We start from the raw sequence: 144,179 nt of genomic DNA, 5'->3' as shown, positions 1-144,179 counted from the left end.
AAATGAACCTTTACACTATACTATTAAAAGTTTTTTTTAAATGAAAGTAATATTTGTAGGTACTTGAGAAAGTCAAAATAGTACAAGTCTTACATCAAGAAATATTTGCTGCTCCGCCCGTCCTGCCCCTCTTGATTACACCCCAGAATCGTAACACTTTCTCAATAACATGCTTATACTGCTGTTTGCTGATTTTTCAGGTTTAGATATTATGCACTGACTTCCTGCTGTGTAAGAAGAGGGTTTAGTTTCTTAGGTCTGTGCCCCCAATTTTTCTCACTTTCCCTTTCTTCAGATATGGTTATAACAGTGTTTTGTGATATGGATTAAATAAATATTCCGTTTTTACATTTCTATGAATATGTAAATATCATTGAAGCTGAGCTGTGTAGAATACTAGGATTGTCCTTCCTTTCTGATTTAACTCTTTAACTCTGGAGTTCACACTTGATTTATTTTTTTTTTACTTTGCTTAGTTGCTTGGCTTTCTATACAGAGCTGCCTGACAGAATTGTAAATCACATCTTGATCTATGTGCAAACATTATTATTATATTTTTCTCAAGAGAGAGGGCCCTCCTAGAGGCTCCGGTCCTCCTTCCCCTATCAGGACCGATGGCCGTCCAGGGCTGCTGTTTTCTTCATCATCTGGAATTTCCCCACACCTCCCTCCCGAGTGGGATCCCCTAAGTGCTGGCTCCCATGTCTTCTTAAGTCGTGGTTTGCTCTCTCAATTTTGTTGTCTGTACCCTCTACTAGTGACCCGAGACTGCCAAGGTGCTTATTACCCTGCTACATATAAAGCACACCCTTTTTAATGGGAGAGGAAATAAATATTGGTTTTGTTTTTGGATCAACATAAACTAAGAAAAGGAATTCATTCCATGTGGGGCCCAGTAGACTATTCCCATTTTGCTTTGTAGACCCAGATTTATGGTCAAATTTGTTTTCTTTCTAACTTCAGGAAGCTTTTTACACTTAAAAACTTTATCTGATTTGCATTGACCTTAATGACAGGACAATAGAAAAAAAAAAAGAACTATCTTAAAATCCAAGCTATGACCATTCAAGGAAACAGCAGCATAAAGTCTGCTCCATTTAAAGAAAAGAAGAACTTGAACTGGAGTCTTCAGCCCACTCACAGGTGCGCCCTGGAGACTCCTGGCAGGTTATGTGCAAACTGTCACATGTGCGGCCCACTGACACTCTTTCAGACCTTTGCCCTGCATGTGGCCTATGGGCTGTCAGATGTGGCTTAATACTTCATTGCTATAGTTTCTCTCAGCACAAAGTACAGCCTTGGACAGGTGCTGGAAACTTTATGGTGGCTTCTGAAATTGTTTCCCAGAAGGCAGTGATTCATCACAGGAAACCCCTTTGTTTTCCCTCTGACCTTCCTGCTCCACCCACCTGTGCGTGAGTTTTCACATCTCTCACCAGCAGACAGCGGCTCACCTCTAACCTCAGTCAACAGTGGTGACTGGAGATGGTTCTAGGAGGAAGATGGGAGCACAGCCTCCAACAGTGATGCCCGTGAGGGCAGCAGGCCTTTTCTCACCGCCTTGGCATCTTCCTGCTGAGGTGTGGGTCAATTTTTATCCGTGATCCCTAGAGAATCCTTTTTCTGATGTTCTTAACCAGAATGGGTTGTCCCATTATTAAAGAGGTAGATTTGCTCTCTTAGCCCTTGCTCTAATCAGGGACTGATTTGTACAACTCCGTTTCTAGAATATATGCATCACTATCCGTTTAATATCTAATGCTCAAGCGTTTTTGATTCACATGAGCTACATTGAAGAGAATGGTTGTGGTTGTGGACCCACAATGCTTCAGACATTGAAAATTTTCAGATTCCTGTTTAGAGTTAGAAGGGAACTTATTTATAGGACATCATTTTGCTCTTCATTTTATAAGCAAGGATCCTGAGGCCCAAATTACTTTCTCATGGTTGCCCAGCCAGGTCCTGGCCTCGTTGGTTCTGGACCTTTGAAGGCTGTCATACACTCATGCCTGCCTGCACTACTCTCCAGGTGGACTCCAGCCCCCACTTCCATCTGCAACTCTCCTTCACTCTCTGCACCTCAAGGTGGAGCCCCCAGGCTGGCGAAAACCCCTCTGCAAGGTCTCACCCTTCCTCTGTCACTGGTTTTCCCAAAGTCCCTTCATGGTTCAGGCTTCTCTCTAAACTGCAGGCAAATTCAGAGTATTGGCTTTGGTTTCCTTTGGCTGAGAGAGAATCCATGAGTTCCAATGAAGGATGTGTTTCAAATGAATTCTTCAATAATGTAATAGCAAAATACTCACTAAAGGAAATTTGAAGAAGACACAAACAAGTGGTTTTTTAACTCTTTAAGTATGATTTCTTTGGACATTTCCTCACTAGAGCCCTCTCTTTTAAGTTATAGATTGTTTGATTTATTATAATCATCACCTTGTTCGTTCAATTTTACATCCTGCTATTTTCACTTGTGTCCTTTTAGTGTCACTTTATGACAGAAGGACTGGGAACAAACACTGGTCTGCCTTTTTAAAGAAATCTTCTGTTAGGCCACTGTCACTTATTTAGAAAAATAGGTTCCTCTGCATTTTGGTAGGACAAACGACTAGGCATGTTCAAGGCTAGTTTGGAGGGACAGGAGACATGCTTCATACATTCCCTGCATCTTCCTGTCTTCCTGTTGCCCCGCATGGAGGAGTTGGGCTGCTTTCTCTGTCACTGTCAGTGGGACACTGTGCTTCCTGATAGCCTCTGAACCATAACACTTCCTCTGCCACCACATCCCCATTCAATCCTGTCTTCTAGTGTCTATGATGGTAACAGCTCGGCCCCAACTGCCGTCTCTCATCTCTTGCTTATTGTGAAGGTGTCTGTGGTAAAACTAACCAGACAGGAAGCCTGCACACCCTGTAACTTTGTGAAAGGATGAACCAACTCTTCATATAAGTCTTTCCTGTATCTGCAATACAAGGCCCAGCATACAGAGGACACCTAATACGTGTATGGTGAGTGAATGAGTGAATGAATGAATGAATAAAAGAATAACTGTGATTGCAGAGTAGTCTTCCATTTTAGTGATTTCAAAGCAGAATCTCGCCCTGCCGGGTGTGGCTCAGCGGTTGAGCGTCGACCTAGGATCCATTCGATTGGGGTCCGATTCCCGGTCAGGGCACATGCCCGGGTTGTGGGCTCGATCAATGGTCTCTCTCATCATTGATGTTTCTCTCTCTCTCTCTCCCTCTTCTTTCCTCTCTCTGAAATCAATAAAGATATATTAAAAAAAAAAAAAAAGCAGAATCTCAACTGTGATAGGAACGTTCTCTTCAGGCCATTTCCCACCGCAAGGGAAGAAACAAACTGAACAGGAAATTGAGAGTCAGGACGGCCTGGAATTATCTTGGGCAAGAATGAGGGTCCAGGGTGTCTTGCTCTGCATTCCTCACAGCCACAATCCCTGGATATTGCAACATCCTTTTTATCACTTAAGAATCTTAAATGGCTGAATTTTCTTTGTTACTCTTCATTTGAGGCAAAAAAAAAGAAAAAAGGTTTATTTCCTAAGACAGGAGCAGTGAGCTCCACTGTAAGGGAAAGCCCAAATCTTCATAGACTTCCCTTAACACCTCGAAATCTTAGTCCCAGGGTAAAAGTCAGACCAAACAAGAGTATATAACAGCAGGATTCCTTTTATGTAAGTTTGCTAGGCAATGCAGATCAATCTATAGTGAAGGAAAGGAGATTGATTACTGGTTGCCTGTTAGCAGTGCTGGGAGGAGGTGGAGGCCGGGAGAACCTAAGGGCACTGATGATGTCTTCATTACTGTGATTGTGGCGATAGTTTCACAGGTGTGCACGTATGTCAAGCTTGTCAAGTTCTAGGTAGTAAATATGTGAAGAGCACTAGAAGTCAATTCTATGACAATAAAGCTGTTTTAGAAACTGCTTCTGGGGATGGAGTCCTCCCCCATTTCTGCCTCATTTTCCAGCTTCCCTACTGTAGCACAACCACACCCAATTTTGTTCCTAAAGTGCAGCTGCTCCTTTGTTATGCAGACACTCAGATTTCTTTGTTTTCTGTGGAAGTAAAGAAAGTATTTTAATGGGGCCATCATTTCGGTTAATTCCCAGACCCACCTGAGTGATGTAGATAAACTCAACCTCTTTTCCTGTTGGTAGCTGGTTAGGTGATGCCCCCTTCATGGTTCCAATGGCAGGGTTTTTTTAATAGCAACCAATGGGGTAGCCAGCACTTGCATGGGCCAGCCTGAGCCATAACTCAGCAGTCCCAGTGATAACAATTCTTAGACTTTTGATATGTTTTCAGGATGCTTTTCAAAATATGCATTGGTCCCATGTAGGAAGGTTCAAGGCAGTGACCCACCAGTGTTTGCTTGGTCCTCTCTCATACATTTTTTTCTTTGCTCTCTAAGGAACTTTCTGTAGTTAAGTAGCTCTAAATCAGCAGTAAGAAGTGCAGACAAATCCCCTCCTCAGGAAGTAGCATTGTGGTAATGTTGGAAATATTTCTAAAATCTAAGGAAGAGCCCAGTTGGCATGGCTTAGCGGTTGGGCATTGACCTGTGATCCCGGAGATCATGGTTCATTTCTCAGTCAGGGCACATGCTGGGGTTGAGGGCTTGATCCCCAGCAGGGGGCGTGCAGGGGGCAGCCAATCAATGACTCTTATCATTGATGTTTCTATCTCTCCCTCTTCCTCTCCCTCTCCCTTCCATCCTCTGAAGTCAATAAAGATATATTTAAAATAGATAAATAAATAAAACCTAAGGAAGAGTCAGAAATGAGTCCCTGGAATATACAGATGTGGGACATTGTTAACTCACTGAGACATGGCCTGTTACCCATCTTGCAGAGGCAACAGGTCCAGTCTCTAAAGTGGTGAAGTAAATGGCAAAGGCCTCAAGTTAGAGCAGGGCCATTCAAACCAGGACTGGTCTGGGAACAAGGGAAGAAACTGAGAGCAAGTGTTTAGAAACTTTCATGGCAGTATGCTAGAATAATTTTTATGACTAATAAAAAAGATGGGCTTGTATTTTATGTGCCTTTTATTTTAAATCATTTTTTAGTAACTCATTTTTATTTTACAAAAGTTCCATTTCACAATAGGTTGGAAAATATAAAAAATAAATTGGCTCTTCACCACATATTGTTTGGAAAGCACTGAACTAGCTCCATGGTCTCTGAGGGTAGTTCTGGTCACCCTCTTTCCACTGGAGATGGTGACCTATGGAGAGATGGTGACAGTGCCAGGGAGGAGGGGGGTGAGGCCCCCCCCATCTCCAGTTTCTTTTCGTTCTTGACCAAAGAGCACACACATCCCTGGAGAAGCACTACACCAAGAGTAACCAGAGTCATGACAAAATTGAAAGAAACTGCAATCAGAGGAGGGGCTGGGCACTGCAGGAGTGGCAAGAGAAATTTGTGGTTATCACCTAGGACTCCCGACTTAGGCAAGTATCCTTTTCAGTGGACCTTAGGAGCAGTGGAGGAAGCAGCTGAGAAATAAGGTTTGAAGAAAACCACAGCTCACATCTCACTAATCTAGAATGAAGTTGAATTGTGAGTTCCACTTAAGAGAGTTACCTACGTTTAAGATGCTCATATAACCAAGAGGAGGAGGAGAGAGTCTGGCAGTTATTGCCCAGTGCATGAGAATACACTGACATAATCTTTTGGAGTCATTGACCAGAGGATTTGTCCCTTCAGAAAGTCTAGAGGGAGCAGCACACTGGAAAGATAAGTTTTAGTGAAAAGAGGTGGGATCAGAAAAGGCCTGAGCAAAAGATGGCCTCATTATTTATCTTAAAGTTGGGAGATCAACTGAGAGGCATCAGGAAGGGCCTATAAGTGAAGTCTTCACCATCTTACCTTAGAGGTGGCCTCTGCTTAGTTTTTGTAGTAAGTCATGATGTGAGGTGATATTCAGGTTCTCAGGGAACATGAAACTGCCTACTGCCCTGCTCACCTTTGAAGCAGTCAGCTGGCAACCTTGTCACTATCCCATATTCTGGAGAGGTGATAGGACAGAGACGACACCCTCACCTTGTTGCCTTTCATACATGACTCAATGTGCCCTGGTCACTGTTGTTGACATTAACGTTGACTGAGAGGAGAGAATCAGGTTGGGTGGGTTCAGGTTCTTTAATATAAGAAAAGCTTTTGTTTCTTAGCTTTGGGAAGGAATGGAAACACCCAGCCCTCTTGCTTCTTTGTTAAATTAGAGGGTGCTTTCTGCCTTGTAAATTCTCCTGGACTATATCTGGCTCTGACTTGGTGATGATGCAGGCACGTCTGCTCTGTGGCATTAATTCTAATCTGAAGTGTTTGAGGTTCAGGAAGTGTTAACATTAGATCTTGGGTCTCATGTTGGTTGGCACCACACGAGGAGGAGGGGCCTGCAGGGCGGTGGGCTATAGTAAGGCAGAAGCAGGATTGAATACTCAGCTATCTTTTCTCTTGTGCCAAATCCAAGTTAGTGACAATATTGTCAAAGTTACTTACTTCAGGGAATGCTTTGTAATATCTGGACCCAATTGCAAGGAGTTTTAAAGAGATTGACAAAGGAGGGCAAGTGACATGAAAGCCATTCCCAGAGTATGCTTTAGAAACTTGCAAAGTCAAGCTGGCACCTGGGGATGAAGTGAGTTACCTACCCTGACTAGGGAGACCAGGCTGTGGTTCTAGGTCTTTACCTCTATCAGTTTTCCCATTCTGAAATACCCAGGGCTCGAAATAAAATTCCACCCACAGTTTACAATCTGGTTGGTTAACAAGATTGGTCCTGTATGAAACAATGTTAGTAAACACTAGATTGTGGCAAAGATGACAAGTAATATAGGTGTTCAAATGAGGGACTAATGTAGGTCCCAGCAATGGCTCCTGGAAAAGTCAGGCTTGGACTGGCACTGATTCCTTTGCATCAAATGGGGTTTGAGTCTGGATTTACCAGGACTTACACTGGGCAAGTATAAGATATCTGGGCCTCAGTATTCTCATCTATAACTTGGGAAAAATAACAACTTCTGAAGCTGTCTGTGAGCATTAAATCCTATCTGAGTAGGTGCTTAGTAATGTTCGAGCCCTTCCTTCATTTCCATGGCTGCAAGAAGTTCCTTTGGAGATGAATCCCAGGGAATGGCTCACAAATTTGGACACAGCTTGGATCTGCAAGTCCACTATTTCTCCCTTTTTGGAGACAGTGCTATAAACAAACTGTGAGTCAGTCGCTGCTTTTTCTTGCTATGCACCTAGTTCCCTGAACTGGGCTAAGTTATGTCTCTTAAATCAGAAACTCCAAGGCATAGATTGTACCAAGAGATATACTTTGTCCACCTACTCACTGGGCTAGAAACAGCAGAGTTCTCAGTATTAATGAGATATCAAGTTCTGGAGCAGTTCAGCTTCCCTCCATAGACTCTCCTAATTTGTAAAAATTTCCCAATTTTACTGTACACAAAATTGGAAGTTATAAAATTGTAGTTCTGCACTGGAGTGTGGTTCATTCTGGGAAAACAGGCTTAGGATTATGATACTTTTTAAAAAATTGTAATTGGTAAGAACTTGGTCATGGATAGAGAGGAAATACAGCCTAATGGATAAGAGCATGGCCTCTGAATCCAAACTACCTGGACTTGCTTCCTGGCACTGCCACTTAATAGCTATGTGACTTTGGGGAAATTATTTAACCTCTCATGCCTCAGTTTACTCATGTTAGTGGAAAAATAATTGTACACATAGGGTTGCTGTGATGAATATTTGAGTTAAAATATACTCTAAGCATTTAGAGCAGTAAGTGGCTGGTGTAAAGAGTGAATGGTGTTGACCGTGATTAATATTATCATGTCCTAGTGAAATGGGGAGGTTTCAGGCCTTGTGGATACTATACTCTAAAGAAGGGGCACCACGAAAGCCAGCACTTGTGGGGCCTGGAGACAATAGGAAGCAAAGAAAAGAATATTCTTAGGGAGGTATGAGCCCAAGTGCCAAATTCTAATGAGAAGGCCCAGGTTCAACCACTGACATTGCCATTGCCATCAGAGAGCTCCTTTAAAATTTGATAGTCTCTGTTATAGATTCTGGGATTCCTGGACACAACCTCTCTGCCAGCCTGTTCCAAGACTCATTTTGGTGAGGATGACACGCTAACACAGGCTGAGTCAATAACAGGCTCTTTGTTCCGTCTCCTGGACCTCTGGGTGCCAGTGCACGGACATGTCCAGCTTGGCAGGCAGCTGGCATCTTAAGGATCCAGGTTGTTATCAGATGGACACTCACTAAATAGAGTCCCTCCCTGCCTGGTGGTGTGTGCTGCAGTGCACGTAGGCTCAAATACCTCATATCTCTGCCTGGGCAATTACAGCCCAACTACCCTGCTCCATTCCAAGACAGCCTGAGCCAGCTGGGACACAGTGCATGGGGAGGGAGCCAAGTATTTCTCCTCCTTCCACCCTTTTTGATTCCACAGGCATTTTTTTCTAAGCTTGGCCTCTAACTGCAATGTCCAGCATGGGAAACAAACCCAAAAGGCCGAACCAAGCTGCATCTCCTCATGGAGCTGTCTTTTGCTTTCTAAAACGAAGCCAAAGGACCCAGCTTCTGCTCTCCAGGATAGAAAGCCTAGAAACAGCCAGTCCTTTCCCCAGCCACTGCCTGTCTGGTGAGCCTGTTGCATACATAGTACCTACACATTTGTGACGCAGTCTGGTCTAATGTTCAAATTGATAGTTAAGTACTGGTGTGGGATTCAGAGTCTGAGTGTGTAAAGTGTATGTCTAGGCATGGTCTCTTGGCCAGGTCCCAGGGTTTTCAGCCCACCCAGCTGGTCCCCGAAGTCGGCCTCTTGCATTAGAACTGATCCCACGCAGTTCTGATGACAGATGGTTTATGACAACTCACTCTGGTTTGGGAAATCTCCAAGCTAATGTTCTCTTATCTCGGCAGAGAGAACCATGTTTGAATACTAACAGTTGGTATCATTTCTTGAACACATGCTATGTCCCAAGGCAGTCCGCTAAGGGTGCTTTACATAGTGATTTCCTGCAGTTTTCCCCACCAGCATTCCAATGGGGCTCTGTGATCAGCTCTGCCTTAAACCTGAGGACAATGAGATGTGATGATGTTAGATAACTTGCTCAAGGCCACCCAGGTACGAGATGGTGATGCTAGTATTTGAACCAGGCAATCTAATCCAGGGGACTCTCCTACCCACCATAGTGTCCAGTGCTGTGTAGTCTCTCTGCTTAAGCCTCTTCAAGGACTGGACCAATACCTGAGAATGATCATCCTGTTTGTTATCATCAGTCATATCAGCCAGCAGAAGACAGAAGCTTCTATTGGTTGATGCTTTTGGCTAATTTGCTACATCCTTAATGTTAGAGATAATAATGCGACGATTGGTTATTTCCTCATTGATTGCTACTACTCTGATTCAAGAAATATTTAGTGAGCCTGTCCGGGCGTGGCTCAGCGGTTGAGCATTGACCTAGGATCCAGGAGATGCTGTTCGATTCCCAGTTAGTGCACATGCCCAGGTTGAGGGCTTGATCCGCAGCGGGGGTGTGCAGGAGGCAGCCGATCAATGACTCTCTCATCATTGATGTTTCTCTCTCTCTCTTCCTCTCCCTTCCTCTCTGAAATCAATAAAGATATATTTTTCTAAAAAATGACATTGGGGATTGCATTAAATCTGTATATTGCTTTTGGTAATATAGCCATTTTGACTATGCTGATTCTTCCTGTAGACACGTCTCCCAAGAACACATACAAACAGCCAATAGGTATATGAAAAGATGTTCTACCTCACTAGCAATTGGGGAAATACAAATCAAAGCTACAATGAGATACCACCTGGGTATATACACAGGCAACTCGAAAGCATGTATTCACAAAGATATAGGCACTCCTATGTTCACTGCAGCATTATTCATGGTGGCCAAGACATGGAAACAACCAAAGTGTCCTGCGATAGAGGACTGGACAAAGAAGATGTGGTGCATGTACACGATGGAATATTACTCAGCCATAAGAAAGGATGAAACACTGCCATTTGCAACAACATGGATAGACCTGGAGATATTATGCTAAGTGAAATAAGTCAGAAAAAGCGAAGAAGCATGACTTCACTCGTGTGGGATAAAAAGCTGAAACTCATGGACACAAACAGCAGTGTGGTGGTTGCCAGAGGGAAGAGGACTGAGGGGTGAAGGGGGTCCTAATATATGGTGATGGAAGATTTGACTTTGAGTGGTGGGCACACAGTGCAATATACAACATAGAAACCCACACCTGAAACCTGTATGATCATATTAACCAACGTCACCCCCAATAAATTTAATTTTAAAAAGTTAAAAACGAAAAAACCCCTATCAGCTAGTTAAGAAACAGTAAACTCAGATGCATGCTCTGGAATCTGTTTTTTCATTTCTAAATTGAAGAAACTCAACTTGCCTTGTGCAACAATTAGATTCAGTGGCTTCTGTGAATAGAGTAGGTGCTCAACAAACAAGATTTGAATGTGAGTTTAAAATAATGATTTGTCGTCTTCCAGCTTTTCTAGTCATGTCAACAGGGCTGATAATTTTTTAAGTTTTTGAAGAAACTTTTTGCTTAGGATGTGTACTGTTCTTGTAGCTACTCTCGTTCATAGCCCCGAGGCTTTTTCTTGAAGACTCTCTGAAGTAATAGACTCACAGTTTAAATATGTGACCAGCACCAAGGGAAAACTTAGCATTGAGTTACCACGTGTAAGGAAATCTCTGAGGAAAGGCTCTGTGGTGTGTGCTTGGCCCAGCGAGCTCACTGTGGGGTTGGTTTCTTAACTCTTAATCCCACGGCAGTGTTCGCTTTGTTACAGCCCAGGCATCAGGACATTGCTTAGCCAGGGTTCTTTCTATAGTTGCAGGTTGTGAATCCCTGAGGGACCTGGAGGTTTGGGGTGAGGTGGACCTACTCCCTTTTCCTCACCGCCAAAGGAAGGGGGTGGTCTCCCTGGACCCCCTTCTTATTATATGTTTCTCTTTCAGTATATTTTCCCCTTCAGTGCTGCCCCTGAAGTTAACCTTATCCTGGTTCCACCTTTGAGTTTTCCAGGTGAGGAGGCAGGATTTGATCCGGGACTCGACTCAGAGTCAATCATCAGGGACCAAGATTCCATACTGAGGGAGCAGAGGAGCAACAGCCAGTTGTGTTTACCATGCTCTCGGGAGACAAGTAGTTTGTAATGGCTGGAAGATAGGGACTGCATTAAATCTGTACAGAATTAAAACATTTTAAAGAATATTTAAGCCTTGGTGGTTTTGCTCCGTGGTTAGAGTGGAGTGGTGAGTAAACCATGGCAATCCTTGAGAAATGTCCTCAGGAGCATCATAGGTCAAGGAGAGCCATTGCTGTCTTATAAGCAGGGGACAAACTTAGAGCCACTTAGGAAACAGTGCCTAGGTAAAGGCCCCAAATGACGCAGAGTGACCAGTGGCCAGTGTAGTGCAGTAACTTAGTGGGGAGAGAGAACTGTTTCTGTAAAAATGAATGTAAGGGGCAGGTCTGAGAGATGGAATGGATGTGGGAGTGCAGAAGAAGAAGGCTCTGAAGGTCACCCAAGGTTTCAAGCCCTTACATACTGGGTACAGAGGGTGGGGGAGGATGCCACTAAGAGGGGGACCCAGTAGGAGGGTCTGCCAGGCTGAGGAGGGGATTCATCACATAGGTCCCATTGCATTTGAGGGGCTGGCAGGATGTACATCTAGACATGACCCTGGAAATTCAGGTCTGGAGCTCAAGAATGTAGTCAGGGCTGAAGATGGAGATTTGGGTGTTGTGAGCGGAGGGGTGACAGTGAAATGACAAATTGTTTAGCTTCCTTAATCTCTTAAAGAGGGGCTTGGGTTTTCGGTTGCATGGGTGAGGGCAGGTGGATGGGTGTTTTCTGGTATCTGAATGGCTAGGCCCAGTCATTCTTGGATCCTTGAGATTCCAGGAGAGAAGTACATTAACCCTACCCTCCTCTACTGAGCACAGCTTCGCCTCTGCTCCCTCAGTTGTCCAGCTTCTAATTCTGCAAACAACAGTTGGAGAGGGTGAGTGTGGGCCAATTCAACAGCTGTGTATTGGGAATCAAGGAGGCGTCCAGGATAAAGATACTGTCTGGCTACAGCTGCTGCCAAGATGAGGGTGTGTGTGTGTTTGCGAGAGGGAGAGGGAGAGACTGACTCAGCAGGGAGTCAGTAAAAATTTCTGGCCAATCTTTTTTAATAATGGTAAATTAAATATATTCTTTAAAAAATTTTTTTTTAAATAATTTACTTTTACTCCTCACCTGAGGAGATAAATTATATATATATATATGTATGTATATGTATTTTTTTCCCATTGCTTTTCAGAGAGTGGAAGGGAGAGAGAGAAACATTGATGTGAGAGAGACACATGGATCAGTTGCATCCCTCAGGTGCCCCGACCAGGGCCTACAACCCAGGTAGTTGCCTTTGACCGGAAATCGAACCCGGGCTCTTTCAGCCTGTGGGCCAATGCTCTAACCACGGAGCAAACCGCCAGGGCTTAAATATTCTTTAAAATGTTTTAATTCTGTACCAAAGATCATTTTACTTCATATTTTATTCCAATTCCTGGTAATTAGAAAATTATAAATCTACTTTCAGTATTCTCCAGTTGCAGGTGACTACCCTGTGCACACACACGTCCTTGCCACGCAGCAGTGGAATGTGCTCAGAGACTCTGTGCTTAGCTGGAAACTGCCCCAGGCTGGTGCCTCATGTAGAAGCACAGGGATCTAGAAATACCTGAAAAGATGAAAATTTCAGAAAAAGGCTGTAGTTTCCAATCAGCACTAAAGAGAGGCCTCTTCCTGGAAAGTAATCAAGGATTTGTGTGTGTAGTTTTGATCCTGGCCAAACAGACATAAGCCTTGAACTAAGTAATTTGTTTCTAATCATACTCTGGATTACCCCTCGCACTAACCCAATGTTTGTCTGAGGAGGCCAATGTTCAGGCCGAGAGAGGCATGCCAGACATCCATGGAGGAGCTGGGAAGTCCCAGCTAGTTGACGCTTTCCAATTGCTGCCTCTTCCCTCTGGGAAAGGGCTGGAAGTAAATGTTCCACAGTGCTTGGGTTCTTCAGCCTCGGGGTATCCCCTTTTGTCATTCTTGGTTCTTAAGTAAGCTATGCTCACCCCAACCCCCAACAAGTGACATTTGGCAATGTTAGGACATTTTTTATTGTCACTATGGAGGGGAGGGAGGAGTGCTATTGATATCTAGTAAGCTGAGGTCTCTGAGATGCTGCTAAACATTCCACCATGCACATGACAGCCCCCACAATAAATGATCTCACCCCAAATGTCAATTGTACCCTGCAGTCCTGCCAACTCTAACTAAAACCCTCAACAATGATGTTTATTCCCAACAGAGAGTTGACAAACTCTCCAGTAGGTAGATGTTGTTAAACCAGCATCTTCAGGGGGAAAGGAGGGCTTTGCCCATTTCCTTGGTATAAATACTCTTACTGTGTTTGATAACAAGCTACCAAGGTGATGCCATTAATGCGGAGTTGGGAAAAGTTCCATAGAATAGGCTCTCAGTAGCCAGCTCCAGACATTCACTCAGGGCCCATTGATTCTCAAATCTCAGGAAGAAACCAGCACACTTTCCCCAAGTGAACATGGCTTTTGGTGGCACACCAGGCTGTACTGGAGTCTAAGGCAAAAGGAAAAACTTGGAAAGTTTGCTCATCATAGATTTTTTGCATTAATTTTGATTTTTGAAAATAGTGCATTTTATTTTATCTTGATTTCCCTCCTCTTCCTCCTATTTAGTCTCCTTCCATTTTTCCTCACCAATCCCCTGCTTCTCCCCCCCCCCCATATTTATGAAGGAGTGGTTGCGTGATCAGAGGCAAACTGTACAGGTTCAAATTAACAAATTACTCTATCACTTAACCATATGACTCTGAGCAAATGCCTGACATATAAGGGCCTTTCTATTTTGTATATGTATACCTTTTTGCTAAAAAATATATATTTGCTAACAAATACTGAGTTTTCGCTTTGTGTTGGGCTTTGCTAATCATTTTATAGCTGTCATCTCATTTAATCTACATACGTGCACACACACAGAACATGAGGTTTATGGATGAGGAAACTGAGGCCCAATGAGGTTAAATAACATGCCCAAAGCCACACAGTTAGCCAGTGGTGGGCCTGGGATATATAATCAACTCTATCTGATTCTAGAACCTGCCCTCTTAAACCTCAAGTTGTACCTATTTTGCGAGCCAAGCCCATGCACAGCTTCCTCACTGACAGTGTGACAGGGCACATGTCACCGTGAAAGTCTTTAGAAACCACTGGTGAACTCCTGTGAGCCACGCCCAGGCACAGCACCCAGACCTGGGGTTTCCATTCAGGCCAGTGCCCCCAGCAGAAGGCAGAGCTGCAAAGTCTGCAATTAACTGGAGGAATTTTATGCTTCTTAAAGAGAGATATTGAGGAGAGATGAAATCTCTATCTGCCAATGTCCTTTTAAAGAAGGAACAAGAGACAAGTGGTGACTAGTGCTCTGGAAGATCCACAATTGCTTGAATATTCTTCCACCAAATTGGAACTCTTACTTAGAAAATTCCAGAACTTGTCACCTGGTGTATAACCCCAGAGGCTCCATTCATAGATTACAATGTAAATGGTACCCTGGAGTTGCGTGACAGGTGATCCTGCTTCTGGAAGTGTCTTCAAGCTCTTTACAGTTCAAAGCAAAAGAGGATGCCAATCGGATTCCTCTCTGAGGCAAATCCTGAGTGACAGCTGCTTTTCTCTTAAGGAATCCTCGCCAGGTCAGGAAGGCCACCGTGTGGCGAGGCAGACTCTGACTGTGGCCAGAGTCTACTGTTCAGGACAGATGGTCTGACAAATGCTTTTGCACAAATGTCCTCATTAGATCTGCCTGTGAGCTCATTCATGGCACCCTGTACTTACCAGAAGGCACGTGTCACAACTCTGGAATAATGCTATTTGCTCTTTGCCTGATTGTTTACCATTTATCTGCTTGTATCTTTAAGAGGGCAGGACCCATATTTGTTTTGTTCATTACTGTGTCTCCAGCACAAAGCCTGGAACACATTAAGCTGGTAGTGCATTAGTCGGATGGATGAATGAAAGAAAAACAATGAGAGAGAATGTGTATCCAATGGATGGAGGGATACCTAGAGACCAAAAGTCAAGTCTGGGCAAGGTCTCAAAGTCCCACTTCCCTTCCTTGAAAAGTTGAAGGCAATAATTCTAGCCTAGAGCAGGTTAGGAAAAACATTACACCATGACTTTCCTGAAAGGTAACTGTGAAATACAGACGAGACTTTGAATCTTACCAATTACAATTATTTCAACTCAACACTCCAGGTAGGAGATAAACCAAAGAGAGGTAGCAGCACAAGCTGAGAAAAAGTTAGCTTAAAACGTAGCCTCTTACATTGTCCATATTTATTGACAATTACCATGAGTTTGCAGTTCACTGCAAGGGCCCAACAAGTTTCATTGATGTTGAAAGTAGCCAATTTTTAAGAACCAATTCACCCCATTCTGAAATGCACGGTTCTTCATGGAGGAACCACTGCCCTCCAGGACCACAAAATGGGCCAGGAGAGGAGAAAAGGGTGGTTTAGCTAAGAAGTGATTTTACTAAGTCAGGGTATGGGTGGCTCAGAAAGCTGAATTAATGAAAGGAGGCAGGCAACTTCACAAATGGAAACGGATTCTCATTTGATTAATGATGTGCGGGAAAACTTTACATCATTATTAATGTTATATGTACAAATGATCTGGGCCCCGTGCCTGCTGTGAGCACAGGACAGGATGTGAAGAATCATGGCCTTGTCACCACTTAAAAAAATTCCTCCCCCTCCCACCCCTGTGCGCGTGCGCGTGTGTGTCTTTGGCTTAAGGGTTTTAAGGAAATGTTGATAGTAGTTTAGAGGATAAGACATATAATTGCTGTGTTTTGTCTTTCAGCTCTTAGTAGGAAGTACATAAGATGATTACTGTTTGAAAAGTGCTTTGCGATCCTCTGATGAAAGATAATGAGAAGTTTGAGATGTGACTCCTGGATGTGTGATTATAATGTGTGATTATATGTTAGACTGCTGCTGGACTATTTCACATACCTTCCTCTCCTACATCTCCAAACAGGACAATGTGTGCTGAGAGGGGAGGGAGGAGGGCCAGAAGGAAGAGGAGACGTTGGAACAAAGACTGTAGTATTTGATGTTAAGGGGGCCTGGGGAACTGGGGCGTCTGGGCCGAAGTTGCACATCTAGAGTGGAACTGGGGGAGTTAGCCCCCCTCTGCCCCTTGCACTCTGAACTCGGTTGACTTCTCTGGTGGTCTGTTTGTTCGAGTTTTACCCAGGAGTTAATGACTGCTGTATCATTACAGTGGAAACCACCTTCAGGTTTTCAAGAATCTTTTCTGTTGTATTCAGATTTGGGTAACATTGGGTGTGAAAATCTTTATTATTCTCTGCATTTATAGTGCTGCTTTTCTTAAATAGCCCCACGAAAGTTCTTCAACAGAGTCTCATTTTGAAAGAAGGGTGTTCTCTCTAATATCCAGTATGGCTAGAGCGAGGCCGCCCCACAGACCAGCAGCAGTCTCCACGCGATGGCAGGTACTGAGGCAGAGGGTGTGCTGGGTAAACCTCGGCTCTAGAGCCGGCCCGAATTCTGGACCAGCTGCTCCTACTCGCAGGACTTTAAGCAAGTTATTCAGCCCCTTGCAGTCAGTTTCCTCATTTGTGAAACAGAATAAGAATAGCATCTACCTCTTTGGGTTATTGTGAGCATTAAAAAATAATTATATATAACACCTATAATAGGGCCTAGTCTGTAGGAAGCACCAAATAAGTGTCTGTTGCTGCTGCTTCTATTACTTCCACTACTACTGGTGTTATTATTATTTCCTAAGACACTATAGGCTGATTTAGAGCAAATTATTATGATTACTGTTGCCATCATTATTCAAGTCTCCTAAAGAAATTAAGGTTGATTTAAAGCAAAATGCTCAAGTAGATAAAATTATTTTGGGTCCCCTTCCACTTTTATTCTTAGTTTCTCCCTTTGACTTTTATATCTTCCGAGTTTTTGACACATTGCCATGGCTTAAGGTTTCAGTGATGTGTTAAACACATCTCCTTTGAGTGTAAGCTACTTAAAGTACAGATTCCCACAAGGACAAATGCACACTTTCAGAGGAGACTGGAAGCTTGACACTTTTCTGAAAAACGAAGTAATAAATCCTACAGACTTCTAGAAATTTGAATCTGGACTTGGGTTAAGGTAGACAGTCAAGGACTATGAACATGTAAAACAGGGTATGACTCCTTTTACAGCTGCTTCTACTGGAATGCACTGTGGCAATTTCAGTGTCCAGAAAAGGATGTCATCAGACTGCCTATAAAGCTCTATTTTATGCACTGGAGATTGTGTTGCTGAGGATGGCACCCTGATTTTCTTTATGAAGACTCTTGAGGGGCCATATCTTTCAGTTCTCAGTACCAGGAATAGCTGGTGCTTCTGGAAAAGCTATTTGTTTGATGAGAACCACAAACTTTTTATGTGATTATTGATTATCTTATCACTGCTTTTTGCATTGGCTACTAGGAAGTTCAAGGACAAATTTATATTCTATCTCTGTGAATAAAAGTCAATAGCTACAACAAATTACAGATTTACAACAAATTACAAATTTCTGCTGATTACAGCAGAAAACGTTGTAGCTGGTTTTCCTAAACTATGCTCTACTAAACACTAGCATTCTACGACACAAGGCTATTTCTGGCGGGGGGAGGTGGGGTGGGGTGGAGTGTGGGATGCTTTACATTGCATACTTTACTTACTTCTTGGATATTCATATTGGTGTACATATTGGCATCTTAAAGGTTCTGAGAAGTCTGACATTTAAAAATCAAAACAAAAAGATCTTTTAAAACTTTGTTTACCTCTGTTCTTGTAAGACTTATTTGATCACATAATCTTTTAAAAATGCTATCTCAGAAGTCTCTAGTTTTACAGAAAATATGTTTTAGCAAATACTGCCTTTCAGTAATCTGTAATCAAATCCTGTTTACTGGATTCATTCAGTACAAAAGTTGGTTCTTGACAGGGCAAAACTTGGTTCTTCTAACCTATGCACAGCAGGGAGGGGGCCCAGGTAAGTACATCGGAGCAGAGGACTGACAAGGATCCTTCAAACTCTAAAATTTGGTGATTCATGATTAAGAAAAGGAAGAAAAGTTTTTCAAGGGTATCTGCTCATAGAATTAAGAATTTAAGTTTGCTAACGTGAAGACTAATGTCAGAAATTAAAACATTGTATATAATTTCTGGTGCTGTTTATTCATGTCTAATTTAAAAGATTGCTTTAAAAATCATGTTTAGACCAACATCTGCCAGAGGGGAGGGAGGTTGTGGGGCTGGGCGAAAAAGGTAAAGGGGTTAAGCAAAAAACAAAACAAAAAAACCCAACAAGAACTCATAGACACTGGCAACAGTATGGTGATTCCCGGAGGGAAAGGGGGTGCGGGGAGGTAGAAGAGGGCAGGGATAGATAATGATGCAAGGAGACTTGACTTGGGGTGGTGAGCACGCGATACAATATACAGATGATGCATTATAGAAGTGTACACCTGAAACCTATATAATTTATTAACAAATGTCACCCCAATAAATTCAATTAAAAAAACCACATTTATGAAAACAACTCCCAGGAGTGTTTACAAAGATACAGATGTCCTTTGAAAAGCATCAAAGTCAAAAGATGGAAGATTTTCATCTGAAAACTAGATTCTCTCCTTAAGCACACGGCCCGTTCAGAGACTGCATTGTTCATTCACGGGCATTTTGCCTTTAAGATCTCTCTCCCGCAACTCTCCATTAAAACTCAACAAACAGAAAACAACAGCAAGGGCCTCAAACCCCAGACACATATGTGTTACTTGGGTGGGAGCCTGGGATTTGGCTCAGACAACACAGCCAGCTTCTGGAGATGTTCTGTCCCTTTGACCAGTGAGCCAGACCCAAGGAGGAAATAGTAAGGTGACATTATATTCAAGGAGAGATGACAGGCGCTCATGCCTGAGTCCTTGGTTGATGTCCAGCTTCTGCAGCAGCCAACTGGAGATGTCACTATAACTTCTGTGGCTTTCCTTGCCTTTCTCTTTGTATATGACCTACTAAGAGGTGTGATTTCATTATTTCTCTGGGCCACTGTCTCTGGTTGTATTTCTGTGTTTTTCTCCCTGTTTGACTATGCCTATTATGTGTCAGGCATTATGTCACAAAAGTGCATATGTCCCTGTTCTTGCCCTTGATGGGCTTACAGTGCGGAAGAGCAGATGAGCACCAGAGTCAATGTGACAAAGACTCCAAAAGAGGCCTGTGTACAGACCAGGGAGGCAGTGATGGAGGTGACATTTGAACCGGGTCTCAGAGAATGTGCTGGCCACTGACTTTTCCATTAATGGAATTACTTTTTCTGCCTAACGGCAACCAGCCTGCTCAAAGGGCAAGTATAAACAAATAACTTGTTTTGGATGAACTCCTGAGACTAACTGACAGAACCTATTAGCTAAAGGCCAGGCTCTTATTTCAAGTAATTCAGTGAAGGCCTTAATTAGAGGACAAGACCATCTGGAAAGTGGACCCTCTAGAACTTACTCTCAAGTTCCCCTGATGTAAAGATGTTCTAAAGATGGTCTTTGACTTTGAAAATTCCTAGAATTAGCTTTGCTTTATTTTCAATATGCCTCTTTCCCAGTCTCATGGTAGACAGAAAATAAATGGCATATTTACCTTACTATATAGATGAAAATTAAGATCATTACTGAAGAACTGGTTTTAATGTAAATTTCAGAAGAAAATTTATGAAGTGCAGTACTTGTGGGTAATCCGGTTCCTTGAGTTTGCTGTTCCTTAAAGAGCTGACACTGGAAGGTGGTTGGCTGTCCTAGTGCTGGGCAGAGTTTTGTGGTTTATTTTCAAGTTACTTTTATGAGATAAAACCATGGGTGTCAACCATGTGACATAGTATCCATTCCTTCCCAGACTGTACAAGCAGTTCTTTAATTTGATGTTAATAGAAAATCTTTTTCTTCAGCAAATACTTTTTCTTTAGACAACATTTCAGGTCTTCCTCCCTCCCAAATAATACACATTTAATAATGTTTTGGCTGGCTATCTATGTTTATTATATCTGGGCCTCTTAATACCTCTCTTTTCTGCCATGGGGTTGAGATAGTATCCATCCAGTTTGTCTTCCAGACCCCAAGCTTAAACACAACCCCTCAGTATCGTGAGACCGGCATAGCATTTGCAAGTAGCACTTTTGTTTCAGTTTCCAACTTGAAATTTAGGATCTGCTGTTTCCAGGCCTGAGAATTTTGCACCCCACTGTCTTTATTGTATACTCCCTCGCGGTATTTCAATAGGTTTGAGTGACACCTAGCAGGCCTCAAGCTTCTTAAGGACTCCTCATTTGTCTTTGTATTCCATAGTTCATTGCATAAAAGAGGCTCTTAAGAAATTTTTATTATATACACATAGTATTTATCCTAAACGTTTGTAAATTGGACTAGCAAATGCGGGTTTCCCTGTGCAAAAGGTGAAAAAGAGAAAATATCATGTATACAAGTCTGAAAACTTGCCTTCTCATAATAAATAAAAAAGGTAGATCAAGCAATCTTCTCATAAATGAATTAAATGTGAATTCTTCCCCTGTGTGATTCAAGGATCCTGATTTACTTTATGCTCAAATGGGGCTTTACACTTTATGATCTTGTGTTTGTGGGTCTTACACTGTTTTATGAACTGTAAAGTGAAAGACCTTGATTCTCTGTCGAAGGCCCAGGCAAAGCTGCTGCAATATCTCTTGTCTAAAATCCCAGTAACACACTAGTTACTACTTACTGAGCGTCTACTGTGTGCTGGGCATTCAGGATTATGATCTCACTTAATCCTTACAATGATTTCAAGGCTTAGAGGGGTTAAATGGCTTCCCCAAAGCCACGTAAGTAAGCATGCCTAAAACTAAACCTATGAGCAGAGCCCTCCCAAACTTGGCATTCTCCCAGCACTCCCTGTCCCAGTTCCTCCAGTGAGAAATCCTCCTTCTATATCCAATTTCTGAGTCCTGCTGATGGAACATCCACATATCTGTAACTCCCTGTACAACTTCCATTCCAGCCCCAGCCACCACCTGCTCTCCATGGACACCCTGAGCTTCAATAGTCTACCTTGCCCCACTCAAATCTATTCCCCACACTGAAAGCTTGAGTGGTCTTCTCAAAAGTCACATATGATCATATCATTTTCTTGATTAAAAATCCTCCATTGATTTTTCTATTCACTCTTAAAGACCAAGTCCTTAACCAGTCCACCATGTCCTGCCTGGTCTGGCCTTGGATGACTGACTGTTCCAGTCTCTTCTCCTTTTCTGGGCTTTCACTATACCAGCTTTCATTCAGCCTGGAATATTCTTCCCTTCCCTTTTATAGTCTAGGCTGATGTCCACTTAGCTGACAGAGCTCAACTCAATAGTGTTTTCCTCAAAAGACTTCATGTACTTTTATGGCATTACATGCCTCTCTTTCATGGTTTTAATTTTATATTGGTTTGCTTAATTATTTAATTACTGCCTGGCTCTCCCATGAGCCCATAAGCTGCATGAGGGCAGGGACCATGTCTGTTTTCATTCAGCAGACCCTACCTCAGAACCTGAAAAACAGTAAACAGTTGATAGGTATTTGTTGCATAAATTAATGCACTAACTGCTAACAAGTGGCAGAACAGAGATTTGAACTAGAAAGTTCAGTGCCCCCTGTCTTTGGTGTTTGTCCAGGCCCCCAAATGGTCACTATTATCAAACCACCTCAGGCGTGGAGACAGGGAAAGGTAGAGGCTGGAGTTCAGCTGTCTACTGAGCTTGTGCCCGTTAAACACTCCGCCCCAGCACCCTTCCCAGCACTTTGCGTAGATTCTCACAATCCTGACGGTAGTTAGCAAACCTTCAGGAAGTTAAGTCACCCAGAAATTAAGCATGAGTCTGGGTTTAAGCCCAAGGCATTTGGCGATTTGCTATCTATCCTTGGCTTACTTTGGTCGATGATTTTTTTAAATGAGTTCCTCTCTGATCTTGATTTCTGTTCTTTTAAACCTGCACTAATTTCTTCTTCTTTAATTTATCATCTCTCTTCTCATCCCCCACCTCTTTTGTCCCTCCATCTTCCCTTCCTCTCTCCCTCATAATTCCATTAGTAATGAGAACCATGACATTATTTACCTGAAATATATATTTTAGAAAGCTTTCTATCATCAGCCAGGAGCTTCCTTCACACTTTGTAGAACAAAATGCAGATGAGAATTATAAATCTCCATGCTTGCGTATCTTACTTTTGTGATTGGTTAAGATTCAGTTTTAAAATCACCTCTGAGGCTGAGCTTTGAATTTGGACTAGTAAAGGTGTCACGGCAATACAAAGAAAGGGAAATAAACTTCAGAACTGCCTTTTCCCCCTACCGAAGTCCACTATAAATTATGGAGATGCTTCTCAAATTCAATTGGATGCCACTGCTCCTGCTGCTTTTCTCCACTTCTCATCTCTTTTCTCAGGTCGCTGAAGCCTCTCTTGGGATACCAGGTAATCTGAAGAAAGAATGGAGTGTTCAGGCACTAGGGGCTCTACAGAGAGCTAAGGCGCATTGATTTGCATTTCTGGGTCACCAGGATTTCACTCTCATTTAGCCCTGGTACTGACCCTTGTTTGTTCGCACTCTGGCTCTTTCTGCCATCTGAGAGCATGCGATGCACTTGACAGGCAGAGAGTAAGTGTCCCCCAGCAACCCACAGCATGCAAACTGCCTGGAACCTCCCGCTTCAAGGTTCCCAGCATCACTAAGGTCCTTTCAGTGAGGAATTGGCCAACATTTTAGGTGTCTCTGAGTGCAGATTTTATTCAGACTTAATAAGGTAGTTTTGTGTGTTAATGGAAAGTGAAACAAACATTAGAAATCACAGATTTAAGACTTCTGGTAAGATGGCAGAGTAGGTAAATACTCTGCTCGCTTCCTCCCATATCCACATCAGAATTACAACTAAATTACAGACCCACCACCCTTGAGAAACATGTGAACAGAGCTCCTACAACTAAGAATATAAAGAAGTCATGTGGAGACTGGTAGGAGGGGCAGAGATGTGAAGTGGGCTGGCCCCACATCCATGGGTGGTGGTTAAATACCTATGGCATTTTTTCGCAGAATTAGAACAAATAATCCTAAAATTTATAAAGAACCCCAAAACCACGAGTAGCCAAAGAAATCCTGAAAGAACAAAATTGAGGACATCGCGCTACTGGATATCAAAGTATACTACAAGGTATATTATTACAGTGTGGTTCTGGCATAAAAACAGACACACAGATCAATTGAACAGAATAGAGAGCCCAGAAATAAACCCACCCCTATATGGTTAATTAATCTATGCCAAAGGAGGCAAGAACATACAGTGGGATAAAGACAGTCTCTTCAATAAATGGTGTTGTGAAAACTGACAGACATATGCAAAAAAATTGAAACGACTACTTTCTAATACCATCTACAAGAATAAACTCAAAATACATTGAAGACTTAAATGCAATACTCAAAACCATCAAACTAGAAAAAAACATAGGGAGTAAATTCTTTTTTTGTTTTTTTGTTAATCGCCATCCAAGGACATTTTTCCCCCATTGATATTTAGGGAGAATGGAAGGGAAGGATAGAGGGGGAGAAAGAGAGAGAAACATCAATGTGAGAGAGTCACATCGATTGGTTTCCTCCTGCACGAGCCCCAACTGGGGCCAACAATCGAACCTGCAACCCAGGTACATGCCCTTGACCCAGGATTGAACCCGTGACCCTTCGGTGCATGGGCAGATGCTCTAACCACTGAGCAACACTGGCCAGGGCAGTACATTCTTTTACATTGCTCTTAGTAATATATATACATATATATATGTGTGTGTGTGTATATATATATACTTGGATATAGGGCAAGGGAAACAAAAGAAAAACAAATGGGACTACATCAAACTAAAAAGTTTTGGCAAGCAAAGGAAACCATCAATAAGCAAAAAGACAACCTACTGAATGGAAGAAGATATTCACTAATGAAACATCATAAAGGGTTAATATCCAAAATATACAAAGAACCCATACAACTTAACACCAAAAAGAGACCAATCCAATTGAAAAATGAGCAGAGGACCTGAAGATGCACTTCTCCAATGAGGACATGCAGTTGGCCAACATATCGAAAGATGGTCAACATCACTAATCATCAGAGAGATGCAAGTTAAAACCGCAATGAGTTATCACTTCCCACCTGTCAGAATGACTAATGTCAGTAAATCAATAAACAAGTATTGGTGAGGATGTGGGGAAAAAGGAACCCTTTTTGACTCCTTAGATTCTTAATGAAGTTAAACATTCGTTCAAATGATTACTGGCTATTTATAAATTATTTGTTATATTTGTGATCATTTTTCTTATGTGTTCTTTATCTTCTAACTAATTTGTAAGAATTTTTAAAAACCTAATAAGGCCATTAATTTTTTGTCACCCTTTTGGTTTGAGTTTAAAAAACAAAAAATGGTACCAAAATGAAAGTGATATAGATGTTTCCTGAGAAAGAAGCAGTCCGGCTGAAATCAGTTACTGAGGCAAAGCCTGTTCCTGGCTGCACATGCTTGGCGTGTGTTTGGGTTTGCTGATTTAGTGCACACCTTAGTTGTTTTCTAGCAAGTATTCCAAAATCAATTACCAGAAAGTATCCTCTTGACAAATAATTGTGGTTTCATTGTGAGATAAATAAGTTATTACTTGAAGTTAAATCAAAGAAAATTATAAACAATTTTGAGCATTATTTAACTGTATGTTTACAGCATCCATTCCCAACAAATTTTAATTCAAAATATTTTTAAAGGTCAGTTTATGTTTTCTTTTAATTTAGCTGCTTCATGGGTGGGGTAGTTTCCTCTTTATTTTATCAGTAATCAAAATCAGGACATACATAGGTCAGAAGTCCAAGACAGACAAAAGGAACTCCTGAGATCAATGATCTGCTGGACTTGATACTTAAATAAAATTTGATGTTTGATGCTGCCATGTTCCTTCCTTCCTCTCTCTCTCTTTCTCTCTCTCTCTACTTGGCTGCAAGACCCTAAGTAACTCTCCCCTTTGCTTCTCTACCCAGAAGGACTAATCATGTTTCTACCTGCCGTAGGCAACAGGTTTGGGGAGATAGTTGAGCTGCCAATGAGATTTCTTTCTTTTTTTAAATTTTTTTTTATTGTTCAAAATATTACAAATGTCCCTTTTTTCCCCCATTGATCCCCTTCACCCAGCACCCACTCCCCGCCCCAGGCCTACCCCGCACTATTGTCTGTGTCCGTGGGTTATGCATATATGCATATAAATTCTTTGGTTAATCTCTCCCCACTCCCACCTCCCACCTTCCCTCTGAGATTCGTCAGTCTGATCCATGCTTCTATGCCACTGAATCTATTTAGTTCATCAGATGATTGTGTTTAGATTCCACATATAAGTGAGATCATGTGATGTTTGTCTTTCTCTGCCTGGCCTATTTTGCTTAGCTTAATTTTCTCCAGGTCCACCTGCACTGTCCCAAAGGGTATGAGATCCTTCTTCTTTACCTCTGCATGGTATTCCATGGTGTAAATGTCCACCCAATGAGGTTTCGTAAGCAAAGAAATCTGTTGAATCATTTCAAAGTAAAATTTTTTCCTACTACTTAAAAGTGTAAATGTGCTCAGGTATGCACACTCATGCACATGTGTATTAGTTTGCACACACATTTTGTTGCTTAATCATTCATCATTAAAATATTTTTTCATTTGGCCTTTCAAAATTTTAAAATATATATAGTTTAAAATTTTTCTAATAAGGTTGTGAATTTTTAAATGACTGGCAGTAATTCCTCATTAAGTCATGGAGATAGTGATGGCTACATCTGAACCCAAAGATGTGTGTAAGGGTAATTGAATGGGTCTGTTAAGTTGCCCCTCATCTAGAAAAGGACTGCTATCTTTAAATAGAGCAACATCATTGCTTGTTTCCAGATTGTGGGGTGGGAGTGAGGATAATACTTTAAGTGATGAAGTTGGCATTTCCCATCTGTTGTACCACAAACACAGGCCGCCTTCTCTCTACCAATCACAAATACAAGAACTCTGCTGATGGTCTGACCATCTGGATTTCCCATCATACCCTGTTTTCACACCTGGAGATTCAGAGCAGGTCTTTGATTGATGTTTTTCCAAATTGCCTCATAAAATCAAAGGAGAGATGAACAATATCTTTCTGAAATTGTAAGTGGTAGAACCAACATACATAACTGTTGTTACTGCTTTTAGAATTGTTAATCTTAGCCTTGGGTTTTTAAAAAAATGCTTTTTTTAAGCAAACATTCTCACTAGCTGCTTATGTTTAACAGTGTCAGAGCTAAGATTAAAGCAGTGGGCGATAGTAGTTCCAAGTTCAATATTAAGCACAGTGAGTTCCATATTAAACTTTAATTAAAATATTTATATGCTCATGGTATGCCTTCTCATAGGGAGCCAAATACCAGCAATGTTTTGTCAGCTGGCAGGATCTGCTAATTGAACAGCCATTTAAAATACCACTTTGAATCTGTCTAAGGTTATAGCACTATTCTGAATTATTGCTAAATTAGTAATTCTACAGACCTATCTGCCTTGGTACCAAGCCCAGTTTAGGATCTAGGGGCTGCCTTAGAACAATGCGGTAGGCCCCCAATTTCCTTTCCTCCTTAGTCATTCCTCAAGTAGCAATTTGCCTACTTTTGCTGTTTCCTAATTTTTAAGAGGGATGACAGACGAGGTATTAAGCTTTGGTTTCTCTCTAGATCCTATCAGTTTCTTGAAACACAGTAATCTCCTGCTAGCCCCTGCTGTGCTCTGGGGATTACTGGGCCCCACTGGCCAGCTGCTGCTTCTCCCCTGCAGAGCTATTTGCTTTTAGGGAGCAGGGAATTAATTCAGCTAAGTGTTACACACTTGGAAACCCTTTAGCATGAACAACAATGTGGAAACAGGAGCTCTCATCTCTTTTCTGGCATCAGACAAAAGGATGTGGCCACTTAAATATCACATTTTTTACTTGTTTAGTTCAGATGAAGGGGCAGGTGCAATCTGGAGGCAGAGTGAAGCTGACCCTGGCGAGGATAATTTTGTCTGCTAACTCTGCCCCTGTGAGATTAAAAATAATTATTAATACATTTGAAGGTCCTGGGCATGGTGCAACCATTAAATACAAGCTTGGACCATCCACTCTGAATCGTGTAGCTTTACAAACACGTGATAAAAGAAAATTTCATCTGTTTGAGAATGTGGTGTTTGAAACACTTTGCTGCCTCTTTGGTAGGTTTACTTCCTTCTTTCTCTGTAAAGCTGCAGAGGACATAGCCCGTGTGAAACTGGAACTCAGTGTGGGGAAAGAGGACGGGTGGAGGAACTGTCATGTTACTAAGTTGTTGCAAATGTAGTGACTGGTGATTTCACACGTACGCATTCCACATCACAGGAAGCTCACACATCTAAGAAAGCATGTCCTGTTGGCCCCTCACTACCAAATTTTCCATTGCCACCCTCTAAAATCTCATCTTCCCAGTCGCTTGCTTATTTTATGATGTCAATTGTTTTTCTATGGTGAATATGGTCCCTTGAATGTCAAGAATCAGAAAGCGATCTACATAAATCAATCAAATCTAAAGAACAAAAGAGCTTTTTTCCCAGTCACTTTCAGAATATAGTATGTTCCTCCTTCACTCCACAATACTTCCTTTGAGATGTTTTTTTTTTTTCTTTAAAAACTGAAAACAAAATAACCTTGCCAGCAGGGTCATGGAAAATTTTACCAACTCCATTTATTCACAGTTGCCCATCCCTTCTCATTTCTTTTCCTTCTTTATATATAAAACTTTTAAAAAACTTATTTGATATGTTTTTCTGTTATAAAAAGTAATTTCTAAGTAAAAGCTTATAAAAATTTGAACAATAGAAAGGCATATAAATCTAAAAACACACTCTCTCTCCCAATCCCATTTCTTCCAGCCACATTTACTTTTTACCTGTTCATAGAGCTAGAGTCAATTAGGGTTTCTAGAAATCCTTGACAAGGGGAGGGGTAAACATGGAGTAAGAAGGAACTGACTATCAACAAGCCCATTTCCAAGAGAAGCGCAAAGTAAAGGGGAGGGGAGGAAAGAGTCAAACTGGACCAAAGAAAGATGAGAAGGAAGACACAGCTCCTTTCTCTTCTTTTAGGGGTCAGCCCTTTGAGGGTAGGGTTTCCATCTTAACCAAGTAGTGGTGCTGAATGAATGAATAGGAATGAAGATCAGGAACTAACTGACTGGGGTTTAGCAGAGTTCATCGAAGTAATTCAGGCCTTTATAGTTTAACAAAGGCTTCCTTGCTTCTATTTTTTTTTATCTCTACCTTGGGTTTCTCACCTGTAAATGCAGCCAGCGTGTGCTACTTTGAGACTTAGCACCATAAGTAGTTGCTGCTAAACGGAACTAATATTAAAGGTGAAAACATGTTTGGAACAAATCCATACTTGAAAGAGGAAGTTTTGAACCATTTTTATCATTAACTCTTCGCGGGATTTGTATTCAAAAGGTCATTAGGTCTCAAAGGAGCTTTCAGGCCCCCTGCTTCCTTTTGGGGAGACGGGACCACAGAGAATCCTCTGGGCTTAGTGCCGACCTCTCCCACCACCTTGGCCACAGCGGGCTGAGCCAGGAACCAACACCTGACCAAAGGACAGCCGGCTTCAGGCTCGCCAGCTCCTTGTGAGGTGGCCTGGAGTGGCACGGGGCTGTCGCTGCCTGAACCAATCAAAGCCTCTCTCAGGAAGGTTGAACTTGAGACAGAGAGTGAGAGGACCACGAAAGAAAAGACAAGCAAGCTAGCCTAGTGTCAATGCAGAAAACTGGAGACGTGGAGAGAGAAGGTAGAGAACAGGAACTCTGAGGCAATAGATGATTTCACTAAAAAAGAAGCTATGGAACAAGGGCTAAAAGCCTTCAGTTAGCAGGTTAATAAGCAGCAAGTAGAGAAAGGCATCAAATGCAGGAGGTGCTTCGGGCTGCTGGAGAAACTGCTCTTCCGTCCTGAGCAATGCTCTCGTTCTCCGGGAGTCTAGGCATGGAGCTCTGGAAATGGTTTACTTTGCTTCGTCAACCCTCCCAAGTATCCCCACACTGGAAACGCTGACCCCGAGGTAAACGGGTGGGCCTTCATATTTTGCAGCTTGAAAAATCCCTATTTGTGCAAAGAGCCGGCTGTTTAGAGAAAATCACGACCATCCTTCTGCTGCAGTTTGAGAGAGACATTAGAGAGAAATACGTAGCCCCTGAAGAGAACGCCACACGGTGGCCAATGCTTTGCTGGCTCACCGCGGCTCAAGGTCTTGCTTTCTATATTGTTAGACCTCAAAATTTGAGTTCATCTGCGCAGCCACTGTTGACTGACACCAGCTGGGGCTTTGGTAATCCAATGGATGGATTTACAGCGTGATATAGGACTTGCCAGAGACAGGGATCACTGTTAGTGGTTTTGGGCACTGGCAAATGTCTTCTCCTTATTCAGCCTCTTTAGGATCTTCACTCTCTTCTCTGAGCATTACTTCTCTTTTTTCTCTTTTGGTTCCATAAATGCATCTGTTGCTTGTGGTTTGCCTTTCATGTGTCTTTATTTTTTCTCCTTGCCTTCCTGGAAATGCCCTCCATTGCCATGGCTCTCTTCTATCATCACTCTAACACTTTCACATATTTCCCAGTCTGTGTGGGACACTAGCACCCGAAAATCTCATTAGCATCTCAAATTTAATGAGTTAAATGGAAATCCTTTTCTTTCCCCACCAAAGTTCTTCCTCCTATGTTCTGTTCCCTGTCTCTAAAACGGAACTTTAGTGAGCCAGGCACAGAGCCCAGAATCCCTTTTACTTCTTTTTTCTCCCCTGTACCCAATAGCTATCATTGCAAAGTCCCAGCAATTCTACCTACATAATACTAATGTCACCTGTTCCCCTCTATATTCATTCTCTAATGCTGCACAACAAATTATGCCAAAGTTCAGCAGCTTAAAACAACATATTTATTATTTCACACAGTTTCTGAGGATTAGGAATCTGGGGTGGCTTAATTTAGCTGGTCTCTCATGGAGCTGCAGGCAAGCTGTTACTGTGACTGCAGTCATCTCAGCGCTTGATTAGAGCTGGAGAATCTGCATCGAAGATCACTCTTGTGATTGTTAGCAGGTCTCTGTTCTCTCCTGGCTGTTGGCTGGAGGCTTCAGTACCTCACCAAGTAGATCACTCCAATAGGGATGTGTACAGCATGACAGCTTGCTTCTCCCCAGAGGTAGAGTGATAGGGAAGGGGGGAAGGGAGGGAAGTTGGGGAGAGGAGACTTACTGGAAGCTGTGGCCTGTTTATAACCCAGTCTGGGAGGTCACACACCAGCAGTTTTGCAACATTCTATTTGTTAGAAGCAAATCAGCCCACACTTAACAGGAAAGGAATTAAGAGAAAAGTGTCAAAGAATGTGTGGTCATATTTTTAAAGCCACTACCCTTTTTTCTCTATTTCTGCTTCCATGGTCCTAGGTCAGGCTCCCATTACTCCTCACCAGATTTGTTCTTAAGATAAAGGTCAAAGTATGTAATATGGTACCTGGCTCACGTCCCAGTTTCTGAGCTGCCACTTGACTGCATTCTATTTATGTCAGTCTGCTTTTCTCTCTTTCCTGGATCTCTCCATCTCTGTCCCACATTCAAACTGCCCAAGAGAAACTCTGGTTGGTTCAGGTAGTTGATATCTGGTGTCACCCCAGGTTACCTCATAGGGGGCTGGAGAGCCTGAAGGAGTGTCTTTTGGCCATGTGTTGGCTCCTGGCTCAACCAGTTGTGCCCATGGTGGCGGGTTACTTAACCCTGCCTAATGCTCCCTTATGTCAAGCCACAGTCCCCCAGCCCCCACTGCTCTGCCTCCACTGGCCTTTTTCAGAGGGTCTTGCGGGCTATTTTTCCTCCCGCCACAGAGTCCGTACTTGTCCTGTGCCTCCACCTGGCAGGCTCCTCTCTTCAGTACCTATCTGGCTCCCTCCTGTGCATCTTTATGTCTCAGTGGGTGCCACCTCTCCTGGTCAGACTTCTCACCCTCCATTAACATTAGGTTCCTATGAGCTCTCAGAACACCCTGTACTTTGTTTTCATACTCGTGTGGCTGTTTGTATAACATCTCATTCTTCACTAGACTGTAGCTTGCACAAGGACAGGGACCTTTTTGCTCACAATGTTTGACACTTGCTATGAACACGGTGATTGTTTACTATAATAAGTCTCTATCCTCTGGGCTCTTCCGTCATATACATAGTGACATAATTAATCCTTCCCCAGCATTCGTACTTCTCCCTTGCTCAAACACTTTCAGTGGCCCACGAGTGCCTGCAGGGCAGAGCCACCACCCTTTAGCCTGGCATTCAAAGCCCTTGGTAAGGGAGACTCATCTCTCCTTTCTGGTTTTGTTTCTTAGCAACCCTTTTAACAGACCCAAAAGTTCTAACCACAGTGAACTACTACTTGCTATTCCACTTTATGCTTCATTCTCTGCACCTTTGATCCTATCATTCTCTATATCCTGGAGTGTATTCTTCTCACTGGGATGATTTAAAATCTCTTTTCATATCTGTAAAAGTATACATATATTACATATATGTACTTAATAGGTGTTAGGCACTAGTCAAATCACTTTTTGCTAACTCATTTAATGATTATTACAACCCTATAAAATAACTCCATTTCCTATTTCCACTAGGCACTGAAAGCTTAAGAAATTGTTGCAACGACATGCCTAATAAGTGTCAGAGCCGGAGTTTGGGCTCAGTGGTCTGGCTCCAGAATGCAATGCTGGACATCAGTTCTCTGCTACTAAGCTGTTAGTCCTTGAGGCTGTGGAGATGTCCTGTTATTCATCTTGGTTGATCTTCCCTGGGCCTCGCTCCCAGCAGGTCCTGATTAATGCTTAAGAAGCCAGTGGCTCAAGCAGGAAGTGACAGAGGAAAGCTCTACCTTAAAAGACTTCACGGATAACAATCACATGTTTTCACTTATTTCATCCCAAATCCTCAGTTATTTCTCCCTGGCCTAAAGGGTCTCATCTGAATTCCTTAGCCCAGTGTCCCAGCTCATGGGTCAGACATTTCAGAAATTCCTGCGATTTGGCTTTTCCCCCAAATTCACTCATTTCTGTGTACATTCGTTCATTCCTGTGTTGGTTTGCTAGATTTAGAAAACAAAAGAAAAAAGAGAGAAAGAAATAAAGACGGAAAACTACAAAATGCTCTGTTAAATTTGAATTCAGTAAACGATTTATTTTTAATATGTCTTAAATATTGCATGGGGCATACTTACACTAAAAATTAAAAACTATTCTTTGTGCCTGGCCGGGCGTGGGGTTGAGCATGGACCTAGGATCCAGGAGATGACAGTTCGATTCCCGGTCAGGGCACATGCCTGGATTGTAGGCTTGATTTCCAGTCGGGGGCATGCAGGAGACAGCCGATCAATGACTCTCTCATCATTGATGTTTCTGTCTCCCTCTCCCTCTCCCTTCCTCTCTCTGAAATCAATAAAGACATATTAAAAAAATTATTCTTTGCTTAGCTGAAATTCAAGTTGAATCGGGCATCCTGTATTTTATCTGGCATCTTGTATTTAACTTCATTCCTGTGACTGGTAGGCCCTGGGGCTCTCAGGCTCCCCTGAATGCAGTTGGGGGTGGTGACCTCATCTTTGGCACTTCAATGCTAGGTTACTGTTCCACCCCATCCAAGCCTTATCCACTGTGAGCACATTGTTTGTCAGTCTTGGAATAAAGAAGTAGCTGACATCAAGAGCACCAAAGAGTACAAATCAAATGTCCTTTCCTGAGATGTAGTTCCCTAAGGAGCGAAAATGCCCCAATAAAACTGATACAATTACTATTACAAAGCACCAATACATATACTAGTTTTCAAGGGTTGGAATCAAATAAACTTTGAATGCTCTGCCTGGGACAGAAGATCTCTAGGTCAAGCACATTGTTCACATTAAGGCGGTCATTGCAGGTGCATAGTAGGTACTCAATTAGGTGGTTGAATAAATAAGCACTTATTCTTATTCACTTTTAAGAGCTTTATTAGTATGAACTGAATTTTCACACACCAATAAAGAAGAAATATAAAAAAGAAATTTTAAAGGAAAATGCATGTTTTTAATTCACGCCCTTTGCCTTTGGCCAGACAGATGGTTCCAGGCTTACTTTTCCCCAGACAGATCCACCAAGCCAGCTTGATGACTAATAGTATTTTTTTTCCTTTTTATGTTTTTAATCTTTTGTTATGAACATTTTCAAGCAAAATAAAAGTGAAGAGAACAATTTCATTAAATCCCAAATACACATCACCTAGCAGAACAATTACTAACATTTTGCCATTAATACCTCCTGAACATTTTGCTGAATTAATTTAAATCATAGACATTATGACATTTCACTCCTAAACACTCAAAAAATGAGGACATTTTCTCCCTCAACCACAATGCCATTTTTGTACTTACCAATTAACAATTTGTATATATCATCTAAAGTGTTGTATTTCCTCAATGTCCCCCAAATATCTTTTTATAGTTGATTCAGTCAAATCGGGATTCAAACCAGGTCCACACACTGCCTTTGGTGTTTATGTTTATGATCTTGACTGACCATTACTTGTAGCTTTGGCCTAGTGTCATTTAGCCTAGCCTCAGGAATGCAGGTCTGATGGGTTTAGGCACACCCAGCCTGAGAACCCTAAGAAGGCCATGGGGTCAGAATTTTGACTGCTCTGGGCGCAACTAGGATGACCCAAATATTTCATACTTTTCCTAAAGCCTTTTCAGAGTCAAATCTGTCCTGATCTCTGCTCCCCTCCCCCTGCTGGCCATGCTCCAGCCACATTGACCTGCGTGCCCTAGTCTCTGTTCCCAGGAACTTCACTTGCTTATCTGGCTGCCCAGATTCTCTAACCCCCACCCTCGCGCCCTTCCTCACACCAGCCCTCCCACACATACCATTTGTCTGATGAATTCCTACTCATCCTTGACGAATCAGCACGGATGTTACTTCCTTAGAGAAGCTTTCCTTGACCTCCCCCACCTTTATGCCCAGACTAGGCCAGAAACCTTTGCTAAATTATCTCACGGCAACATGCTCTTCCTCTAGAGCACTTACCTAGTTGCAATTATTTGTGGAATTACCTTTTTAATGTGCCTTTTCCCAGCTGAGATGTTAAACTCTATGAGGAAATGAGCCATATTCATCTTGCTTATAATTGTATATCCCATAATCTAGCAAAGGGTCTCATAAACATGAGAGATCAATAAAATATTAATGAGTAGATGGATAGGTGGAAGTAGATATGAAACCACTCAAGTTTCTGGGGAGATCTGAGCAGTGGATTGACTGGGCCAGTTGAATACTTTAGGGCCTCTTATGAGCCTGGGTGGACAGTTCTGGAGAATGGTCAGTGATAGAAACACTGGTTTTGGATGAGAGAAGGTCTAAGGAAGGACCTAGAGGAATTTGAGAAATTTGTTCAATGCCATCAACTTGGCCAAGAGCGTCTCTACTTTATTTGCATTCACTCCTGAGATATTGAGAGATTTCTCAAATACATTCATCCTTCATGAGAAATCACAAAGGAATTTGAAAGTCCCTGAGATTTCTGGCTTCCAGAATTTTTTTTAGATGAGCAGCTCAGAGACTGATAGAAAAGAAAGACAAAGCCTTGGATTCCATACATTTCCCTGAACAATTCTAGACTCAACACAAGTCTGTTAAAGAGCAATGTTAATCTTATGTAGAATTTAACTAAATAATTTCCTACAGAGACCTCAGTGATTCCTTCCAAAATGTTCTGAGCAAATGTGTTGGAGCCACTTAAGCACAGTACTTTCATCATGATGGCAGAGCCCACAGACATTATTTACATGCACCAGTGCCATTTAGATCTTAACTATAAATTACTGCATAAAGGTTAATAGAACTGAGCCAAGCTTTAGGAAAGGCCTTATTCACAAAATTGCCTCATATATTGGTAGATAATAATAGAAGTAAACATTGGAAAGAGCAAGAGGTATGGCAGGGATAAAAGAGCAAAGTTCTTTGAATATCACTGGAAATCCCTATCAATGGAACAGCAGGGCAGAGATGTTAATTTCTAGGGAATTCTTTTATTCCAATAGCAGAAAATTCATTTTATGGTCATTTGTTTCCTATTGCCCCTTTGGTCTTCAATTGGTAAAATAGTACATTTAAATGACTCCTAAATTAGCTCCAAGATTGTCCTTTGGTGCTGATAAAGTCTACCTCCTGACAGAGTGACAGCCCATAATGTTGGTTAGAGAAGCCCTTCACTCCTCCAAATTTATAAATGTTCAGTGAATCTTTAAATGAAAAAAGGCACACCTGCTTTAGATGATAGCCCTGTGATGGTCAAATGGCTCTATTTCAACACCATGTGCAGTGGTTATATTTCTTACCTGCTTTTTGAACAACTCCTGGGAACCTAAAACATTTCTAAGTTCATCATCCTCTAAAATGAAGTATGACAAGTACATGCCTAGGTTTGAAATGAGTTACAACTGATTCTGTGGTCACTCTGACAACATACATAGAAGCAAATGGATTAGGTTAGTAACTTAAGTTCTATTTTTTTGAGTCTTGTCAGACTCTGAATCAGGTGTGCACCATATCCAGTTCTCAAGCCTTACTGGTTTAAAGACCTCAGTGAACTCGCTTTTAGCGGATGATGACATGTCAGCCCAGGAGACTGAAAGGATGAGTAATGCTCAGCATTTGGTCTTTGGGTCTCATCCCGTAACTCTGAGAGTGTTTGCAATGGCCCCCCCACCAAGCCTTCCTTCCTCAATGCCCCAGGGTCAGCCTCAGGGGCTGGCAGGTCAGTTTCCTTCTGCAACAGGTTCAAACTGATTCCATGTATGCCGTCCATGCAAATGTGGGTCTTGGTTCTGGAGGATGCGTGAACCAGCAAGAATTGGCAGATTTTATAGTTGTCACTTCACCCACCACTGTCTTATAGCTCCCCAAGGAGTGGAGTACTGTTTAATAGCTTAGAGGGAAGTACTCCAGTAGGAAGTATAGAATATAGTCTGAGAGAAGAGGAGCCCTGTAGGAGAGTCATTACGTATCTGTGCGGCAGAGAACAACTGTATGACTAATGCCCCACAGTTAGGAAAGATGCTATGAGCTGCTCAAGACTTCAAGTTTCAATTCCGTCCTTAAAAGAGCACATGAGGACCTTTCTTGTTTGCTGTTTTTAGGCCAGAAAAACAGACCCATTATAGTATGAAGGGAGAGGAACACTTAAGCCAACTTTGTTATTTTCCTAGGAATCCCCAAACCAAGGTTAAGAATGGAAATCACCATACTGTGTCAGCTCTAAGTTGCTGGTCTGTCTCCCCCAGTAACTCAGTCTGGGAGAAATCAAGCTATCTATATGAGAAAGGCTCCACTTTCACCCCAGACATCTTGTTTTCCCTGACCTCATTTTGGCTCTGGCATTCCTGAATTCATCTGAAAATTTTAAACTTTTTATATTTTCAGTTTCTGCTCCCTCTAAGGATACTAAGGTCTTGTGTAGAGCAGCAGTTTCCTCCCTCCCTCCTTCCCTCCCTCCCTCCCTCCCTCCCTCCCTCCCTCCCTCCCTCCCTCCCTTCCTTCCTTCCTTCCTTCCTTCCTTCCTTCCTTCCTTCCTTCCTTCCTTCCTTCCTTCCTTCCTTCCTCTTCTTTCCTTCCCTCTCTCTTTGACTTTATCTTTTTCTTCCTCCCTTTCTTTTTCTTTTTCTCTCTCCATTTTCCTTCCTCCCTCTGTTCCTCCCTTCCTACTTCACTCCTTCTTTTCACCCATCTATCTGTCAGTCTGTCATCTGTCCATCTGTTGGTCCATCCATCCATCCATCCATCCATCCATCCATCCATCCATCCATCCATCCATCCTTTAGCTACCCCTTTCAAGTTTCAGGGAGGTGCTTTCTGGTTGTGGTAATCTAGGATTTAGTAAACAAATCCATGCTTCCTTTATGATTTTATAGATCTGACAAATATCCATTCTCAGTTTTTATCTTTCTACATTCATCCCATAAATTATAAAAAGAGCAAACTAAACTCCCGCTCACTCAAAGTCATTTTCCCTAATAACTTTAGTCAGCATTGCTCTCTCTCCTGTTCCTAATTTATTTTCCGATAATACTAATTTAGATTTTATTACCTTGTATTAGTTTTCTATGGCTGATATAATAAATTACCACGAACTTAGTGGCTTGAAACAACATAAATTTATTATCTTGCAGTGCTGTAGGTTAGAAGTCCAATAGGGTCTCATCGGGCTAAAAGCAAGATATCGGTGGAGCTTTGTTCCTTCTGGAAGCTCTAAGGGAGAATTTGTTTCTGTACTTTTTCTAGCTTCTAAAGGCTGTCTGCATTCCTTGGCTCATGTCTCCTTTTCTTCATTTTCAAAGACAGCGACATAGCAACTCTCTGAGCCTACTTCTGCCATCACATCTTTTCTCTAACACTACGCTGCCTCCCTCTTCCACTTTTAAGTACACTTTGATACACTGGACCCAACCAGAAAAATCTAGAACAATCTCCCTATTTTAAGGTCAGCAGATTAGCAATTTTCATTATACCTGCAACTTAAATTTTCTTTTGCCATGTAACCAAACATATTCACAGGCCCTGGAATTAGGATGCGGGCATCTTTATCCTGCCCACCATAAATTTTACTCCTTTATAAAGTTTTCCCCATTTTGATACATGGAAATTTTGACCTAAGTAGACTGTAGACTTCTTGAAGGCAAATTTTGCTTTCCTGTATTTTTGGTCTTCTCTGTAGTATTTTTTAAACTGCTAGAACTTAGTAGGATCTTGGTAAATACTTCCCAGCAGCTCCGAATTGCTTTGATTACTTTAGTCATCCTTCTTGACTTATGTCTCTCCTGGAAGTCTGCACAGATAGAATACACAGATGCTGAAGCGCTGTGTTTATACATGTGTTGACTAGTGATTACTGGAAGGAGTCACTGGGAATGCCATCCAGAATGCAGTAGATAGCTTCTTCACGACTCTATTTTGATTTTGCAGTGGGTAGAAATGTTAAATTAGAAATGGTGGATGTATTTAGAGGGAAGAGAATAGCAGAAGTACATGACAAGTACAGAGCTATCGTTGGTTCCTCCACCAGCTCCTGGACATGGGGGAAATAGTTTCTCTCATGTGACTGTGGAAGCCAAATTGTAGACTATGCTGGATGCTGACAGCCCTTCCTTCTTGGAAAGTCCCAGAACCTCCTACACTAGAAAACACCACAATATTTCTAGCAAATTCCAAAGGGAATGTTGCCCCTGGCTTGGAATTGACCAAGAACGTCACATTTTATCTATAAGACTAAATAATTTTTTCCAACAAAGAGTTCAGAGATGAAAAGGGGCATTTATTCTTGCTGATCAGATCTGTCTTTATGTTTTGGCTTGATTTCAAACAAGCTTAACCATGGGCACCACAATTTATTAATTCATTTAACTAAAACTGTCAGGCACTGTATTGGCTAAATAATAAAAAGAGTTATTTTAAAAAAATTTTAGTTTTCAATTACAGTTTATATTCAACATTATTTTGTGTTAGTTTCATGTGTATGGCATAGAGGTTAAACAATCACGCACTTTACGAAGTGTCCCCTCCATTCCCCTTACCGATATTTCAAGTACCCACCTGGCACCATACATACAATGTGTCCCCAAAACACGTATATACACTTTAACAGCTGATAGCTTAAATGATATTTCTTTTTTTTAGCCAGACTAAGCTTTGAACAAAGGAAATTCATCCTAAAATGCTACTGGAAGTTTGAAAATGCAGTTGAAGTACAAATACTGATTTTATAATTATTCAAAGTGTTATACAGTTTTTTGGGAAACAGGGTGTCCCCCCACAAATGTATACACATTTTAACAGCCCATAACTCACTTAATTTTCACTCCTTTTCAGGTTTAACCGATTTGAAATAATGGGTGAAGCAGACTAAGGTTTGAAAAAAGAAAATTTATCCACTAAACTTTTTTATGGGAATGAATAAAAGATAAAGTTTACGGTACAAAACCTACAACAGTTGGCGAATTGAGGGTGCACAAGTACTGAACGATATGATTCTTGATGTTTATGATTCCATTGTTTTGGGTTATCAGCAGGGCCTGGATGAGAACAGTAATCAGTTTGAAAACAAGCATTGACAAAAAAATTATTCATTTCTGTAGATTGTTTTAAATTTTGAAAATGAACTGTATGTTAATAAACAGACTTTATAATCACTCAAAATGTGCATACATTTTTTTGGGGACACCCCATATTTGTTACAATATTGTTGACTATATTCCCTGTGCTTTACATCCCTGTAACTATTTTGTAACTACCAATTTGTACTTCTTAATCCCTTTATCTTTTTCACCCTGCCCCCCAAACCCCCTTTTCTCTGGCATCCATCAGTTTGTTCTCTGTATATATGTCTGTTTCTATTTTGTTTGTTTGCTTTGTACTTTAGATTCCACACATAAGTGGAATCATATGGTATTTGTCTTTCTTTGTCTGGCTTATTTCATTTAGCATAATAACCTTTAGGTCCATCTATGCTGTCAAATGGTAGAATTTCATTCTTTTTTATGGCCGAGTAATGTACCACAGCTTTTTTTATAAACTTGTCTATTGATGGACACTTGGGTTGCTTCCATATCTTGGCTATTTTAAATAATGATGAAATGAACATGGGGGTGCATATATTATTTCAAATTAGTGTTTTGGGGTTTCTTCAAATATATACTCAGAAGTGGAATCACTGGGTCATAGGCAGTTCCATTTTTCATTTTTCGATGAGCCTCCACACTGTTTTCCACAGCGGCTGCACCAGTCTGCGTTCCCACCAGCAGTGCAGGAAGGTTCCCTTTCTCCACATCCTCGCCGACACTTATTGTTTGTTGATGTATTGATGATAGACTTTCTGACATCTGGGAGGTGGTATCTCATTGTGGTTTTAATTTACATTTCTCTGGTGATTAGTGACATTGAGCATTTTTTCATAGATCTATAGGCCATCTGTATGTTCACTTTGGAGAAGTGTCTATTCAGGTCTTCCACCCACTTTCTAATTGGATTAAATTGGTTTTTTTGTTGTTGCTAGTTGTATGAGTTCTTTATAAATTTTGGATATTAATCCCTTATCAGATGTATCATTGATGAATATGTTCTCCCATCCAGTGGATTATCTTTTCATTTTGTTGATGGTTTCTTTTGCTGTACAAAAACTTTTTAGTTTGATGTAGTCACATTTTTAAATTTTTTTATTGTGTTTCCCTTGCCTGAGGAGGTATGTCAGAAAAAATATTGCTAAGAGAAGTGTCAGAGCTATTACTTAGCCTATGTTTTCTTCTAGGAGTTTTAGAAGTTAGAGTCTAACATTTAACTTTTATTCCATTTTAAGTTTATTCCTGTATATGGTGGTCTAGTTTCATTTTTTTGCATGTGTCTGCCCAATTTTCCCAACATTATTTACTGAAGAGACTGTCTTTACCGCATCGTATGTTCTTGCCTCCTTTGTCGTATATTAATTGACCATAAAGGTGTGGGTTTATTTCTATCAGAAATAATTTATTTGGTATACATTTTTATAGGGCTTACTATGTACCAAGTGTTTTTCAAGTGATTTAACCAAACTACTTATTTAATCCTCATAACAGCCCTCAAAGAAAGGTACTATGATTATGCCTATTTTGTGCTTGATAGGGAAACAGATTCAGAGCAATGAAATAATTTGGTCAAGTGGTGGAACCAGGATTCTATCTTCGTTCTCTGGCTCTGGTGTTACGGCTCTTGACCACTACATAATGTTGTCTCCCCCTAGCCAGTCTCTGTTTACAAAGAAGTTACATGATGGAGAAGGTTAAATAATAGGTTATGGTAGGGAAGACAAAGAATATTCAAGAAAGAACAAATACAAGTTAAATTACTATTTGTTTTATATACTGTTGTATCTCCAGCACCTAAAACAGTGCCTGGTACATAAATAGGGACTGAATAAATATTTATGGAATGTTGTTGAAAGATTTTTTGATACATACTGTGAATTAAACAATTGGATGAGGTGACAGACTCTCATGGGAACCTACTTAATTAATATGAGGTAGTGAGGGAGGGCCTTTCTGAGGAGGAAGCATTTAAGCTGAGACCTGAAGGATGAAAAATGTAACCATGAAAAGAGCATGAAAGAGCATTCAGGCAGAAAGACCAGCATAGGAACCAGCTGTGGGAAGCAGGTGTGCACCGTAGCTGGGGAATGAGATGAAGCTAAGTGGGCAGGAGCTGGGTAACGTAGGGCCTTGGAATTCCCTCTGGCAGGATACTGTGTAAGTGCCATGGAGGGACTCAAAAGGTGTGCACATGGGCCTGGCCCTCGGGAGTTTTCGATCCTGTTAGGAAGACAAGGCAAACAGGAAAGAAAAACAAAATGTATTTCAACCACTACATTTATTTGTCTGTGAATATCTCCATTTGTGGTTTTTTGTTTGTTTGTTTGTTCCTGTTTTTGGTGACTTAAAAACTACTATTGTATACTCTTCTGATCTTTAGAAGACTTTGACTCAAATCAGAGGCTGGCTTTTCACTCGTGCACACCTGAGACGCTGGAGCATCTGCTCTGCTGTCTGGTTAGGTTTTGATCCATGCAACAAAGCTCTGATCTACAATAATTTTAGTTGGATCCCAATAGCTCATGAAGCCCTTAAGCGACTATTTCACTTTTGCAGTATTTTTTGGAAGGCCTGAATTTGGTTTGCTAGTTTGTTCTACCTTTTGGCCTTTGTTTTAAAGCTCTGACTCACAGTTGAACATTGTACTGGAAGACCTCATACTATTTTTGTAGCAGTGTCTTGGTTATTAAACTATATTTGGGAACTATTACAACAGGCGTGATATTAGTCAGAGAAATTTAGGAAGTTTAAATAGACTTGTGAAAATACAATCTTCTTTTTTTAAAAACAGCATTATTGAATTATAATTGACACCTGTTTAAAGTGTACTATGTCCAATGCAATTTATTTTAGTATATTTAGAGTTGTGTAACCATCACCACAATTAATTTTAGAACATTTCATAATCCCCAAAAGAAACCCTGTGCCCACAAGCAATCACTCTTATGTCACCACCGACAGCCTCCAAACCCTAGGCAACCATTAATCTACTTTTTGTTTCTATAGATTTTCCTATTCTGAGCATGTCATATAAACAGATCATGCAATACGTGGCCTTTTGTGACTAGTTTCCTTTACTTAGCAAGTTTTTAAGGTTTCTCTACATTATAACACATGCCAATATTTCATTCTTTTTGTTGATGAATGATATTCCATTGTATGAACACTACATTTTTGTGAATCAATTGATGGGTATTTGAATCATTTCTACTTTCTGGCTATGTGAATAATGCTGCTATGAATGTTCATGTACAAGTTCTTGTGTGGACATGCGTTTTTATTTCTCTTGCGTATATGCCTAGGAGTGAAATTGTTGGGTCATATCATAACTCCATGTTTAACATTTGAAGACCACCAAACTATTTTTCAGAGTGGTTGTATAATTTTACATTCCCACCAGTGTGTATGAGGGATCCAATTTCTCCATTTCCTCACCAACATTGCTTATTGTATCTTTGATTATAGTCATCCTGGTGGGTATGAAGTGGCATCTCATTGTGGCATTAATTTGCTTTTATAATTCTTCATTTCCTTTGAAAAAAAAGCTCAAATACGAAAATTTTGTTTTCTGAATCATTGTAGTATCAACAATGCCAGTGTGAAGGAAGTAATATTGTGACATAATTGCTCTGTGAACATTTGGCAATAATAGATGAGTAATGAACCCCAAGTAGAACCGGAGGTTTTTAAAGTATTTGTAATCCTGGTTGATGTTTAAGACATTCATTAGGATTCTAATATTATAGATGATGCTGTAAACCTGAGTATTGCATTAGATAATTTACAACAAATGACTTTATTTATCTACTAACTATGATCTAAATATTTCAGAAACATTCTCTAAATCTCATCTGTCAGGTTCACATTGGTCTAAGTCAATGTTATGTCTCCTATTTTAGAAAGGACTATCAGAAGGGAATTGAGTTGCCCAATAGTGTGTGATGGATGAATGATTTTTTTTTTTTTTTAATATCTTTATTTATTTCAGAGAGAGGAAGGGAGAGGGAGAGAGAGAGTTAAATGATGATCAATGATGAGAGTTATCATTGATCAGCTGGGAATTGAGCCTGCAACCCGGGCACGTGCCCTGACCAGGAATCGAACTGTGATCTCCTGGATCCTAGGTCGATACTCAACAGCTGAGCCACGCCCGGCTGGACTGGATGAATGATTCTTAATGTTAATTTAGAAAGAATAGATTCTCAGAATCAGTAAGGGTCTTGGGAGTCATGTAGCTATTATTCAGTGTAAGAATCCCCACATTAACATACATGACTGAATACTTCCAGTGAATGGAGGTTCTTCACCATATCAAGTAGCCTATTCTGTTGTTGGCAGTTCTGCCATTTCTTTTTCATACCGAAGCACTCTCTGCCCCCAAGTCCCTCCTCCCCACTGCTTACTTGTTCTGTCTTCTACAACCATAAAGAATAAAATACATAGCAGGTACTCAATGAATATTTGTTGAATAATTGAAATTATTATCTGAATTATTTACCATAAGTGTTCATGTACAGCAGATCCTCTAATGTCATTTGTTTAACGTCACTTCATTATAAATGGAAAAAAAAAAAAGGATTCTGGCTAGGGCCACTGACTGAGTGGAGTTGGCACGTTCTCCCCATGTCTGCGTGGGTGTCCTCCAGGCACTCTGGTTTCCTCCCACGTCCCAAAGACTTGTGCGTGAGCTGAATGGCGTGTCTACATTGTCCCTGTCTGAAGGAGTGTGGGTGGCCCTGAGATGGAAGGGCGTCTGTCCAGGGAGGGCCCCACCTTGTGCCCTGAGCTGCCAGGAAAGGCTCCAGCCATTATGACCCTGAACTGGAATAACTGGTTGGAAAATAATCTTACTTATTTTTATTAATCTTTTTTTAAGTGTATGTCTAGCTCACATTTATTTCAATGTTTGCTATTAGAAGTGTTTTGTGTCTTTATTTAGAAGTTTGGTGATATTTTTGGGACCAGAAACATGCCATTGGAAATTAATTCTTGTTTATATCAGTTAGCTTATGGTAAAATTAGTTTCCTTATACATTATTTCCCTAAAGTCGTAGGTTCCAAGAACCTATTGACAACATTAAGTGAGGACTCACTGTATTGCTTTTATAATTTAAAAAAAATGAAGAGAGAAAAAATAAAAACTGAGCGAGTGCTCTCTCTCTCTCCCCACACACAGACACTCACACACACACTCACACACCTCTACCCCCAACTGACTTTTGTTTCCTCTTTCTCTTTTGTCTATATATTTATTGGTTTTAATATGATTACAGAAGCACTGTGTTTATTGTAGATAAACCCTGAACATTAAAGAAGAAATATTTTATAATTAAGCAAATTTGTTTCATACTCTTACCTTGTCCCTTCATTTGTTCTTTGAATGTGAGGTCTAAACAGCTGTATTCCATAATACAACACACCATAATTATATTTAAATATTTTCCTTTTGATAGACATTTAGGTGCTTTCAAATTTATGAAGAGAGTAACGACCTCTCTCTCAGTCTTCTTCTCTCCAAATGAGCCACACCTGCTACCTTAGAACCTCCTCAGGCGCCCTCTGGCCTCTGGCTTGTTTCCTGTTGGATGCAGCCTAATCTGCCAGTCTCCCTCTTCAAATGACATTCCCGGGACTAAGCATCTGGTCCAGGCAGAGGATGAAGAATGTGAAGTTTAGGCAAACCACTGCATTTTTGTTGAACCTTGCACTTTTACCCATGCAGCCAAAATGGCAATAATTTCCTTGTTGCCTTTTTGTTGGGCTTTTAGGAACACAGATCTGCCCGACTTCATGCAGATTAACTTCTGCTTTTTATTTCCAGCATCTCTGGCTATTCCTTTGTGGCCTCTCCATTTGAATTCTCAGGTATCTCCTTTTCTGTCCCATTGTGGATGACTTGTCTGCAGCAATGACCTGACACTTCCCTTGGTCTGGCAGATTTTCATTAACACCAACAATTTGCATCACCTTAAAAATACTCTAGATATAAGTCTACATGATTAAAGGCAAACAGCCTTCTTTACTTGAAAAGATTTTACTTCCCAATGGATAAAAGTAAGGAGGCTAAGTGATATATGAGGTTCCATAACTCATTTGTCTTCCTCCCATTTTGCAACTCGGGAGCTAATATTGGAGATTAAATAATGGACTTCGTTGACTTCCGTGCACCTGCTGCTGAATGTGTAAACTCATCCTTTCTCATACAGTCAGACATGACTCGCTATCAGCTTGCACAGTGGAAGTGGTGACATGAATAATTCTGCCTGGCAATAAGGTCAGCCTCGCTCTCCTGAGATCTGCACTGTGAGCAAAGACCAAGGAGCTACATAAACCTCGTTCCTTGAAGAACTCTGGGGATCTGTCCCCCTCCCTTCTGACACCTAAGAAATGAAAACACCCAAGAAATGAAATATAGGGTTAGAGGTTTGAAAAAAAACCTGGGGTTTGTGGAAAGAGGGAGCATAAGAAGTAAAAGATGGTTTCCATGTAAAACTATTCTTGCAAAAACTAGGAATTACATAAATGCATAAAATCAGGATGCATACAAACAAAAATGTTGACAGTGGTTTTTTTTTTTTTGGTTTTTTTTTTTTACTAATGATTGGATAAGTGTTGGTTTTTTCTCCTTTTTCATCTAGATTTAAATTTTTTTTTAAAGGTGAACATATATTGTAATATAATGTATTTCTTATCCTTTTATTAACTGGAAAGGCAAAGATTTTTTTCCTACCTGTGATAAATTATTTGGATGAAAAGAAAATTTGAGCGGGAAACGACACAATTACTTCCTTTGATGTAAGAACATTCAAGCCTATAGGTAATTTTAGAAGTTTACTGGAGCCAAACTGAAGACATGCCTGGAAGCAGATCTCAAAAATGCTCTAGAGAATGACAGTTTTACAGTTCTTTTTACACATTTGGAATCCAAGGAGGGAACATCAAAAAGATTGCATGATATTAATTGGTGGTAGATTAAGGAGGCAGGAGAAAGCAAAAATGGAGAGATACGCACTTCTTTTACACTGATAGGTACAGGATACTTAACATTTGCTGTAAATAGGGATGGTATATGGACAAGAAGATCATGTATGTGCTCCCTTGAGGGTGGTTGTACCTCCAAGAGGTCAGGCATGCCGAAGTGGTGTTAACTCAGATGCACAAAAACAATGGCCAGGCCTTGCTTAAGGCAAAGATAGACCTTTTACTAAGGAAGTTATATGCCTGAGACGTGACTACCCACCATGACCTGCCCAGTTAGGAATTTATAATCAGATCACCCTGTGAGGTTACTTTCCATCCCTGAGCTTGTCATTCACACTTCAAAGTTTGTTCTAGCCCTTAAGGTTTTATGAAGTTACCATCAGACTTAGTCAGCAAAATAGATGGCAAACAATGATACGGCACAAGTCATATTTTTTAGGACTTAGGATTGTAACAAAAACCATTCAAACTAGCTGAAGAGAAAAAGTATCACTTCTCATAAGGATACAGAAGGCTGATAGTCAGCTGGTTGTACTTATGTAGTGATGCTGGTTATTTACATTTTAAAAATACTTCTGTTCCTGTTGCTCTGAGACCCCCAAATGCCTCCTCACTGCCTCAGCCAGCCCAGCTTACCCCCCGGGGATTTCTCGGGCATCTATGCTGAGAAAAGCAGTAATGCCTGGAATGGCAGCAGACGTCTAGGACTGTGGACCAGCTGTCTGGCCCTGTCCTGATTTTTATTTTCCCTGTCCCATTGTTAAATATTTTGAAAGTCACCGCTACCTAGGATACATGAGTGCCTCATGCAGCCCAAGGACAAAGAGTTAGCTGGGCCTCAGGAAGGCGGGGGACCCAGGCCCTTGGAAACTGTCAGGCCTCTCCCACCATTTCTCGTCTCTGTGCATCTGCTCCATTCTCTCTTCCTGCCTTTAAGGGCGTGTGATGGAAATATGAGCTTCGACAACTCTCAGAATTTTCATTTGATACATCTGGACACTTGGAGAGAGACTGAGTTTTCTTCATGTCCCTTCATTTCCTTCCAATTTCAGATGCCCAGGGAAGGAACTGAATGGCCAGTCTTCAGTTGTGTGCTCACGCCTGTGCGAAACATTTATGGCCCTATGAGGTGAGGGGATCATATCGCCCAACCGTAGCATTTCCAATGATAACCACATGGATGGAGGGGTGGGCCCTGCCAGATAAAATGGGGGAATTTTCCAGAAATTAAGGAGTGGGGCATAAAACACAAGGTCCTGGCACAGAACTATTTCTCATCCTTCCCTTAATTGGGGATACTTTATCCAACAATCTCATGTCTCCACAAAAGGGCCTCTAAATAGCGATATACCAAAGCATATAATTTTACATATATAAAAGTACCTAACTCAAAAGTTTTTAACTCTTATTTTATGCACATTTTTAATGAACTTGCTTGCTAGTTCCTATGTCCAAGGCAAATTAGAAGTAGAAATTAAGAAGGAGCAATAAGAAAGTAGGCAGACTCGCCAGGATGAAATATGAATGTGTGTGTGTCTGTGTATGCATGTGTGCACCCATTCGCAAGCACATATGTATGTATACACATATATTCAGCTCTGAGGGCATTTTCCCATTAAAATTATTATAAATGTAAATATTCTAAGAAGTCCTTACTGCAAGAAAGTTAATATATAATTATTGATATTCATTTTAATTACTAAAGCCCTCAATTAAAAAAAAACTGACTTATGTTCAACATATCCTGCTTAAGAAGGCAGAGAAAATTTAAATGCATTGATGAAAGAGAATGATCCTAACTGTAGGAGTGGGGGGGTCCTTGATATCTAAAGACATAGGCTTCAGTTACCTAGAAAACTTTATTATTTCTCAATACTAGATGAGTACAGACGCTGGGCATTTGCTATTATTAGTTAAACAGCCAAAAGTCTAACTGTAGTTTTCATTAGAATTTTTGGGAGTGGGGTATCTTGAACAGGTCTTGACCAATTCCTCCTTCATAAAATGGGACTGATAATTACTATCTAATTATTAGGGTCAAGGAGCTTACTATATGTGAAAATTCTTTGAGATCTTTGAAGAAATCAAGATGTTATTAAGTAGAAGTTACATAAAAATTCATTTTGGTTTTTGCAAGAACCATAGTATTGGTAACAGATTTACTTCTATGGAAAGAAAGATGAAGGTAAATGGATTCTGCTTTGGGTCTTTATGAGTTCATTTTAAAGCATCATTAACTTAGATCAGGCCTTTATTGGTCACTTTATAGTTCCTATTAATTATTTCATATTTTAGTAGTTTGCAACTCTAGGCTGCATATCTTTCGTGAAGTTGGATCAATGGCTTTATTTCATAAACTACAGTTGTTCAAGTTATGTTTTCTCCTACTTCTATTAAGATAATAAAGTGATAATGTCTCACAAATTTCAAATTAGAGAGAAAATTGCCACGCATCCTATTCTCTAACAACTGAGATAGTTTTCCTTATAAATGTATACTTTTGTGAAGCTTCACTGGTGGTTATGTTCAGACCCCTTTTTCCATGTTGCTGCCTGTTATTCACAATTGTCACCTATAAAATGTGAATGAGGCACTCTCCCTCCAGGGAGCACACCCATGCCATTCCTTTCCCTCTCCCTTTCTTCCACTGGCACGGATCCCCCAACCTCCAAGGGACCCCATGGGACTTGCAACCAGGGCAACAATGGGCGTTGGAAGCTCAACCCGAGTTTACCCCCTGAACCTGTCTCCAAGGCCCTCTTTTCTCTGACTTCCCAGTGAGCCAAAGCAGCCCAGCCCAAGCTCTCCTGTTGCTTCTCCTAGGGCCTTCCTTGTTTCACTGCCCTAAGCATGTTTTTGCTGCGGTCAATAAATTATTGCTTGCTTTTCTAAAAAAAATAAAAAAATAAAATAAAATGTGAATGAAATTACATTGAGTGAAAGTACTAAAATAATGAATGACCATTTCACTATATTTAGATATTTAGATTATTCTTTCTCTCTTTTTTCTGTCATAAAAAGTACACCCCTTACCTACTTCCCAAATTATGTAGTTCTGGATAGTGTATGAAATTCCAAGTGCCATGGCTATAGCCTGCCTCTAAGAAAGTAGTCCCAGGCAAGTCTTTCTTGCCTGTGTGACTTTCACATCCTTATATATAGATAGATACTAATGGGCCAGAGGGTCTGTGCCTGGGCCAAAAGACAGACATATTTAGGCTAGATATCAGAAAGGCCCATGAAGTGGCTCTGCAAGAGACTCTGCCCAATAAGCTGGGTGCCATGTTGGATGGGATCAAACTGATCCAATTATCTCCTTTCTCGGTAAATAAAAATGTGAGATTATACAGAGAAGTCAGGATGCTCTGTATGCTCTTCTCAAGATGGAATAAAGATGACCAGAACATAAAAGTCATTGATTTACCGAAACTACTAATATATTCTTAATAATGATAAACTGTGTTTCTCGTTTGGCATGAGTCATAGTGTACTTGCCAATGTCAGAGGGCTGGACTCAGGGTCGTAGTCCAGCTTCTGAGACTGTCATCCATGCCCACCTTACTTTCTCATGGAAGGAAGCTCCTATTATCTAACATAATTATTTTTTCTTTTTTTGGATGACTTTCTTGGCATGAGTTACCCAAAATGGAATTAAGGATTATAAATATTTTTATGGCTCTAGATATATATTATTAAATCACTCAGTACTATTATTTCTGAGATGTTTCCCCTGGATCTTTTGCTCTTTTTATTCTACATTCTCTCTCTGAATCATCTTACCTATCTACATGACTATGAAGGCACCATTCAATTGTAAGATTCACCATTATTTTATGAATGGCAGAAATAAAACATGGTGTTAATTAGGCTCTCACAATGCTTTCTTATCACTTATTATTTTTATTTCATAACATTTGAAAAAGCTCTTTGAGATTTTTGGGCATGTATAGAAAGGAAATACAAGCACAATATATTGATTAATGTATTACTTAGAGCTACTTTTTGGCTCAAATTCACTTATATATGTTTTTCCATCACTGTGCTGTCTTTTGTTCCGTCAAGAGTGTGGATAGATCAGCATTACTTACAAGAATTCTTTACTAACTTCTCTAAGGTTTTCTTTGAAGTCACTGACATGCGTTATGAAAGTTCTTCTTTTGTCCCTTTCTTGATCTTACCAAATGTGTTAACAAAAAATCTTCAGACAACAAATAGGATTCACATGCCTTTCTCAGATAGTCCGTGTGTTTTGTTGGTTGAAATGTCCAGGGGCCACGTTTGTGTAGTGCTGCCACCTGACCTGGACATGCACGGGCAATATATCTGTTGCCTGACAATAACAATTATAAGGCATTATTGACTGTAAGAGACATCCTGATTTTAGAGATATTAAAATACAATATATATTAGCATGTGCTAATGACTCCCACATCTATACTTCCATCTCAGACCTCTATATAGGTCTGTCCTAGGTCTCTACTCGGATGACTCCTATGTACCTAAAACTCTAATGTATCCATATTAGTTTTCCATTGCTGCACTAAAAAATTTCCACAAACTTAGTGGCTTAAAACAACAGAATGTATTATTTTATATTTCTGGAGGTCAGGAGTCCAACACAGGTTTCAATGGGCTAACATCAAGGGGTCAGCAGGCCCATGTTTTTTCTAGAAGCTCTTAGGGAGAATCCATTTCTTGCCTTTTCCATCTTGTAGAGGCCGCCCACATTCCTTCGCTTGTAGTCTCCTTCCATCTTGAAAGCCAGCATTGGCCCATCTTTCTCACATCACATCATCACATCACATCACATCACATCACATCACATCACATCACATCACATCACATCACATCACATCACATCACATCACATCACATCACATCACATCACATCACATCAATCACATCAATCACATCACATCACATCACATCACATCACATCACATCACATCACATCACCACATCACATCACCACATCACGTCACATCACGTCACAGTCACCACGTCACAGTCACCACGTCACACGTCACCACGTCACACGTCACCACGTCACACGTCACCACGTCACACGTCACCACGTCACCACGTCACCACGTCACCACGTCACCACGTCACGTCACGTCACGTCACATCACATCACATCACATCACTCTGACTCTCACTCTCACTCTCCTGCCTCCCTCTTTCATTTATAAGGACATTTGTCACTACATTGGGCCCACCCAGACAGTCCAGGATAATTTCATCTCAAATCCTTAATTTAATCTCATCTACAAAGCCCCCATTTCATGGAAGGTAACATATTCTCAGGTTATGGGAATTAAGCTATGAGCATCTCTGGGGTGGGGAGGGGGTGTCATTATTCTGCCTACCACAGTGACACACAAAGTTCATGATATTCCTCCCTGAGCAAATTTGTTCCTCTTCCCATCTTTTCCACCTGAGTGATATCAACCACAATCTACCCGTTTCCCACACCAGGAACTTGGACGTCATCCTAATCCTCCCTCTTGCTCATTTCCCACATCCAAGCCATCAATAAGGCCTGTCATTTCTTTGTCCTAAAAGGCATGTAGGTCTGTTTAATTCTACTTGTGCTGTCACTACCCTGGGCCAGAGCCTCATCATTGTGTCTTCCCTGTTTCCCTCCCAAGGCCTCCCAGCCCACCTCCCTGCCACCGGAAGTGAGGGAAGTTTATGACAAGTTTCACGTGGTCTTCAGCATCATATGCAGCTGGAAAGGAGATGCACACATAGTAAAATGCCAAAGGCACAGCACTTGACGGAACACTTTCACGTTCTTACCACAGTCCATCAGCTCCATAGCCATACGAGTCAGGTACTATTCTCCTTGTGAGTGGAGTTAAATGACTTGGACTCAGGTTTGGAAGTAAGGCTGCACTGCTTCCTCAAATCAGCCTCCTACAGTGCTACCTTCTTACACTGCTCACTGCCATTTCAAATGCCACATGTTCAAAGACAGTTCCTCTTCCAACTTCCCTGGTTCCGTCACTGATTCTGCCCCCTTCCTCCCCGCATTCACACACCTTCAAATTTACCATTGACTTACTCCAGCCTTATCCCACAGCTAGCCAGACACCAAGACTGGTTGCCTTTTCCTTTGAAATATCCCTTGCCTCCGTCCCCACAGCCCCACCATAGTCCGAATGCCCTATTTTGCCTTACGGCTAAGCCAGTTCAGCTGCCTCATTTCTAGTCTTACTTCATCCTATATATCACTGCTAGAAACAGAACGAAAATACCATTTTATAAAATGTCACTCCCTAGGTCAAAATCCTTCAGTGGCTTCTTATTTTCTAATATATTAACTACAAGCCTTTCGATGTAGCTTTAAAGGCCCACCATAATTGAACTCCTTCCTATCATTTACATAATTCCCTTGGTTTTTCAACCCCCTGTTGTAGACAGGCTGGCTGCCACCTCATTGACCACACCTGTTAGCCTCTCTGGTCCTGTTGACACCTCACTGGGAAAGCCTGCCCTTCTCTCTCTTCTTTTCTGAACCTGTTCTCCTTTAACACCAGACTCTAGTCACCTTGCCTCTGAAGCCCTGTCATTAACCAGCCCCAAGGATTCTGCCCCCCAGCTCCAATTTACAGAGCACCATTAGGACTTGTGTTTTGAGTGTTGTCTCCTACGAGTTAGTTGTTTTCTCCAACCAAACTGCAACCAACTTGAGAGCAATGCTTAAGTTTGTTTTTCTTCTTACCACAAGTAAATAATAATTCTTTTTTACTGCTTTCTATTTATCCCCAAACTGGAGGCTGATCTCTGGTTTGGGAACAATTTATTAGTTTACTTACTTTTAATTATTTCAAACCATCAAGATATTGAAAACTGCTTGATTCAAGGGTTTGTATAGGTTGATGGATAACTGATGATAGCTGAAAACCCAAGTTGAACCATCCCCTGGTTTGAAGGGGGACAGAATATCAATAACTAATGTAAACTAAACATGACCATTGTGACAGTCAATCCCCAGACTATTCAGTGAGGACTTCTATGCGTGTCCTGTGCTGCATGAGACCATGAAGCTGGAGGAGAAGAAAGAGATTGGAAGAGGGCCTGACCCACTCTTTCAATCTCAGGGAACTGAGTAAGTTTCGGAAAGGTGGTGTGCAGAACATAGTCTAACGATCAAATCAAGGTGACCAGCATAAAATGAAGGAATATGAGAAGAATGTGAAAGCAGAATCTTTTGATCATGAAATATTTTGATCAAGCTAAGTTGTTGCTCAAAAGATCGTCATCACAACACTGTTTTATGAACAGTACAGCACCACTAAAACCATCATGAAAGTAGGCAAATCTGTAACCAGAGCTCCTAAGTGCAAGGGCAGCCACTCTGAGAAGCCTTTCCTTGTAAAAGTTCTTCTCTACAGACATACATTCAAACACATTATCAATTTACTAGTTTTCAAGCTCAGTTTTACAATCCAGTCACATAAGGGTTTTTGCTAGGTCTTTACAAGGAGAGGACATCTTTCTTTTCCATACAGTGATTCTCAAGGCACTGCTCTCCCCCTCCCCTCCAAAGCACGTGTGTGGGCACACACGCACTGCAAAGTGTCAAAGTCATTAGCTGTGTGTACCCTAAATGTGGAACAAGGAATTCCTCAGAGATTTTTAAATTCTGGGGCAATTACTACATAAACTTTCAAGAGCCAGAAGGAGGAATCAATCTGCCAAGCAACCATTAGGGATGGAATTGCTTCTGCTTCAAAGTATATGCTGGATTAACTTCTAAAGTAGTTAATTACTTTTCAGATCATGCTGGGGTGTTACACAGCCTAAAGAGAAAACTGCAGCCATCCAGACCTAAGTTGGTGGAAGAAAAGGAAGGTCACGATTTCTGTTATCTTTTAGACTGTGTCTAATGGGAATGGCTTAAAAGCAAAAGAATCTAAAAGCATTTCTGTTTTAGCCAAAACAATATTAAAAAACCAGGTTTTTCCTCCATTTAAAAAGTTTAGTTGTTTAAGTGAATCAACTGATGGTTGTTTGATTATTACAAAGATGTAACCTAAATTGAAGCTGCTTGTCAAAGACTCAATAGCTAAATGTTTTCATTGAATGACCTTCAGAGCCATTACCACTTTGACAATGAACTAAATTTTCCTGGTGGAAAGTGGTAGGATTAGGGCCCCCAAATTTATTTAACTTCAGAAGTACCCAACAGGAGGCTCTGGCTGGTTAGAGTGTGGTTAGAGTATGGTCATCCCAATATGCCAAGGTTGCGGGTTTGATTTCAAGTCAGGGCACTTACAAGAAGCAACCAGTGAATGCATAAATAAGTGGAACAGCAAATCAATCTCTCTCTCATCAATCAATAAAAAATTGGAAAAAATAAAAAAGAAGATGGGAGATGAAGAAAACATTGGTCTAAATGAAAAGATTGTGGCCAGGGATGAGACACGGGATATAGCAGTGCAATTTCACCCCTTTCACACCCAAGACAATCATCACTTATGAATCACAGCACTCGTAAGTCCCACCAAGCTTGCACCTGGCTTGAGAAATCGTCTCAACAAAGTGCTTTGGGAGGCTGCTACTAGTCAAATTAGCCTGGGCCTGAAGATGAAATTTATTTACAACATCTGATTTAGAAGGAATATCAACTTAGAAAAAGTAACCTAGAAATATACACTCATTTTCAGAGTATGTCAGTGTCTGACAAACCTAGTGGAAAGAACACATTCTTTGAACCTATTTGGTTCATTGATACCGCCGATGGTTTCAGTCTCGAGATACCTTATCAAATATTAAAGTTGAAGGGGCCAAAGTCACCCTGTCATCCTATGCCCTTATTTTTATGAATCAGGAAATTGCATCAGACTTGCACAGTGTCAAGCTTCGCACCCAGGCTTCCTGCTCCTGTGTTCATCTTCCACCTCATGCTGCCCCTCTTTTGACCAAACGGCTGGGCTCAACCGACCTGTACCACCTTGTTAGATCGCCTACGTGTTCACATAGACACTTGCATGGATGAAATAATACTGCGTGAACTTGATTCGTTAGTAAACCAGCAAATTTATCAACCTGTAAAATCTGAATTACCGCTTCCTTCAGAGGTTAACATAATGGTCAAAAACTACACGACCTGGATGTCTGTTGATTTTTGAATAGCAGTAAATTTAGCATCTGCTTCTAAGAATAGATGCAAATCTAATACAGATAGAAAGAATCGAACCAGATTTCACAAAGTATCATACCAGTTTATATAGATTCAAACCATGGAGATGATTAAATGATCTGTAACCATCTCCTAGGATTATAGCATGTCCTATGCTTACTAACATTCCTAATTAAAAAGGAAGAATTTCTAGTGTTTTTAATGAGTTCAAAAAAAGTAATATTTAAGGTTCTTTTCAGGACCCACAGAGGCGGCAGAGCAAAGAGCTCTTCTCGTCCTTCCCTTCCACTAAGGAAATGGTCCCGACCTTACCACCGACTTCTTCCCATATATATGTGTGTGTATACGTATCTTTATTGATTTCAGAGAGAGGAAGGGAGAGGGAGAGAGAGAGAGAAACATCAATGATGAGAGTCATTCATTGATCGGCTGCCTCCTGCACGCCCCTGCTGGGGATGGAGCCCACAACCCAGGCATGTGCCCTGACAGGGAATCGGAACGTGACCTCCTGGTACATAGGTCGACACTCAACCACTGAGCCACTCTGGCTGGGCAACTTCTTCCCTTTTAACCAAGCCATGTAGGTTGACTTCCTCTTTATGCCAAAACCAAAAATAATAATAATACCGTTATTATTATTAATTAATACTATTATTATTATTAATCTCTCTCAATAAGAGATCTATTACTTTAAAGCAGTGTTTTTTTAACCTTGGCTGTACATTAAAATTATCTACTTTTAACACTCCCAGCCCAGATCAATTGAGTCAGAATCTCTGGGGCTAGAATCCAGACATTGCTAATTCTTAAAACTTCCCAGTGTTTCCAATGTGCAGTCAAGTTTAACAACCACTGACTTGACCAAAAGGATGAAATGTTACTACAGGAGCATCAGATCGGGTGAAGACAAGGCCCCAGCTACAGGTCAAAGATCATCGGAACCACCCCCAACATTGTCTCTACAGTTTCTGCTGCTTATCACTATAAATTTAGCATTTTCCTCCACAGTGCAGTCAAGAAAGGGAATCAGAAGCAGTCCCAGGTTGAGGTAACCAATGGATAGATCTCAGTGTTCTAGAAACATCTAGTATTAGCTTGCAAGGTCAATTGGGAACATTTCTTCCTGGCCTTATGTTCAGTGGCATCATGTTGCTAGTTTAAAATCAGCCATGATGGGAGTATTTATACCATGGAAATTGGGGCTGTGTTTCCCTAGAGCAGGGGTGGGGAACCCCTCGCCTGCGTATCATTTGGTATGGCCCTGCCAAGGCAACTGCAGGCAGGACTTGGAATTCAATAAAGCTAGGAGCTTTTTTCATAGCTATTTTTTAAGGTGATAATTTTGTATGGCCCACAAATGAGGTATTTACAACATCATTTGGGCCTTGACAGAAAAAAGGTTTCCCACCCCTGCTTAGAGAGTCAGTGGTTAAGCATTTATCAGCCCCAAACTGAATAGATCTCTAGATCCTGACCCTGATCAAACTTGAGAGAGGGAAACAAACTCATCCTTGGCTCATTAGCAAGTCTGAGCTTATGATACTATTGTTCCTTTAATTGTTGACAAATAAGAAGGGGGAGTAAAGCTGAGTAGCAAAAAAATTAGGAGCTTGCTGCTGCCACCATGATCCTGGTAGCTTCATTGGTAAGTAAATAAGAATTTAGTATGGCCCAATAATTAAATTCACTTTTCCTTAACACAGTAGCCTAGGCACCTGTATGTTATTTCTTTAAGTAGAGAACCAAGATATGTAATTACAGTAGTTAAGTATAAACTGCTGTAATATAGAGACTCTAAAACTCAGTGGCTTATGCAAGGAAGTTTATAACAATCATGGAACTTTCTAGAGGTAGGTGGTCCAAGGCTGTTCTGGGAGCTTTCATCTCTGGCTGCTCCCAGCTCCTGTCATCACATGTGCATCCCAGCCAGTCAGAAGGGGAGAAGGGATAAGGGCAGCACATACCTTTCCCATTAAGGACACAACTAGCAATGACTTCCACTCACACCCCTTTGTCCAGATCAGTCTTAATGGTTGCACCTAAGTGTAAGGAAGGCTGGGAAATGTAGTCTTAACTGGGCAATGTGCCCAGCTAACCTTCAGAAAGCGTGCTACTAGAAGAAGGTGAGGGTGAATACTGATGGATAACTAGACGGCTTTGCCACACCATCCTCTTGTTTACACGCAAGTGTGTGTTGTCATGACTGGCGTTGGAAGCTTAGCAGGGCAACTTTAAAACATCTGATAAACAAAAGTATCTTCTCAGGGTGTGCAAATCCTGATTCTCCCAGGAGCTTTCTATGTTAGTAAAAAATGTCATTTCTGAAATTCACTGGAAATAACTCTTAGAATTTATTTCAACATACATGTGAAAATACTGTGTGTTATAATATTGGTTATAGCCCTGGCCGGTGTGTTAAGTGGTTAGAGCATCAGCCCGTGCACCAAAGGGTCGATTCCTGGTCAAGGGCACATACCTGGGTTGCAGGTTTGATCCCTGGTCCAGTCAGTGTGCGCGGGGGAGGCAACCAATCGATGTGTTTCTCTCACATCAGTGTTTCTCTTCTCTTTCCCCATCCCTCCCTCCTTTTCACTCTCTCTAAAAATCAATGGAAAAAATATCCTTGGGTGAGGATTAACAACAACAAATAATAATAATAATATTTGGTTATAGACTTCCAATGTAGTATTTTACTTTATATATATATATATTTATATATATTTGGCCCAAATAATTCCTTAAAAGGTGCTTTTATTAGGACTTATGAAAACACATGGGATGTCTTTATAATAAAAAATATAAAACTCTAGATTGTAAATATGCTACTTGTAAATAAATAGGAATTAATATAATCTCCAGTCTTTCTCTCTCTAACCCATTTATAATCACCACACTAATCTTTCTTTAAATTCACTTCTGTCATAGCACTCTTCTGCTCAGTAACGTTGGCACCTGTTTTTTGATGTGAAATGCTTTTGCTTGACATTATGGGGCCCCATGTGCCTGTGCTGGTGACCTAACCAAGCATCATGTGCAACAGAAAACAGAGGACTGATCAGGAACTTAGGAGACTTGGATTCTAGTTCTACTTCTCCTGCTAAATAGTTGGGTGAAATTGGACTCAACCACACTGTGACTCTGGGTAGCGCTGACCCTAAAGCTAAGATTCAAGATGAACTGGACTAACTGTGAAAGGAGACTTCTTTAAAGTAGTTGTGGAGCCCTGGCAGGTGTGGCTCTGTGGTTAGAGCGTCATCTTGAACACCTAAGGGTCTCGGGTTTGACTCCCAGTCAAGGGCACGAACCTGGGTTGCAGGTTCAATTCCTCAGCCCCAAGGCCGTGTGCAGGAGGCAACCAATCCATATGTCTCTTTCACATCGATGTTTCTCATTCTCTTTCTCTCTCTCTCCCTCCCTCTCTATCTGAGATCAATGGAAAAAATATCCTTGGGTGAGGATTAACCAAAATAAATAAATAAATATCATTATTCTCCACAGTTAAAATAAATAAGTAAATAAAGTAGCTGTGGAGAGCAACTTCTCAATTGATTCTCAATGACCCTTGCCTCCTGGAATGCACCCCCTTATCTAGTCCTCTCACCTGGAGTGCAGGCTACACCTAATGGCTTGCTTTTAATAAATAAAATACAGCAAAAGTGGTGGGATGTTAACTTCTGAGATTAGATTACAAAAGACTGGGTTCTTGGTTCACACTGTCTCACTCTGGTTTTTCTTGCTTTTCCTCTGATAAAGCAAGATGCCATCATGAGAGCTGTTCCATGTAGAGGCCCACTGTGGCAAGGAATTGAGGGCAGCCACCAGCCAGCTGGCATATTGTGAGTAGCACTATAAAGAGGCTCCCACAGTAAGGAATTGATGCCTCGATCAATAGTTGGACAGGACATGAGGCTGATCAACAGCCACAGGAAGGAGCTGGGAAGCAGGTCTGCCCCAACCAAGTCTACAGATGACTGCAGTCTTGGCTGACACCTGAATAGCATCTTCATGAGAGACTGAGCCAGGGAACCCAGCTAAGTGGTGCCCTGAATCCTGACCCCAGAAACTCTGTGATAATGAAAATGTAGAGGTTTTAAGCCACTAAGTTTTGGGATAACTTGTTACACAGCGATAGATAATGAATACAGTAGTACTATAAGACTGAATAGAGTTTCAAAACAGAGAGAAATTAGGGAAAAATTACTTAGAAGTTAAAGCTATTAAAGCTGATAATGTGACAACTAAACCGAATTTAAAATTACATGTACAGGCCTGGCTGGGTGTGGCTCAGCGGCTGAGCGTTGACCTGGGATCCAGGCGATCAGGGCTCGATTCCTGGTCAGGGCACATGCCCGGGTTGCGGGCTGCAGCTGATCAATGACTCTCATCATTGATGCTTCTATCTCTCTCTCTCCCCCTCCTTTCCTCTCTCTGAAATCAATAAAGATATATTTAAAAAATAAAATAAAATTACATGTACAGTAAAAGTAAATAAAAGATTAACTAAATAAACAATATTAATAGGTCTTGGTTCAGAGACAAAGATTTTAATTCTCAACTGTTGACCTTCAAAGGAATATGTCTGTTCTTCCAGAGAATGACCACTATTTTAGCACAATATAAAAAACACACGCAAAAAAACAAAACTGTCTCAAGAATTAGGTAAAAGATATGAGGACAATAGAAGGCCAAGAAGGCAGCTTAGGTGAATGCTGTCCTTGCCACCTCCCACAACTACATCAAAATTACAACTAAACTACAGAACAACTATCATTCAGAACTGCCTGAAATCTGGCTGAACGGAAGTTCTACAACTAAAGAATTAAAGAAGAAGCCACATTGAGACTGGTAGGAACGTCTGAGACTTGGGGCAAAATCGAGGAACCAGTTGGTCCCACACCCACACCCATGTGTGGTGGTTTAAAATCGAGAGGGATACCTTGGCGTGCAGGTCCTCCCTGCCAGGACAAGAAGTCCCCATAACTTCCAGCTGTGAAAACCAGCGGAGGATTATGGCTGAGTGACACAGAGGCTGCTGGAGTCCCAGGCATTCCTCTTAAAGGGCCAGCACATAGATTTATTTGGACTCACTCCCTCTGAGCTTCAGCACTGGGGCAGCAGCTTGAAAAGACCCAGGGACATACGGGGAGGAACTGAATTGTCTGGCATTAGGGCAAGAACTAGGAAGCAGCTTTTTCTCAGGCAAAAGTTCTGGCAGAGGTCATTGTTCCTTTGCGGAAACTTCCCCACCACGGTGCTGACAGGCAGTCGCCATATCTGTTTCCACAAACCTGGCCCACACTGTTCAGTCTGCCCTGGTGATTCCCTGAGACCCACCCCACCCAATTTGCAGCCCCACTCAAGCTGTTTGCAGTGACTTTTCCATATGAATGGTCTGTTCTGGCTCAGGCTTTAGACTTTTCTAAAATCTCTCAAACTGCCAACAACTGGCATCAGTGTGGCCAATACTTCTTGCTAAGTGGCCCCAGGCCTGGCATATGCAGCAGCCTGCCTTGGTTCTCAGCTTGGCCTCTCCTGGGCACTTCCAAGCCCAATAAAAGTAGCAGCCATCTACGGATTGCTGTGTAACTCATGCTGGGTGGCTCCAGGCAGGGCACAGGCAGTAGCTGACTTGGCACCTCTTGGGAGGCCCCAGAGCCAGGGCACCTAGTGGTCAGCTTCAGACCATGCCAGATTACAACCCTGCCACATCCACAAGTTACACATTCAAGGGGCAGATCAGTGAGCACCAAAACCTCACTGAAGCAAGTACTGCTCCATAAGGGCATCTCTTGCACAGCAGCTCTTCTGCTGTAATCACAGCTGGTCTGCACACATGATTGGCCTGGATGTCAGTCTCTCGCAGTGATGCCAACAGCAATCAAGGCTCAACTACAACAGGACAGTGCACACAGCATACACGGGTGCACCTAGAGTGCCCAGCTCAGGTGAGTGGGGAAGCTGAGCCACTGGGCCCTACAGGACACCTACTACACAAGGCCACTTTACCAATTCCAGGAGACATTGCAGCTCTACCTAATACATAGAAATAAATACAGGGAAGCAGCCAAAATGCAGAGACAAAAAAACATGTCACAAGTGAAAGAACAGGAGAAATCTTCAGAGAAAGAACTAAATGAAATGGAGCCAAGCAAACTACTAGATACAGAGTTCAAAACAATGGTTATAAGGATGCTCAGGGAATTTACTGAGACCTTCAAGGAACTCAGTGAAACCTCCAAGGAACTTAGTGAGGACATCAATGACATAAAAAAGGACCAGTCAGTAATGAAGAATACACTAACTGAATTGAAGAATAATTTACAGGGAATCAATAGTAGAGTAGAGGATGCCAAAAATCAAATCAGCGATTCGGAATATGAGGAAGCAAAAGATACCCCAACAGAAGAGCAAACAGAAAAAGAATCCAAAAATATGAAGATAGTGTAAGAAGCCTCTGTGACAACTTCAAGGGTACCAACATTTGCATTGTGGGGGTTGATGGAAGAAAAAGAGAGAGAACAAGAAATTGAAAACCTATTTGGAAAAAAAAATGATGAGAGAAAACTTCCTTTATCTGGGGAAAGAAATAGGCTTACGGGTCCAGGAAGCACAGAGAATCCCAAACAAGAGGAACCCAAAGAGGCCCACAGCAAGACACATCATAATTAACATGCCAAAGGTTAAAGACAAAGAGAATCTTAAAAGCAGCAAAAGAAAAGCAATTAGTTAGTTACAAGGGAGCACCTATACGACTCTCAGCTGATTTCTCAATAGAAACTTTGCAGACCAGAAGGGAGTGGCAAGAAATATTCAAAGTGACGAAAAACATGGACCTACAACCAAGGTTACTCTACCCAGCAAAGCTATCATTTAGAACCGAAGGTCAGATAAAGAGCTTCCCAGACAAGAAAAAGTTAAAGGTGTTCATCACCACCAGACCAGCACTACAGAAAATGTTGAAGGGTCTTCTAGAAGAAAAGAAGAAGAAGAAGAAGAAGAAGAAGAAGAGGAGGAGGAGGAGGAGGAGGAGGAGGAGGAGGAGGGGGAGGAAAAAGAAAAAGATAAAAAATATGAACAATAAAGTGACATTTATTTATCAACAATTGAATCTAAAAATCAAAAATAAATGAACAAGGAATCTAATGAACAAAGTAAACTGATGAATGAAATAGAACCAGAGGCATGAAAACATGGAACAGACTGATGAATCTCAGGGAAGGGTGGTGGGGGGATGGTAAGAGACTAACCAAAGAACTTGTACGCATACATGTATTACACATGGACACAGACAACAGGGTGGTGAAGGCCTGGGGTGGGGCAGGATCTGAGTGGAGAGGACAATGGGGGGATATAAGGGGGGAACATCTGAAATACTCTCAAAAATAAAGATTTAAAAAAATAAATCTGCCCCCCACAAAAAAAAAGGTATGAGGAAAACATTGGTGTGTAGGCCAAAACTAATGAGTTTCAAACAAATTCCTGATAATTGTGACAAGAAAGAAGAGGAATCTTCCTTATTTTTATGAACATTATAGAGTGTATGTAATACATATATGGGTGTGTGTGTGTGTCCAGTACAGTATCTATTAACCACATGTGATTATTTATATATAAGTTAAAATTAATAAAAATTAAATTAAATTAAAAATCAATTCCTCAGTCATACTTGCCACACTTCTAGTGCTCAATAACCTCAATCACCAGTTGCCACAATATCGCACAGTGCCAATATAGAACATTTTTCTAAAATTTCATAAGGTGCCATTGGGCAGCTGTCCTATAAAGTGTTTTCATGATCCTAATACCAATATTCTGAAATTTGTTTCACTGATATTCTATTCATGTACAGTTAACCAGTGTAAAATGTCAGCTGTTCTTGGAAACTCTGCCAGCCTAAAGGTAGAAGAGCATCCACACTGAGCAGGGATAATTTATATTCTGAAGAGGATTAGAAGGCTGGTACCATAAAGTCTAGCAAAGATCCAGTCTCAAGGTGAGCCAGTGGGACTATCACTTCCAATGCTAGCTCACAAACATCCGCCCCTCACTCTATTGCCCTGGGCTTCTGTTTCCATAGTTGTCAAATGAGAGCAGAGGGCCAATCTTTTGGGTCCCTTCAAGCTCTAAAACTCAATGACTATATATCATTTGATGAGAAAGCTGTGGCATGTCTAAATTATTTTATGACTCACAGATGCAAGGTAGGAGTCCTAAGGCTTATTTAAAACTACTCCCTTCAGGGTTTCTTCCAGTGTCCAGGGCACTGGATGACATGAGGGCACAAGCAGGAGATGGGGAGGGGAGTAGGACTGTGCCAGGGTGTTCAGTCATCTTCCCATAAAGATCAGGCCATTCCTAATTCCCAGTCACCTTGTATATCCCTCACTAGGTCACATGGGATTTGGGAATTTCTTTCACACCACGTGACTAATGTAGGCAGTCAGGCCTAGTGTCTCTCAGTGCTTTTTCTGCCACCATTTCCATGTCCGTGGTTACTCTGTGTTGTTCTGGGACTAAGATGCTTGAAAATTTTCTGAGCTACTATTTCCTGGAGGGCAAGAGACAAGACCTTGTGTGCTGGATTCTCCCAAATTTTCTATTCATTCTTAGTACTCACTACTCACAGGCTCTCAGATCTTTAAGTTTGCCCAGATGTGGGGAGGAGACTCCCACCTTCACTTCTGACCACTGGTTCTTCACCTCTGCTCCCCTTCTTCCTTCACCCTCATGGCCAATCAAAAGTCTGTCCATCCTATCCTGCCTCTCTACACTGATTTTTAGCCAACCTTTTCCTTTCCTATTCTCTAAGAGAATTCTGAAAAACTTGAGCACTTTTGTTGTCTTCTAGATTTTAAAAAAATTCATCTTTATTATTGAAAATATTACAGATGTCCCCCTTCCCCCCCTTGATCTCCTCCACACCGCATCCACCCCCCACCCCCGACATCTAGTTTTTTTTATCATAAGTTTAATAGTTGCAAAAGATGTGATCTCTGGTGTATTTTGTATTGAATATATACTTTAAGTATATTTTTGTTAAAACCTCAGAGCATTAGATTTTGCTCAGTCCAAGTATGCAAAACAATCGCACAGGACCTAACTGGCAAAGTCAGTTAGGATTGTCTAACCGATCAGCCAAATCAGCCATACTTTCTGTCAGGATAAGTCTTGTTTTTATTTCTCAATTTAAGTCAATGTTTCAATATAAATCCTCATGGCAACCATATCACTTCTGAATTCTAATGCAGAGAAACAAAGATAAATAGATGAGGCACATGACTCTGCAGTCTGGATGAAATAAGGCCCGTGGCCTTCAGTGTTTTCCTGTGAGCTCACCTGGTGCTGCTTTCAAAGAACCACCTGTCCACTGTCATTTGCTGACCCAGAGGTCTTTGTACCCTGGGGCAATGCACCAGTTTAGGATCCTGGATGGGAAGAGGAATGATTTTCTCTTGTAAAGGAGGAGGAGCAATTTGAAAAGTCAGTTTAATCTGCAAGTTCTGAAGGCAGATTGATTTTAGGAAAGAATACACATTGAAGTTGACAGTCTCGAAATTTGTTCCTTTAAAATTCCCCGTGACCAGGCACAGCGTAGATAGTCTTCATGTACTCCCAGGGGTACACGCCTCCCAAGGTGAAGGCCATAGCGTTCTTGTGAAGTTCTGTGCTCAGACCCCATAGCTTTGCTCTTTAAATGTTGAAAAAGAAAACTTAGAATTTAGGCAAAACCTTTTTTTCTCTTAACAAAGCCTGGAATTACCTTGCTGTGAAATGAAGAGATTTACTTTGACAATCTAAGCTGAGTGATGACTTTGTTCTAGTTAGGAATTCAGCCTTCCCCTGAAGTAGTGAACCCCATTGAGTCAATGAGTGAGGGTCATAGGACAACACCACTTAAGGGGAATGAAAATTACTTCGGTTTAATATTTCAAAGGTATCATCTTTCCTTTATCTTGCATCTGGAAAAGGGATTAAACTGACTCTGTGTTGTTAGAGTAGGACCAAAGGAATGGAAATACGCAGAAGCAGATTTTGAGTTGCCATGAGGGAGAGCTGTGAATCAATGGGAAGATCTACCTGTGTGACCCAGATGTCACCTGGGGCATCAGCCTGTGGAAATCCAAGTAAAATGGACTTACCCTTATCCCTCAGGTGAAGGTTCTGAGCTGTCCCCAGGAGTTTGGCAAGTCCTTTCTTGCAGTTAATGCTGGCCCTCGGTGCCTGCTTTCAGTTGAGCTGTGACTGTTTTGCAGCATGTCAGGCAGATAGTACACTTACCCCAACTTCCACTTTCACACACACAAAAACTAGAGTGGGAGAAAGCAAAGCAAAAGGAGTTGTCAACACCACGGAAAACAAAAACAAAAACAGAAAAGGGTCCCATAGTGCACGAGACAGAAAGACCTCCTGCCAACCCCTCTCAGAGACGCCTGCAGTGGCCCCAGCCTCTCTCCCTCTTGCTAAACACACTCTCCTCATCTTCCCCTGCAGGCCTCTCCTCCACGCCTTTCAGGAAGAACCCACATTTTTCTCCTGCCTCACACATAACACCTGAGCGTGGCACATGCCGCATGCTTGGGGGCTCACCGTATCCCAGAGCCCCCGAAGTAGTTTATATTTCTCCAAACTCTATTCCTGTCTTCAGTGGAGTTCTGCTTCATCAGAATTATCTTGTTATACTTGGAAAGTAATTAGTTCCTCATGAATGAAGTCTGAGTGATTGTCAGAAACTTCCAGAAGGGTTTCTGGCACTGGTGGTAGGAGGTTGGTAGTGAAGGGGGTTGGATTAGGGAAGCCTCTACTATCCCTTTGACATCGAAACTCTAACTCTACCCTTCAGAAGAGATTTTTCAAAATAAAAATAATATTACTATTAGTTCTAACTATGAAGGTAATATGTATGCACTGAAAACAAACAAACACAGATAATAAAAAATATAGAAATTAGCCTAGTTCACCCACATTTCCTCCACCTAAAGGAAAGCACTGTTGTGCACTTTGCCATACATTGTTTGACATTTCAGATCATACAGTGTGTGCATATGTATGTATGTGTGTATTTATTTACAAAAATGGGATTTAAACCTTATGCTTTATTACCTGTTTCCCCCTCACTGAATATATTTTCATATCAACAATTGTAATCCTACATCATCGTTTTAAATAGCTACATAGAATCCTATCATTTACTTAACCAACATCTGGCTCCTGGACATTTAGGTTGTTTCCAATTTTTAGATAATGCTACAATAAGTATTCTAGCATATATATCTTTTAAAGAGAGTTTTAAAAGTTTCCCTTTCCTGAACACTTTTGAAATTAACTCCTCTATCACACATTGTATACTTATGGGAATCTATTTTTCTTTACATTTTAATGCTCTTTAATGAGCAATTGTATAATGATTTTAGAAAATGATGGTTATCAACACAATGCTATATTGTTGCATCATTAGATAAAGGCAGCTCTTTAAAATTTAAATAAGGGCTTATTTGTATATATTTCAACATGATGTGCCATGTTAGAAAATATTTCCTATAATTATTATTGGTAAACCTCATAAAGATAATTTTTATCAATTTGTAGCTCATTCTATCACTCCAGGAAAAGTTGAAATAACCTCAGTCTCCTGGAGGGAAATCCAATTTACATGAAATTATGTATCCATAAAGAAACAGCTGGACTGTGATCCAAATGACTGTAATGGAGCCGGTATGATATTTAACAAAATTTTCTGTAGTCAAAGTGAAGTGAGCTCCAAAAATTCTACCTAGGAAAAAAATCTCAGATGCCCTCAAATAGGTTCTAATAGCAGAGTTTCCTCTGTTTGGAAAAGAAAAGAAAATCCTCTTTGGTAATGTTTTTGGATTGGTTAATTGGAGTTTACAATATGACCTAGTGGCTATATCCAACAGAAGTAATTTTCTGGTTATACGTAATCAATTCACGCTAACTTAAGCTAAAATGTGAAATTTGCTAAGCAAATACAGAGGTGCCTTGCCAATGGGTTCTTGAAAAGGGTCTGACACAAAGATCTGGAAAGCTAAGTGACTGTCCTAGTTGTGGGTCATCCCCGCTTCTTCACATCGGCTCGTTCTGCTCTTTCCCTGGCCCCCCTTGATTGATCCTCTGCTGGGGCAGAGGCTCGCCCCACAGCCCAACCTTACTCTTACATCTCCAGCTCTCTGAAGAAGGAAAGTCTATGGACCTTTTCCCTCTCTCTCCCAATTCCAAATTTATAGAAACAGAGACTCTGATTGACACAGCCTGGATTAGATGACTGCCCTTGACCCAACTGACTGTGGCTGGGAGGCATGAGCACATGACACGAGATGGTTGTGGGGGGGGGGGGGGGCAGCTCGAGTGGTCCCTGGGGGCTGGGAAAAAGCTCAGAAGGTTTCCTATGAGTATGAAGTTTTAGAGAGAGGTGAGCCCTCGAGACAGAGAGAGTTGAACACCATTAGATTATAGGCGTCGATTATAACCATGGGAGTAGATGAGATCATGTAGTTAATTTTTAATTGTGTGGAGCAGGAAGGGAAGGAGACAGAATCCTGAGAAATATGACTTAAAGGCAGAGCAAAAGAAGAGTCATTTCTGCCAAAATGAACCTGACTTGTCAGTGAAGAGAACTCCAGGAATGTGTAAAGAACTGCCAACAAGGCATTTGCTTATCATTTCTGCAATTTATCAAGCTCACTGCCGGTTTCCCTCGAGGGACTCTCGGGATCCGTGGTCCACTCCCCTTCCCGCCCGGCTGGGCTCTCTGCGTCTTCTCCCTGACTGATGACTCGGCTGCATTTCCTGATCCCGCATTGCCCCGCGCAGCGACGCATTCAGGTTCGGATGGGACCCCGACGTTCACGTAACAGTGGGGACCATTTTAAGAAAAAAGAATACTAAATACTAATTAAGGTACAAAAATAAATATTTATCGAGAATGAGAAAAGAAATGACAATAATTACAAATTTTTAAAAGTTGGAAAATATCACTAGCATCACAAAATCTAGAAAGTCACATAATTTTTAAAAAACGAACTCTTTTAAATACCTCTAACACACTTTCCCCCTAAAATTTTGACTTCCTCATTTTTAATCACCTCTTCATATGACAGTGACTTTGTAATGAATTATCACTTTCCACAGAATAAATAAAAAGGTAATTCAATCTTTCCTCTAGCATAATTCTTTGCACTTGTAAAAATTGATAGTTTAGAAAGGGTTCTTTTAGCATCGGGATAATTATTGATGATGCCACGTAAGTATGTAAGATTGTTGTCATATCTGGAAAAGATATCAGGTTTCTTTCCTATCTGAGCTGTAAAATTCAGAAGAGTTTTTCCTTCGACTGGCTTCTGATTCCATGCATTTTAGACTGTGTCTCCTCCACTCAACCCAGGCCGCCCAGCGCTGGCTGCTGTAGGCTCCCTCATACCACAACGGCCTCTGGCTCTGCACTTCGGGTGTCAGCGCTTCCCACACAGCGGATGGCCGGGGAAGGGGTAGTCAAGAGCTCAGCATGGAGGCTTGTCTTGAACAGGCTGGTCACTGGAGTGGGAGAGAGACAAATAACAGGCAACTGGGTATCCTAAGTAGGTAAATTTGAAGAGGAGCTGTCAAGAAGTTGAGGGAGTTCATGTTAAAGAGTCCCTCAGGAGACAAAGTTGGCTCTGAGAGGAAGCGAGGTTAGAAGTAGGGTTGCCAGGTTTAGCAAATACAAACATAGAACATGTTAAATATTGCATGGGACAGACAGACTTACACTAAAAATTATTAACTGCTTAACTGAAATTCAAGTTTTACTGGGCATTCTGTATTTTGTCGCACAATTCTAGGTGAGTCCTTCAAAAGAAAAGTGAAGCTCAGGCATAGTCTTTGAGAGAATGATAGAGCTAATCAAAGATTAGCACAGTGAGAGCCCAAATAAGATTAGAAATCAGAAAACTCATAGTGGTGGTGCGGTGTTTCTCTAGTGGAGCTCAGGCGCTCAGGTGCATTGCCGTTCACACAGCCTATGATTACAGAAACAAGGCTTAAAATATGTGATCAAAGATGGGATTCAAGTAGGTTTTCTCTTCTTTTTATGCTTACTATTTGTGCTTTCAATAAAACCGAGGCAGCAGAATTTTTAAAAAGAAAGATGTACTGATTATGGATTGGAATCCAAATCACAGAATATGTTAACATAAGAATATTTTATTCTGCACTTCCCAAACATGCCATAATATATTCACTCAAAGCAATAAATCCCAAGCTGCACAAGCAAATTATAAACAAATGATAGAAGCTGAAGTTTCCTCTCAAAAGAGGCTAAAGAACAGATAATTTAGAAAGAACAGATTTTATTGGAACGTCAATAGTTTTCATGACACAGATACTTAAACTACTCGTTTTCAACATTCCCATATAAAGAAAATTATAAAAGGTTTTTTGTTTTTTTTTAAGAAGATAATTTGACAGATGGAGTCTTTTTATGGGATCAGTAGAAGTGATAAAATTGCATAAATTACCAAGATTTTATCTCCATTTCTGTAATTCTCTCTAAAGATTTAGAGATGGCAGATTGAATCAACTGGGAAATAAATTTGCATGTTTATAACAAGTCTAAAACAGGAATTAAAGACAACAACTTCTAACTTGTTTCCAAGAGTGGTTTGTCTTGAGGAAACCTGCTCTTATGAGATTATACATTTTTTTAACCAAGTGTCAAGGTTCATGAAACGTAGGTGCATGGCAGTGAACAGTTTACTGTCTGCTATTATCAATAGTGTCAAAGGACAGATAAAAATAATTGTGAACTAAAAAAATTGGGGCAACTCAAGAAAAAGACCTAAATTCTAGGTGATTTTATGCATGGGATAATTTGCTTTAAACTAGACTGGACTCGATTTTGAATAAACCAAGCCATGGTATTTTGGTTCACGTGATAATTGACTTTGATGATACCTGAGTCATGGTATCCTATTACAAAGCCAAAGGTCCTGCCTGTCCCCTAGGGAGAAGGTGCAGAAGGGCCCCTGCCTTTGGGAAGGGGGGGGCGGCGAGGTGGTGTTAATGCACAGAGTGATGTGTATTACTTCAGGAAAAGCACAGAATACCAGATGCACTTTCGTTTCCTACAGAGTCCTAGCATTACTCACAAATCCACCAGCTCTGGCTTAGACCATAAAATGAATGGGGAGAGGCAGTGGGATGCCCAGTTTGCATTGAGCCATGGGAGGCGGTATCTCGAGAATCTGTTGAATCTGTGCCCCTCACTTGATAGGTGAGAATCCTGAGACCCAGAGAGGGGAAGCGACTTACTCCAAGTCTCACATACTCACCCGGTGAGTGGCACAGCTGGGGCTACCATGGCTACTAGAGAGTGAGGCAAAATTCGAAGCCTTAAAAGTGGAAACTTCTTTGAGGGCCTTGTCGTAAGTCAGTAGGCACTCGCATCTTGTATTGGTGCTTGGCATTGTCTAATTCACGACTTGCATAAAGGATAGTCTCTGTGTTCTATAAATTTTTGTTTGTTTGAACTTGTTCCGTAATAACAGCTTTATAGATATGCTTTGTGTACCCGTTGATAAGAAAAATACATGGGAGGCAAGGACTCATGTGGAATGGGTTTGTCAATTTCTTAAAAAGCAGAAAACTAACTCATTCTTTCTGGTATATTTTGAGCTGCTTACTCAACTTTCCCATTTGCAAATGTTTGCCTTTTTCTTGTATTCAATACATTTTGTAATGTAAATAGTGAGCAAATTATAAAATTTAGGATTCTTTGTGCTGTGTAGCTAAGTGTACAGCAATGTGTTTGAAGTAGGACCACTCCCATCTCCAACTATATCCATGGTGGGCTAAAGAAAAATCCATTTATTTTTTAATTATTATTTTTAAAATAATTTTTATTTCCCAGTAACAGTTGATGTACAGTATTGTATCAGTTTCAGGTAAAAACACAGGCATTTTAAGATTTATTTTCCTATTGGGTGCTTTGCCTCTCTGTGTAGGATTCCAATTCCAAATTAGTGTGGTTGCTACATGTAGTAGGAAGATGTGTCGAAAGAATGCGGCCCCAGGAAAATGAGAAACTGGAAATAAATCGGTGCATCCATACTAAGTACATTGATATCTTCCTTTGAGAAAACAAAACACTAAGATATTATTTGGTTAAAAGATGACCCTAGAACAACCATGATGTTGACTTGGCTGGGGAGAGAAGCCAAGCAAACTTGTCACTGTGGTTCTCTTCTCCTTGCTTCTGCCAAAAGCAGAGCATATCCGCTGGCCCAGGTCACCCGGCTGAAAGCACATCCTGCAGTCACCTGGAGACGTCCCCGTCTCTCCCTGGGCTGCCCAGCCGGCGGCTGTGCCATAACAGGGGAACTTCTTTCTGGATGGAGTGAAAGAGGGAGGCCTTAGCATCCTACCGTTAATCCCAGTGCCATCACTTACCAGCCGTGTGACTTTGGGGAGGTCACTCGACTTTACTTAGCCTCTGTTTCCACAGCAGTAAAACTAGGATAATAATTTGTAACTTTCAGAGCTGCTGTGAAATCAAATGAGGCAAAAGATGTAAAGCACTTAGCAGTTCCTGGCTGGGCAGAGGCTCTCACTGCTGTAAGCTCACCCCTATCCCTCCTCTCCAGCGCCCCGCCTGGGTTGCTTCCGTTCGGGCCAGGTTCTGAGAGCAGCCTGCTCGGTCCTCTTTGTCTATTTTCCTTCCCATCTGAGTTTCAGATTTTGCCCTCTCCAAATCTAGTGCCATGTAACAGTGTCAGCCTAAAGTTTGAAGGTGTTCCTCTGCTAGAAATCTCGTGGATGTTTGTTGTCTTTTCATGCCCCTGAGCACCTTCTCCAGTGTGTCCTGACTCGGTGGCCCCATCCATGGTTGTGGCTTACGTCAAATCAATTTCCTGTCCTGATTCCTTGAACAGTCATTGTCTTCACTGTTCTTAGATCTCACCTGTTAACAGGAAACCATATTCTCTGCAATTGGCCATTTCGCAGAAACATGTGAATGCATATTGACATCACCCCTTTATTGAGCACCTGGTGGATCTGTGTCTGCACCAGAAGACAACACAGGAAGGAAAAGGTGGAGTTTCTGCCCTCAAGGACTCCTGCATCAAAGAGGGTTCTAGTGCCAGGTACATGCATGGCAGAGCTATGAACAGGTATCACTGACAAAAGAAAGTTATTTCCATGTAAACACTATATCACCTTGGCTTTTAAAGCTATCAGTGGAGCCACGAATGAACCATTGGTGGCACTATCACATGGGAAAGGATAAGAGAGAGAGGTGGGGGGAAAGGAAGGGAAGGAAGGGAGGCAGGGAGGGAGGGAGAAATAAAAATTTAAGAACAGATAAGGAGAGAAACCATGAGGAAAAAGAAGAGCAAGGGTATATACAATAAATGTCACCTAGTCAACTCCCATCTAATGCTCGCATTTCCCCCAGTGTTTCAGCCCAGATGTATCACACTTCTGCCTGAAAATTTCCAGAGACAGAAACACTGATGAATATTCCTGGAGTGCATTCCACACTGGATAGTGATAATTATTAGAATTGTCTCCTATCTCCCTCCCCGCCCCCCCATCAATTTTTGGTCCCCTCTGGGCCCTAAAACTAACCGACACTTGTTTCCCTGGCCTTCAGAAGCTTCCTGATTTGGACCATGTCTGGCTCTTGCACTTCTTGTGCATTGTTTGCTGGGGGTCCTCTCAGTTCCTCTACCCTCCCCAGCACATTCCTGCCAGAGAGCCTACTGACTCTTGTCTGCTGCTCTTTACAGGAGACACATGGACAAACAGACGCATGTGAGAGATTTCAGGTTTCAGCTCAAGTGCTGCCTTTCTAGAGGAGTCTTTCCTGACCACTGGAGCTAAAATAATCCTCTCTTGGAAGGCAAATTTGATGACATTAAGAAAAACCTGGTGGCAAAGCCCATATAACCCAAGTCAAAGATCAGTTAAAAAACTGGCGGAAAGATTTGCATGTTTCCCTGGCCGGGTGGCTCAGTTGGTTGGAGCGTGGTCCAGTACACCAAAAGCTTGTGGGTTCCGCTCCCAGTCAGGGCACATACCTAGGTTTCAGGTTTGTCCCCAGTCCTGGGTGCTATGGGAGGCAACTGATCCATGTTTCTCACATTGATGCTTCTCTCTCTCTTTCTCAGGTCAATAAACATATCCTTGTGTTAGGATAAAAAGTATTTTTAAGAGAGATTTGTATATTAATAGTACAGGGTTAATTTCCCTAAAATATAAAGGCTTTTTACAATTCAATAAGAAAAACACCAGTTGGGTTATTGGTCTAATGTGAAAAAAAAATGGGCAAAGGATATGAGCAGTTTACCTAAAAGCAACCCACATATGCTGTTCAAACATACGAAAAAGCACTTAAACTCACCTATGGGGGGTGGAGGAGAGAATGTTTCATCTATCAGATTAACAAAGATAAAGCAATAATATGGTATCAGCAAGGTATGGGAATCAGGTACCCTCATATCCTGCTGATAAGAGGATAACCTGGAACAATTTCTATAGAGAGTAATTGGATAATATTCATCAAAATTACAAACACAAACACTTTCACCCGGTGATTTTTACTTCTAGAAATTTGCCCTACAGATATGCTCTCAAGGGTGGGAATTGATATATGTACAAGGGTACTCTCGTCAGTGTTTTATATAATAGCAAGCATCTGGAAACAGTATACGGGTATCAGGAGGGGAATAGATAAATAAATTAGAGTGCCTTCACACAATAAAGTAGTGCCAGTTACTAGGAAAAATGAGGCAGATTTCTTTGTGGCTCTGGAGTGCTTTCAGTGCATGTTGTATTGGGTTGCAGGCATTTTATATTTGCTATTTTGTAATCTTTCCTTAAAGAGGACCCCTACAATTGTATCAGCTTCAGGCTTCACAAAATCTGCAGGCACTCTGGGCCTCAATACACCTGGGAGATGGACACATTCCTGTTAGTAGCAGAGGTTCATACTCCAGTGAGGGGAGGTGGAGATGTGAGGGGTGAGTGGGATGGGGAACAGGGACGAGTCACATTTGAGAGTTTGGAAAAGCTCCACAGGTGATTTTAATATGCGCCACCCCTTTGAGATTCACACCACTCTGTGCTCAACCCAGAAACCCCCAATCCTGCACAGCTCCCCATCCCCACACCTTCTCCTTAAGGCTCCCAAACCACTCTCCTCTTAAAGACTAACAACCTCTGCAGCTAGGTCCGTGTGCCCTTCGTCCATTTCATGGCACCCTCTGCCTCGGTCAGCCTAGCCCTCTCAACCTTTGAGGTGCTGAAGGAGCTCAGATCGACCACCCTAACTTCAAAGCTGTTTCTTCCCCTGCTATTTCTGACCTCTGATTTGAAACACAGCTGTGTCATGTTTAACAAGAAGATGGCAAGATACTGATGTTCCCAGATCATTCTCTAAGCTGATCGGTCTTTTTGGAGGCATGCAGCCTCTACAGTTCTTATCTTTTAAAAGTTAGCTGGGCATTCATTTACCTTCTGTTTGTCTCCTTTTTGCAGGTTGTCAGACAAACACATGCAGCTTCTGGGGGGGGGGGGGCGGATTTTGAGGAGGGTGCAGAGTAAACCAGGTTGGCAGGAAAGGTTACTGGCACATAAATCAAGAAGTGAAGTTATGCCCGGCCAGCGTGGCTCAGTGGTTGAGCATCGACCTATGAACCAGGAGATCGCGGTTCGATTCCCCGTCAGGGCACATGCCCGGGTTGCCAGCTCGATCCCCAGTAGGGGGCGTGCTGGAGGCAGCTGATCAATGACTCTCATCACTGATGTTTCTCTCTCTCTCCCTCTCCCTTCTCTCTGAAATCAATAAAGTTATATTAAAAATAAAAATGAAATGAAGTTTTACACATATATATATTTTAACCATAGGTTTTTTAAAAAGTAAAGGAGGTAGGGAACTTTAAAAAATAGGGGGCAGACTGAGGAGTAGCTCCTCCATATTCTATTTATTCTCCTAAATCTTCCTTCCTTCTTTCCTTTTTAAAAAAATAGCTAAAAACACTGCATAAAGCTTTCTTTTTATTATTAGCATTATTTTGTGGTGACTCTCAGGTCCCATCTTCACCTGATTTGCCCTCAGACTTATAAAACGAGGTTACTTCGGGCAGTGCCACACTGAAGATTCCAACTCAAAGCCACAATGACTAGAGGAAAGCAATTCATTGTAAAATAATTGAACTGAACCATGTATACAGTTATACAGAGAGAGCGAACAAAAGAGATATGGTAAAAGCCAGCCGTTCTCCATCAGTGGAGGAAATTTTGTGAGGAACTGCAGCCTCCGTCACCGTCCACAGCCCCTTCTCCCCCTCCCAGGAGCCAGTGCTGGGGAAGAAAGCGGGTGCAGAGGGCAGCCAGGCGGCCCTGGGCCAGGCGGCGGGCTCGCAGCGCTCCAGTTAGGGAAGGAGGCCCAGCTGCTGTGGGTCACACTTCAGTAAAACCTCGATGTGACGGGCTAGTTCAGGTGAGGGGGTGTCTATTAAAGCTGAAAGCCCCTTATATAACAAAGTAGGTTTTCCTAATGCATATGTTAAAAAATTGACAAATTAGTTAGTTTACCTGTTTTCACTTATGTAGACACGTTTGTGTAATTAAAATTAAGCATGTTTGGAAAGTTTAATTTCACAGAAGTTTTCTATATGTATTACAGTAATTTTAAATTTAGCCCGGCTGGGCATGGCTCAGCGGTTGAGCATCGGCCTAGGACCCAGGAGATCGAGGTTCGATTTCCCAGTCAGCGCACAGGCCCGGGTTGCAGGCTTGATCAATGGCTTTCTCATCATTGATGTTTTTATCTCTCTCTCTCCCTCTCCTTTCTTCTCTCTGAAATCAATAAAGATATATTTAAAAAAATTTAAAAAAAAATTAAAAATAAAAATAAATAAATTTATACTGAATAGGCCTAGTATTCAGTATATGCCAGGCATTCACCAGGCACTGCGAGTAAACAAATGCACACGGCCGGGGTATGGCTTAGTGCACGTGGGAGCCTCTCGAGTTAAAACTGCTGCAGAAAGTCACACCACTCGACAACAGAACCAATTATCGCAAGCGCTGTGGTGTGACCACATGCGAATCATTCCCAGAACATTGTTTGCCAGCAGTGACTCCTGGGTTTAAATATGTACACCATAGTTGTAGATATGTAATATTTACTTATGTCGGCAACATTACTACAGTATTTTTTCTAACATATGGCCTATTCGATAAAATTTGTTAAAAATAACAGTGAATTAATAACGAAAAATTAACCTGTTAATTTAAATATAAGCAAATCTTGGTTCAAAGCATTTTAAAAGAGTGTTAATTTTCACATATGACATATGGACGGGAAATTTTGTTCATTATATCCAAAGTCTGTTAAATTGAGGTCCATAAAATCAAGGGTTTACTGTAATGTGACACAGGCCTGTTTCAGATAAAGTCTCAGCTCTTGAGCAGGGAAGCCCACACAGGTAGGCACATGAGCCAAGTCCAGAAGACTCTGCCCTGTGATAAGGGGCAGAGGGGCTACTGCACCAGGACTCTGCCTTTAAACTCCCCAGGTTCCCACCAGCTTGTCACCAGGAGAAGCTGGAGAATGACATTGGCATCCATTGTGTGTAACTTAGGGTTCTGATGGCTGGCAGAGGCCCTGGGGGAATTTCCACATATCTGGGAACTAAATGGGATACCAAACAGTCAAGGTAACAATGTCCAGACCTATAGAATATTTTATAAGAGTTTATGTGAGCCAAAGTGAGGACATGCCTGGAAGCAGCATCTCAATGGCCCGAGAAGGTACTCCAGAGGATGGCAGTTTTGCAGTTATTTTATACATTTGGAATTAAATGAGGGAACATAAGGAAGATTACATGAAATCCATTGGAGGGAGATTGAGGAGGCTGGAGAAATCAAGGGGGTGGGGGAATTTCTAAGATTAGATTATAGGGTAGTTAACCTTTAACTTTCATAGTAAATAAGGATGGTATATGGGCAACAAGGTAATGTGCTCCCTTGAGGGTGGTTACACTTCCCAGCCGTCTGGCATTTCAAAGGTGTGTTAACCCAGATGCGCAAGATAGACAGGGCTTGCTGAAGGCAAAGAGAAACCTTCTACCAGGAAAGTTCTTAGGCCTGGGCCGTCACTACCCACCATGATCTGCCCAGTTAGGAATTTATGATCTGATCACCCTGTGAGGCTACTTTCTGTCACTGAGCTGGTCAGATTTATTGCATAGCCCGCTCTTTTGTTCCCCAAACTTCCAGGAGTTCCTGCTAAGGCTTGCAGTTGGGCAGAAGCACATCAGAGACCTCTCAGATATGATGATCAATTGGCTCAAAGGCATCTCTTTCTACTGAACAGAGCTGGACACTGCGCAGAAGGACACCTAAAGCCCCTTTAGGAGAAAAGTAAGCCCGTGTTGTTGGAACTACAGAAGAGGTGGCCCTTTAGGAGACTTAATGCTTACTGCTCCCACACAAGTGCAAGCCCCAGTGTCTCACCCCAACTCCCATCAGAGCTTCTACCTGTTCTCTGGCATGCCCATTCTCCTCCCAGCCATTCTCTACACAGCTGCAAAGGTCACTGTGGAGGCCCAGAATGAGGCACCCCAAGCCGTACCATAGTGGTATGCAGATTGGTTTAAGCTAAAGGCAACTTTAGCCACAGGCTCAAGAGAAAATTCTGCCCCTCCTTTTAACTACCTAAAAGAACTTGAATGAGGGACCTTGCCCATAATAAGACAGTATCTGCAACAACCTTTTGGACCCACCCATTTGACAGGGAAAACTTTTATTTACTAAACATCTGCTCTTCTTATCACCCTGCAATGACCCTTTGAACCATCAAGGTGCATTACCTCATCCCTAGCTCAGGATGTCTTATTACCTCCACCCCCCATTCTATCTCTGAACCTTTTGGGCATGTGGGGTCTCTGACTCTCTCATGTATGTGGGATTCTTATACATACATATGTATTAAATTTGGTTATTTTCTCTTGCTAACCTGTCTCATGTCTATTTGATTTTTAGACCAGCCAGAAGGACCTTGAGGGTAAAGTTTGTTCTTTTCCCGCATCATCTTTTTAAAAAGTAAAATAAAATTGTGCTCCCTCCACAGCTGAAAAGTCCACAACAGCTTTTGATCTTATTTCATAAATAAAAGTAAATAAATAAAACCCAGGGATCAGCAAACTTTTTCTGTAATGGGCCACATAGGTATTTTGGCTTTGCCTGACCTGCACTGTTGCACAGTAATGATGAGCTGTGCTAGAACCAAGCGAAAGGAGACAGCCACTCAGGTCTATGCAAGTGTGAAAGAAGCCACAGACTACATGCAAAGAATGGGCATGACCATGCTCCAATAGAACTGTATTTGGCCCACGGGCTGTATGTGCCAAGTTCTCATGTCAGAGTCTTTGCATTTGTTCTTGCCTCTTTCTAGAATGCTCTTTCCTCAGACTTTTGCATAGCTGGCTCCAAGTACTAAATAACTGAGTAAATGAATGAAACATATATTTGGAGAACCAGCAAAGAAAAAGCCCTGACAATGAGAAAATCTTTTGGAGCAAATTTGATTTTAGATTATTTTCCCCAAAATATTAAAGTAGTTGTCATGGGTGGGGGCACTTATTTTAAGCCTTTGTTGGTGTTTTCTATTTTGAATCAACTGGGGGTGGGTGGAGAGGAGGGAGTACATTACAATTGTATCCTATTTCAGGCCTTTAAAGTATCAATGTGGCCCTACTGGCTCCTTTCTAGTCACTATGGCCTCAGGACAAGGGTTGCCTTCTCAGGCAAGGTTTCTCCAACCAGTGACTTGACATTGCCTCTCTACCACTTACCACATTGCACTGTTGTATTTTCTTACACCTGAAAATCATTGTGCTTATTTATGTGTACCTAGTATAGTGCCTGACACATGGAAAGCATGCAAGAAAACATTTGTTGACTGACTGACTCAATGAATGAATACTTAACTGAAGGATATAAGGAGTCAAGAGCTAAAAGTGTTCAAGAACGAGATCCAATCCTAAGTGAGATTCTCTGCTTGTCCCACACAGCCTTAAAGTGACTCAGAACCCAGCTTGGATATCTGAATCAGTTTCAGCTAATGGAGTTAAATCCATTTAGGTAAAGGCAAATTTGTCAACAGAAGAACTGGGAAAATCAGATTTGGGAGAACGTTTTGCTACTATGTCATGGGAAGATTTTTTCAGCTCTTTATCTTTCATCAATTTGGTCTGTTTTTCTAAAATGTTTATTTTTTTTCTTTCTACTTTTTAGATTTGCATTAACTTTTGGCTTGTTCTCTAGGGAAACATAATTTAAACATCTAACAGTCAAGAATTTATCAGAATAAATCTGATTTTCTTGATTTCCGTGTATAGTGAACATCTGATTTGTGTCAGGAACTGTGCTGGGCACTGGAAATACTATGAACATGTTCCTGCCCTCAGACTTCTGGGAGAAATAGCCATAAAACAAACTTATTTAAATAAAACCAAAAAGGGCAAGTTTTATAGGCACTGAGAAGGAAATAAACGAGGAGTGGAGATAGGCAATGCCCACTTTTGGCAGGGTGGTAAGGAGGGCTTTTTTGAAGAAAGAACCTGCAAGAAATGAGGAGAAGAAGCTACTTTTTAAAGGGAAGGAAAAGTGTATTCCAAGGTGAAGGTACCACATGCAACATCACTGAGGTAGGAGAGAGCTTGGCCTGTCTCAAGAACTGAAAGAAAAGTGGTGTGACGGGGTCCCAGTGAATGAAGAAGACAGAAGATGAGGCACAGTGGTGAGGTGGTCCCTGGCACCTCATGGGCCATGTTAATGAGTTTGGGGTGCAGAGGTTTCACAAAGAAGAGCAATGCGATATTATTTATGTCTAAGGAAGATTGATCTGGCTTCTGTGTAGATAATGGATTGATGTGGGGCAAGTGCAAAAGTAGGGAGACTTGAGAAAAGGCTGTTGCAGTAATCCATGTGGGAGGTGATGGTGGTCAGAGGTGGTGGTGGCCATGGGGACAGGAGAAGGGAAAAGGGTGGAACTACAGTAGGGCGTAGAATTGAGAGGAATTGTCAGTGAATTCCACGTAGGAACTGACAGTACGTGGGCATATCAGTTAGTGTCCAGTTGGGAAAACAGAAACCATTCTAGATATTTCAAACAGAGGGAATTTATCCTAAGAAAATGAGGTTATCTGTTAGAATGTTTTTGACTACTAGTTATGACAAAACTGTTGGAAAGGTTGGAGAAACAGAAAGGGGAAGGTGTAACCTAGAGATGAGCATGTCTGCAGGAAGGCAGGACCACTCCTAAGGCTGAAGGGGGAAAAAAGCAGTGGTGATGCTATCAGATCCCAGGCGTGTCTGGCATCTGGCACTATGCGGAGCTGCTGCTGCTGGAACTGGCGATGGCCCCAACCACTGGTGCTCTTGCTGGAACTGCTGAAGGCTCCTGGAGCCCACAGCTGCTGTTTGCTGCCACAGCCATTTCCAGAAGCTTTAAAAAAGGGTCTCTCCCTCATTTCATCCAGTTCCCACCAGAGCTTCCCATTGGCAGCATCTAACTGGGCCAGCTGGCCAAGGAGTCTGGGAAATACAAGTCACAGGATCCCCGCCACCTCCAACAGTGCGCACAATGAGGGAATGGTGCTCAGGCCGACAAGCCAATGAATCCCATATTCTTTAAAAACATACATTCCCTTTTTTTCCTACAAAGGCAATATGTAACCACTAGAGAATAATTAGAAAATACATACAAACAGGACATTAAAAACTGCCATATTCCCACTTACCCAGAAACAATAATTAATAACATCTTGGAGTCTCTCTCTCTTACTCTAGATTTGGTTTTGTAACCCATTGTACTAAATTTTTGCAATAAAACACTTGCTGGACATTTATTTTGTTCCAACTAGTTCCCAGCGTTGAATATTTATGTTCTACCAACATTTTCCTATTATAAATATAAAAAGGGAATTATTGCTTGAAAACAAATTTACAATTTAAGACAATAGTTTATAAAGAATATAATCATAACCTATAGTTTGACTATGAAATTATTTGCTGAGGCAGAAAGAGAAAACTGACTACTTTAAACATAAGGTAAAATGCCAGGTCTTTTTCTATCCTGTTTACTTCCTTTTTGGGGGAGCAGAAAACTGTAGAATTCCCGAGCTGGAAATGTGCATGCAGACTGAGCTGGAGAGGAGCGTTAGCTGCGAACTGTACTGGAACCGTCCTGCTGTCCTGTCTGTCTGCCTTCATGGAGTCAGACTTCTGATGAGAAAGCTGATCCTTTGGAGAGTGCAGAAAGGGTAACACGGAGACAAGGTGTTTTTAAGAGTAGACCCATTATTCAGGCCACTTGGAGACTGTTTCTCTGGTGTTATCTTGCTAGAATGTTTTTGACGACTAGTAGCTGAAAACTGTGACTTCAATTGGCTTTAAAAATGAAGAAATGTATTATCTCACATAACTGGAAGTCCAGAGGTAGGACGGGCTCCCTGAATAGTGAGATAAGCTGCTCAGTGATGTCACCAAGGTCCCAAGTCCTTTCAACACTCTGTCCCGCCTGCCTTTCTGCGTGTTGGCTTCATCCCAAGACTGGCTCCCTTCATTGTGACTAGATGGCTGCCAGAGGCCACAGAACTGCCTGTTTCCTTTTTCCATGTTCAGCAGGAAAGAAAAATAGAGACCTCTCCCTTCAATATCAGTTCTTTTTAGCTCAAGCAGACCGGTGATTTCAATACCGTTGTACATTAAAATCACCAGGAGTGCTTTTTGAATTATTTATTTATTACTATTATTTTATTTTGTTTATTTATTTATTTGCTATTTTATTTTTTAACTGTTGATACCTAGGCCTTATCTTTAAATTTTTTTAAAATTGACTTGAGAGAGGAAGGGAGAGAGACAGAAAGAGAGACAGAGAGACAGAGAAACATTGATGTGAGAGAGACACATTGATTGGTTGCATCCCATACGCACCCTCACCGAGGACTGAACCTGAAACCTGGGTACGTGACCAGACTGGGAATCAAACCTGCCACCTTTTGGTGCACGAGGCGACACTCCAACCACCTGAGCCACACCGGCCAGGACACCTGGGCCTTGTCTTTATAAAATTAATTTCTTAGTCTGGGGTGGGGCCCAGCTGGAGGTAGCTTTTAGAAGCTCCCAAGTGATTCTAATATATAGCCAGGGCAGAGAACCACTGATTAGGCTAGTTTAGGTGACCTGCCTATTGCTAGACTGACAGTCACCAGGATAATAGTAATTGGCTTAGAAAATGGACCTCAGAATATACTCCCTCCTCCCCCTACCAGCAGAAGCAGCTCCTGGGAACCTGTCAGAAATGCAAATTATCAGGCACCACCCAGACCTACTGATTCAGAAACTCGGGGTGGGGTCAACAATTTGTGTTCTAATAAGCTTGCCAGGTGATTCTGATGGACCCATTGCCTCAGACCAATCAAGCTCCTTCCTTGGAGCTTGGGAGGAGATAAATGTGTGAACAAAACTGAGGTTTGTTGGAACGGTGAACCCCAAGGCCCTGGAGCCTTTAGGACTCTCTTCCCAGCACAGGCCAGAGGTGGGCAAAGAGAGATCAGAACCTGAATCCTGGAGACTCCTGGCTGTGCAAAGAGGGCCTCCCAAAGTTGCCACTAAGCCTCAGCCATTGCAATGGGCTGTTAGGAATGGAAGAAGCCATGTTCTGTCAGTATCCAATCCTTCTTACCCTGGGGAATCTCTAGAAGTTTCTCCAGGACCTAAAGGGCTGAAAAGACTGACTTGGCGTACACTTTCCCGAAAGCACGGTGAACTAATTTCAACCACAGTGCAGTTTCACTAGGGTCCTGGGAAAGAAAAAGGTCATTAGATAAAAACAAAGGAGATCTGAATACAATAAGGACTTTAGTTAATAATATATCAATATTCGTTCATAAACTGTGACGTATGTACCATACTAATGTCATATATCAATAGGGGAAACTGGGTGTGGGGTTTATGGGAACTCTTGTGAAATCACTTTCCTGTAAATTTAAAACAATTCTAAAATTAAAAAGGTTACTTTAAATAAGACACACTAAAATGTGAAATTCTAATGAATGGAAACACTTTTGTAAAGTGTTTTATAAAATTAAGCATAAACTTTCCTTTAAAATGCTCCATATTAATATAACCTTAACACTGCTCTATTTTTACAATTGATACCATGTTTTCTTTGCCATGTTTTTAGCCAGAGCAAATGCTTTTTGGACATTTTCAGTTTAAACAAGAGTTGAATTAGAAAGTATTAATGAAGTTCCTGATATGCCACACTTCCCAGGATCTATACATGGCCAAAATTATCAAAGAGGTAACAGGAGAGGCTTAAACTTGTCCATGTGCTTAGAAATAATTAAGAACCTATATAGAAAGTCACTTCCTTTCCCCTTAGACTTGGAAAGAAGGAGAATGGCTGGACTCCAGAGAGAATGGGATGTAATCAAAGGCATCTTACTCTGAACCCAATTCACAGCCGGGAGCTCAAGCATAAATTCCCTTCAGGCACTGTCCTCTTGCTCCACCAGCTCTATTTACATTAAATGCACTTCTTGTGTCCTGAGGGGGTGAGCCATGCAACCCAGTGGACTGAGGGCGGCTCATTACCAGGGGCCAGTCTCAACAGACTGCACAGCACTGGAATGTGCAATTCCTGGAAACACTGGGCCGTAATTGGAATGGAGCAAGGACCGATTCCTAACCTGTGGTTTGGAGGACCCCTCTTAATGTAGTCCTTTAAGTAATTTGTGGTGAGTTTCTCTTATCTTCCTTCTTCACCAAGTACCAGTAAGGAAACTGATAACCAAAATTGTCATTGCAGGTGACAGCATTATAATTAAGAGTTATAACAAAAAAGAGTACTGAAGGCCAGTTCCAGGGGTGACAGCCTCTCCACGACAACATGCCTCTCACTAAGAATCTCCTTCAGCCGTCTCTGGGAGAGAAGAGGAAAGACGAGAAGAAGCGCCTGGTGCAGATCCCCAGTTCCTACTTCATGTGTGTGACATGCCCAGGATGCTATAAAAGCACCACCGCCTTAGCCATGCCAAACGGTAGTTTTGTGTGTTGGCTGCTCCCCTGTCCTGCCAGCCTCCAGGAGGAAAAGCAGGGCTGACAGAGGAGCCTCCTTCAGAAGGAAGCAGCCCTGAAAGCACCCCGAAGCAAGATCAATGGGGAACCATCCCAATAAACACATTTTGGATACAAAATAAAGTACTTAAGGGCAAAAATGTTGCCATGCCAAGCAAGTGGCTCAAAATAATTTCTTCCCCTGATTTTACTGCATTGGAATCTCTCAGATTTTGGACATCATTGTTTTACTTTCTCACTGTGTGACCTTGGACAACTTCCTTAGCCTCTCTCGTTATGACTTATTTTTTTATTGTCACAATGGGGAATATTAATAGTACCTATTTCTTGATGGTATTATACGAATTAATCGAAGTAATGTTTGTAACACTTTTAGCACAGTGCCTGGAATATGGTGTTCCAACAGTGTTTGATAACTTAATAAATAAGGTAGCCCTTGCCCACATTGAAGTCATTCGATGTATTGATATGGTGTGGCAAAAACACAAAAAAGAACACTCAGGGAGGGAGCCTTAAGCACCGCAGGACGTTGAAGGGGCAGAAGAAATATAGTTTCTGTGAGAAAGATAAAAGAATGTGGCCCAGGCAGGTGTGGCTCTGTGGTTAGAATGTCGGCCCTAGGTCAAGGGGCAATACCTCGGTTGCAGGCTCCATCCCCAGCCCGAGTCGGGGTGTATATGGGAGGCACCAGTCAATGTGTCTCTCTCACATTGATGTTTCTCTCTCTCTCCCCCTTCCACTCTCTCTGAAAATCAACAAAAAAATATCCTCAGGCAAGGATTAAAAAAAATAATTAAAAGATCAAAAAAGAATGTGATGGAATACTCCCATATTATTGGTGGGAATGTAAAATGACACAGCCCTTTGGAAAAGAGATCGGCAGCTCCTCAAAATGTTAAAATTACCGTATGACCCAGCAATTCCTCTCCTAGGTCTATACCCCAAAGAACTGAAAGCAGGTACAGTACTCAATAAGCAAAAGGTGGGAGCAACCAAACGTCCACTAGTTTATGAGTGAACAAATGTGGTCTATCCGTACAATGGAATATTATTCAGCCATACAAGGGAACAAAATGCTGGTGCATGGTATCTATCGTGCATGAATCTGGGGAACATTTTACTAAGTGAAAGAAGCCGGACACAAAAGGTCACATATCCTATGATTCTACTTACAGGGAATATCCAGAATTGGTAAATCCATAGCAGGTTGGTGGTTTTTCAGGGCTGGGGAACTGGGGAGCAACTGCTTAATGGGTAGAGGGGTTTTCTTTTCGAGTGGTAAACATGTTTTGGAGCTAGAGAGTGGCAGTGGTTACACAACACTGTGAATGTACTAAATGCCACTGAATGGTTCAGTTTATAAGGGTTTATTTTATGTTTTGTAAACCTTGCATCATAAAAAAACATACATACATAAACAGGACCAGGGTGAGTGCTATCTTTGTTCTAGCTGAGAAAACAGAGCATTCCAGACTCCCTCTTCCACTCACCAGAGACCTTTTCTGAGAAAGTTATCTAATGTCCCCTCTGGGCCCTGGTTTCCTTATCTGTAAGAAAATGAAATTGGACTAGGTGATTAGGAGGATCCCTCTCATTTCAAATTCCAAGGCAAAGAAATTCAACACCCTTCTTTTCTCCGTCTCATCCACATGCTTGAAAATGACTGCATCTGTACTGCAGATGTATACTGGAAGACAATGAACGTTGTAATTAAATTACAGGGAAATTAATTTGTTTTAGTTATTAATATGAAAAGTATTTTCATATTCATTATTACAATGACACAAATTAATGGGCAAATAACTAAAACAAATGCACTTTAGCAATTAGCTTGGGGTTTGCCACTCTGACGCTTAGGCTCAGAGCCCGTGCACGGCTCCAGCCTGTCTGCACCCTCCATGTAATCACACACTGTGCTTTTTGCCAGTCACGGTATCTCAAGCTCCTCAGCCAAGCGCAGTGCTGGCAGCCCCAAGTTGATTGGGAGGCCCTTGATTGATTAATCGGTGCCCTTGCCAAGCAGGGTGGCAAGTGATTAAATACCCTTCCGAACTGCCTGGGCTTTGCAACCAAAATAATCTAGAACAGCTTAAGGCTATCAGTCATCAGAACTTGCTTATGGGCTACTGCTCTAAGTACAACTAGAATAGATAGAACTTTAAAATTATTGAAATGTTATTTGAATAGTAAGCCAAATTTACCAGTTCTGGGATTTAAAGTCTTGGGTCAACATGTTCATTCTGGGAGATGGGTATGTAATTTTCTGTATTTCACTCATCACTACTTGAGTCCACAGGTTGTTGAGGACGGGACATTGTGAACATCACTAATTCATAGCGTCGCCAGGAGTCAGAGCTGTCTCAACGGCGAGTAACACACACACACTTCCATTACCTGCTACTGCAGATTTCTGGTCCTTTGTAAATCCCCTCCTAATAATATCCAGGTGTCTCAGGTGTCTCTACAAAGAACCTTCACCTAGAAATATTTCAGCCATCTGAAAGGTTTATCAGTCATTTCCCCTCTTTTTAAATTCTGGATATCTACAACAGTCCCCAAAGCTGAACAAACCAGAAGTCACAGCCTACCCAGGCCCACATTAGTAGACACTTACTAGCTACTAACTGCTGGAGGTACAAGGATGTGGGCTCCTGGCATCACGGAGCAGCTGAGGGAATTTAAACAGCTCCTTGATGCTGGCCAAGACGAGCCTTTACCTTAGTTGGTGCACCTCCTGCTGGAAGGTCATACCAATGGTGCCAACTACTCACTGCCTCGGCAGAGAACCTCTCTCAATATAACTAGAAGTTCCACCAGTTTCCCATTGGCCGTTCCTCTTGAACATTCCTTCTTTCCGCTTCTTTCCACCAGGCAGCAGCAGCCCTTTCCTATTCTACTCTTTGTTTTTGGCCTGGACTTCATTCCATTCTTCCTTTCATATTTCTCCCCTCAGATGCAGAGAGGAGAGGGCTATTGGAAGGAGAATAAAAGTGAAAGAGCTGCAGGGGATTGTGTACAAAATAAACAATACCTGTAAAACCTGTACATTCTTCTGTTCAACTAAAATGAAGAGCCTGAGTGCAAACTAATGTAAAATTAAAAATATGAAAATGGCTTTGCATGCAACTCATGAATCTTTGTTTCCTGATTTTGATCTCTGGTGTTCAGTAGAAAATAAAAAAACATCCATAAAGCAGTCAGTTTACGTTTGGATAACTAAAAAATCTTCTAGGTGGTGTCTAACCCTCCCATGTAAGTGCAGCGTCCTGTGGGAAAAGCGAGATGAGAACACGGCCTATCTTTTAGGAGACACACCAAAACTGGCTCTGACACCAGCACGTGATTAATTTTGAAGGCAGGCTTTCAGAACACCGTATTTTAGTAAGCTTGAAAGATAAGTCGATGCAAACACCCAGCAAAAGCAAAATACAGTATTTTCAGGGCTCAATCAGATTATGACCCAGCATTTCTTCCCTGTGCACACCCTCCTTCACTGAGTACCGAGGGTCTTGAGCTTAATAGGAGTTAGGGAAATGTTTGCTAATTTTAGTTAAAACTGGAGTCCTTTCAGGCTCTCAGTGGCTTGAACAAGCTGACCTGGGGCAAACAACAGAGGAACAGGGGGGAATAAGGGAAGGCATCAGGGAAAGCTAGAAAGAGATCACTATTTAATATACGTATCATTTGTTCCTGGGTTTATTATTTTGTTCAAAAGAATGTGGCAGTAAACTGTGCTATTAATTCCATTTATATTTGCAGAGCTGGGAGTCAGGTTTTCAAGTTCGCTCTTGGGTTTTATGCAAAACATATGCAAATCTATAGCATTCTAAAAATCCCGTCCGTTCGCCAGCTCCTCCCCTAGTCACGAACCACCACCAAGGTCTGGGGAGCGGTCGACCAGGCGGGGTGACCGGCGGGGGGAGGGGCTGCCCCGGAGGCGGTCCCGGGGCGGAGCTGGGCGGGGCCCGTGACGCGCGGAGTTGGCCGGCGGCCGCGCTGGACCTCAGCCTTTTCCTAGTCTGGGGGCCGCCGCCGCACCATTGGTCGCTCCGGCGGCTCCAAAAGGCGCCCTCCGACCCCTCACTGGCTCAGTCCGGTGCTGGTTCGTGGAACTCCCCACAACTCCCTCTGGTCCCTGAGCTGGATCCCTTCTTCCCAGAGTTGCGAGCAACTTTCCTGTGCCCTCGCGCGGCGGTGGCTCGGCCCGGCAGCCGCAGGTAGCTGAGCCCGGGGCCACGCCGCCCGCGCCTCGGCCGCGCGCGCGCAGGTCGCGGGGTCGGTGCGCGCGGGGGGTCCCCGAGCTCGGCTCTGCGGGCGAGATGCCCCTGGGACACGTCATGCGGCTGGATCTGGAGAAGATCGCCCTGGAGTACATCGTGCCCTGCCTGCACGAGGTCGGCTTCTGCTACCTGGACAACTTCCTGGGCGAGGTGGTGGGCGACTGCGTCCTGGAGCGGGTCAAGCAGCTGCACAGCAACGGGGTCCTGCGCGACGGCCAGCTGGCGGGGCCGCGCGCCGGCGTCTCCAAGCGCCACCTGAGGGGCGACCAGATCGCGTGGATCGGGGGCAACGAGGAGGGCTGCGAGGCCATCAGCTTCCTCCTGTCCCTCATCGACAGGCTGGTGCTGTACTGCGGGAGCCGGCTGGGCAAATACTACGTCAAGGAGAGGTCCAAGGTAGGACGCGTCGGGCGCGCCGGGGCCGGGGGCAGTCCGAGTCCGTGGTCTGTCGCCTTCGCAGGGCTACAAGCGAACTTTAGATTTTAACCGAGAAGCGAGGAAGAACTGGTTTCCCCAGCCCCAGGGAAAACCCGTGCTGAGGGACTTGGGTGTATAATTATGACCTTCTGATAACTTTGAAGTAATGGCTCTAGTGGGGGGTACAAGCCGGGCAAGCTGGGGCTTTTTGGTCTGGTTGTAAGACACGGAGGTTCTCAAAGGTCCACACGAGGGACGGGTGGTGTATGATTCCGAGACACACGTGAACTTATGATCTTAAATGTCTGCTTTAAAGTCAGCTACTATTTGCCCTTCATTGATTTCAAAGGGGATTCGTGTGAAAGCACTTTTAAAGAATTCTGGAGACGGTTGTGATTTTGCAATGTGGCATTTGGTTTGTGGAGCTTGGCAGGTGTGGGAAGCGTTTGCCCAGTGAAAGAGCAAAGCTCCTCTTCACGTTTGAGTGCTGCCCTTGGCTTGTTGCACCCAGGACACTTGGATCATCTGCTTGATTGTGAAAATGCTTTCCTGGTGCTGAGCCCACACCACCACCTTCCCTTTTCTAACTTTCAGTTGATAGAAAAAACCTACTCAAAACCACCAGTTAAGTGATCAGGAGAGGGTAGTTAAGTACCTCTGGAAATAAATTATGTTTTTGTTCACAGCCAGAAGTGACTCCCTGGGTAGAAATTTATCTTGGGAACGTTTCCAAGTAGATTGGCAGAAATATGGGAATGTGTAGTACCATGTACGTTACTTAGAGATAGTCTAGCTACTCAGTCTTTTCTACAAATGATAGTCCAGCCTGTTTTCCAGTGGCAGTTCTGAGTGATCTGCATTTCTTTTATTGTGGACTGGACAAGGGGCACTCAGAACTTGTAGAAAACTTTTACTTTAGCACAAGGCAAAACATACTAGAGTGAGAAGGAAGGTGAACATTCACCTATGTACCATTCTTTAACCATATAGGTAGTATTTCTCATCTTAAGATTGATCCTGTGATAACATAACATTGTTGTCTCATTTGTCTCATAAGCTGAGAGGAACGCTCTTTATATAGGGCAAGTGGTGAAGACTGGAAATGTGTAGAAATGAAGGGGTTGGAGTGGGTGAATGGAGTAGAGGAGAAATAGATTGCTGTACACCTTTCAAGCTAGAATGACCTGAATAGAATATCTGAAAGCATCGTTATTAATTGCACGCAAAAAGTAAATCTTAGAAGAAAATGTTGCTTTCTAACTTTTACTTTGAATTGGGGAAAATTCAGAGTTAGCTGTACTCAGTAGAAGATTGACATTACTGTTTCTGTACTCTCCTTCCATCATTTAGGTGGTGGATAAGAAAGCTGTTTGTCTCCATCAGCCTTATTTTTGCACCTTGCCCATCAGAGAGCAGGGTGGGGAGGGGAAGGGAATGGCTAGCCTCAGTATTGCAGAGGCGCTTGTAGCTTCAACTTGGAAGAGCAGATGGCTTTTTACCAGTTTTTAAAACTTTATTTTACACTTAGGTATTAGGAATCCCAGCCCCCCACCCCCATCCCCTGCATTCTAGGAACAGAATTTGCTCTGAGGGAGGTCAGAATTAATTGGCAGAAAGAGGTCACTAACATGTTTGAATGTTAAATATTTTTATTTAGCTTTGACTTAATGAACAGTGGTAAGGTTTTAGGCTAGAATTTAACTCCACAAACTGAATGAAAAGCACTGTGTATGTCTGGCTAATGATAAAAAGATCTATAGATATGATTTTTCAATTATGGATTATCATCTGGGTAGAACAAGAAACTTTTCAGTTAACGCTTTCAGTTAACAGAATGTGACTGTGAACTGGAAAGAGAAAATTCCTCTGTTGTCCACTGAAGAGATGTCTATCTGTCCATACCTAGATTTCTGGCCTTCCTTTGGCTGTTTTGGCACAGAGCTGTTCATTCCTTCCCTTTAGAAAAATCACCTCTAGATTGGGATAGTCCTGACCAATTAGAACCAAATGCAAACCAGGCTTGAGCAAACAATTGTCATAGTAATTTTTTTTTGTAAGTTTGATTTGCTTGTATAAAGAAGTCTCCTTAAGCCCTAGCCAGTTTGGCTCAGTGGTTGGAGCGTCAGCCCGCGGACCCCAGGGTCCCGGGTTCGATTGCAGCCAAGGGCGTGGACCTTAGTTGCAGGCTCGATCCCAGTCCCTGGTCGGCGTGAGAGTGGGAGGCAACCAGTTGACAGGACACATCCATGTTTCTCTCCCCCCCCCCCCCACCTTTCCACTCTCTCCAAAAAGCAGTAGAAAAAATATCCTCGGATGAGAATAAACAAAGAAAAGAGGTCTCCTTAGTAATGCCTATGGCCTTGGGTCTCTTGTTTGAAGTTCATTATTAAAGCATTGCAGAAGCACATTCCATTTCTACATGATTTATATTAGCTTCACCCGAACCTGACCTATTTCCTTCTCTTCCTTCAGCTGAGTACCTGACTTCGTGCTGCTTCCCAGAGTAGTGATACAGACTCAGTTTTCTTGCTGCATCTTCAAGCAGGTTTCCAGAAAAACGGAATTTTTAAAAAGCAGAACATGCAGATTTATTTTTAAAAATTATTTGTAATTTTTTATTATGAATATTTTCAAACATATATTAATTTAGGGAGGCTAATATAATGAGCTCCCATACTCCATTTTCAACATATGCCAATACCTACGTTTATTTTTGACCAGTTGTTTTACAGGTACTTTAAATTTCTTGGGGTTATGCTTATTAGTGTATTGCTCCTAATTAAATACCTTTTTCCCCCTGGATTTTTAAAGGTCATTGAATAATGTAATAATGCCCTTTATGTCAATAAAGCAATAGCAAAGGCATTGGGAATAAAATAGGAACGTATACTGGAATTGAAATTGAAATTGTGGAAGAATATGGAAATAAATATTAAAAGGTTCCCTCCTCCCTGCCAAAAAAGTTATTACAGGCCAGAATTTATCTACCTCCACTTTGCTGGAGAAAAGTCCTAGGGTGCCCAAGACTCTGGGGGCGTGGTTTCCTATAATGCGGCACAGCAGTATGGTGCCCCCTAACTGCAAGCCCGATCACTGCTTTCAGGCTATCAAAAGATTTACCTGTTTCTTCCTTTTGGAGAATTTAGACCATATCCAAGATAAATACTGGTTATAATTTACTCATTTTGCTTTGGCTGCCTAGAAAATGGCTATTTTCCAGCGAACGTGTAATTTATAGAACCGAATGTGCTTCTGCTTGAAGCATCTCACCAGAGACTCGCTAGTGAGTTACTAATAATAATAACTACATTTTAATGAGTAGTTTGCTCTGTCTGGCACTTTACTAATAAGCACTTTACAAACACCGTCTGACTTAGTCTTCAGAACCACAGTCTTCAGCAAATTGAGTGATTAAATCATTTGCACAAGGTCACAAAGTCAGTGGTAAGAAGCAGTTTATCATAAAAGTTAGGGGAAAAACTCACAGACACAGACGATAGCATGGGATTCCCAGAGGGGCAGGGGGGTGGGGAGAGGTAGAAGAGTGTAAAGGGGGGATAAATGGTGATAGAAGGAGATTTGACTTGGGGTGGTGAACACACAGTACAATTTACAGATGATGTATTACAGAAATGTACGCTTGAAATCTATATAATTTTATTAACCAGTGTCACCCCAATAAAGTCAATAAAAAAAAAATAAAAAGAAGTTAGGGGCTTAGGCTGGGGGTTGCTGACCTTGTAGCCTTAGGTGAGTTGCTCAGTTTTCACCAAGTGTAAAATGAGGGATTATAATACCTTAAAGCTTTGCAGGGAGGGAGCATTAAATAAGGTAATGTACGTAAAATGCTTAGAATTCCGAGCCTTCATAAGTGTTATAAGGCTGAAAGGGGAAGATGTGGGATTCTGACCCAGTTCTGTCCGCCTCCAGAGTTTGTGTTCCTGACTGTGATGCTCCAACTTTGCATCCTTTCAGTTACGCAGCAAGTGCTCACTCAGCACGGCTACCGTGCAGGGCGTGGGGCAGAGGTGAGCCGGCCTGATCCCTGCCTCATGGGCCTTAACATTCACTTCGACTTTTGAATTGCGGGATCCTCTAGTTCATACTCCATTAATTCTGAAGTCTAAAAAGAGAAAAAAGACAAAACCCAAACATTGAAGTGGGTCAGCTAAGTACATTTGAGGAAGAAAATGGAAGGCCATGCTAACCTTTTCCTACTGTTACTGGCAGGGAGAGGAGAGGATTTGTTAACAAGGTTGCTTGTTCGGATCCCTGGCTAGAGTAGTTCTGGGTGATGGGATTATGGAGGTTGTATTGTGAACAGAGAGATGAGTCCTCCCCTGGAAGCAATGCAGAGAAGTGATGAAACAGCAATAAGTTATGAATGAAAGAAAATGTGAAGTGGTGGGCTTGTTGCTTTGCTGTTTAGCAGTAACAGTTTTGGCCTACGCTTCTCATGTGATGTCAGGAATATCCATTACTCGGAGCTTTTCAAGGTTGCAAACTGCTTTAAGCAAAAATGAGATAATGTACTTCGAAGATCAGGATCTCTCTCAGGACCCAAGTGCCGGAAATGCAGTCACGGTTCACTGAAGACTGGAGCCATCAACTACGAACCAGAAAGTCCTTAACACCCAGGACAGCTGGCGTGTTAGTTCTTCCTCTGGCGCTTTATGGCCTCCGTCTTTGCTTCTCTGCTCCTGCCCTTTATTTCTTCTCTCTCTACTTTCTGTCCAGCTTTTTCTGCTTTTCCATGCACGTGGCTCAAAATGGCTCCCCCACAGTGGCCACCTCAGCCTCAGTTTGAGATCAACAGACACTTGACTAACATTCTAGAATCTCCTTTTCATTGCCTTGGAGAAAGTTTGATGGTCTTGCCTTGGCTCAGGGGACCCGTCAGCCTGGGTTGGGGGTGATAGTGGGCATGGGGAATCATATATCACAAATGTGGATGCCTGGACCTATGGGAAGTGCAGTTCTTAAAGCATGGGGTTTGAGGACTAGACACCATAAACAGTGTCTCTGCAATTAACATCTTAAAAATCTGTCTGTGAATAAGGTATTTTAGAGGGAGGAGGCACTGAGTTTGAAACACTGGAACATTTTTCTGCAAGGTTGTGAGGGATTCCTATAAAAGGTTTTGTATTTAAAAATATCTTAGCTCTTGGAGGAAGGAAATTAATCCAAGAAAATAATTTACAGAATACAGCCTTAGTGACAGTGAAGCCAGTTTCTCCATTGGGTGGTTTCATAACGTTTTTTGTCTGTTTTGTTGAATAATACATGGGAACAAAGAAAAGAAGATAGGTGTGGTGTGCATATGTGTGTGTGTGCGTGTACTTTATAATTTCTTTTGTTCAATTTTGGGCCACTGGCCACTCAATCACAACTTTATCTACTTGCAGTGCAGTGGGAAGTCAGGGGGTATTGATTTAATTTATTCATTGACAAACTGTTAAACGTCTTGTACTGTGGGAAACCTGTAAGTGGATGGGGGAAGGGAAGTGAAAAGTGATTATAAAACCACCTAAAGAAGTTGCAAGTTGAGTGTAGTGAAATAGTTGTCACCAACTTTGCTTTCTCTTTTTCTCTTTTCAATTAAACAGTGCACTTTTACACTGATGAGGCATTTTTGTTTCTCTTCTTCAGGCTTTCTCCAATTTTCCTATTTAAAATTAAGTGATCAAAATTAGTGACCAGAACTGTACAGGACTTTAATGATACAGATTTTACAGCTGAATCGTTCCGCAGTTTTTATATCTGAAGAGATGAGTTCTTGCACAAGCTCTTGAGAAGGGACTGGGGTGGGTCTTGGGCCTAAGCAAAGGTGCTTTAATAGGGGCTAGCCTGGCTGGGGTCACTCCGTAAGTCAGGTGGAGTGGGAGATGGGGTCGGTAGGTTAATTCAGCTGCATCAGTGTTTTATTTGAGAATTTCAAATATAATTCTAATTTAAAATTGACAAACATCCTTTCATGGAATTATATAAGTCTGTTTGTGCATTCGACTTTTGGGTGTCATGAATTATTTCCTTTTCTGACCTCACTCAGCCCAAAGCAATTTTGTAAAGTCTTTCCCGATTCCTGACTCTGGCTAGAAAAATTTCAGGTTTTATAAATAACAAGCAGCCTTGCATGTTACAGCTCCATTCTGAAAGCTGTAACGTTTGGAAGATTTCGCTGATGATGCTTACAGGTGGAGGTGGGGTTTGTCCCAAATGAGCAGAGCACCTCTGAGAAACATCTCTGAGCACCCCAGCGTCCTGCATTTCATTAGAAAGCTCAGAGGTGCATCTCACCTGTGGCTGCCTCTGTGCTCAGTTTGGCAAGACCTCTCTGCTTTTGACTCATTTTTGCAGCCTCAGGTAAATTAAGTCACATTTTGACCTGTGCCTACTGAATACTAAGGAGCAGCTTGCAGGTTCACACTATGGAGAAGGTTATTAATTCTTTGTTACTTATTACAGCAACAGACTTGATAATTCCTTTATAGCAGCACTTTGTAGCTGTTAACTAGTATTGCTCTAAGAAATGGGTGTCATTTTTCTGTAGTGTTTGTCAATGCACATGTTCTGACAGTAACGATAGTTCAGAATTATTCTGCTGGGAGACTGCCAGGGGTGCCCAGCGGGTAGCTGAATCCAGAGGCCCTGGAATTGTAAATGCGACAGACGAGTCATTTTATGATGCCAGACTAAGGAATTCGGCTTTGGCAGATTACCAGGAGCCGTTGATTTGGCTCAGATTCAGAGCTATGTTTCCATTTGCCAAGTGAGATTAGTTAGCTTGGTTCACAATACTTAGAATTTGTACCCCGCTTCCCTCGATTATTTCTATCTTAAACCAGTATGGCACTTACTTTAATTTTGTGTCTGCTTTTGATATTGGGATTTGTGGATGAGTTCCTATTTTTGTTTTTGGTGAGCTGGTAGTGACTATTCTATTTTTCATCCCCTGCCCCAAACCAGTGCCAGCCTTACCGACATGTGGGTTTGCAGTTGTATAATGCAGGCTTTCAGATCTTGTGCTGGATTCATTCTGTACCTACTTACTGAGGGTCCTCCATGGTCAGTACAATGTCAATACCTCCTTAAGTCAAGACAGTTTTTGATTCTTTGGGGATACAATGATCAACATTTCTCAGTTTCTGGAGTAAATGTATCAATTTCATTAAATATTGTTTTCCTTCCAAAATGAGGCCAAAATACTATTATCATATGAAATAATTTCAAAATACAAAGAATAAAAAATACGACAGTAGTCTTATTTGCCAGTGGGAAGAAGACAAAATGAAAAGCTCAGTTCCAGGCGTCAGTGACATCTATTTTTGATTCTCTAGGGGAACTTGAAGTTGTTCTGAGGTGTTTAGGACAGCACTCGTCTATTTGAGTATTGCTTGGAAGTAGTAAAGATACACTGTTTTAAACAGTCTGAACATCTTTTGGAGCTTGCTCTGTGTTCTCCAGACACAACAAGAATCTCCCTGTGCCCCTCCCTCCATTTCCCATTCACAGTTCTCATCTATCTAGTCAAACCTGAGGGACTATTACTCAGAAATCTCAATACCCCACACAAAATTGACAGTGAGTCTTCTTGTTTTGTTTTGTTTGTTTTTTGGATGGCTTTTTTCCTATTCATGTTGTTTTGCAGGTTAATTTGAGTGATTGGAGTAGATAAATAAAACCTTTTTACAACACAAAATATTGCAGATTCGGGCAGGAACGTGCAATATTAATGGTCAAAGTTTGGCCTACTTTGTGCTATTTGGCTTTTTCATTTCTTTGTATTTTAGATTTACTATGGAACCTCAAGTTCTGTCTCTTTTTTAAACTAAATTTTGTTTTGCTTTCATAGTAGAAATCCTCGAGGAGGAAAGTATTTTGAAGAGACTTAGTTTAATCATAAATCACCTCCCTTTTGTTTTCATTCTCCCTGTAATCCATTTTCATGTGCTTTTGTCGGAGTATAAATAGCCCCAAACCCATCTCTCATCGTGCGGTCTCCATGCTTAAAACTCCCAACCTTGCTTTGTCCCCATTGTCTACTGCACATGCTGTGCGCTTCCTAGTGTGCCATTTGAGGCCCTCCACATCTGACCCCATGTGACCCCCGTGACCCCACTGACCTTTCTGCACTTAATCTCCTGCTCACCGCTTTCCTTCTCTCCCAACCCCTGAAATGCCAGGAGCTGATCTGCCAGGCATACTGAGCTTTCCCATGGTCTTCTCTTCAAAATCCATCTCCGTGCCTTCCTTCTCCATGAGGTCCTCCCTTCTGCTCCCTAGAATTCTGTGGGTGGCTCAGTCCAGGCTGCCCCCAGACATTTATTTCTTTGGCTGCTTACCCCAGTCCCACATTTACTTACAAATTCCTTTAAGGCAGACATTATTAAGCTTAATATATACTTTTAGTGCCTTGAACAGTCCTTTATAATTCATAGGTGCTTGTTGACTTAATTTCATGTTCAAAAGGAACTTTGATTTCAAAGGACGTCAGATGTCAAAAAGAAAAAAAAAAAGGCTTTGCGGCATGGTCCCTAATTTTATGTCAAAGTGTTTAAATATTTTATTACATTAACATGCTACGAGGGAGCATTTTAAAGGGGGGACTGTAGCTTTGTGAGGCTTTTCCCTCGGTCCTGGAATTCCATGCTTGGCCCCGGAGAGTCCCCCCGGACCCGGCAGCTCGTTCGTGCGGGTCCGGTTCCGAGAAGCGCGAGAAGCCCGTGGACCACGAGGCCGGAGGCCTGGCGTCTGGGCCCCGCGCAGCGCCTGGAGGGCGGCATCGCAGAACCGCAATGTCCGCTTCTTTAGAGAAGCGTTTGACTTTTATATTTATATTTTAATTTAGTCGGGACCTACTACTGCTCCCTAGGATGGACCTTTTGCATTTTATTTCGTCTCATTGTGATCTTGGGCGAGCCCGTTCTCTGAGCCTGACTTTTATTATATGGATACAGTAATAAATACGTACGTCCAGGATTATAAGGAATTAAATAGAAAGTGAGACTAGGAATTCCTTGGAGGCGGTTCCTCTCCCCTCCCGAACGAACCACACTCACATTCTTGGCCTTCGGGGGTGAGACCAAATATGGAGGCTCTCGCATTAGTGACTTCTTTCCGGTCCTAATACGGCCCTTCCGCGAAACGTAACTTCGCCAAACGTAACTTCGTAACTTCGCGAAACGTAACTTCGTAACTTCGGGAACGCGGAAAACCACCACAACAAAAAACCCCCAAAACATTCTTTACGGATTTCCGGTTCCGGTTGTTTTGTTGCCTGGGTAACCGGGACGCACCGCCACCGAGGCCATGGCGGCGCCGGGTGCTGCGCAGGTCCCCGCCGGGAGCTCGCCGCGGTGGCCCGTGGGCTCCTCGGGATCACGGGCTCCTCGGGATCCACGGGATCCTCGGGCTCCTCGGGACCCGCGGGCTCCTCGGGCTCCCGCTGCAGGGGCGGCGCGGCCGCGGGCCTGGCCTGGCGCGGCCGGGCTGCTGCTGCCCCCGCAGGAGCTCGCAGGAGCAGCGAGCCAGCCGCACGGCGGGGCAGCACCGCCTCCATGCGGCCCAGGCCCTGCACAAGGCCTGCCTTTATCCGGAGGCCACCGGGCCGCCTTCCTCCTCTCGGACGACCTCAGCTATCCCAGCCGGGCCGTCGGTCCGCAGGCTGCTGTGAAGTACAGCGAGGGCGATCTTCCCGGGGCCAGGAGCCCGGGGGAGCAGCTACTGAGTGGGGAAGGGGGAGAAGTCAGGGTGAGGTCCCCCCGGGCTGCTTGCGCTCCAAGGAGGGCCGGTGTCAAGCTGCATGTTCCAAGCTCTTCTAGCCCTGTAGGCCTCGGGCCACCGGCCGGACCTTCCTTACTATGTGGCTTTGGCCCAGTGCAGCCGCTGGCAGCGTGCCTCTGTTCTGAAGCATATCGCTGACATTGTTGAGCGTGGCATCGCCAGCACCCAGAGCTCAGGGTGGGCGTGACCACGGAGGGCGTTGATGGTCTTTGATGTTCCCAGTGTTGGCAACGCTTTAGTCCGGCCCTAGACTGCGCTGGTGGGAGCCTTCAACCTCAAGGCAGCCATGGAACACCAGCTGAGAAACTGTAAGGCATCCCAGGAAACCCTCACTGACGTGCCGCCTAGGGCAGAGGAAGAGTCAGACCCTGTGACCCTGCACAACCAGGCGCTAATGAACATGGGTGCCAGGCCTGCAGAAGGGTTTGCAAAGCTACAGTTTTTGCGCCAACAGAACCCCTTTCCTGCAGAGACCTTTGGCAACCTGTTGCTGCTCTACTGAAAATATGAGTATGTTGACCTAGCAGCAGATGTCCTGGCTGAGAATGCCAACTTGACTTACGAGTTCCTCACACCCTATCTCTGTGACTTCTTGGATGCCATGATCACTTGCCAGACAGCTCCTGAAGAAGTTTTTATTAAGCTTGATGGACTAGCAGGGATGCTCACGGAGCAGCTTTGGAAACTCACCATGCAAGTACAGGAAGCAAGACACAATGGAGGTGATGAAGCTCTCAAGAAGGCAGTGAATGAACATGATGACATCCTGGAGGAGAAGTATATTCCGTATTGGTGGCTCAGGCAAAAATCTACTGGAACCTTGAAAATTATTCACTGGTAGAAAACATCTTTTGCAGATCTGTGGAATTCTGCAGTGACCATAATGTGTGAAAGTTGAATGTGGCTCATGTTCTGTTCAGGCAGGAAAACAAATACAAAGAAGCCATTGGTTTTTATGAGCCCATAGTCAAGAAGCATTATAACAACATCCTGAATGTAGCGCTGCTGTATTGGCTAAGCTCTGTGTTTCACATATTATGACAAGTCAAAATAAAGAAGCTGAGGCGTTGATGAGGGAGATTGACAAGGAGGAAGAGCAGCTCCCCTATGATGACCCGGATAAGAAAACCTACCATTTCTGCAGTGTGAACTTGGTGATAGGGGCACTTTACTGTGCCAAAGGAAATTATGACTTTGGGATTTCTCGAGTTATCAAAAGCTTGGAACCGTATAATAAAAACCTGAGAAGTGATACCTGGTATTATGCCAAAAGATGCTTCTTGTCCTTATTAGAGAACATGTCAAAGCACACAATCATGCTTCGTGATAGTGTTTCTCAAGAATGTGTCCAGTTTCTAGAACACTGTGAACTTTACGGCAGGAACGTGCCTTTCATGGTTGAACAACCCCTAGAGGAAGAAAGAATGCATATTGGAAAGAATACAGTACTGTATGAATCCACACAGTTAAAAGCTTTGATTTATGAGATTATAGGATGGAATGTGTAGTCATGTCGGATAATGGCTTATATCATAATAGCTTTATTTTGTACTGTTTTATTTGTATTTAGCCATTGGCATCTTTACGTCATTACATGTTGAACTTTGTACACTTTACAAATATAATAAAAATAATTTGATTAAAAAGAAGAGGAAAGTAAGACTAAATTTTCATCTGAGAGGGCAAATAGGTGCTTTCAGTGCCTCTCATTAGATTCCCAAAGAGGCTGACTCTACCAACAGTCACACCCCAGGGAGGATGATAGCCATGACAGTAATCCTCAGAAATGTGACAGAGGCACAATCAGAATGTTTCCTGCCAGCCTGAGGAGTCACACTGCTGAGCCTGTGCCAGAAGCTGCCCTAGGAATTCCTCTCCCTTCCTGCTCTACCCACCTGTTCCCCAAATTAATATTGCAGCTGACTCATTCCCCTTTACCTTTTATCATTTAAGGTGAGGCATTGCCCCAGAACTCTTGGTTTTGCCACAAAATAGCCGTGGTTCTCAAAGTGTGGTTGTCAGCATGACCTGGAAACTTGCTGTAAATTCACATTCTTGGGCTTCTCCCCAAATCCAGTGAAACAGAAACTCACAAGTTCTCCAGGTGGTTCTCCTCCATGTTAACGTTTGAGAACCACCGAGTAAAATTAATAAGAGGAGCTAAATGGGGATGGTGCTGTGTCTTCCTACAGTTTGTCTACTGCAGAGAAAATCAGAGTTCAGTTAGTTGATCAGGGTTGAGCTTATTTATTGCCGAAACTAAAAAATGCATGTGTTTTTAGTTCATTTGGGATTTTTTGTTGTTGTTGAAAAACACTACCCCACATTAATGTGTTAAGTGTACACAAACACACAATTTGTTCTAGTTTCATATCAATAAAGTTAATTTTCCAGAACCAGAATTGGAGTGGAATTTGGAACTGATTCTCTCCTGTTGCGTTGAGTGGAGGGGTAAAGTCTGTGCTAATGACTGAAGAGTATTGCTTCTCTATGCGTATCTAACAGCCCTGCAAGGAGTGCGAGCTGAAGGCACCAGGAAGAGATGCAGTGATTCTAAGTGAACACAAACTGGAAAATAGAGTCTTGTGAGCAAATGATTCTCTCCGCATTGAGCATCTAGTATGTGCTAACTGTGAACACTACACAGAAGCTGAAGGTGGTTTCTGGTCCTCCTGGGGAAGACGGCCGCCTTCGGGAGGCCCCAGAAAGCTGAGGGGTGGGGTGGGGGGCTGACAAATGAATCAAAGTAATGGCTAGGAAGAGGTTGAAAAGTAGCTATCACTTACCTTTTCCTACTTCTGCATGGAGGACTTTGACTTCCCTGTTAAGGATTTGAGCCTTTATTTGGAAAGCCACAAGAATCACCTGAGAATCCTTTGTTGCATTATCTTGAAGGAAGACAATTTCAGTCATGGTCACTCTGGAAAGAAATAGTAGCGCCTATTTGAGTTAACAATTAATTTTTTTTTAAATTCTCACCCAAGGGTATGCTTATTGGTGAGAGAGAGGGAGAGAAAGAGAAACATCAATTTGGGGGACAACATTGATTGGTTGCCTTCCCTATGTGCCCTGACTGGGATTGAACCCACAACCTAGGTATGTGCCCTAACCGGGAATCAAACCCACAACCCTTCGGCACACAGGACAACACCCCAACCCACTAAGCCACACCATCCAGGGCCAGGTAACAATTCTTTCCTGATATTTTAGAAGCAGCTTTTAGTGGTGGAGAGACCATGCTTAAGTCTATAATGTCCCTCAAATTATTTTTTGTGTCTGACTCTCAGTTTCTATGTTTGTAAAATGGAGTTTGTATCTATCTTGGAGGAACATGGGGACATTTAAATTAACCATCCCTGCCCCCAAACTCAGAGGCAAGGCACATCTTTATTTCTAGTCCCCTCACTGCTCCCCAGAATACTTTATATATTTCTCTCAGGAGATCTTTTGACTTTGTACCCCTCTAAGAGGTCTTCTGGATCTCACCCCTCCTGAAAGCCACAGTGGGTCTGTATCCATTGTATTCTAATTAATGTAATTTTAGCAAGTTCTGTATTCAGTGAATGCTAATTAATATGGTAGTAGAGAGTTAAGATGTCTACTAAACAAGTTTTGTACAGGAATGAGGAAAATTTATCCCATCCCTTGTCTTTCCAAGGGAAGCACACTTTTGTATTTACTTAAAATTTTTAAAAAAAATAATGTTTTTATTGATTTCAGAGAGAGGAAGGGAGAAGGAGAGGGAGATAGAAAGATCAGTGATGAGTCATTGATCAGCTGCCTCCTGCACACCCCCTACTGGGGCTCGAGCCCACAACCTGGGCATGTGCCCTGACGACTGGGAATCGAACCATGACCTCTGGGTTCATGGGTCCACGCTCAACCACTGAGCCACACAGGCTGGGTTAAATTTTTTTCTTAATTGGTAATTTATCTTCTGACCTTGAAAAGAGTCTGAAATCCTTGTCTGCTGTTGACCTGAGCTAATAAAGAAAGGTCCTAGAGAGGCTGCTTTCCTTCCATTGAACCTGGTGGGGGCAGAGCAGCCTGGGGATAAGACTTGAGCGGACTTGACCAAATGTGTGTGAAGTAAATATGGGCCCTGCAGGGGCTACAGAGAGTACACAGTGGGATAGCTCTTGCTGTGCAGTGTAAGTAAACGAAGCAAAGACAACTTGGACAACTAGTGCTTTGCCACAGGATTCAGTGTCAATTTCCTTTGCTTTTTGCTTTTGCTACCCCCCCAACCCTTGCCCCCCGAGCTTTTAGTTCACAGACTCAATTCCAAGCACACTCATTTTTCATATTTTTGTTATTTTTTTTAATTTTGTGATTTTCTATCATTATGGAAAGGATGATAGGCTAGGGTGAGAGGGAGTCAGATACTTCAAGTAGAACTAAAGATCTTAGTTCCCTCAAAAATGGGGTGAATTGGTTAATGTTAGAGATTAGATAAGCCTCCCTGGTAGAGTATGACTTGTTTATTAAGTCCTCCCACTCTGCAGCCAGACTGACTGTTAGAAAAGACAAGTTACCTAACTTCCCTCTGCCTCAGTTTCCTCATCTGTAAAGTGGAGGTAGTAATGGTTCCTACCCCCTGGGGTTACAATGGATACTGAATGTGAGGTGCTTTTGTGAAGCACATAGACCAGTGGCAGGCACGGAGTAAGCACTATACAAATGTTTGTTCAATAAATAAATATGCCTACTGAATTTCATCAGTTCTAATTCTAACTAATTTTCTGTGTCTCATTTCTTTCACTCAGCAGATATATTTTTCCAAGTGCTGAAATGCAAATATAAATATAAGATTTGATTTTCTAGAAAGTTCTTTACCTTATTTTTTCTAGCGTAGTTGCAGTGTTCAAGTTAATAGTCTTAAATCCATTGAGAATTGCAGGTAAAGTGTTTTCCTGGTTTCTCTTAAAAATATTGCTTCCAGGCATATTTCAGGACATGTTTTGATTGGTAACTGTATTTTTTGTAGATTACCCATTAATAAAATCTTGTCTTACCATTTATATTTAAGTTATCAGATTCCCTAAAATATTTTAGGATTTGCTTCAGATGTGAATTTAAAGACAGCCATATTCTGAGAATCCTATAGTCACAAACATTCTTTCTGTTACACTTGGAGCCTTTAGAGAGCTACAGGTAAAGTTTTATTTTTCAGATAAGGCTTTCTCACATCAAAGGAAGTTAAATATTGTGACTGACGCCCTATCCTCATGTAGCCTCAAGAATTACTCATGAATTTGTTTTTCTATAGAAAGATAACTTCTAGGTCCGTATGATCACTTTCAGGGTTAATGACTTCTGAGAAGTGTGCAGTGTGACTCATGCAGATGACTGCTGCTCCCTCTCTCCCCCAAAAAACCAGGAAATTAAATGAGATGATACGTGTAAAGTGCCACCCTAAAGTGCCACCTGGCTACATGGGTCCTCAGGAAATGGCAGCTGACCCGATTTTGGGAGAGGTCTCAGAATGGGTGTGGTTAAATGCCTCTCTTAATGTCCTTAACTCTGAGCCTGGCTGACTTTTACTGATTTCATAATTGTAAGGAAGTCCTTACTCAAAACATTTCTCTGGTGGCTGGGGTAGTGACAGGGGGAGGAGGATTGCTCTCCTGTGCTTGTTCTCTCTGCGGTCCCTGGCGCTGTGCTCGGGTGTGGGCTGGCTGCCACCCTCACGCAGCGCACGTAGCCCTGTCACTCAGCAGTCACCCTGCTGGCCGAGAGCCAGGCCGCCTGGGGAAGGGCTGCCTTCCCAAACCCAAGCAGCCTGTATTGATATGTGGATGTTCCTCGGCCTATTTACTGTGCTTAATTGCAGGGCTTTGGCTGAATCCCCTCCAAGAGGAGGAATTAACCACAATTCAGGGAGGAATGAGAATAGTCTCTTAAATTCCTGGCCTCAGAGCTTCAGTGACTTCTTGGGGAAGGGTGATTCACTTAAGTTCATGCACAAAGTGCAGGATCCGCAGGAATAGAATCTTGATCTAGAACAGCTAGACTTTGCAGGCTGTGAGTCCTCTGTGATCCTGTGTGTATGTGCGCACATTTCCAGGGGTGGGGTGGGGGTGGGGGCCCAGCTCTTTAATGTAAAAATCTCATGGCACTATTTTCACTGAGCTAGGAGAACTAAATAGAAGGTTCTGGAGTCTTGGCAATTGTTGATCGTTGCTCAGATGATCCTGAATCTAGGACTGAGTTCATAGGAGAGTCCAACAAGGGCACTGATGAGAAGGGCTACCTGGGGACAGGTTTCAAGTGAAGATAGTACATTCCCTGCTCAGGATGCTCTGGCCCGACCAGGAGGGGCTGGGAGACCCATCTCCCCAGAGCCACTGGAAGTTGGTTATAACGCCTCACTTTTCATTTTCAGAATTACTGAAGTTGCTGCATTACAATAAAATTCAGGTATGGGGTCATGATGATTATTGCTCTACATTGGAGGTGAGGTTATGTGTGTCAAGCAGTGTTCTGGGTGTGTAGGTTCAGAGGAGTTTTTAGGGTGGATGGTAAGGCAGGGGTAGTTCTCAGTGTCGAAACAAAACAGTAGAAAATATTTCAATGTGTCACTTAAGGTTTATTGAAAGGATTACAGTAAGTCCTTAATGTCTTCAATAGGTTCTGCGGCTTTAAACGAAACTATGTATAACGAAACCAATTTTACCATAGGCTCATTAATATAAACACGTTTTTACGTTCCTGCGGCATCTCATCAATGTTATCACAAAACGAGGTTAATCAGGCACCTGCTGTGCTTACCTGGCAGACACTGGACTGCTGTCTGAATCTCCGGAGCTGTCCGGCCAGATGCTGAAACGTTGGCAAGGGGAACGTGGGGACTGGGCGCAGCTCATGTTGTGCCCGTCGAGAGCATATTTCCCATTTCCTCCTCATTTTGTTACATTAATCTTTAACTGGAGGCGCTAGGAGGAAGGAAATAGCTAGGCCTCTCCTAACCAACAAGATAGCTGACAAACAAGATGCCGAGATAACTAATGACAGTTTGCAAAAAAGCGCCTACATTATGTACAGCTAATTTCTTTATGCCAATCTGGATGACGTTAGCATGAGTATAAAAGATCCTAATGCACTTTTTAAGCTGATGCGTTGTTTGTTACCCTCCTGAGAGATTACTTTTTTGTTCAGCTTCCTACAAAGGAGGGGACTGGCAGCGATGTGAACTGTTTAATGACATTTTCTTGAAACTCTTGGAGAAAGAGTTGTCATTATCTTGTGAAGATGCCTTGTGAATGTTGTACTGTAGTAATGTAATTTAAGTGACAGCGGTGGGTCCCATGAGGTGTCTTTGAACGAGGAGGACGGGAGAAGACTCGCAGTAACCCCAGTTTGCTTTCCGCGGCCCCTGGATTTAAGTTGCTTCCCCTTGCAGAGGAGTTTTGGGGTTCTCTTCTCTCACTCCTTGTCACAGCCAAATGGAGAAGAATGGAAAATGACATTTAGGCTTAGTTTATCTTTAGGTTGTTTTAGAGAGCAAAACTTGCCAAGATCATGCGTCTTCCAGTTTTTCTCTCACGCCAGCCTTTCTGTGGTGTGCCTGCATATAGCACTTTGAATACGTCAGGATTTTTTTATTTTTGGTTTTCTTTTAAAATAGGGAAATTTCAGTTTTAGAGCTGCTCCTAGCACATGCCATGCCTTTGTTTGAATTGTTAACAGCCCCCCCCCCTCCCCAGTGAATTAGCAATGGGGCCCCTTCAGGCGCCTTTCCTTTATGAATATAGGACATAAAGTGTACAACCACACGGCTGCCCTGCTCACTGTCCACATGAAATGTATGTGTTAAAATATGTGCTGAACACAAACCACCCAGAAAAATGACCCCAGGAGTATGACCTTTAGCACCTGCACCCGCAGCTGAGGAGAAACATTGGCAAGTTTGTCACCTAGGCTTTTGTCATCCAAATATAAATTAGATCCATTTCTGGCCAGAAAACTTCAGCTATTACGTGCTCCACCACGATGAGTTGCTTGGCTGGTTTTACAAGCTAAAGAAGGTGCATAGTTTTGTGTGTTTCTTCTCAACTCTTTCCACATGTAATTCTCCATGTAGTTAGTGCCTTTTGGTGGAGAAGGAAGGATCCTGGGTCCCCTTCACTTTGGACACCGGGAGGGACTTGAGGGGAGGGAGGTATGGAGGAGGCATGTGGAATGTGGATGGCACTGAAGGGTGAGGCTGTGCCTTTGAACAGCAAACCTCTGAATCAGGTGAAGAGAGAAGGGAAGGTGCCCACTTATAGCCCAGGAGCTAATGCAGGGTGGCTCGATTTCTTAGGAGATCTCAGACAGTGATCTCAAAATATAGGATGATATATATTTTTGTGGCCCTAATTTAAAAATTGGCATAAAAATATTCAGGAGCATTTATCCACAAATCCAGTTTGGTTGTCTGCTACTAGCCTAAAACCTGAGGATTTTGTAATACTGGGCCCTCATTGCAAATGAGGGGAAATTCCCTGGTGTAGGTAACACAGCATGCACCCCAGAGTTCTGGCACATACATATATACATGATTGGCTTCAATTATTTATGTTACTCACAAGCTCCAAAATCTATTTGAGTTTGCCAGCCCTGGATTTGAAGCTACGAAGCCCTTAAGTAGAATCAGATCCCTGATGGGGAAGACATGCTGAAACCCCAGTTGAGGGGAACAGAAACATGTATATTATCAGCTTGAAATATAGCTAACATTAAGTAGCATTAGGAGTATCTTCTTCAGTCCTCATAAACCCATTTTACAGATGAGAAAACAGATATAAAGAGGTTATATATAGGTTATTTTGTACTTAGGTTGCATTTTATTCAAAGTATGCTGTGTTCAAGACCATTCATAATTCAAAACAAATCCTTACAAAAATTGGCTGGTATTTCTGCATAGCAGTTAGATGGGTGTTAGCATTTGGCAGTGGACCAAAGCACCAGTTTAAAGGTCACTCAGCCAGCCAGCTTTGAAATTATGCTATGTTTTGACACATTTTAAAAAATGGATTCCCATTTATTACAAATTTTGCAAATAAAGTGAGATTGATTAATAATTTCAATTTGCTGATCTAAAATTTATGTAAAATGCCACTTTACTATAACTTTTTCAAGATCACATCATACTACTGAATCTGACTCCAATGTCATGAGTGATGTAAAATACATTTCTATAAAAATCTGTGTTGTTGATTGGTATTAGAGAAGTAGTGAGCCTAACTGGAGGCTGGGGTGGAGAAGATACACCCTCTTGCTACTCGGGGGTCTAAAATGATCATCAGTGCTGAATGGACAGTGGAGGTCACCGATGCCAATTTTTTGAAATGGTTTTTTCGTGCAATCAAGCTGTAGTTGGTTTCAATCAAGAACACTCTAGGCATTGGAATGGAAATCCTGGACTTGCATTTTTCAACTTTACCTTTGGGATTGATGAGATCTATTTTTTTATGAAGCCAGCTTACCGATAACCCTAATAGAACAACTGTTTTCTTTTCCGTTTGTAGCATTTGGGGAGCACATTTTGTTACTTGTATTTGGCTGTTCAAGTTTATATATATGTGTACATCTTCAAAGAATACATACACATTTCCTGCCTGAACGTGGCCGCCTCAGTGTCTAGAGTACATTTCTTTGGTCTGGAGCCAGCCTGGGAGCCAGGGAGGGATTCATCCCTCGGCTCATTTTCCTTTGGCTACAGAGCTGTGGAGAGGCCTCCGAGGATGGTGGGAGGGGGTCCACACTGGGGTCAGAGGAAGGAATGGTGAATGCATAAGGGGACATGTGGATTTATGCGCACATCCAACAATAGAACTGTAAGACTATGTTGTATATGCTTTTGTAGATTACACTGACGTTTCAAATATTAATCCAGTCAGGAAGTTTTGGCAAATACAAAGTCTTTAATAAATGAGACATCTTCCTGATCTGTGTCAGTGTCATTGCTTGGCCTATTTGTCACATTATAATTAAAGTGTTTTGGCCCTGTTGTTCTGAAGTACTCTCCCCCTTTATACAACCTAAATCCCTTTCAGGGCTTGATGAGGTTTAGATAGCAACTCAATTGACCCAATCAGTTTCCAGGGTTTGTTCCTTGCCTCGTGCACAAATTGGCACAGAAATGAGTGACTCGTTAATGTCGTGATCCTTGCTTCTGAGCACGTGCTAAGCCTCCTTGTTTTATAATGTGCCAAAGACCAGCAAATAGCTGGGAATGTGCCCAAGCCAAGACCCATGTCCTATGGCTGTTGTCCAGAAAACACTGATAAAATTGACGGTATGGAGTTTCAACAGGCCCACTGAGGCCCACAGTGATTTCCTTGCATTGTTTCTAACTTGATGCAGTGGCTTCAGGAACCAGGAGAAAGGGTGAAGATTCACTCTGGCCAGAGAAATCCTCTCTGTTCCTCTCCTTTGAGCAATCAGATACTTTGCTGACACTTAGAGGTTTTGTCCAACTGGTAAGTCCCCTGGAATGTGCTAGCTCTTTCTCTGTGTGTGTTTTACAGGTGCAGAAATTTGTAAAGGATGTACTTCTGTGAGTTAATATTTATTTTTTCAATATTTGAATCTAAGCTGAGCCCTGTGCAGATGTGCACTTCATAATGCTCCGAAGGACTCCCTCTTGCTTTTTGGGGTGTTGATGCTTAGATCGAGTCTTAGATCTTGGACTGTCAGAGGCCATGTAACCCAAGCTCTTCTTTATAGAAAAGAAACCAAGCCTGGGATCACATGATTAGTTGCATCCAGTGTGAATTAGATGGCGGGCATCCAGACCACTGACCTCTTCCCTAGAGTTGAGCTGTTCGAGAATCTAAGTTGATGTAGTATTGATGGCGTGCTTTTTCTTTTCAGGGCTTCACAGCGGGGAGAGGCTGAGGTGGTAGGGAATCCAGCCTATAATTATTTGTGGTTTAAATGACTTTCCTTATTGGCTCAGGGGTGTCCCTTATAATCCTAATAGCTGCTTCCAGGGATGGGTAATTCCCTAGTCAGTATGGGTGACTTCATTTATCTTTTCTTCCCTTGCTAGGCCCATTGTTTCTGTTTGCTACCGGTCACCTTTCCCCAAGCCATTCTTTGCTTGGTGGTACCATCATTTGTTAAATCTTGATTGCAGTAGCCTCAAAATTCCACCTTCCATTCTGAACACCTTTCCATTCTGAAAGATGTTCAAGCTAACAGCCTAACTTTACCCCTAAGGTGACATTGCATTGACATTTTAGATGTTCAAAGGGCAGGGTATGGGGATTGCTAGCTGCATAGGGATATAAAGTTTGATAGATATAGTGATTTAAGCTTTAAGATCACTGTAAAGCCAGGTTACCATTCAGCCTTGTTATTGTTCTAGAGGTATGGTTTTTTATGAAGTCAGTATGCAATGTGCGTGAAGCCTTTGAAGCTACCTGCCCAGTTCATGTCTTTATGTTACCACCGGGAGTGACTTGACACCCATAGCATTGAATTTGATTCATTGCGCTACACTAGTGCATTAGTTTGGGCCTCTACCCAACCGATTATTTTACTAACAGAACAATCCTGCCATTTAGAAGAGAACGTAGGAACTGGATTGCTACGTGCGTGTTGGAAGATAGGTTTTTAAAATGACAGAAGTCTATAATGATCTAGGTAGAATGCAAACATACTCTTTAGAGGAAAGGGTCATTTACTAATTCATTCATTTATTTATATCAGATTTTAAACAGACACCTTTTATGTGTCAGGCAGTGTTCTAGGTACTAAGAATGCATCAGTGACCAAAACAGGAAAAATATCCCTTCCCTCATCTTATGTTGCCAGTTCCAGGATCTTCTCTGCATATATCTCAACTCTATAAAAGTGTCTTAGAAATATGGCAGTGTCCATGAAAAGAACTAGCTTTTTGCACTTTGCCTATGCTTTTCTGTTCCTTGCTATAATTTCTCCATGGGACAATTAGAGGTTTGTTAGCCTCTTAATATAAATTCTCAGTAGAATGTCTAGTAACTTACTAGTAACTGTCAGTAGAATTTTTGTGTGGCTGTTGGCATTGTTCCCATGCTTGGTTGCTATGGGGAGCACCTGGCAAAAAGAAAAGAACTTCAGGCTATCATCTGATTTGATCACTTTCAGTAGGAAGAAGACAATTGAGAAACATAAGATGTGTCCGTGGCTTTTCCTATGGACCAGGCCTGACTGGTTCTCTGCTGACAAGTGAGGACACTGGCTCCCCATGGACCTGCCCTCTTCCCGCTTTCCTAAGCATTTTATTGAGTCAGCCTGACCTTTGCCTTCTTGGAGATTGGGTTCTGCCTCTTTGTAGGTGCAAATATGTTGCTCGCTAGTTCTAAGACAGCGGGTAATTCTGTGATTCAGGGGCACTTGTGAAACAGGAATTCCGTACCTCGTGATTCTGATTTTGTGGGTCTAGGGTGGGAACCCAGAACCTGCTATTTTAAAAAGGATTGAAGAAAAGCGGGCACCCTAATGAGATGAATATGGGTTACTGTCTAAAATGTTCTACAACCATGGGAATATTGTTCAAACACTTTCTACTGGGCAGAGCGGTAGGTATGACTTGGCCGTTAAATCTTGGATGTTGAAGAGTCCAAATCTGTGTACTGTACATGCAATTGAGAAGCCAGCAGCTGCCTGTAAATGTTACGTAGCACCCAAAGAGACTATACTGCTCAGCTGTTCACGAGTGGGAGAAGATTGTCTCAGCTTTGTTAACCGTCTTTCTCGGGATTTCTTTGTAGGCAATGGTGGCTTGCTACCCGGGAAATGGAACAGGTTATGTTCGACATGTAGACAACCCCAACGGTGACGGCCGCTGCATCACCTGCATCTACTATCTGAACAAGAATTGGGATTCCAAGGTACTTTGGAATGATGGGAGTTGAGTGTGGGGTTAGAAACTAAAGGAAGAGAAGCCAGGTGACTTAAAGGAGAGTCTGGAGTTCGTAATTCCCACTGATGAATCTTTTCTATTTCATATATCTCCCCCCCCCGCCATGGTATTAGTGCTAAAGTTGATGAGATGAAAATAATGGATATGAAGTTAATTTGATGGGGGTAGGTGGGGTCATTATTAGGATATGGCAGGAGCGGTTGATGAAGAGAAGGTGATTTGTTATTTTAGGGGTTGACTTTTTTAGTGTGATCCAGAGCTGCTATGACTCTCAGTGCAGAATAAGATATAAGATATACACCTTTCCCTTCCAGCATAACATGGAGAGAATTCCACAAAAATAGAACCATAGGATATAAAACCATCCCTGAGTGAGGTTTCCCACACAGCCCTCTCTCTCGGGGTGATATATCTCATTGGTGGCTGCCTGCCATGGCTTACTATGGTTTCTGAATGCCAAAGGCTTTATGGTTTATTTTTATATTTCTGAACATATAGATAGATAGAGATATGAAGTCTGGTACCACACTTACAAACATTTGTCTGGAATCTGTATGCTTTCTGAAAGTTAAGGATGATTTAGGAGTCTGAGAAGTCAGAACTTTGCAAGCTTATTTGGCTTTTGAACCTTCTGCATCTCCATTTCCTGTTCATTAGGGCAGATGCTGGCTGCCATCGGGCTGGGGTGCTTTATCTGGGGTCAGGGAAACTAAACCTGGGAAACCAGTGTGTCAGTGGCTAGGCTCGTGTCTTCTCCCTATTTGGTAACATGACTAGAATTTATCCCTTAGTTGTTCTTTAGAAACTTGAAAGGTGGTGTTATAGGCAAGCGAGTAAAGTTGTCAGGTCAGTGATAATACATTGCAAAATGTGAAATCATTCAACAAATAGTTGAGTGCCTGCTAGTGCAGGCATTGTGCTGTGGGGAAACACTGATGTGTGAGGCCTGAATTCTATCCTGCTGTGGTTATGCTAGTAGGACAGATTGGGCGTACACGTAAAATGAAAAAGAAGTTCAATGAAAAGAGAGGTACGTGTAATAAAAGGTACAGAGAAGGCTGTCTGAGAGTTCAGAAAAAAGAGCATCTCACTTCCAACTCACAAGGTCACACAGGAGTTAGTGGGGTTCAGAGGAAAGCTGTAAATTCTAACTGAAGGGGAATAATCATCATATGGGATGATTAGCCTAAGAAACTGTTAGTATTAGATTGAATCATGAAATTGCTGGGGGTTTTTGTAGGTCAAAATCTGTCGAATATTGGTGATTCTGTGTGATTGGATCTGATAAAGCTCCATTTCGTGTCCATGGGCTTCATGGTCGTGGGGGTGGGGAGGCTTCCTTTGGCATGAGGTGAATTAGGAAATAGCTCTAGCCAAGTTTGAAATAGAATTTAATACAAAGTATGAAGCTGAAGTAAAAATTTGGGAGTAATATGTGCTTGGAGCGGAGGTTGGAGGATGGCTTTGTTTTTAGACAAGTCTTGAATATCATTGCTGATTAACTGTGTGAGGCCATTAACCAACCTGCCTTCTCTGTGGCCCTCAGCTGCACGGCGGGGTGCTGCGGATATTTCCAGAAGGGAAATCGTTTGTGGCGGATGTGGAGCCCATTTTTGACAGACTCTTGTTCTTCTGGTCGGACCGCAGGAACCCGCATGAGGTGCAGCCTTCCTATGCAACCAGGTACCAGCCAGGGCCGCGACTCCTCAGAGAATTCCCTAAGCTTGTGTCCTGTGCCTCGGAGGGAGTAACCACACTCGAGCTGATAGCAAACCTGTTTGGAGTCCATTTTCATTTTTCTTAGAGAAGTTTTGGCTTCTTTAGCATACGAACCCTAACATCAGTTTGAACTATTTGCAGATTGTTTCGCATTAGGTGAGCCTATTGGATTCTGCATTTCCCAGAGTTTCCCGCTTCCCTCCCTCCTTCCTCCCCCTCCTTTCACACACCTAATGTTGAGGGACCCCCCAAGAAGGTTGGCTGTTACACACCAGGAGCTCTGGCTGGTCAGCTCCGGGGGAGCTTATGGTCGCCAGTTGAAAGCAGAGAAAGAATCTTGAGAAAAAGAAGAGGAATTGTTTAGGCTTTTATTGTTCTTTCCCTTTCCTTAGCATAAAATTGGTTTGGGCTCACTCTACTGACCATATCCCAGCAATTGGATTTAAAAGAATCCTGTCCTTTGATCATCCATGGGAAGATTTCCAGAGTAACTGAACAACTTAGTGTTGTTTAGTATTAATCTAGAAATGCTTGATGATAATCTTAATTTTGGGTTCTGCCTTTTATTTGCCGTTGTTTTATGGCCAAAGTTGGAAACCAGGTAGTACTGGAGTGCTGTGGGGTGCAGCCTGAATTGGGAGTAGCAACTGGGGGCAAGGGGTGAGAACACGGGTAGAAGGATATTGACTAACCCTTAACAAGCCTAATTAAATTAAATTCATTGAATTAAATTCACACGTGTAAAGTTCTTAAGATTTATGTGTCCCCCTCCAGAAATCACAGATCTGAGCCCCACACAGAGCCACATATTAAATGTCAAATTGGAATGTGCCCCAGGTGAGCAGGTAACTAATTCTACCACCAAAGCCTGCTCGTGGCTTGTTTAATGGGGTACAATAATTGGACCCTGTCGTTTGTGCCAGAATTCCTTCGTTATTCCACAGTTCCTTGATGGCTGGAGTCACAGGAAACATTAGTGAATGTTGATGGGATGCCCTGGAAAAAAATCAAGTGCTATAGAAATTTGAGTAGCTAATAATAGTTATAAAATGAAACTTCGAAAACTCATGCATGAAATGATTCCTATTCCAGTCTAGCCCATAGATGGGATAAAGCTGATTAATGAGAGCACAGTAGAAAGCTTGAGGGCATCATTATTCCGTTGCATCTTTGCCTCGGTGTCCAAAACTAAAGAAAGCAAGCCAAGAGTTTCAGGTGTCCTGTCATTTAAATAAGCTATTCTTCAAAGCATCACCTCCCCTTCTCTGTGCTCTCCCCACCAAGTTGGGTCTCCCAGTCTTTAGCAGAATGATTCCCTTCTAGTCCTTTCCGTGTAGATCGTTACACAGCCGTTACATTATTTGTTAAATTGCCTGTCTCCCCCGCTAGAGGCTGAGCCCCTTGAGGAAAAGGCAGATATTCACATGATTATCTGAACTGCCATTGCCCACATTAATGCCTGGTACATACTTGGAATTCCATACATGTTTTATTACATTTAAATAGAATTGAAACCAGAGAAGTTTATTTTAAATTAAAATTGGTATGGACTTCTAATAATAGGGAAAACTTTAAATGCTGGCTTTACAAATGACTCTGAAGGGAGATTTGTAGTATGAATTTTTTATTTTTTGGTAGTATTTTTAAACCTCTTTTCTTATATTGCTTATCTTTCACAGATACGCCATGACTGTTTGGTACTTTGATGCTGATGAAAGAGCAGAAGCCAAAAAGAAGTTCAGAAACTTAACTAGTATGTGTTTGATAATTTTCTGTGACTTTTGATCAAGTCAATCCCTGACTTTTATTCAATATTTTTAAAATTATTCTCATCTACTCTATTCATTCTCAGCTATGGCTTAGCTTCATATATAATGACATCTTGATGGGCTTAATCCTGAAACCTTAGCCTTAGCTCTGCTGGGAAAATCAGAAAAATGCAAAGGACATCCTTTGTGAATGCCCACTGATTGCATGAGAGTTTATAATGGATAGAAATTGTTAAGTTTTTATTATTAATATTCACCCATCCAACATAACATTAAATGTTGCCCATGATTTTGGTTTGTAAAGGAAACACAATGGAACCCAGCTAGGACAGTTAATTTATTATATTGGTGTGAGACTGTCACTCCCAACATAAAAACTGGGCTCATATAATATAAACTGAATATGACTTAATAACACCCCTGTCCCCTCCAGCTAGTATTGTAAAGCAGCATTTTCCAAAACATGTTGCCAGTGTGGTTTAAGAGAAGGTAAATTCCTGTCCCTCAAAATATGGGAAACATTACATACTGTATCCCTTTCTTGAAGAATCACAATGCTCGTTGGCATATTAACCAAGAAAAATTAATCTTAAGAAATCCTGCAGTTTTCTTACATATGTAACATTGCCTAACTCGTGACCCATTTGGATTATAGGCCTATCAAACACCTAAGAAAAAAACATTTTGCTAAGTCCTATCAGGAGGCACTCTGTTCAGTTTTGTTCCATAAAATGGGAAGTATTTACTAGAGGCTTTTTGGATGACATTTGTGATATTAAACTCATCAGATCTGGCTCCTTACCCTCTTCATTTTCTTTTCTGTCCCCAATCCAGGGAAAACAGAGCCTGCCCTCACTGAAGACTGACGGTGCTCCAAAATCCGCTGGCCTCATTCATTTTCGCAACAGTCCCTGCATTCTCTTTAAGAGTCGCAACCCAGAGAAGGCCACTTCGGTGAATTGGTGACGCGCCACCCCCCTGCTGCTTGCATCGTTCACATCCCTGTCTTGCGAATGGTACTTTGTGTTTTCTTGCCAAGACTGCATCCACCTTCAGACACTTTTCTTTGCCAGATGAACTCATTATCTAACTCCGAAAATCCCTGCAGACCACCCCTCCGGCCAGCGGTTTAACTGCTAGATTTGTTAATACTGTTTATCAAAATGAGAGCCCAGAAGCGTGGGCGAGGTAGTAAATCTTATTTGCACTTTATGTACACTTCCTGATTTGAAAGGAGGCGGCTTACAAAGAAGAAACAGTGGTGACAGGTGCCACAGAGAGGCGTCACTGAAACCTTGACAGCAAGAAACAGGAATCTGTGTCATCTGAACAATTTCCAGATGTTTTTAATCCAGGGCTGTTGGAGTTTCTGGAGAATTATCACAACCCAGTGACATTCTTACCTCTAGAAAGGGCTGCTGTCACAGTCATCCATTTATAAGTGTCCTGTGGGTAGACACTCCTTTTTCCTGGTCCTTTAACCTGGACTTTTGGCCTCTGCCCCATTTTACTGAGCATATGACTTTCTGATCAAAAATAACAACACCATTTATTTTCTGTTTTCATTTCTTACTTGGGGAACCTAGTTCCTCAGAGGCAAAAACTAGACATTAACTGTTTGGTTGCTTTGTTTTAATGGAATTTGAATTTAAAGCAAAGGGAAAAAAGTTTACCTGTTAGTTTAGAGTTGGCAACCTCGGATACTGGTGTGGAAAGACCTGAGTGTTCCCATATACAACAAACGTGTGCGTCCTGAACATTTTGAGAGAGAAATGGAGTTGGAAATGTGGACATTCTCATTTTTCTGTTTTCCTTCTTTAACAAAATAAGAAAATAATTTTAAAAAATAGGGTGCTGTATTTAAAAAAGGAAATGAAAATAAAGCAAAAAATCCTGAGAAGCTGTTTGAGTTCTTTCATGTTTTCTGTCCTGAGTTGCCTTTTTGAACAGAATTGACTCTCCGGATCCACAGTAGTTGGCAGTGGGGCCAGAATCATGGAATTTGCTAGAACTGTGAAGGCCTCTACTGCTACAGTAAGCACAGATTCCTCACAAACTCTGTATGAGTGCCTGCTTTATGAAAGTTACTCTTCCTACTTTCCAATTCCATTTTCATATTTTTTAAATCCCTTGATTACTTCTTTGAAAATCCCATGAACTTTAAAGAGCCAGGAATATTTTCTTTGGTCATTTATAGACTTTGCAAGAAAGAAGCTTATTTTTTCCTTTTCCGGTTTTAGGAAATTTCTAGCAAAGATACGTCTTCTTTCTCATAACTGCTCTTTTTTTTTTTTTTAAATAGTACTTATCACCTTCTAACTTATTGTTTAATTTTCTTATTTATGTGTTTATTATCTTGTATCTTCTAGAGTGTAAACACAAAAAAGACAGGAATTTTTGTATGTTTTTAATCAATGGGATGTATTCCCAGCACCTAAAATAGTGCCTGACACACAGTAAGGGCTCAGTGAATACTTTTGAATAAACTCGCTCTCCTACCATGGCATGTGTCAATGGTTTGATTAATTTCCTTCATCTTTGGCAGGAAGGACTGGCTAGAATTTTTGTACACACGTCTCTCATTGTGGGCTTATAAATTTAGGCTAAGAGTTTTAGAAAGCTTTGGTCATCGTGTCATTTCATATTTGCTTACCAGTTTGAACAGGTCATTGACCACTATGAACCTGAAAGTTGAACAGAGAATTCTGCCCTTTGGTATCCTGGGACTGCAGGAGTAACTTACATGAATAGATTCAGACAGGGCAAAGCACATTCCTCCTTCGGAACAATTTTGAAAAACGTCATTAAGAGAGAGAAAAAGAAGGCTGTTTCTTAGGAATTTATATTCTATAAAATTGTAACTAAGATTTTTTCCCATGATTACTAATGTCATGAGAATGACAGTGAGAATATTCTGAAGGAATATCATGTTCTAGTATATGTCTTGTATCTTTCATTTTGGTCAATATTTTGACTTGCGAAAATATCGGACCTCTTAGGCCTTGCTTACTCCTTCCAAACAAAGGTCTGATAAACTAATAAACTATATATCAAATCAACTTTTAATGCACTGATTTTTTTCATGGCTGAATTTGAGTTCTGGAAGATTAACCTGGAAAATACAACTATAATAGTGTCTGCTATTTAGCTTCCCTCTTTGACAGCCCACTTAGGAGAGGACTTAGCCTTGTTAAAGCTATATTATTTGGCAAATAATCTAATCAATTTCCTTTATATTCCTGGCAATGAAATATTAAGAGCCTACCTCAGTGTTACATCACCTATATAGTGCAGAGTCCTTGGCAGGAGATTAAATTTTGAACCAAAGATCCAATTTCGTGGAAATAAGAGGTCTTACCTAAGTGCATTAAATAGATCCTCAGTAGAGTAGTTAATACCAATTAAATGCTAGGCTGTCTGAATCACGAATTATCCATTCAGACATGATTTTGTTTTTTACTTCTTTGACTCAGGTTTTTTAGAGACTGGGTCATCCTAATTTATTTTGGCCATTCAGTCTTCAAATTTCCTGTGTTTCAGAAAGCAATGAAGAGAAATGCCATGCTGGGTCAGCAGTTTGTGTAAAATAGGATTCTGGACATGTCAGGTACTTTTATATTTGATAACTATGAGGACAAGCACAAGGGATGTTCTTGGTAAAGTTATTTCAAATGAAAAGAGTACAAAATTGACTTCGCTTCAGTCTTGAATCTTTTGAATGGCATGACAAGAATACTGATTAGCTAGGTGGTTAGAGACAGTTGTCAAAACAGTGGAAATAAATAGTTCTTTTCAAAATGAAGCTGGCTAGAGTTGAAGTCTGTTGGATAATATACGCTGCCTTATATTAAAGACCCAATCTACTGTCCAAATGTGATTTTTTAAAATATGCTGCTGTTGCACCACGTTGATAGGTTAGGCCCTTTGAGAGGCTGAATTTACCATGGCCTATCTCCTTTACATTTGCAAGGTCAAGTTCAGCAGCTAAGGAGTCATGATGTAAAACAATTGGTAAGATGACGTTTAAGTACTCAGAGAATACCTCTATGCCATGCGTGCTCTCACATTTATTCTTTGCAGCCTCTGAGACAGCTCGTCCACTTTACAGATAAGGAACTGTACTCTGAGTGGTTAGGTGGCTTGTCAGAGGTTACACGGGGATGAGGTAACACACCAGGATTTGACTTAAGACTTCCAACTCCTCCTTATTGTCTTTGGCGTCTCTTACCCGCACAGGAGATGCCAAACAAAAGAATAGGAATGAGTGGAATTGGGGGAGAGGGAGCATTAAATAAATGCTTGCTAGTTGATATTTTTATATAATGTTTTCATTATCAACAAGGGTCTCATGCCCAACATCCTAAAGGAATGTCAGTTTTTCAACATAAACCATATGAGCAGAAAACACCAAGTTCACCTGTGAATTCTCTCTTGACTTTGCAATGGGATCTTTCCTGCCTGCAGAACAGGACTGTGGAGGAACTTTGGGTATATGTCCCACATTGGCCTCTTGGGCTAATGCTGGGCATGAGCTGTATGGGGTGTGCTGTCACCAATTTGACAGAGTTAAGCAGTGTGGGCCACCTGGAAGTGAAAACAGATTTGGATTTCCTGGGTGCAGTTCGGAGACCTGCCAGCAGGCCACAGTGCATTAGGACAGTTAGACAGTGCATAGCCTGTTGTTGTATCATTGGTGGAAGTGGGGTCTTCCTTTCCTCACTGAGTACTGGGGGTGGGGTCCTTACAATATCTCGAGAAAAAGAATTTTCTGAGACTCGCACAGGAGGATGAGCGATTTTTATTTGTGTGGACTTACATCCCTGGGTTTCCAAAATCCCATTTGTTTTAATCCAGTCCTGGAAAAAGTGCAGCCGGGGATTCAGTAGAGCTAGAAGCAAAGCCAGTGTCCAGAGTTTCCGTTCCATGTTGGAATTGGGTCCGGTTTAGCATTAGGCTAGTTGCAACCCATTAGTCCATTGTGTGTGGGATCCACGTGGCTGTGAGCCGTGCGGGCGAATGCACGCGAGCGAGCTCCTTTGTTTAGAAGCTTAAGTATCTCAAATCTTCCTGAGCTTGCAGTGGCCACGTCTACTCTGGCCAATGCCCAGTGCCCAGGTGTGACTGATAAGTATCTTCTCTATTTCATCCAGGCTTTACTGGGCATGTGTCTCTTCTCCCCTTGTCTAGCCCTTTCCCCCAGTGATCGTGGCCAATAGACCTGTGGCCCCCTGGGGAGTGTTAAACAAAGCTGCCCAAAGGACAGGCCTACAATATTTGGCCTTCCCTTTGTTCCTTTCCTGTTATTAATAACTAGGTTAATTACAATGGTATCAGATGCAGTCCGAGGAGAGGAAAGGAAACATTTCTTGATACACCTAACATTCCAGTTTGGGCTTGAGGTAGAGCTGAGATGTCAGTGGAGCTCTGTTACTGACAAATGAAAATACCTGATAAATGGAAACTAAGGGAAGAGACCGAGGAAGGTCCGGTCATCTCAGGGAATACTTTCATCACCTCTGAGTGATGTTTAGTGGAGATTTACAAACATTTTTAATTCTCAAAAGCACTTGGGTGATCTCTACCTAATCTTTTTAAGGTGGTGTGTAGAAGGATGTCACTTTAATTTCTTTAAAAAAAGCAGTGTTTTTGCTTAAATACTATGAAAGACTGAGAGTTGAAAAAGCACCAGATTTCTTTCTTGAATCCTGTTTGTTTGACCTTTGATAAACTTAGCACTTAGAAAAGTCAGCTTTTAGTTTTCTGCTCATGCTCCTGAGTGCTGAGGTTTTTCAGAAAATTTATAAAGACCATTTTGTGATTCATTTTTTAAAGTTAGAGACACATCTCAGAACTGTTGTGTTTTATTGTCACAATTATGCATATGAATTTAAGGAGCAGTTGTGGAGAGAAATCCATTATTTTAGGAGCAGATAAACACTGGGTCATTAAAAATTAATTTAACAAATAGTCTTTGTTTTGTGCCTACTTAGGGGAAATGGCATATCCCTTCCCTTATGGTGGATGCCCGGCAGATGTAGATGTAAAAGGTGACTTGGGACTGAGGAATGGAAGGAGCATTTCATTTATCATTCCTGAGCTTCCAGGGAAACGAGTTAAAACAGGGTCTGGGTGTGGTGGGCCTGTTTTGAAGAGAGCTTTGGGAGCAGCCCAAACTCAGGTCAGATCTCAGAAAAGCTGTTGGGGGTGGCGGGGGCCGGGGGGGGGGTGTTGGGGGTGGGTAGCTGTCCGTGAGGATGAGGGGAACAGTAGCGGGCAGCAGCGAAGTAGCTGCCCACTATCTGCATTTTGAAGAATTCACTGGGGACCAGCTTACCTGCCATAAAAATGCTGGGAAGTAGGAATTCCCAAGAATCTTTTCCAAAGACCCTTATTTTTCTCAAAACGGTAATACATGCACATGGAAAACCAAAAGCAAACAGTTTGAAAAATGTATAGAGGGGAAAAATGTCTCTTTCTACCAAAAACAGCCCTTTGGTTATGAGCCTAATCCTGGAAAGTTAGCACCTTGAGAAAGGCCCCGCCCTGCCCGTTGCACGTTCGCTTGGTCATTTCCTCCTATTTTTATGCTGGTTCGTCCTGTGGCCTGCCTTCTCCGTGACATGCCTGTTTTTTTTCCACCCTCCTGTGGGGAGAGATAACATTCTCAGGACTTAATTCTCATCTGATACATTTTATTTTTAACCAGCCCCCGCATCCTTTCCTCTCTGCTTCTTATTTTCGTGAGCCTTTTCTGCCTTTTTTCTCTGCCTTTCCTGGCTTCCCTCAGAAGGTGTGAGCAGAACATCCGGCTACAGTATATTGAGCCAGGGTTTTCTGTCCGGAGCAGCTGCTCAGGGTGCTGGGAACCTGCCCGGGCTTCTGAGGTCAGGGAAACTTTCTCCCCTGCCCATGTTCCTTCCTGTTTTAAATTGGGCAATTCACTCTTATCTTCTCCTTCCCCTCTGGGCTATCTGTTAATTTCCTTTTGTCTGTAAATTTATCTTATCTTGATGAAGGAAACATGCTTTAAAAAAAACAAGACAGCTGTGGCTTGCAGTGATTAGAAGGGACTGAGTCTCCCACCAGCAGTGGCTTTGCAGCCTCTTAGGGCTCCCACAGTGTGACTGAGCCATGACTTGACACGATGATTCTTGGATTGAGATGAATGAAAGCAGCCAGCGTTCACCCAAGTGAAGGGAAAGGGTTTTGTTTTGTTTTGTTTGTCATGTGACCTCTGACTGAGGCTTTCCCAGACAAGTATGTTAGGAGTAAGTTGATCCCAGCTACAGTTAAGTACATATACATTTTTTTCTTTCTTTTTTGCCTTTGCCCTGACACGCCCCCTCCCCAAATATGACTAAATATGGTTATGGCTGAAAGTTTTCCAACTAACACTAGGGTGAAGAGAAAGTTTTTAACCTGAGAGGAGAATGGAGTTTGCAGTGACTGGCTGCATTCCCCAGAGAGAGTTGTGCATGGGAACGTGCTCGAGACTTGAACTTCATGGCCTCCAACTGCATGTGGTTCTCAGTGGAGCAGTCGTCTCTCAAGTATCACTTAGCTCTGTCACGCATCCTGTGTATAGTTGCTATGAATTTCCTATAATACTGGAATAGGCACTTGGAAACAAAAGCTAAAAAGCAAAAAAGAGGGCTATGATGTCGCTTCACAGGCAGACTAATATCGAAGGATCTAAGAGCATTACCACTAAGATGTAAGCACTTTATCATGTACCAGCCAGGATCCCTGGATGAAACAGATGATACATACAAATTAAGGTAATTGGAGGACAGTTAAATAAAGGGGCTTTTTACCAAGGTTGGGAGAGTATAGGGAAACCACAAGAGGTAGTGCAGTAACACCCCAGGCATGAAGGGGAGCAGGAAAGGAGGGCAAAGAAGCTTAACCGGGAACTGAGGCTGGGTCTAGGGGCTCCCTGACAGGAGCTGGGGCCTTTGCACTGAACCTATGGGACCCTGCAAGAAGGGAGCCAGGGGAAAAACCCCCCACCCTCCTGATTTTCCCTCTTCAGACCAGCTGGAGTGTACCCTTGGCTAAGTACATCTAGAAATCGCCAGTCAACTGAGCCCCTTGACAGAGACAAAGGTCAGGCTCCCATGGCTTAGTGCGGGGGGCATAGAGCTGGAAAGTGGAGGGTCATAAAGAAGGCAGTCAACACAAATGACCTGCCCAGTTCTACATGACCCAGCCCCTCCTACCCCTCACAGCTTATCTTTTACTGCTCTCCCTTGTTTGCTACATTTCCACTAATCTCGCATTTTTCTGTTTTTCCTGCCTCAAGGCCTTTACACTTGTTCCCTGGGCCTAAAGTGTTTTTCTCTTACTGCTTTGCAAGGATGATTATGGCTCGCTTAGATCTCAGCTCCTCAAAGATTTCCCCTCTCTTATCCTCCAGTCATATTCTATCTCACTCTCCAGTTTTACTTTTATATTGAAGAGAGTAATGGAAGTTTAATTTTAAAATGTTGATATTTAACTGGAAGTTGTATTCTTTGCAAATGTTTAAGCTTACGATGAAATATTTAGATATCAGCTTAAAAATTTACAAGGGGTACTTGTTTCTATGAATTTTATTTGGGGTGTGCAAAAATGTTTGGACATTTTTGAATGTCCAAACAGGAGCTGGGGCCTTTGCACTGAACCTGTGGGACCCTGATGAAACCTAAGAGCTCAACAGGGGTTGCCTGAGGGAATGAGTGATCCTCCTGCTCTAGTGGGGTGTGGCGGCCTGTGTTGCTTACAATGGTCACAAGCACTGCATTTCTTCATCTACAGGGACCTACAAAATCTCCCCCAAGAACTTCAGAGAGATTTTCTCACTGCTTTAATGAGCACACCCTGACTCATTCTAACTTATGTGGATGCAGAGCAACCAAAATTTGAAATGACTGCTTTAGTTCCACCCAAGGATTTGGTGTGTGTGCCAGACCAGGGCGATTTCCCTGGTCTTTCAGAAGAGCCCCACTCCACTCCTGACAGGCACCACTGACCAGGGAGGGAGGCTTGAGGAGCCAAGTCTCAGTCAGAGCAATTTAAAGACTGGATCACACTTGGTCATTTACAGTGAGCTTTTGTGGCCTAGTCTTATTTAGGGAAGGACGTGAAACCTTTCTCTTTTTTTGTTAACCCTCATCTGAGGATATTTTTTCCATTGCTTTTCAGAGAGAGTGGAAGGGAGGGAGGGAGGGCAGAGAGAGCGCGCCAGAAACATCGATGTGAGAGAGACATATTGACTGATTGACTGGTTGCCTCCCCACACACCCCGAACAGGGGCGGAGAGTGAACCTGCAACCCAGGTACATGCCCTTGACTGGGAATAGGACCCCTGACCCTTTAGTGCATGGTCCGATGCTCTAACCACTGACCCACAGCTGCCAGGGCAGTGAAGCCATTCTTGATGGCCTTCCTGCAACTGCCATGAATTCCTTAAGCTGCCAGCCACCTGCCAGCCTCTGACAGGACAGACCTCCATTGTGACGAGTAGGCCCTCTGCCACACAACTGTTAAGGATTTTCATAGCCGCCCCTGCTTTTGAGACAGACATACCGGTTTTGGTTTGGAGGACGGGAATTTGCTCCAAGCTCTGCTGCTACCTGGCCAGCCACCACGCTCATCCTAGTTAGTGCTCTTGTAGTGTCTGGATTCAAGAGGAAATGTCATGGCCAAGAACAGGGGACACCTCACCGAACTAGCAACGGAAACCGAGAGGGCAGCAGCGAGGGACTGAGGAAACTCTCCGGGCAGCCGCCCACCTCTCTCCTGCTCTGCTCCTGCTCCTGGCTGAGGGGTTTCTTTTGGACCACGATCCCCTAGTTATGTGACTCTCTATGTCATTTTCCAGTGACATGATATTTCAGCTGTTTTCAGTTTTCTAATTCCCAAGAAAAGAATATGATTTGTGAAGTTTATCTTTTAGGCCAGACCCCAAGTCCGGGCTGACGGCCCTGTGGCCAGGTGCTGAGCCGCGTTTGGATGGGGGAGGGGAGGGCAGCGCATCACCTAGTTTCCCACGGGGCTGTTAGGGCTGTTAGAGCTGTTTCTGTCCCAAGGGCATGTGGGTGGGGCTGGCCCCTCCAGGTCACACGGGGTCACCTTCAGTCTTCTGGTCCTTGTTAAAAAGTGAAGTAATTGCAATTAGTCTCACTTAACAAAAGGTGGAAAAAAAACCCAACACACAAAAAAACCCAAAAGGTGAAAGCTGTGTTTTACTAAAAATGTACTTAAATAGTGGTAGGCTGCCTGTGTGCCTCCTCACATGTGCACTGACTGTGCGTCAGCTTTACTGCTATCCCGGCTCTGAGAAGGAACGTGAAACACAGGAAGTAAGTCCAGGCAGCGGAGAAAGCAGGGCAGGAGGGGGTCCAGCTTGGACGGAAGGGTGCAGGGGGTGGCACCCTGCTGGGTGGCAGCTGCCAAAGGCACCTGTTCTCGTGTCACATTTACCCAGGTGGGTTCTGCCTCGCTGAGAACACGGAGGGAGGGGATGAGCAATGCCCGACCGGACTGAGCCCTTGAGCTGTACAGATTAGATCATGTCTAAAACCCACATCGGAGCCTGCTCGTGGGGGCGACCTATACAAATGAACGTAATGTTATTATGAAGTTTCAGCTTCAAGGAAAATAATTATATCATTGTCATTTTTTTCCTATTAGATTACGGCCAAGGGCTTCTTAGGAAAAATACTACTCTATTTATTATAGGTACTAGTTAGTAGTTTCCCCAAATCCCAGCCACGTGTTGCTCCCTCCCTCCTTAGTGTGCCACAGAGGTAGCATCTTTGTGAAATCAAGCTGTTTCAAGGCTGTGTTAGCCATGCCCCACCACCTCTCGAAGGAGAGGCGTTCGTGGCAGGTAACCAACAGCTGTGAGCTCCTTCACAGCTGTTGCTCCTGCGACTAAATGGCCAAGGCCAGGCTGGGAGGTGCCCTTAAAGGGCGGCCATTCCTCCCCCAGAAGCCTGAGTTCCTCCCCACCAGTTATGCTGGTTTTCTGCAAGACCTCAGTTGAACCAGACTGTGCCCCTGCCCCCGGGGTAGGAAGTGTGGCGATACACTGCCCAAGGTCTGGACCCAGGAGCTAGTTCTCATTGTAGTATCTTCAAGCTTGGAAAAGGTACAGCTCTGAGATTAGGGCAGGAAATTCTAGCTACACAGGTGAGATACTTTGAACACTCGGGTAAATGGTGTTGCTTTGGGGCTGTTAAACAGTACAACAGGCGGAGAATGTTGTGGGCCGCTAAGCACAACTAGGGTGCTGTGTGTCTGTGAGATGTGGGTGATTCTCTTAGGTGCTGAGAGCACTGGCTGCTTGGCGTGTGACACTTCATCACCAGGACTTCAGAGCAGCTTGGCAGATGGTAGGGAGGCACCTGGTTTATAAGAAGCAACATGGACTTTGGAGTCGGGTCCGGTTTTGAACTTCAGTTGAACTGCTTCTGACTGCGTAACCTCTGTAAGATGTCTGGGCCTCTGTTTTCTCTGCCTCGGTTGCCTCGACTCCCTTTAATGATCATATAACTCACACGGCATTCGTTTCCTGTCCACGTGAATCTGGGCTCTGCTAACTCAGGTTTTAGTGCCCAAATGACAAATGCACATTTATTGAATTTGGATGTTGAGAGAGCTGCCTGGCCATTTGTGGCTTCAGGAGTCACTGCCAGGTAAATGGGCAAGAATGAATAACAACAGCATAGCCTAATGTAGACTGGAGTGATTGCTGAAGCTGCCTAAGGAATATTCAGAGCAATACGGTGGCACGTATCCAGGGGTTCCCCTGGGGTCTATTCTGGGACTACCGTGCCAGGAATAAAGGTTAGTAGGCAGCTCTAGCGGCATTCCTCCGACGGCACTGCCTGGGGCTCGGTTCCTTTGGGAATGAGGGTGCATGGTACTGTTCCAGGTACAGAGCCCCGGACAGCTGCGGACCTGGTTGAAAGAAAAAGGGGTGCAGCGGAAAGCAAACGAGTTAGACAGTTACCAATTTACTGCCTCTCAGCTCCAAATCCTCCCTTCATTGCCTTGATAATGAAGCTAGCCACTGGAAACATTTTTCCTTTGCCACTGGGCACATGCTAAATTTCGTTAGTGGAGGCTGCTGGAGGAAAGGGGGGTCTTCCTGTTAGCTGTGCTCTCCTCTCTGCTTGCCCCAAGGTCGCCTGTGAATATGTTATAGGACTGAGTGGCCTTATCCTTCTGCAAGTTTTATTGCCAGTCCCCAGCCCATGCAGAGGCTCTGCCTGTGGCCCCCAGCGGGAGGCTTCCTGACCAGCCACCTCCCCTCCCCACTTTGGAGGAGCACATCCCTGGGTACCTAGCGGGCTTCTCCATCATCCAGTGGCTGCAGCTTCGTCCTCTGGGAGGATGTGAATCTCAGCCTGGGGAAGGAGTCAACCTGCCAAGCTTGTTCCTTCCGTGGTTACTCCTCTCAGCTCTAGGGTATTCTTTACTCTTTATCTATCTGTGACGGCCCTCTGTAAATGGTCCTGCTTGTTAACCTTCCACGTTGAAATTCCTATGGAGTTTCTATCTCCCACCTGGACCTTGACTGATATAGAATTGGTACGAGGAGTGGGCCCAGAGGGAAAATGACACTCAGGCCACTTAACACGGCTCAAGCCATGGTCTGACTATAGAATGTCAGTAGCCACAGGCCTGATATTGCTGAAATCAGATACAAAATTTACTTGTGTGGGTTGTTGAATTATGATTGGGAAATTCACAGCGTGGCCAGGTTTCTTACATTGAAGTTGAGGGTATTGACTGGGAAAGAAAGGGAATCTGAAAGTTGGAATGAGAATATGTGGTTAGATTTCGATAAAACTAACAGTCTTGAGACCCCCCAACTCCCCTCAAGCTTCCCTACCTGGTGGAAGTATCTTGATCTCTGATATCAGAAGAGACAAACCTTTCTTTGCTTGAAAACCCTGTGAGAACCTTATTTGGGAGCAGATGCCTTGAAAGGAGATGTTCATGCTTGTCAAGACCTGCCACAACCATCCCTTGTTACCAGTAATTAGCCCTGTAGGTAGGGTCAATTCTCAGCAAGCTCCAGGACTGGAACGTACTGTGACCCGAGAAGAAATAACTCACACACTGAACGAATTGTAACACTTTGCTAATATATCAAGAGACACCTGGAGAAGATGTACAGGAGAGGATTCTAAGGGTGTCAGACTTACTAGGGTTACGGGTTTTCCTCTATGTTTCTACAAATATAAAATATAAAGCTTTTTGCTTTGTGCACTTTGAAATTCTGGGGATAATGGACAATTCTTCGTGACTCTAATGATTTTTGTGGATCGTAACTTTCAAAAGTAAAAATATCCCTCTTTGATTTCTCTTGGTGATTGCTACCTTGAACTCTGTTTTGTCTCAGATTGATAGTGTTCTACTCATCTCCTTTTAGCTAGCATTTTTCTGGTATAGGTTTTTTATCCCTTTATTTTCAACTTTTTGTGTCGTTTTATTTTAGGCTTATCTTTTGTAAATAGCCCACAGCTTTGCTTTCCCTCATACAAACCACCTGTTGCAGTGAGCGCGGTGTTCGGGTTGGCGCGCCATAATCTGCCATGCTTCTTGTGTTCTTGTTTTGTTCCTTTCCTGTCCTTGATCAAGTTTTTGTTTGCTTTTGTTCCTATTCCTGTTTTACTTTCGTGGTTTAGAAACAATATACTATGTTTTTAATGGTTAACCTTAAATTTTGTATGTGTATCTATCCTCTAATCAGAATCCACAGCTCCCTCCTGCACAAAATAATCACGTTTACAGTCCCTTCTTCCTCTATTCCATCTACCTCTCGCATTAAGATAATCTCAGGTATTATTAGTTCTAGGGTCATTTTTCTTTGCTAATGAATTTTTAGAGGTTTTTCTGTTTGTCTCCTTGGTTGTCATTGTGTTTTGTATTTCATGTCTTTCTTTTGGATTTATTTATTTTTTTCTTTAGCAAGAGAACATCCTGTAGTGTTTCAGGGGTTCACAGTGCTGAACTTCAGGTCCTCGCATGTCTGGAGTTTTCCTCCACTCACTTGAATGCTACTTTGGCTGCTTGATCTGTCAATAACTGAGATTTAGGGTAAAGTATCTCACTATGAATGTGGATTTTTCTATTTCTCTTGGTAGTCATGGCAATTTTGGTTTATATATTGAAACCATTTTATTAGACATACACAATTTTGGACTTTTAATTACCTCCTTTGTGAGTTGAGCTTTTTGAAAACTCATTAAGAGAACTCTCTGCTAATGCTTCTGGTTAAAATTTGTCTTGTCTAATGTTTATAGAGCCACCTGAGCTCTCTTTTTGAAATCTTTTTTTCCAATCTTTTAGTATGCGGCTCTTTTATATACTGCATATAGTGGAAGTTCCTTTTTAAAAAAAATCTAGTATAATAATCTTCGTCTTTTAAATAACTAAGAGTTTCAGTTAAATTTTCCCCAACTTTTTGTTTTGAATAATTTCAAATCTACAGGAAATTTGGAAGAATAATAAATAGCAGTTACACTCAGTGATATTAACACTCTGCTATATTCTCTCTCTATGAATGTGTGTATATACAAATGCATATGTATATATACATAAAATTCATAAATATATGTATACTGGGGTTGGCAAAAGTACATTTACAGTTCACATGGAAAAATATATACTTCAAGAATAAATAATAAAAGAATAAACTCTGGCCCTGACTGGGTAGCTCAGTTGGTTAGAGTGTTGTCCTGATACACCAAGGTTGATGTCTCTCCTTCCCTCTCTCCTTCTCCCCCTCTCCCTTCCTTCTCTCTCAAATCAATCAATCAATAAAATTAAAAAAAAATAAATAAACTCTGTTTTTCACATACTCACAACTGTAACACCACCCCCGCCATGCATCTTTTTGAACTGGATGAAAGTGGATTGAGCATGTATGTCAAGAACACAAACATTCTCCTACCACAATATTACACTCTGAAACGTTTTTTAATTTTTGAAAGATCTTTTAAATTAAATTAATGTTTTAAATTGAGATGAAATTCACATATCGTACAATTATTTTGAACATACAATTTAGTGGTATTTAGTGCATTTACACAATGTTGTGCAACTACCATGTAATCATAGACTCGTTCCCCCCCCCCCACACACACAACCCCACCCCTGTCTTCCCTCTGAGATTCCTTAGTCTGTTCCATGCTTCTATGTCTCTGGATCTATTTTGTTCATCAGTTTATTTTGTTCATTAGATCTCACATATGTCCACTCTGAAATTTTAACATTGATACAATATTATCATCTACTACATTGTCCACATTTTGATAGTTCAAACTGTTCCAATAAGGTCTTTAAAAACAATTCTCCCACCCAGGATCCAACCAAGGGTCATGAACTGCATTTTGTTTTCACTGTAAGGTAGGACAGGTCCCCAGCCTGATTTTTTTTTTCTTTTTTAAAGAATCCAGCTCAGTTGTTTGCAGGATATCTCTCTATTTGTAACTGTCTGACTCCCTGTTCATGATTAGGTCAGGTAAACATTTTTGGTACTACACAGATGGGCTATATTGTGTTCCCCTAACTGCGGTGTATTAGGGGTGCATGATACAGTTTGTCCCATTATTAATAACACGTTTGATCACTTGGTTAAGATGGGTGTCTGTCACAGTTCTCCACAATCTGCTCCTCAACAATCTCTTACCCAATATTTAGCCATTGGTGATTTTTCCTGTTGTGAAGTAATGACTTTCTATTTCTGTCATTTCTTCTACACTTATTAGTAGTCATTCTACTCCAAGGGAAAGTTTTTCCTCTCTCTTCTCTTGCCCCATCCTTTTAAAATAAAATTTTAAGATCAGGGTAGATTCATGAATTATTTTGTTTATTTAGTGTTATGATTTATTCCTGTTATTATTCATTTTGAGGTTTAAATTATCCCTGACAGCCACTGTGAGCTTTCACACTCTTGTGTCCTTTTTTAAAAAATGTTTTCTTTGTTTTTTTTCTTTTTTAGAGAGAGAGAGAGAGAGAGAGAGAGAGAGAAACATCGATTGGCTGTCTCCTGCATGCCCCCTGCTGGGGATCAGGCCCGAAACCTGGGCATGTACCCGGACTGGGAATTGAACTGGTGACCTCTTGGTGCATGGGTTGACGCTCAACCACTGAGCCACACGGGCTGGGCACTCCCGTGCCCTTTTTTACTATGCCCATTAGTTTGCAAGCACTTCTTTACTCTCTGGTACAGCACAACCTTCCAGGCTTCCTTTTTATTTTCCCTGTCTCAGCCCTGAAATCAGTCATATCTCCAAGACATCATAGTGTCCCACTAGAGTAGAATAGTATTTGAAACTAAGATCTGGATGCTAGGTGTGCTCCTTGGCACAGAGATGTAGTTGCTTCCGAGTTCTTTCTGTGGAAAGAGCTAAGAAATACTGAGTTTATACTGATGATGTCTCTAATTCCATTTTAACACTGCAGGGTTTTTCTCTCTCCTATTCACATTTGATATTTGTACCTCTCTTCTCCCACAGTGAGAACCTGGGGTCCTAACAATATATTTGCTCAGTCCTGCAATAAATTCAGAATATTTCACAATTGCTTCATTGACAACAAACTTACTAAGTCAAGTTTAAGGTTTCCTTGCGTTTTGCTTTTTGTCCTTAGACAAAACTGTATTCCATTGAGGGTGTATAGTCAGAGCACTGTGTTCAGAAATTTAGATTAATTTTTCCTTCTGTGTAATTATGTATCAATGTGAACAAAGCTATGGTTGGGTTCTTTTGTCTCTGTTTGCATTCAGTTTTAAAGTTTTCCCCATTCTTGTTTGAATTTCATTTTTTTGCATGCATAAAACATTAACATGATTCAAAAGCCAAAACTGTATTAAAAGATACACTTAGAAGTCTCCCTCCCTTCTCTATCCCTTCCTCGACCCAGATACCAACCCCTCCATCACATAGGCCACTGATCTTATTTCTCATTTATCCTTTCTGTTTAATTTTACAAAAATGTTTGCATTCCTATTTTTATTTTCTTACACAAAGGATGACATACAGTTTTTTGTGTCTTGCTTTTTCACTTAAAAATAAATCCTGAAAATCACCCTCTATCATCAGCTCACGGAGACTGTCCTCATTCTTTTGTGCATTTCAGTTAAGAGTGATCACTGTTGTATTTGGGCTTAAATCTAACATTTTATTTTGTGCTCTGTACTTATCCTGTTTTGTTGCACTCTTTCCTTTCTTGCACCTTAAAGTTATTTTTATAATTCTGTTTTCCCTACTAGTTTAGGCATTATACATTCTTTTTTCTATTCCTTTTTAGATGTTATCCTAAAAATTACACCATGTATCAAAGTCTAAAGTTAACTTACCCTCCTTCTGGAAAATGCAATGACCTTCCTATATTTAAACTGGCAAGACCTAGTTTATGTACTCAGTATTTATTTAGATGGACTCACACCTCCTTCTCACATCTCCTATCTTCAATTTTGGGTTATATTTGCTTCTACCTGCAGGGCATCTATTAGAGTTGCCTGTATTTGGATGACAAACTCTAATTTTGTTTTCTGAAAATGTATTTTACCTTGGTTCTAAAAATATTTTCACTGGGAATGGAATTCTATGTGGACATACTACAAAAAAAGATCATTCTGTTGTTTTCTGTCATTGCTGTCAGCTTGACACTCTTAAGAAAATCTGTTGGTTTTCCTCAGCTTTCATGTGTGAGTATCCTCCTTGTCTTTGGTTTTCAGTAGTTTTATTATGAATTGCTGAGGTGTCGACTTATTTTTATTTATTCTGAATTTTGGAGTTCATTGAGCTTCTTGAATCTAGATTGGTTATGGTAAATTGTCAGCCCTTAACTCTTCATATGTGGTCTCTGTCCTACTGTGTTCTTTGGGGAGCCCAACCGAATACTCTTCACTTTATATCTGTAACTCCCGCTTTTTTATCAGCTCTTCTGTATTTTGTGTTGGTCTCTCTGGGCTACATCTAGGATAACTTCTTTGGATTTTTCCCCCTATTTATGAATGTGCCTGATCTACTGTTAACTTATCCACTGAGTTCTTAACTTTGGTTATCACATTTTTTTAATTCTAGAAGTTCTGTTTATTTTTCTTTAAAAAATTTTTTAAAAAGGTTTTTATTTATTTGAGGAATTGGCAGACTGTTTTCCATAATAGTTGCACCAGTTTACATTCCCACCATCAGTGAATGAGGGCTTCCTTTTCTCCACAGCCTCTCCAACACTTGTTATTGCTTGTCCTGTTGATCATAGCCACTCTAACAAGTGTGAGGTGGGATCTCATTACCATATGACCCAGCAATCCCTCTCCTGGCTATATACCAAAAAAACTCAAAAATATGTAATCCTAAATATATATGTCCCCCTATGTTCATTGCAGCATTATTCACGGTGGCCAAGACATGGAAACAAAGTGTCCTGCAATAAAGGACTGGATAAAGAAGATGTGGTACATATATACAGTGGAACACTACTCAGCCATAAGAAAGGATGAAATACTGACATTTGCAACGACATGGATAGACCTTGAGAATATTACGCTAAGTGAAATAAGTCAGAAAAAGCTAAGAACCATATGATTTCCACTCATGTGTAGGATAAAAAACTGAAACTCATGGACACAAACAGCAGTGTGGTGGCTGCCAGAAGGAAGGGGGTGGGGGATGAAGGGAGCCTAATATATGGTGATGGGAGAAGATTTGACTTTGGGTGGTGGGTGCACAGTGCAATATACAGATCTTGTAACATAGAAACCCACACATGAAACCTATATGATCGTTTTAACCAGTGTCACCTCAATGCATTTAAGAGAAAAGAAAAAAAAAAGAAAAATATATTTATTGACTTTTTTAGAGAAAGAGGAAGAGGGAATTGGCTGCCTCCTGCATGCTCCCTGCTGGCGACTGAGCCCACAACTGGGCATATGCCCTGACCGTGAATCGTACCAGGGACCTTTTGGTGCATGGGACCCCGCTCAACCAATTAAGCTGCAGTGGCCAGGGCTGGTTCTTCTTCTTATATGCTTGGTGAATTTTCTGTCCCCTGCAGATGTTTTCACATGCAAATTCAAGTCTAGTGAGAGCAACAGATTGTCTCAGAGACAAAAGTGGCTTCTGTGTTCATTGTCTCTGAAGTTCCTTTTGTTCTGGTTACTTCTAACTACATTGTTAGCTCCTGTAACTTTTAAGAAAGATGTCTGATTTTCTTTTATTTTTAAACACTTTATCCAGAGATTTTGGGTTCCTCTGACAATTTGTTTCTTCCTTCTTTTTGACTTTTGGCGGGTGGATATTCTTCAATTTTTTGTTGGCTAACAGCCGTTTCTTTGTTCCAATGATGTATGTGTATAGAACCGATGTGAAACGAGAGAATGAAGCTGTTCTGTGCCAGAAACCACAGTAAGCTGTGCAGAGTTAGTCCTTCCAACAACTCCAGGAGATTGTAGAGCGGTGGTGGCTATTGTTTTCCCCATTTTATGTAAGAAGAAAATGAGGTTCAGTAGCTTCACCACAGTCATAAAACTAGCAGGGGGCCAAGCCATAGCTCCAAACCAAGGCCTGACACCACAGCCTGGCCTCTGAACACTTCATCCTAGAAACCCCATTTACAGCAGTTTACCTAGCTACTGGAGTCAAAATCATTAGAGATGTAATCAGAGAATTTAAGTTTGACTCAATATGCACAGATACTATAAAACTCATGGCATTGCTAGTCAAAGCCATGATTCCTACCAATTCTTACCTTGTGTCTAGGTATGTACATGGATCTACACATCTCAGCTCAACACCATCAACATAGACATTGGTAAATCCCTAGGCAGGGCGTCACCATTTTATCCCCTCCACTCCCTACCTCCAGACAGAAGGAGGCAATAGGATCATTTACTAAGTCTGCCATCATGTTGCAATCTGGTATTCACAAATCTGCTTTTTTAAATATAAAAAGCTATTAAGGGTATGAATTTTCCTCTGTATGTCTTTGACAATTCCTGTGGGATTTTATTTTATTTTATTATTTTATTTATTTTATTTTAATCCTCATCGAGGATATGTTTATTGATTTTAGAGAGAGAGGAAGGGGGAGAAGAAAGAAACATCGATGTGAGAGAGATACATCAATTGGTTGCCTCCTGCACGCGCCCTGGCGGGGGCCGAGCCTGCAACCGAGGTACGTGCCCTTGGCCGGAATCGAACCAGGCACCCTTCAGTCTGTGGGCCGACGCTCTAACCACTGAGCAAAACTGGCTAGGGCTCCTGTGGGTTTTTATATGAAGTTGCATAGTGTAGTGGGTAAAGATGTGAGCTTTAGAACTAAGCTGCCTTGGTGCAAATTCTGACTCTGCCACTTATTGCCTGTATAACCTTGGGCCAGCTATTTGACCTCTATGGACCTCAGTTTTCTCACCTGAAAAGGGGGATGATAGCATCTACCTGATAGTGTTAATAGGATTAAATATAAAGTAGTTAAAAACGTATTTGACATGCAAGTAACAATAGAATACTTGCTGTTAGTAACTAATATTTTCATTATTTCTAAATAGTCTCTATAGTTAGGGTTTATTTTTTTTTTTCTGAATCAGGAATTATTTATTAATTATTTTTGTTAAAATCTCCAAGTGGTTAGTGTATACAGATTTGGTTTTGTTTTTACTTACTTCCAGTTTTATGGTATAAGTCTTAAAAGGATTTCAGTAATCTGATACCTAAACAAATTTTGTTCCAGAAGCATTTGAGAACATCTATTTTCTAAAGAATACAGTTATTTGTATATATAAAGATCTGTATTAAATCACCTTTGTTAGTGTTAATTTTCTATATTTTTTAGTCTACTCAATCTGAAAATCAGAAATTCTCCACAATATCTCTAGATACTGCTCTGTAGTTAGTGCAGTTTTCTCCCGTCTGCTCAGGGAGATAATTTTCTACCCAAGTATACTTTTCCCTCTTTTGTTTTCTTACTGTTTTCTCGGAATCCCTGAGAGCCAAATTTTGGGTTAAGATTAGGAAGCTCTTTCTAGGAGCTGGAGGAGCCATGGAGGAGTGAGTAAGCTGTGCTCCCTGTCACTGGATCAGCACTGGCAAAAGCAAGGACTGTCACATTGAGATACTGGAGTGAGAGGGGAGTGGAAACAGATGCTCTTGCTTATTTTTAAACCGTAATATTTCTTTGGCTTCAAGCAATACAGAAACTTTCCTCTTCCTCTTTGCAGCCTGAATAGAAAGCCAGGGAACCAGCTGGAAAAAAGATTCTACATGAGGACACATGAAAAGGTAAGAACATTCTTCCAAACCTTATTGGTCTAGGCAGCCTGCTCTCTCACGGGGCAGCCCCTCCGAGGTTGTGTTACTAAAGCTCCTACGAGGTGACATTGCAGACAGGGTGTGTACCCCGTCTTTGCTCCTCTGCCTACATTATTAGTAGTAACGGAATGGCCCGGTTTTCTAAGGCTACACAATCAAGGGAGCACAGCCTCTGCAGTTAACTGCTTGTGCCGAACCTCCTGCCTCGAATGCCTTCCCGCTCAACCCAAGGACTTCAGGGGCTGCTCCGTGCAGGCTTTGGGACTGCGCCAGTGGAAGGAGCTGATTTGCTGCCAGACTTTCTCTTGTGAAGTGCTGAACTTTGTATAACAGTGACACCCTTGGTCTGCTATCAGCTGGATTGGTCTTTTTGAACAGTCTATCCAGTTGTGGTGACGGGTTTGTTCTTAGCGCCTCTTGACCTAGCAACTCGAGTGTATCTGAAAACCAACGAGCTGGTTTAGGAGCAGAGAACTTGATTCTCCTGTCCTCTTACCTGTTCAACACAAAGTTAAACACTACTTCCATCTTGTCCTTTGTCTTAATTTTCCATCACACTATGCTATGAATTTCAAGGAACTCATCACAAAAATGCCTTTGCAGCTATTAACGAGCACGCTTTATTTTCCTTGGTTTCGTACATCTCTTTGTGGAAACAAAGTACCCAGATGAATACCTTTTATAAAGAAGTCATGTAATAGCAACTGAGTGATCAAATCTGAAGTTCTGTTGCTGTTGGGCCATGCTGAGATTTGACCCTAGTTTTTGGTCTGAGATGGGATGTGGGAGCAAATCCTAAGGAGGACAAGCATTGTCTTGTAAGGTACCTGCCTCCACTGAAGATTCTGCATTACCTTCAAACAAGGGGAAATGAGCAAACTTTACAGGCCCAAAGGATTCAGGGATATTTGAGGGTTCAAAGTTGCTAAGCGTGTTTACCCAGATAGCCTCATCTCAAGCCTCAGGTTCTACTCCTTCCCTGTCAGGGCTCTGACTTTGGTGTAGAAGACTTTTTGGAACTGAGAATTTATCCTACTGGAATTTTGGAGGTTTCATGATGAAGTCCTGAGCTTGGGAACAGGGAGACCACAAAAATGTAAGGGTGATGGAAAGTGAGGTCGGTGTCAGCAAGTCTGTTTTCAGAGGCTCATGACTTTCTGGTTAGTGAGTGGCTCTGAGATACCAGCACAGGAGCCACAGATTAGGTTCTGGCTAAAAGGCTCAGGGTTGTCAAGCTCCTCAGGCTGGAATCTGGTCCTACGCCCTCTTTCTAATGTTACTGCCCCACTCTATGGTCCTCTAGCCAGGCTGAGGTGCTTAGGGTCTGGCCACTTGCCATGCTCGTTGCTGAGCCACTCTTCTTGCATGCTGTTCTTTCTCTCCAGAGTTGCTTTCTGCTTTTCCCCCTCCCAGCCTTCTCAAATCCAGCTTCTTTAAGGCAACCCCCCCCCCCCAAAAGCCAACAAAAAACCACAAACAAAAGAAGTCTTCCTTTTTCATAGGCATCATTCCAAGCTGAGATCTCTCTCTCCCACTGGGTGGTCAAGCATTTTACTTTAAACGTAACAGGATTGAGCAGTGCTGTCTTCCTTCACCTAGGTGGATCATAGCTTGCTCAGTTTCCCTTAAGTTTCTTTCAAAAATTAGAACTACATTTAATTGATTATATGGATATAGTTTTTAGTCAAATAGACACCCATCCCCCATCCCCATTCATGTAACAGGTAATTTATATTTTGAATTTTGAAACATTTTCTTTGGATATTTATCTCTATACTTCTAGATCACTGCTTATACTACTATCTCCTGATTGATTTAAGTTAGGAATATTGTTGACTTTATACTTTAAAAATGAGGATTACATCATGTCCCTCCCACTAACCATCACCATTATACCTCACACTTCCCCTTCTCCCATTCTTTCAACAAATTTATATCATGACTTTTGATTAGCCCAGTGTTCAATGTTTTTATTAATAAGCCTATGGAAATGTTATTTGAGCCAAGCCATGCAGTGTTCTGTGATTGCATTTTCTTGCTGATAGAACTCATTGTTTTCCCCTGAGTTAATAATTGTTACTTTTTTTCTTCTTTTATTTTTTAATCTTCACCCAAGGATATTTTTTCCATTGCTTTTCAGAGAGAGTGGAAGAGACAGAGGGAGAGACAGAGACAAAGACAGAGGGAGAGACAGACAGAGGGAGAGACAGAGGGAGAAGGGGAGAGAGAGAGAGAAACATTGATGTGAGAGAGACACATCAATTGGTTGCCTCCTGCACGTGCCAAGCCTGCAAGAGAGATACGTGCCCTTGGCTGGAATTGAACCCAGGACCCTTCAGTCTGCGGGCTGATGCTCTAATCACTGAACCAAACTGGCCAGGGCAATAATTGTTTCTTTTCATTTTCTATGAACCTCTAAACACTCCAATAGAAGGTAAAATCTCTCAATGTGTCTGAACATATTAAGTAATTTTATTTTTTATTTTTATTTTTTCTTGGAGACAGACCTCCTGAAAGTCATATCCTTTGGCTCCTGTCTGGACTGGCCGCCCTTCAGGCCAGAAGTGCAGTGGTCATCCTTGGGTGAGGGGATCTGCTTTTGCTGCTAACCTGAGTGTTCCCTGTGCTTCTCCCCTGAGCTGGATCTCGGGCTTCTTTGGATTTTCCATCTTCTTCTTTCTTGGTTTACTCTGTTGTTCTGCTGAAGCACAGACTTTAGTACCTTCCTGAAGAAAATTACAAGAAAGCTCAACTTTTTGAGATCTCATCTGTCTCATCAGTACTTTGATTCTGCCCTCAGACTTGATTATCAGTCTGGGTATAGAATTCTAGGCTGGAAGTCATTTTTCCTTAGAATTTTAAATGCACTCTTTTATTTGAACTTCCAGTGTTAAATATACTGTATATCATATGCCATTTTAATCTTTATTTTGGTCTTCCCTTCCATCTCCGGAAGATTTTAAAGGAAATTTTTGCCTAACATTTTTCTAAAATTTCATATTATATCTTTTTTTTCATTCATTCTGTTACAGTTTGATGTACTTATAGTCTGGAAACGCCTTTATTTATTGAATGCTTTCTTATGCCTTTCATCACTTCCGCGCCTTTCTTTTCTCTAACTCTTTATTGCAGTGATTGGCTTCTAGGACTAATTTCAAATTTTGTTTTTATCACTTTCCATCTCATTTCATTTTGTTCTGTTTTCTGGGACATTGTTTCTACTTTGGCTTCCAAACTTTCTATTTGGATTTATAAACTTTCTCCCATTACTTAATTTTCGCTTCTTTTTCCCTGAATGTCCTCCCCACCCCAGCATCTTGTTTATAGTATAATGGATGTGAAATATTTTCCAAGGTTGTCTGTAGATATTAACGGTACTATTTTAGACTTTTTTTTTTTTACTAGCTCCCTACATTGTCTCTTTGTTTGGTTCACTATTTTTCTTTCATGTTAGAAGCTTCCCTGAACTGTCTGGTGATTCTTGGACCATCCCTTCCTATTTAAGAGCAAAGTTCATCAGATATGACCAGAGTTCTATTTGTAGCCTGGGCTCTTTGGCTCTGAGTATCCTTAGGGGCCTATTCTATGGAATGGTCGGTTTTTTTCCCCAAAGGGTACCATTAATCTCTTGCCTTAAAATATATACTCAGCTGCTAGTGATCTTGGTGGAGACAAGGAAAAAGGGAACCTGAGGTCTCTGATTTGATGTGGAGTTTTCCACATAATACTCCTGTTGTCAGAATGCTACCTCTGACCTCAGCTGCACTTGGTGTTGCCCCAATCCAGAGCTTTAGACCCAGACGGTTAGGAAAACACCCCCACATGTGGTCAGCACTGAGGAGGGGGCCGGCTGCTGCTATATCAACATTCAGGCTGTTGAAAGCATGCCTGCCTTCAGCTCTATGCGCTACACCCTACTTTCAGAGATACTTGGTGCCTTCGGTTCCCTGAGTCTGTTTTTGAGGGCGGTGGTCCTGCCAAATGGACTGGTTAGCTTCTGGGTTTCTCCCATTCTCAGCTCACATTTCAACTTTCCCTAGTTTGTACAAAAATTCTGTTGCTATTGCCTCTTCTCTTATTTTCTTTGTACATATTTTATGCCTCTAAAAATTCTCTGTACTGTAATTTTAGGCAGCATCAGAAGGGAATGAATGTGTTCAGCTTGCCATATTTAACTCGAAGCGTCTTTTCTCTAAGACTCTTTCTACAGATTCCAGCCCAGATTAGTCTCTCCTTTTTCTAAAGTCTCAGAGCACTTATTTTCTTCTCTCATTAATTTTGTTTTTTACTTTTTTGTTGTTGTTGTTAATCCTCACTTGAGGACATTTTTTCCATTGCTTTTTCAGAGAGAGCAGAAGAGAGAGAGAGATAGAAACATCGATGTGAGAGAGACACATAGACTGGTTGTCTCCAGCAGGTACCCCTACTGGGGAGGGGGAGTGAACCTGCAACCCAGGTACATGCCCTCGACTGGGAATTGAACCCATGACCCTTTGGTGTGAGGGCTGACACTCTAGCCATTGAGCCACACCGACCATGGCTGCACTCATTAATTTTGCATTTACTCATACACTCTTAGTTTTCTAAGTGTTTTGTGCATGGGAGGCCTTGCTTCCCTAACTAAGGTATAGATCTTCTCTTTTATGACAAAATATTAAATTGACTTGGATGGCTTGTAGATTTTTAGGAAGTAGGGCTTTCTGTCTCCTATAGGTAACAAAATTTTAAAAATAGGATTAGCATTTGACAGATTTTATATTTTAGTGTAGCAGTTCATATAGGCTGTAAGTTTAGCTCACAGCAACCTCCTTCAGTAGTTATGAAAGCTCTAGAAATCAAATGTGTGACACTTAGAATCATATTTTCAATATTAGCAGGAAATTTTTATATCAAGCAAAGATGATCGACCTCATTTTATATTAAAATCTAGATTTTTTATATGTAACATTTTTGTTAATCAATTCATAAATGCTTAACACTAACCTCACATGGTTCTTTGCCGGTGCTGGTGGGATATAGAGAAGACTTTCAGGGCAGGGAACATGCGTGTCTTTAATTCGTGGATTATATGAGATTTCTATCGTTGCATAACAAACCACCCCTGAAACCAGTGGCTTTAAACATTTAAAAACGTTTTAAAATGTTTAAACATTTAAATAACAACATTTATTATTTCATACAATTCTGTGAAGTTCTGCGAATTTCATCTGGGCTCACTTGTGCACTCTCATTCAACTGGTGGGTGAGGTAGGAGGTAGGTGCTGGGTGCAGCTAAGACAATCCAGGCCTTTCTCTCCAAAAACCTGAGCTTCTTCATAGCATGGTGGTCTTGGGGTAGCAAGAGAGCAAGCTGCAGTGTGCAAGCACTTTCCTAGCCTCTGTTTGCATCATCACGTTGGCTAATGTTCATTGGCCAAAGCAAGTGTCCTGCCAAGGCCAGACCAAGTGGGAAGGGACTAGCGAAGGCATAGATACTAGGAGGCATGATTCATTGGGGGTCATTACATTAAGAGTCTCTCACAGGATATAGAATAAATCTGTGTATTATAAATATAATTTATATGTCACTAAAGATCACTATAAACCTTCCAGCTTATATATGTAATATAAATACAATTCCTGGGAATTGCTGCACCTTTATTTTAGTATGATGGGGAAGACGGATGTATGGCCTTCAAGTCCCAACCCATTTTAGTGGAAAGAGACAGCCCATTTACAATTCTGCAGCCATGCCTATCAGTCACCAGGGCAATGGTCTGCACCAGGCAGTAATCCAGCCTGGGGCGTTTGATGCTTTGGTCACTGACATGCATCTTGTGGCTCCTACATTACATCACTACTGCCATCAGCTTGAAGCAGCACTGCATGGAGCCCCACCAGGCAGTAGAGCTCAGGCACATACAGCTGTGTTGGGAGAGGGATGTGCGTGGAAAAGTCCAGACAAGGGCCCTTTAAAGCGCTGGGTTCAGAGCCAGAGCCTCTGATCTGGAGGCAATATTCTGGAGTAGGCGAAGTTTAGCTATTTCTTTGCAACTTGACTACCAGGTTGTAATGAAAGGAAGTTTTCTGTTGAAATTTTGTCATATGGCCACTTTTTAGTAGATTGATACAAAAGCACCTCTACTGTAAGCTCTGTGAAGGTTAATGCTTCAACCTCTGTTTCATCCCCTTAGCGCCTGCAACAATGCATGATGCCTGAGTCACATGGGTCCCTGTTCCAGTGGTAGGATTTGGCTATGTCAGATAGTTTTGCTGGGAACACAGAATCCACTGAACCAGTGACAGGACCCAAGACCATTTAGGGATTGAACCCAGGATACTGTCCTCACAGTTAAAGGGTCTTTAAAACTATTGTTGTTCAATGGCCATATTATGTGAGCCACATTTAAATAGTAAAAACATATAATTGAAATAATATAGTTTATATAACCTGGGATCTCCAAAATATTATCATCTTAGCATGTAGAACTAGCAATATTACAATTACTCAATAGCCCCATGCGGCTAGTGGCTACCATAATGGACAGCACAGTTCCAGATTCTTCAATCCTATTCATTTAAGGGTTAGGCATGTCTCCAAGATAGTTTAGCCACTGCACATATGTTGGATATTATTTCTTTCACTAATGAGAACCCAATTTGAGCATGCATTGTGTTAGAAAAGTGTCTAATATTGATGAGAAAGGGATAACTGAAGAGCTTTTAACAGTTACTTCTGGGATAGACATTTTTTTGATGAAATGCTTAACAGCAACTGGGGTGCATATTCCTAACCAACTCAACTCTCTGGAGTGAGATAAAATAATAGCATAGAGTATATTTTGATGGGCAGTATTTTAAACATAGCATCACCTTTACTTTGGGGAAACAATTCTAAAGAACTCTGAAACAGGTCTTTAAATATTTTATACATATACAAACACAAATAGTGTGTTGTTCCAAAATTGTGTGTGTGTCCCTGTGCGCGCACAAAGAATGCATACTTTATATCAAATTATCTTGGGTATCGAACTAAAACTCTTTCCCATTAGTTTTTTTAAAAAGTGAGTATGCTAGCGCCAGGGAGCCGGAGGCAGCATGACCTATGATGGTGAGGCAGAGTACTGTTCTGAGACACTAACTTGAATTTCGTTTGCTGAGTATTTTTTTCTTCTCTTGAATTTTAATTAGGTAGCTAGACTCCTAGTATTTTCTGCCTGAGGGGTTTTTGCAGGCCCAAAAAGCAGAAGCTGCTTGAAGTCAGT

At 42.0% G+C, this 144,179-nt stretch overlaps 1 protein-coding gene and 2 pseudogenes across 1 annotated transcript; all 3 read left to right on the top strand.

The window, feature by feature from the left end:
* Window positions 1–84,570: 84,570 nt before the first annotated feature.
* LOC148094222 (small ribosomal subunit protein eS27-like pseudogene) lies at window positions 84,571–84,817 on the top strand (annotated as a pseudogene).
* Window positions 84,818–89,033: 4,216 nt separating this feature from the next.
* EGLN3 (egl-9 family hypoxia inducible factor 3) lies at window positions 89,034–118,124 on the top strand. The gene is made up of 5 exons (XM_016209489.2): window positions 89,034–89,434; window positions 111,982–112,101; window positions 113,680–113,816; window positions 115,532–115,605; window positions 116,456–118,124. The coding sequence occupies exons 1-5, from the start codon at window positions 89,078–89,080 to the stop codon at window positions 116,485–116,487; spliced, it is 720 nt and encodes a 239-aa protein (XP_016064975.1). The 5' UTR covers window positions 89,034–89,077; the 3' UTR covers window positions 116,488–118,124.
* Window positions 98,102–100,895, top strand: LOC107534384 (intraflagellar transport protein 70B-like; annotated as a pseudogene).
* Window positions 118,125–144,179: the final 26,055 nt, after the last annotated feature.

The sequence above is a fragment of the Miniopterus natalensis genome, chromosome 1 (assembly GCF_054644295.1).
Source record: "Miniopterus natalensis isolate mMinNat1 chromosome 1, mMinNat1.hap1, whole genome shotgun sequence".
Lineage (NCBI taxonomy): Eukaryota > Metazoa > Chordata > Mammalia > Chiroptera > Miniopteridae > Miniopterus > Miniopterus natalensis.
Note: the sequence above shows the minus strand (reverse complement) of the source record. Positions and strands in the feature narration are given on the sequence as shown.

Excerpts from the sequence above, each read along its gene's own strand:
- EGLN3 (XM_016209489.2), top strand. The coding sequence starts at position 89,078 with ATGCCCCTGGGACACGTCATGCGGCTGGATCTGGAGAAGATCGCCCTG. Across the intron at positions 89,435-111,981 it reads ACGTCAAGGAGAGGTCCAAG|GCAATGGTGGCTTGCTACCC; the intron begins GTAGGACGCGTC and ends ATTTCTTTGTAG. Across the intron at positions 112,102-113,679 it reads ACAAGAATTGGGATTCCAAG|CTGCACGGCGGGGTGCTGCG; the intron begins GTACTTTGGAAT and ends TGTGGCCCTCAG.